This window comes from Mercenaria mercenaria, chromosome 13 (genome assembly GCF_021730395.1).
Source record: "Mercenaria mercenaria strain notata chromosome 13, MADL_Memer_1, whole genome shotgun sequence".
NCBI lineage: Eukaryota > Metazoa > Mollusca > Bivalvia > Venerida > Veneridae > Mercenaria > Mercenaria mercenaria.
The window spans coordinates 50,525,520-50,647,415 of record NC_069373.1 but is presented as its reverse complement, the minus strand read 5'-3'; the positions used below and the strand labels follow the sequence as shown (position 1 = coordinate 50,647,415).

Sequence of the window (121,896 nt, the reverse complement as noted above, 5' to 3'; positions counted from 1 at the left end):
GACAGAGAAGACACTGTCTGTCCGGTGAGAACGGTACCAAGTCAATTTCAAAGTTGAGCTCAGAATTATCCAATCAGATGTTGAATATTTTAGACTGGTTTAAAATGTAGGATTCATAACCTTGCAGCCTGATTTATGATCAGATGGTTAACTCTTTACAGTTTTCTGTGTTTTTATTAATGCTACAAATCCTTATAAATAAACCAATAATTTTATTAAGAACAATTTAGTTGTATAAAACTGATTTTGAAGTAGCTGAGAAACCTAAAATACGCCAGTGATATTGCACGGGCGTGAATGTGTTACGTAAATGAGCCGAGTCACCGACTACACCGTCAACAAAACAAATAGCTTCATTTAATTAAGTTTTTATGCACCCTCCATTTTAACTGCAAGAACATAAAGTGTCTCATGCATGTGTAGGTAAAAACAAAACTCGCCAAGAATTTTGTAAGGTAGATTTCGAAATAACTTGTTACGAATTACCTTCATAACAAAGAGATTTATCGCTTATAATAAGCTTATCAGCAGTTTGAAGGTCAAGGTCATGTTGCAAACCTGAACTTTTCCAATTTGTCAAAGTGTAGCTATTCAGGAGAGGTATACTTGCATGCCTTTACACCTCATAATGGGAATGTCCGTATCATTTGGAGATACATATTGGTTCTTTTATTTTCAGACGTTTTTCATTTACTCCAATTATAAAGAGTAAAGTCATGAAAAATGTTTTTTTCTTTTTCTATGTCAGTTTAATTGAGTATCTAGCAACTGAATATTTAATTCGTGTAGTTTCATTACCGAATTTGAACTCTTTTTATGAATGAGTGTTAGGTTATTCAACTACTTCGATACATTCAGCATTAAAAGTACAGTCATCTTATTTCCTCTATTAACTAGTCTCTTTTGTGCATCGTTACAAAGTTCTCAAATGACTGAGTGGTATAGATATAGTTTTCAACTACATTATCAAAGAAGCATAACGACAACCATAAATTAGCGCTTCTGCTAATGAATAAAAAGTGTCTCGGCTTGAATTTTTAAGAAATCTCTGCATTTCTTTCCTACTTTGAGAAACATCTAATAGGTTAAATTTATCATGTTAACGTCATTGCGTCATTATTGTGTCTATGAACCCGAAATTGTCATGAACAAAATAGTCGTACAATCTAAGCAGGAGAGAAAGTTCAAGATTTTTTTAAATTAATAATTTTCTACATTAATCTACGTATATCGGAGAAATGTAACAAAAACAGTAACAGTAATAAAGACATATGAAAGACCAAACAATTTGCTTTCTCATGTGAGTCTCTTTGGCCAGGTAAAATATATTTACATGCATTGTTTCTTATGCTCTACAGGACAACGAAATGTGTATTTTGTGATTGTGTGTGTCTTCAAAAAAGACGTAAACAATATGAGCCATGCCATGAGAAAACCAACATAGTGGGTTGGCGACCAGCAAGGATCCAGACCAGCCTGCGCATCCGCGCAGTCTGGTCAGGATCCTTGCTGTTCGCTAACAGTTTCTGTAATTGCTATAGGCTCTGAAAGCGAACAGCATGGATCCTGACCAGACTGCGCGGATGCGCAGGCTGGTCTGGATCCATGCTGGTCGCAAACCCACTATGTTGGTTTTCTTATGGCACGGCTCATATATTCTGTGGAATAGCAAATGTAATAAAAGTAATTGAGCATATATCCGAGTATAAATATCAAATAAAAACACGAATTTCTGTTGGGTTTTAAATGCGAGTCTGTACATTATCAAAGTAAGCATTATTTTGAACTTTAAGCAAGTGGGTAGTAAACTTTGAATGTACCTGATAATGTTTTTGATTAAGATCACATGCAGACTTTGTATGTCATAAAAGTCTTTTATGTCAGATAAATATCATGAAATTTAGCTCTGAATAATTTGGAAATGCACATTTCTTCTAATATCTTCTACACAACTGAATCAACGGTTCAAAATGTACAAGTTTATTTTCATTTTGACGCTTTTGAAACATCATGGCTTCTAATTCGAATCGAATTTCTAAAATTTGGATAACAGCGCTTATTCAATTTTCTAAGAGCTACTTCTGTGGTTATCTGTGACAGTGATTATGTATGTATAACATACAGTCAGTAACAATATTATAATGACTCCAAAATGGTCATGTAGTTTACAATGATATAGTCAAGTGAACAGTTATTTATATCGGGATAATTTATCTTTAAAAAACAATCCACCCTATACAGAGAAGGACTTAAGTGAGATGTTGGACTTATAACATTCCTTAAACGATTTCACATACATACACGGTGACATATTTTCAAAGAGTTAAAAATATCATACGGTTAACTGTACATTACTGCTCTACATTCTAAGAACTATCAAAAGTCTGAAATAAAAAATCTGGTAATATTATTAGGTCCACGACGAACCAAATCTTTAAAAATACAGTCAACAAGATGTCTAGAATTGCATTCGAGGATTTAAATAAAGTTTAGAGATTATAAAGATTGAAGATTGCCACTGGTTAAGATCTCGCAAAGACTAATAACATTTTATTATCCGGGAACAAAATGTGCTCTAAACCAAAGGAAAAAAAACTCAGACATCTTTGATTAAAACAAGAATGTCAGCTTAAGCATTTATTCAGGATTACTTGTAACTTTTTTATATTACCGTGTAATATTCTTCACTCTTCGATCACAAAACGTTATATGTACAAAACAATTTTACATCACATACTGCTAAATAATCTTTTAACTAAGAAACAAACTGGAATTGAAGAGAAAAATATTACTAATAATAACATATTAACAAGAAAAAAGTCAATGGAGATGTTCAAGTATCACCTTATTTTGACAAAACGGAAAAACATGAAATAGCATCTCTGTTCTCATCTTGAATAAATAAAATTAAACAAAAAACATACTTTTACACGCATAACTTCACTTATTAATCTCGTTATAAAAAATCATAACCTAGAAAACATTGCTGTATTGGACCAATGTCGGCAAACCGATATTGTTTATGACATTGGTCCGACATTCAGTCGACATTAAAACTCTAAGATCGTCAGGGAAACAAAATTCAGACTGATAAATTTTCAACCTTGCAGTCTTAAAACCGGCAAGATGTTGAAACCATACCGGTCCGACACATGCAAGTCTAATATTGGCTTGATATATAATGTTTGCTTGGAAGAGAGTGTAAAGTTTTATGAGTTTTAGAGACATAAGTTTCGCTTCAAAGCGCTGTCATAGATTTGTTATACACTAATTAGTTCGGATTCATTTTAACTTCACAAGATTCTAACTCATCAGTCAAAACAACAGTTAAATAAATCAGTAATAAAACATTTTCAACGCGGGTAGTACATACTTAATGTTCAAAAAAAGTTTTGATAAAGATTCCACGACATGATTTAGTTTACAATAACGTTATAATGCACAATTTAAATACTAGTTTCTATTTCGATCCATACAATCTAGTTAATCAAAACTCGTCGTACTTAAGATTTTAAGACTTTTCAATAAAATCCAGCATCAGTGTCTAACACATGCTAAACACATCAATATTGTTTCACTAGCCCTTTTGTGGTTTACATTACCTCTTTGGTGTTCTATGCGTCTTTTTACATTGATAAAATCATTACCTTGCTAGTTTATTACATTGACATAACCATCGCCGTATTAGCTTTTTGTGAGATTAACTTGTTTGTTAAACTGACATAACCATAACCTTACTGTAGGTACCTTATTTGTTACATTGACATAACCATTACCTTACTGTAGATAACTTGTTTGTAACATTGACATAATCATTACCTTACTGTAGATAACTTGTTTGTAACATTGACATAACCATTACCTTACTGTAGATAACTTCTTTGATACATTGACATAACCATTACCTTACTGCAGATAACTTCTTTGTTACATTGACGTAACCATTTCCTTTCTTGTTACCTTGACATAACCATTTCCTTTCTGTAGGTTAATTGTTTGTTTTATTGACATAACCATTTCCTTTCTGTAGGTTACTTGTTTGTTACATTGACGTAACCATTTCCTTTCTGTAGGTTACTTGTTTGTTACATTGACGTAACCATTTTCTTTCTGTAGGTAACCTGTTTGTTACATTGACATAACAATTTTCTTTATGAAGATAACTTGTTTGTTACATTGGCACAGCCATTACCTCACTAGTTTTTTTTTGTGTGGTAACCTTGTTGTTATAGTGATATAGCCGTTACATTATCTCACTAGCTTCTTGATGTGAATCTTGTTTGTTACATTATGATGGTGTCTTTGTTTGTTAAAATTTCTAACTTTCTGGGTGAATATCTTGTTTGCTTAAATGATATAACCATTGCCATTGCCTCACTAACTTATAAGATGGTAAAGTATTTCTATAACTGACATAACCATCGCTTTATCAGCTTTTCAGGTGTTTGCCATGTGTACTTAACTAGAGGTCTCGGCAGTTTAAACTTTTTATAACTGACATGAAGCCCAAGAATCTGCCTTTACATTACGACAGTGTGTGCGAAACATAAAGACATAGACTGAAGAAGTCAATATTCTCCTTTCCATTGCTGCATTGTTTAATCGTACTTTGTTCTTTGAAAACGTTGGAGAATTTTGATACTAATCTTAAATGCTGCCTATATCAAGCACAATTTACTTAAAATAACATTTCGCTTTCTTGAACCAGAATCTTAATTCTAACGCAGACTGTTAACAATAATGAATCCTAAAATCTTTAATAGATGACTATTAGAAACAATAAAAATAGATTTTCTAAGAATATGTAGTAGCCACTCGAATTACTTTAAAAAACCCACATTTATACACTTTAATAAGTAACATAATCACAAACAAACATGATATGGCGCAAATTACAACCATTATATGGAAAAGAGAGGAAATGGTGTATAAACTATTGTAAACTTTCTCATATACAAAAAAAAAACGTGCAAAGTGCATTGTCTATTTATATTTGTAACTATTTATAGTCATAAGAGAAAGAAAAACGTTTCAAAACCATTCTCACACAAATATCGCACGTGTTTTCAGAAATTACATTCTCAAAACGTATGTTGATCATAGCTTTCAACAATAAACCAACTTAATGATGCAAAAGGCAGTTAAGTATATACATATGAACAAAGATGGTCTCAACTTCTTTTTGCATCAATAACAATAAAAAGGAAATATCTTAAAATGAGCAAGGTCAAATATTTGTACAAAAATTTGAAGGTGACACACATAAGAAAGGGTAATGTTATAATACTTTAAGACGTAACAAGTAACAAAAATTCTTGTGAAATATGTCTACTAATGTACATTCTATAAAAAGATTATTATCTTTTAAAATATCACCAGTAAATAACAGTTAACATTTTGTCATCCACTTCTGTGTACTTACAACATCCTCAGATACATTTTCCTCAATTACAACTTCCCAAACCCGCTTTCTTCTTTGTTTTGGTCAGGTCGGCGATTTCTACGTTTCGTGAAGCCATCCGGGAATTATCGAGCATTCACGATTACATTACGGGGTGATATCGTTTATTTTCGTTTTGCTTCCGTTAGTTTTGATTATCGCTCCATTCAGCGTTGGTGGTAGATTTTGATCATAATTAATTCGTAAAATATTTCATTTTAATATCTTTAATATATATATATTTTTTGATATTCTTTATGTCGCGTATACAGGTTTTTACATTAGGTATAATCCAATTTTCGAGGCAAACCTCATGTTTTCTCAGCATTAGTACTATATAAATAATGCTGTGCGTAGAAACTCATATATGTACGACATTTATTTATTAACTTGTAAGAAGACTATCGTTGAGCTGAATTTTTACACAATCATGTCAAATTTTGACATATCCTTCCCTTTCACTGGTTCAAACTCCTCCTCCCATGTATTCTGGCCGTGTTATTTCCAGCGGAAGTCTGGAAATGGGGTCTCTAATTGTTTTGGATAAATAGAGTACATATTTTTGGTGCTGTGTTATAAAGTAGATATTCTCACTACGTTTGTGTTCGGAGTATGACTAGGCGCATGCCCCTGTGTTGGAGATACTGCGGTGCTTGTGCTCTGTGTGGTCTTTGAGGACTCGGTCTCCGGTGTAGTGCTTGGCGTTGGAGCAACCATTGCTTGGGTAACTGTCAGGGTATTGTTAGATTTATTGTTCATGTTATCTACAGCGTTCAAACTCGATCTTGAGGATCGATGTAATGTTGGTAGGCGTATCTGAATATCATTTAACTCGTCCTGCTCCTCTGTGTGCCGATTCCGTTTCTGTAAAACAAGGTTACTGGTTATAAAAGGATACTGGTTTACCTACCGAAATGTTTCTATGTTTCAATTATATATACAACACCTAAATGCAGTAACTGACTGTATAAAATTGCTGTTACACAGTAGTGAAAAGTACCATATATTTCCACCTATAACCGTCCATAGTATAATACAGTGACCAAAATCAAAATAAACTGACGTCATTTGACCTCTAAGGTCAATAAAAAGCGATGTTGCAAAATGGGATTGAATTTATCATACTTCCGATTTAGAATTTGCGTCATATAGAAGAGGAGTCATAAAAAGTAAATGAACTAATGAAAATACATTACCTCTACCAAACGCCATACCACGAAACTGGAAATGTAATATACTCATCTTTCAAATACAAACCGTCAATGTTATGAAATAACCTCCAAATTATCCTACTTGTACCCTTATAACAGTTTTCCTATTTTGTTAAAAAAAATCTACAGTTTGGTAAAAGAACCAATGAAAACTGAAACAATAAGATACTGTACTTTTCCATTAAAATATTCTGTTTACTGGATAATATTCGATCAGGACAGGACATGGTTAAATTTTCAGTAAAGTTTATTATAACAGCAAACAGTTAAAACACTTCTTAAGTGTATTATGTCTCCACACCTTTCCAATTAAATTTCTGTATTCAAAGAACCAATCCTTGCGTACACAACAAACTTCTTCCCTTTTCCAAAAAAAAAAAACCTTCAATAGTTGTTACAATAACCAATAAACGTCACACCTTCCCCATTTAAAACCTTCTGTAGTTTGTTACAACAACAAGCAAACTTTTCACCTTTCCCATTTAAAACCTTCTGTTTGCTACAGTAATCAGTAATCTCAACTTTCCCATTAAAAAACCCTTCTGTAGTGTGTTACAACAACCAGTAAACTTCTCACCTTTCCCATTAAAAACCCTTCTGTAGTATGTTACAACAACCAGTAAACTTCTCACCTTTCCCTATTCTAAAAACCCCTTCTGTTCAGTATGTTACAACAACCAGTAAACTTCTCACCTTTCCCATTAAAAACCCTTCTGTAGTATGTTACAACAACCAGTAAACTTCTCACCTTTCCCATTAAAAACCCTTCTGTAGTATGTTACAACAACCAGTAAACTTCTCACCTTTCCCATTAAAAAACCCTTCTGTAGTATGTTACAACAACCAGTAAACTTCTCACCTTTCCCATTAAAAACCCTTCTGTAGTATGTTACAACAACCAGTAAACTTCTCACCTTTCCCCTTTAAAACCTTATGTAACCGGTTAACTGAACTTCACAATGAGAAACCCTCTGTAGTTTGTTACAACAAGCAAACGTCTAGCCATTCCCATTTAAAACCTTCTTTTTGTTACAATAACCAGTAACCTCAACTTTCCAATTCAAAACTCTCTGTAGTTAGTTACAATAACCATTTAAACTTCTCACCTTTCCCATTAAAAATCTTCTGTTGCTTGATAACCTTCTACCACAGCATGATATATCATCCCGTCTATTTAAAGAAGCCAGAGAAGGGTCTGGCGACGGAGGCGGAGTTTCCGATGGTTTTTCATTTGGCGTAAATGTCATGTCCATCTCTACAAACTCTCGATCCTAAAATAAGATATTTGAAATAAACATAATGACATTTATAGGAACAAATACCACTTTTCCTTCCCTATAATAAGATCTGCTAATATATTGCGACTATATTGGTTGATACTATATATATAACACTATAATTTCATTATGCGTTTAATTTTACAAATAAGGACAAGTACTAATAAAGAAATCAAATTACTTCCTAACAAATTTATTTATAAGAATAAGAAACTGTAAATAACAGATGGTGTTAAACCAGTTCCCAAAGTCGAGATAATTAACAAATGCCATTCCAAGTTCCAGTAATCCATAGAATGGTCTAATCAGAGTGTATCTGTGCTGGAATATGTTTCCATATTCGTAAAAATATGATATTCCATTGTCTTTAGTTAAGAGGGAATGTCAAAATTAGATTTACTTTCTATCACATTATTTGATACAAATATTACGTTGTTCAGAATACTGTATTTTATGTATGAAAGTGAAGAAAAAACGGTTTCACTTGTAACCAGTTTCGTACCATTTATAATTATCTTCCAATATGATGTCAGAAACGAAAGTTAAAAAAGTTTAAAAAGAAAGAAAATGTTACTCTAATTTAAAAAGACACTCAATTAAAATACCACTCACCGTTGTGTTTTCTAAACAATTTAACAAATGATGATGTTGCATATTGAATCTATCCTGATCACGAAATGACTCCCCAATATCAATACCACTTTCTTGAGCCAGTGCCATCTCTTCTGCGCGTTTCTTGCTATTTAAGAACGCTGCCCCACTCGCGTTCTTCGCCATGCGAATGCGAGCTTGACGGGCTTTCTGTAACAGAAAAAAAAGATTGTGTGTAAAAGTCAAAAAGGACTTCTGGTTATATTTTTCAGACATTACTAGTTAACTAATCTTCTCTACGTTGTTGATGTTTTGAGGTAAGTGTAGATATGATGAATATATCTTAAGTCAATTCAACATGAGTATCCATCAGATGTGATGGATAATTAGCTTTTGTCTAAGAGATATTTATGCTACCTTGTAAGGGTTGTAGGTAGTCAGTTCGGTTTTGTTATGACATCCCGACCGATATTGTTTCTATTTCTGGTTTGGGTTCAAATATTATCTCATTCTATCTCAGACTGTACGTTCTGGCAACTATTTGGAATATTTATTATGGTTGGGTATAATTAATAAAGAAGTAACTCATACATAACATTGAATTACCCGAAACTTCAAATTATCAAAGCTGTATCTCCTGAAGTTTCGTAGCCAATTTGTAAACCGAAACGTAATTCTACATTACAACGATAGTATGCTAATAAACAAAACCATGTTCCAAATTGGTATTTGGCAAACATTAGTGCATTTCAAATGGAAACGAATAAAATTGCAGCTACCAGAACTTGCAAAAGCTGTATTAACATTCATTTAATCGTATCATAAAAGAACGTCTGTCAACGGTTTGTAAATGGTTTTGCTTGAAACCTTTAGGATTGTTTCCCTGAATTGAGTTCACATTTTTCGCATTAACTTTGAATTTATGTTTTCTGTTTAATTTTCGAAATGGTTTAATCATCTATACTCTAATTGCTTAGTCATGTGGATATTTTATTTAATCTTTATAAAACATGGTTTTTATTTAATTCACCAATATGTGTGTGTTTCTTTTAATGCTTATTTTAATGTATTAAACTCATTGCAGAGTATGAAACTCATTGCCAATGTTTGATTTTATGGCTCCGTTTAAGTGACGACCCGTAATGATGTCCCCATGTTCTCAGTCTTCTGTTTAGGAATTGAGGAAATACATGATTATGTAGGCTTTCCTGTTTGTTATATGCACATTAACCATTACCCAGTTAAATTTTTTAAAAATGAACTTATCCATCTTTCAATTTGGACAGTATCATTAATTGTTAAAAGGGGTGGTAACCATAAAGATACTGACTGAATAACGAACGATGATCTACACTGGTCGCAAAGGCAGAATCAAGCCTGTCCAGCATGATAAGGGTTAACATGACCATTTCTGTGCACGTATCATGCCTTTAGTTACTATTACATGTGGTCGAGATTCATCTGTTAGGGATAACGTTAATTTGATCTGTACTGAAATTTAAGAACATGGTGGGAATTAAGAGAGAAGTTGTGTGAATAATGTACTGATTGTGGCAGTTTTGCTGCCGGTACCCCTTTGTCCATTTACCTGGCTGCATTGCTTGTCCAATTGTTTCATTTTGTGTTATACATATTTTGTGTATATCTATATTGTCAGAATAATTTGCATTTTGAATGTATTGATAGCGTAAGGTTTAAGCACTTTAAGCACAGATAGTGCTTGACCCTGTGTATATTTTATCCTTGCAATAGTTATAGCTGAATTGTGGTGAATAATAAGATTTTGGGTATTTAGTGGTTAATTAGGAGTAGCTGCAGCTGTAACTTTAACTGTGGCTATTTCAAATTTTAAAAGGAACCAGTTAGTCGTTAAAACAGGTGCTTGTTTTTGAATACTTTATACGATAAGTCGACCTATCAGAACGCCTTCCATAAATAGTCCAATACGAGTAGAGCTACGGTTCGTTGGAGCAGACGCGTTGTGCAATGGTAACACTGTGTGACTACGAAACTAGAGATCATGAGTTCGATACCTCGCTCCTCCAACTAAATATCACTGACATCTAGGTAACAATGAACACATGTCTTTACACTTTGTATGCTAAAAATCCCAATGAAACATCTGGAGTCTGAGCGTCTTTTTTATCATGTACTATCCTCTCACTAAAATTACAGTCTGCGGGAGGAGTCGCCTACAGTATATATGTTTCCAGTGACGGCTATAATTAAGTCTAATTCTCCTTATTGTATACGTTGAAATTACGGCACAACCAAACTAGCATCGGCAAATTATGAAAAGAGGAAAGAGGAAAATCGTTTCAATCATGTCTTTTAGACAGATATTAGTGAAATACATTAAAACCAGTGAATAAAACATGAACTCGTTCAACAAACAAAAAGATATAACAATTTTAATAATTTCATGAAACGAAACGGCATTCATTGAGGGCACTGTGGCGTCGTCGATCTTTCCAGTGTGGTCATTACAAAACATGGTTTTGATCATAAAATTTCAGTGAATACAATACAATGTAGGATTTTACTTAAATGCATATACATGTACTGAGTAATGCCCACGGGAAGAAACAATGGTAATGTTCATGTGTCTAAAATGACCACCACTGTTTTTCGAAATAACAGTAATTTTGAACATATTTTCAGACTTTCCATTCCGCAGTAATTAAACTTTAGGGACATCTGACCAAGGTATATAGAGAAAATATTGAAAAGATATGAACTATAAGGACAAGAGAAATCAGAAAAGTGAAAACGTTTAGTTGTGAATTACAAATTAAATAAAAAGTACAACATATAGATAGTTCTCAGTTTTCAAACGAATAAACTCAAAAGTTTATAATCATATATACGGAAATCCTAATTAAATAAATTAAACGTGTTTAGAAACTGTACAGAAAAGTCGGTGTACGATCAATTAGAATAAAACAGTAATTACAAAATTGAGTTCAATAAATCGATTAAGCATGTGAATCGTTAATACATATGAATTAATTATTTATCATTGTAAACAAAAATAAACTTAGTCATCCAAAAGTGATTTCCGGTTTGATAATGATACTGGTTCCTATGAATACTAGAAAAGAATCAATTCAGAGGCAGTTCCAAAAGGCTGATGAGACTTTATGTCAATTATCTGAATATTTTTACACGAAAATGGCATGCATTTTGATACCATTACGTGTTGGTAAGGGATACTGCATAACTTTTATTTTCATTACCCTGTAACATTTGAACATGGTAAACAGTGCCATTAATCGACTTTAACATCTCTGGAGTGTATGGGTTTTTTTTCACTGGCCGCTCTAAGTCACAATTGTATTCCTTTATGTGTTTATCTTGACTACGTTCTCTAATTTGAGGGGCCTACGTTATTGGAGCATGGATTTTCCTTGCCTTGTTTTTGTAACATTGTAACATTGGTAAGAAATTTCTCTAACGGCCTCCTGTTACACGAGTGAAGAACTGCGCAGTTTCCTTAATTATCGGTTATAGAGAAGTCACGCTATTTTTGGTGTATACAAATCGCTCACTAATTAATAGCATTGACACTTTGTGTAGTTACCTGATCGACAAGTTCCAACTGATGCATCAATCAATATTTGAGCCGCACCATGAGAAAACCAACATAGTGGCTTTGCGACCAGCATGGATCCAGACCAGCCTGCGCATCCGCGCAGTATGGTAAGGATCCATGTTGTTCGCTTTCAAAGCCTATTGCAATTAGAGAAACCGTTAGCGAACTGCATGCTGTTCGCTAACACACTATGTTGGTTTTCTCATGGCGCGGCTCATACAGGCTTAGGAATATTTAATCAAATGTATAATTAAAGACATCAAATAGAAAACAGACAAGGATAGCCAGGAAAAATGAAAGTAAGACAACGTTTTCGTGCCCTTTGGATATTCATTGGTGTATGCTTGTAGTAAAATAATGATCATGTTTTTTTTTTTTACAAATATCTGAAGGACTGATATTTCATGATACCAGCGGCTAGTATCAACTCGATTCGTGCTCGGCATACGTTGTAAAGTGATTTGGGATTAACCATTACTTTACAATTTTCTATCGAATCACACTATTCAAGGATAAAGTGCACAACAGTTTGATATTTATTTCAGCTCTTTCTGAATGTTTCTTTCATATTTATCTATCTCTTCACTTATTTATTTCAGCTCTTCCTGAATGTTTCTTTCATATTTATCTATCTCTTCACTTATCTATTTCAGCTCTTCCTGAATGTTTCTTTTATATTTATCTATCTCTTCACTTATCTATTTCAGCTCTTCCTGAATATATCCTTTTATATTTATCTATCTCTTCACTTATCTATTTCAGCTCTTCCGGAATGTTTCTTTTATATTTATCTATCTCTTTACTTATCTGTTTCAGCTGTTTCTGAATGTCTTTTTTTATATTTATCTATCTCTTTACTTATCTGTTTCAGCTCTTCCTGAATGTTTTTTTTGAAAATATTTATCCATCTTTTCACTTAGTATGCTATTAACTTTAGCTGGTTTATTTCAATTCCATTGTGAATGCTAAGACATGTTCATGTCCATCGCATTTCATTGTTTCTGTTTCACATATATTAGGAGTATATTTAACGGTAGCAAGACTTCCTGGTGATGGTTAGATTATACTGAATCAGGGATCAAGTGATCACCAAGAGGCAATGCATGACACGTATTATGTTAATTGCGAATATATAAATTCGATTCATTTGCAAATATTAAGTGACAAACTGACTGAAACAATGCAAGATTCCATCTTTTATGTTTATATTAATACCAAAGCGCAAGAGGGTTAAAGAGGTCCATTGAATCTGAGGATATGGACATGTCTTTGTTTCAAAATCATTTTAGTTTTTTAAATACAGCCTGGACAAATCAATAAACAATCAATTTTTTAAAATTTGTAAATTAAAATGTAGAAAATAGTTTGTTGGAACATATGACGTCCTTCTGTTTAGGTCAAGTATTCTTGTTTCTAATAAATTGTACACTGGTGTGTGGTCATCACTATACCGATGGTGTGTAAGAGAATTTCATGGAATCGAGCTGATAACCCCGTTTAAATTGTACGTTTAGTCCTGAACACATGAGAAGAGGGGGATAGGTGGTGGACTAAAAATGAGATTTATTGTTTCATTAAGGTTTAAATTCCCCAGTGCCGCTTTTGCGGGTTTCCCCGTTGTTTTCCTTTCCATGTTTGTCTCGTCTAAATTGTCTGCTAGACTAGTATATTATTTTACTTTGTCTATGCACTGATGTCTACATACATACACCTGCACGAACTTTGTCGTAAGGGACTGCATTTTCGGAGTGTGGCATTTCTTATTAAATCTCTGTGGTTCTTTTTCACTGGGGAAATTTTCAAAGAATATAAGCAGGACCAAAAATGCACCTGTAAGAGACAAAGGGGGATGTTGACAGACACTTAATTGCAATGGACGGAGGCTTGACGTTCCAAATGTTAATAAACAAAACAATATCTGTTATTAGGTAAGCTAATAAATGTCCAGACCAACGAGATAACAACTAATTGTGACCATCAGCCTCTCAATTTGCCTGTCCATCACCATTCATTAGATGGTATATCAAAACCCGTTTTATGGGGATGTGGTTTGCAAATTTCGTAAGATATTTGGTCATGGCTATTTTCCTGTTGTATTTAGTAAAGTTATTAAACGTTTTATTAAAAGAGGTTATGACCCAACTGTTTTGAGGCATAGCGCATGTTTTGTGTTCAGCCCTTTTACAGTTGGACGCTACGCTTTTCTATTTGATTGTGTCTGGTGGAACAGGTGAAGGACTCTATGATAGGTAGTTCTTAAATGCCGCTGGGACTGAGCTATTTTGATTTCTGTCTTCTGTCTTAATGCAGTGGTAACCGTTTCAATAAATTATTCATTTCAAACGTTTTTTTTCCTAAATATTTTACCAGCCTGCACATAAAGCCTAAAGTTGACTGGTATTTCTAAAGCATTCAGAGCCAAATCGGTCAAATTAGAAAGAAAAATGCATTGTTTATAGTGCAAAAGAATTTCATTCAATTGATCTGGATACCTTCAACACACGCTGATGTATATCTGACTATTGATTTACTCACTAAATGGCAATTGTTTCTTTAATTAAATTTCTAACCTTGACCTTAGATTGATTGAGATAAAAGAGAGAAGTTCGCAACTACTGATTACAGAGTCCAGTACACTACAGCAGTAGTTCAAACTAAATTGAAAGGTGTTATTAATCTAAGTCGAGAAATGTTTAAAAAATGGGAAAATAATGCTAAAAGTCATTGCGCGCAGACATGAAATCGAAGGTGATACATCTGTTTGTTTGATGTGCAAATACAGACATATCAACGTACAGGAAGCCAATATTGAACTGTATTTGTTGGTGGTCCTTATATCAGTTATAATACATTACAAATTGAAACTGTTGGTCATTACAGCTCGTGGGTAGACTTAAGTACAAGTTGGACAGTAAAATAATTTCATGTCAGTTTGAATAAAAGCAAATGTATTTCCCATGGTTATCAATATCTATTTTTTTTTTTTGCATTAGTATAGATATTCTTTCAGAGTTTTCTTTTTATCATCTGTGCCTTGTACCGTTACCTTACCTTTTGGTTAACCCATATCAAGCTGGACACAATTGATTTTGATTTGCGACCAGTGCTGATCATGATCTGCCGGTATTCAGCCAGTATCTGTTTGGTAAGCACCCCTTTCAACAGTTAATTGTATTGTCCAAACTGAAAGATGGACAAGTTCATTATAGAAATTAAGCAGGGTAGGGTTAAGGTCGTTGACTTTGAATCCCTTGCCCATCATCGATATGGGTACAAAACCTCGCTAGGGTTTAGATACCGTCATGCTAAGAAGTCATCCAGTTGACTTGCGGTAGGTCAGTGGTAACCAGGTTTCGGCCATGCTCGGAGGGGCAACCGGGATCTTCCTCAAATATCAAAAGTTGGCAATTATTGTGTCAATGTCACTCTAATCCCTATAAAACAAAAAAAAGAGAGAAGCAAAAATACCTTTTGTGCTTTCCGTTTGTCAGCCCGTTGATTTTGATGATATATTCTGCTAAAATTTGAGACAATAACAGGTACAGGAAGCGCAATGACCAGCACACCACTCAGGGAGCATACACTGCCCACTATTTTGCCAGGTATAGTTTTTGGAACGATGTCACCGTAACTGAAATATAAATATGATTTTTTTTATATATAGATGAAGGACTGACGGAGAAATGTATAACATATGAAAATATGTTGAATCATACACATATAAAAACTGGTGTACAAGAGATATATGTGTACGTTTTTTTTTTAAAAAAGAGAGAAAATGGGGCGGCATCAAATATAATCATTTCAAAACATTTATCAAACGAAACAAAGACCTATATTTAAGATTTTTCATGGCAGTTGGAAATTTTTTATTAATGTTCCTTTTTATCGTACTTATTCGTATTAACGTTAAGTACCGATCATGTTGTTTCCTGGTTTTCTAACCAGTACTCGAAACTAAAGAAAGAAGTTGCGGAAACCGCGGTCAAATTATGGTCTTTCTCGTATCAGCAAAAGTTGCATAAACATGGAATATTTTCCTCATTTTTCTTTATTGACTAGTCCCAGCTTACATCATGTTCCAATAATGGAAATATTAAGTTAAAAGCCGCTCATTTTTCAAAACTGCTTACACAAACTATGAATTATAGATGGACTACTCGATCTATGCGCATCTGATATTGTAAACTCTTCCGGTAAATGTCTATGGTAGATTAAAGCGAACGACTTGTAATCGTTTTACAAATTCCCAAAGTCCCTCAGTGACGTCATCAATTTACTGGCAGCTTAGTCAGTACTCTAACGAAAAATCGATCAGTCTAACAAGTTAGCAAGACTTTAAACATGTCATTTTGTCATTTTTCAAATTGGTAAGTTCTACGACAGAAAAACTGCTGAAGCATGATTTTCAAGCTTATCTCGTAACAGTTACACTAAATACTATGAAATTCTATTTTAGCGATGCTATATTTTATTCACGAGCTTTGATACACCAGATCAATTCCAGATTTCGGATCAAGCCAGCTTGTATATGAAAGCATTATCTTTATTTTGGTCGATGCATTCTGCAAATACTCATTTTGAACCACTGACATTTCTTATTCTGCATTTAAGTATTTTGACGTTCATCGAACACTGTTCCTATAGATCAGTTTACAAAATATAATTAGTGCATAATTAGAAAGCCAGAAGTATTTCACATCAGGAATTCCCGAAGATAAATGAGCCGTGCCATGGGAAAACCAACATAGTGGGTTTGCGACCAGCATGGATCCAGACCAGCCTGCGCATCCGCGCAGTCTGGTCAGGCTCCATGCTGTTCGCTTTTAAAGCCTATTGGAATTGGAGAAGCTGGTAGCGAACAGCATGGATACTGACCAGACTGCACGGATGCTCAGGCTGGTCTGGATCCATGCTGGTCGTAAACCCACTATGCTGGTTTTCTCATGGCACGGCTCATATACTGAGTATACAATTTTATTTATTCTTGTTAACTTAAATTGCTTTTTGCTTATGATGGCATCAAATTGTTAGCTCTAAAGTAAGAGCATCCAGAAGGCAGATTGGACGAAGAAAGTGTCCAGTATTCACATGAAATATAATTGTTAAAAAGTATCATAATGTATTGTCTTTTACGAAAAGTGTTACTGGCAAAATGCTACTTCTTGCAAAGTAGTCCAAATTAACAAAAGTTTAGAAACACGCAAAGAAAAATGAAATATTGAAATTTCTTGTCAGTCTAATGCGACTGCTTATTTAGCTGAGAAAATAAAATGGGACGCTTTTTACTTTAAGTATGGTGTAACATGTACATGTACATAAGCTGTTTACTAGAGAACGTTACTATACATATTTTCGATGAGAAAAAAAAACACACTGATACCGAAACACGTATCAAGATTTATTAAAAGTTTTGGCATCTAAACTTAAAATTTTAGACATATATTAAGTCTGAAATTAATATACAAAGGGCAGACCTTTGTTGAAAGAATTTGGCAATGAAGCGTTCAGTTGGCATACAACATTTCCAAGGTTTGGAACATGAGCAATGTAATAAAGATCTTTAATAATTTATTATAATGCATTTTTGCTCACTTCTAGTCATAGTCTATCACATGCACAGGCTTACATATATATACTTCTTCTTCATCTTCTACTGAACAAAGATAAATATTTTTATTTACATCTTTTTTTACTATTGGTTTTTACTTTCCATAATGTGGTTCTACAATAAAAGAAGAAAAAACAATTGCATATGACGGCTATATAAATTAAATTTGGAGACTGCGTTTTTATCTTAGAACGTATAGGAGTTATTGGCTGTGTTACGTGCTAAACATAGCCAATATAACAGACTAATGAAACCGGTTAAAAGTAAAGGAGTTTTATTGTAATGGATATTTGCTAGATTTTAGCTGAATGGGTGAAGGGTCAGAATACTGCATCATCCGTGATACAATGCTAGCTACGTTTGCAAAACTACAGTTTGATTAAAAAAACGCGTAAAAATCGATATTTTGCAGAATAAAGGGGGACTAGCACATACTTGCTATTTTTGTCGTTTTCAAGTAACGTATTGCAGACCTATTCGTGTCTATGTGGAAATGGGCGCTAATCAACAAGTTATCATTTCATTTCAAAATATTAAACGTTTTACGCTAGATAACGTTTCGTTAACGCATATATGTTTTCTGTAAAAGCATATGCAAAATCGTAGCGGACTCGGGCACCAGCTATCAATGTAGAACATGCGTTATCCGTACAACGTAATGCGGGATCGACAGGTTTTAGCATAGCATTATAAATCTAGCTGAGTTTGCATAAAATTAAGAGCCTATTACGTGAAAATGAATATTGACCGAATAAAACGTGGATCATATTAATATACATGTATTTAGCATGCATGCTATAGATCTAGCTGAACTTGCATAAAATAAAGAGAGTTTCCTTGTTCGATGAAATTACGTGAAAATGGATATTTTCTGGATCCTAGCCATCTGATACTAGTTTCTAATTTGCTTTGTTATTAAGATACAATAGGAACCCCAAGTTCTCGACCTTAATCAGCCAGCTCGAGTAATCTGATTTGACTTTCTAGAAGTGATGGACGAAAACCGAGAGACAAACGATAATAGAGAAGAAAACATGGGGCAATTTCTAAGTTTCTCTCGTTCTCAATGCTGCCAATACATTCCTTATTTAGACACAGATGCCGTAATCGTATTTACAAAATAAGTATGTATCTGTGTTCGCTAAACCAGACGGTTTAATCAGGTTAATTCGACGTCATCTACTTTCCCGGTTATTCTCCATTGTAAAGGTGTACGCCGGTGACTTTATAAAGATCCTTTCATTTCGTTAAACTTGTTTTATCAAGTCTGCAAAATAACCATAAGCCAGATCTAAAAAATTTAAAAAATCGTCAACAAATAAATATGTGCCATTTTAATACGTTAGTGCGTGAGTAAAAGGCACAAACCAAGAACAACTGAAAAAAGTCGTTCGCGAATAAAAATTTAAATAAAACCCAACGAAAATGTATCATATAATCGTTAAATACTGGATGGATGATATGACGATAACGATTTTTCATGTAAAGACAAAGTAATTAAAAACATATTTAAAAGTAAGGACCAATTGATATCATGTATCGCGTTTCAAGGACGCTGTATACCAGAATGTTATTTGAAAACATAAGAGCTAAACCGTACCTCTCTATGAACACAGAACCGTACAAAGGAAGATAAAACATAGGTCCATTCCAAAAACTGTGACAACTGTCTGGAAATAAATTCTGTTTTGGAGTATATTAATGAAGTAACTGAGCACTACGCAATTTACACTGATGTCTATCGCTGTCCAACCCACATGATACGATTCATTAATATGGTACTAGTATCCATGGTAAATTGACGTCAGAAATGAAGTCAGTACAAAAAATCGGTAGCAAAATGGTAATGAAAAAGCATTAAAAAATCATATATTTTAACGCAATGTATCAAAATAGAAATTTTGAAAACATGTATTTCCATACATCTTGCAAATGTTAGTCTTATACACCATCTAGCAGTACCGGTTTTCAAAGAACATTTTTATTTCGTGTGATAGATCATATACATATAGACGATCTCATTTCTCCAGACCAGTTCTAAATTCAGACAACATTTTCCCTCCAAATGTCTCATCTGCATCCGCCATTTCTTTATACCAACAGACAATTCGTGCAAATTTGTGCCCAATATAAAACGTCTCTACTGACTTCGAATATAGCATCTAAATCGTTTCCACATATATAGCAAGCGACAGACCGCTTCTGTTTTGGAGCTTGGATTATCGATTAGCATACGACTCTGAGAAGTAGTTAATACGTCTGGGATAATCTTATGTAGACTCCGCGCTCATACTATTAAAGAAGTAGTAGAGTAATGGCGTAATGATATATGAAATACTTGCAATGCTCCTGCATTTTAGTTGTTATGACAAGAAAATAAAAACGCAACAGTTCTAACTAGGGCTTTTATGAAATATAAAATATCAATGTCAGACTACACGAATTCTAACTGCTTAAAATCGTACCTCATTTGTACAACTGTGTTGAAAAACTGGGCATTTAAATTACAACATTGCAGTTAATACTCAAATAGCAAGACACACTTGATATGAACTTATGAGATCGACATCAGAAAAACCATGAGCATGTCTCATGCATATCACATTATGATGCACAGCTGAAAAGTGATATAACTGTATAATACTTGCATCTTTCAAACCTAAGTGACGGACTCATGGTGTTTAAGATCATTTTTATAGAATGATAATCGTAATGAAAAGGAGATTATATGTTTAGATGAAATATGACGCTCATCCCAGTTTTCAAAAAAGTTGGTTTGAAACTGAAACTAAAGAACAGAATGACGACCTAGCCTAACATCTAGTCTGACATGAATGTTACAAACTTTCTTTATCTCTCGACTAATGAAACTAGTTTTGATTGTTTTGTATAGATCAAGCATATTAAATGAGCCGTGCCATAAGAAAACCAACATAGTGGCTTTGCGACCAGCATGGATCTAGACCAGCCTGCACATCCGCGCAGTCTGGTCAGGACCCATGCTGTTCGCTTTTAAAGCCTACTGTAGAGAAGCCGTTAGCGGACAGCATCCGCGCAGTCTGGTCTGGATCCATGCTGATCGCAAAGCCACTATGTTGGTTTTCCCATGGCACGGCTCAAATTATAAACGACTACATAATTGTATTTTATGCTACCTAAGATATTCTGAAAGTTGCATATGTATGTTTCTATTTGCCAATTTTAGAATTTCTATGTCTGAAACTGATAATTTAACTCTTCTTCAATCAAAGTTATTGTCGACATTCGATGTACTAAATGAACAAACATTATGCAATAACAGGTTCTCTTTTGTCACTAGAGAATTACAAATATTATGCATATTTTATAATCTCTTTTACAGTTAACCTAACACCCACAACAGAAATTAATGAGCTTTAATGAATGAAATTCAAAATACATAAATATGCAGTACAGATCGATTTTTACTTTGCAACAGGATGGAGTTTCAAGTCAGTTCCATTTGCAAAAAATGAATTTGCATTTTTATTTTGAAAATTATAATTCAACTCTTCAGAGTAAATTTAAAAATCTGTTCATACGAAGTTAATACTAGTATATGATTTACATATTTTAGGCGTGTACAAAAGACTAAATTCACGTGTATATATTTCAATGACAGTGCCGCCACCGTAATTCCATAAATAAAAATGTTATTAAATATGAATAAGGAATATGTGAATAATCTATAGTCTTTAAAGTGTATCCTACGTGCTTCCAGACGAGTTACTGCTTTATTCAAACAGGCAAAAAGGCTGAAAATGTACCATGAACTTGAAAGAAAAACATATTTCCTAAACTGAATATTTAATATGATTGTCCCGTTTGACAAAAGGCTACATGAAGGTATCACAATGGCATCCTGTGTTTAGTTGTGGTCATTTCTAATAAGCCCCAATTTAAATACGCAACTTCAAAATCAATATGTGAAATCGCAAAATCGATCTGGTTTTGCAAAGACTTATAATTACAAGAGCAGACGATTGTGAAGATCGCTGAGGCACTGTGCATATCCTCGCGTGACTTCGACAAAGTGGTTGGAGAATTTGATTCAATAAATAATGATGCAACACAAGAAAAGCGGCTGTTTTTCATGCGTTTCTTTACACACTTAAATGTAAACAGTGCCAGCCAATTAAGATTGCTGTTCTAAGGCTAAATATAGACAAAGAACGAGGGTAAGCAAATACTGATAAAACTCGAGATGGAACAATCATTTCCCAAGCATTTGATATGTAAATAGCTAAATGTCACTTTTTGCAGGTTTTACCGAATAATCCAGCAGATTACTCCCAGAGAATATTACAAGCTAGACGAAATTCGCTCTGTAACGGAAACACGGCTTCGGCGTGACAAGGGAAATTTGATATCATTTGAGATGCCCTCCAGCAGAATTAATCATTTCGTGATACAGTAAATGCTTCTTTTCAAAGTCCGTTTTGCCTTTGGAATCGCTTTTTCCTGGCAATTCTAGAATAAGATCCTGCTGTGAATCGTGAATGCAGTGACAGTAAGGGCAATATGGTAATTGGTCTGATGGAGATGTAGCATTGAAACTGCGCCAGTGATTTAGTAATTTTACGTCATTCTAAGAGATATAGATAATTCAAAGTTTACAAAGTATTCTCAACATCAAATCATTATTCATAATCATGATTTATTGTGAAATAATGTATACCAGGGCAAATCGTTGCTTTGTGGGTGCTTTTTATAAATATAAGTATCCGACTGAAGTTAAATTTTACTTTTTTGATATCATATAATATCAAATACATATAGAGGATATTATACGAGTGTCTATTCATATTGAATTTATTGAACGAGCTGATGAAATAATAAAATGCGAGGTTCTGCCGAGCACCAAAAAAGGCTATTTAGAGGCATCCGTAATTGTTTTCATAGGACAGTGTTCATGGACCCTGCGATTCCATCAAAATCGGCATATGGTCCCCAGTTAAAAAGCTTTAATATGGTATTTAAAGATTGGATCTGAGGTTATGGAGTCTGCATATCATAGAAACTGTCAAAAGAAAACATTAAAAAGGAGGAACCATATCCAAACTCTGATTAAACAATACTTAAAGCTATGAAAGAGGGAGTATTGGAACCATACAAGGTGGAATGCTTAAACTGAAAAAAAAAAAAAAAAAAAAAAAAAAACAGTACCGCTAACATAACATAAATGTCGTCTTGAACGATCTGAAGAGATAGAAATATAACAGCTCTGATAGAGTTGTTGATTGTTTTCAACAAAAATATTTATCAGGTCTAAAATCGAACCACTTCGTAAAGGTATAGATATTTCTTTTTTTTTTTCTTGGGAGGGGGGGGGGGGGGGGGGCACTATCTAAAAACTAAAATTGTTAAAACTATTCGTAATCAGCGTCATTATATATTCTGAAGTACTTACGTTTTATATGTTCTAGTTACCATAATACCTTACCCAAAATTTATTATACGTGATTATTATTAAAGTGGCTTCTTCTAGTGCGTTCTTCTATAAAGCTAGCAGAAAGACACATATTGCTTCGGCTAGTATTGGATATATCCATACTGCAGCTTTGTCAATGTAGGTTTCATGGTATGTATTAAGTGGTCAAAATGTGTACTGTACCATCGTACAATATATCTTACTACACTTTTAAAATATATAATGCAACTGAATTTTTATAACGTGCAATTCAGTCTGTTCATCAAGCCCAACATTTACTACCAAAGCATTATGCTTATTTGTCATTTTCTTTTGTCTCTTTTGTAACAGAATGATTGCATGTTAATCACGTATTGTATGTAACCTTTAACCTGCTGGCGGCAAGTGATTTTGCCTTTGCGACAAGTGCAGATCAAGATCAGTTTGTACATCATGGTCTGCACTGTTCGCTGTTCATTCAGTAAATTTTCAGTGAACATCCCTTCGAATAATAAACGGTACAGCCCAAACTGAATGATAGAAGAGTTCATTTTAGAAATTTATCAGGGTAATGGTTAAGTAATAGAAAAAATAAAATTATGTTCTGTCTTGATAAAATGAAATTATCTCTATGTTTTACAATAACAAACAAGGCAATAGCGAAATCTCGACTGCATTTTCAATCAATTATCAAAACATATGGTAATCTGCTGTAACATGTGATTACAGATATCACGATTCAATTATCTCGACACCTACATTCTTACAGACGCTGCTGGTAAAATACTGAACATTTTGCATAAAGGTGAAGTACTTCCATTTGCAAGTGATTGATCGCAAACATGAAAAAAATAAGTACGTTCTAACGTTCTAATATAAAGAAACCCACAATTCTGGCAAGCACCTCACTTTCTCGGGTTATTTATGTCTCCTCATAAAACAGATCAGATGATCTTCAAACACCTTCCAGTAGACAATCATTTTATCAGAGCATTTTCTTGCTCAAGATTATCTTATCATGGATAATTATTACTTAACATGTTCTTGTAATCCGATTAAAAATCAATTAAAGCAACACATAAAATGTACTTTTTGGTAAAATCGGACGAAATGGACCTTCCAAGAACAAAAGACAACGTCGATACTAGTCTGTGTTCAGACCCTATGTTTTGTTCACAGGAGATAACTCCTTAGGCTATACAAATTTTGTATCATTATGTCCCTTTTATTCTCAAAACATACAAGCCAAGACTGATGAAGTCAGAATATATAAAAGAATTATTTTTTTCTAAAAAAAGATTATCTAGTCGGTAGCCAGACTATGTCGATACAAACATTTACCTGAAGTTTTTGAAAGAAGCCACCGCATGGGCAACATTCTGGAGGATAAATTGTAAATTCAATTAAATGTAATTTCACTAACATAAATCATCAAGAGTTGATTTGTTTGGAAGTACGTCTTATATCACACTTTACAAAGCGACACATGGACCTAATTCCACTTTACTAGTATAAATAATTCAGTGCCAATCCTAGAAAAATGATGCAAAATATGTTCGTATAGCAATAAGCTACAAGGATTGGTGACCCAGTTGTATAGATATTCTTTCATATAAGAGACGACGCTTCGGTGTTTCGTACGTAAAGATGGAAACGTACTAGAAGAATGCCGCTTTCAAATAAATTTATATATTGATACGGTAGATTACCCCTACTCATATACATTTATAACTAAGTACAGCAGATTACTATTTTCATGTACAACAGACCACTCATCTACAAAAATAACTACCAAATATTCCACAATAGATCATATAATCTAAAATACATTTAGTATATTTTCTCACAGCAGCATGCTTCTGTTTTTCTAAAACCGATTTATATGTATGCAGCGTGACACCATAACACAGTTATATTTATATCTATTTGCAGTAAAACATTATATGATTTATCTTGTAGATTACTATAAATAGAAAATAATTGTCCTGGTTTTTTTTTACAAATACCTCTTTCTTAATCATATACGTTAAAATAGCATATCATTTTAATACATTATACTGAAGTCTAGCAAACATTTCCCTAAATATATATCGCGCTTTATCTCCGGGTGACGATTTTTCGTAATTTATTCTACTATTTATCATTATTAATAACAAAATGGAATCTCAACTACCTTTTAGAATTTAGGTGCGACTGAAAGAAACAACCTCTACTTTAAATATTTACATTCGTGCATACCTAAGAACAGCAGAATACTTTTTTCTTAAAGTACTGGATCCCTAAAGGCAATCGATAATTTCCGTGGGATTACGTATCCTACGTATGCAATTTCGGATTTCTTCGGTCATAAAAAAATAAACAAAAAACATTTGTCATAGCAACCGGCGAATGCCGAAGTCGTATACGGGGAATACGTATAGGGACGGAAATTGCCGATTGTCATTACGAGCCCACTACCTTAAAAAATTGCAAAATACCATATCCAAGGAACATTTACACTGAACTCTTCAAGGCAATTTGTTTCCCTAACTTATACCCTCGCCATTGAATGGCAGAGAGAAAAATGTGTGAAAATGTCATTAACACTCATTCTGCAGACCATACGTCACCTAGTTATGATGTTATTTTCATTTACATGTTTCATTTTACTGTCACTGGGTGAGAATTTTGTGCAGTCAGACGTGGACTCGAACTCGGGCCTGAGAATACCATTTCAGTGCTCTACCGACTGAGCTACCCTGCTGCCTGTATGCTTTTCCCCGTTTTAATATTCAAGTCCTACACTGTGACATATTTCCAGACCCTTCGAATTTTTAGCGGATACTTTATCAATCAAGTAATTACACACGTTGGAGACTTACCATTGTAATAGTGTCAAGACCTCACGTTGGGTGCCAAACAGAGTGAATAAAATGTCAGCCAGACCGGGATTTGAGACTTGGGTTTCTGAATACCGTTCCAATGCTCTATAGACTGAGCTACCCGGCCGCCTATACTTTTTCTTCTCGTTTCAATGTTCAAGTCCTTAACTGATTTTAATATGTGCTTAATTTATTAAGTAAAAGCGAAAATGCCGAGATATCACTTTTGTATCAAATAAAATATGCAATGTAATGACGTTTGTAGCATGTCAATATTTAATATAATATCTTTTGTAAGGCTCTTGTATCCCTCAACCATTTCACGTAACAGTGATATGTATCAACACAAAAATAAACAATCAATACGCGCCGTTGCTTGTTATAACAAGTTTATGTGATTAGCTCCGAATTCATCCGATCAACCATACATCCGCAGCGGACTGTATTGTGGGATTGAAGGCATTAATTGTATTATTGTGGTTGTTTCACCGTTCTAAAAATAATGAATGAATCTTCGTGATTGATTATTTATTCATCCGGACGTGATTGGAACTTTGCCGCTTGTAAGCAGATTGCTGAAGTCACGCTACTGTTTTGACACAGGCAACTTGACTTATAACCGAACACACGCCATGCTGTATTTACCGCAAACCTTAACTGCGAAAATAACGGTGTTAGAAAACATCAATCAGTTTTATGCTTTTTGTTTCTTTTTTCTTTGGTATCATTTACTCAAAAGGAGAAATTCGAAACTATGTCAAAGCTATCTTTATAACTCGATAATTTTCATGTCAATATTTTGCGCGCATCTGGAGGAGATAAATGATTCATCAAAAGAAACAGTGATGTATGTTTAATGTTTAATGTTATAACAACGTTCAATACTGGATTCAGTAAAAACATTTCTGTCCTTTTAGAACTGTAACATAAAATTAGGTCAGTTCTGGTTTGAAAATATTTATTTTACATCGATTAGGCGGAATATACTGTCAATATTCATGCTAAATAACCGACGGTCAATATTGAGTCAGCCTGATTAGTGTTAAAACAACCGAATTTAGTATCGCAAGGTCAGCACGATATCTAATCAACACCAGAACCGGCTTGAGCAGCATCAGAATTTGGTATAGCAAGGGCAATACGCTATTTAATCGATATCTGACCCAACCCGAGTGGTGTTAAAACATCCAAATTAAGTATCGCAAGGCCAGTACGTAATCAACACCTGACATCAAGATGTAGTATAGCAAGGGCAATAAGCTATTTAATCGATGCCTGAGCAAGCTTAGGCAGTGTTTGAAAACATCAAAAAGTCAGTACAAAATTTAACCTATACCCTAACCCAGTCTGAGTAGTACTGAAACAGTCAAATTTAGTATCGCAAGGTTCATACGAAATTTAATTTATACCCTGACAAAGCTTTTGTAGTATTATATATAGTTCATACTTATGCTAAAAATATAAATGCATTAATGTTATGATTTAGGTTTATTCGTACTGTATTTAAACTGTTTTTGCTAAATTTGTTTTAATCAAAGTTCAAATATCAAGGGTTGTTAAAGAATAATGTCTTTAGATAAAGTAGAATATAAGTCGTTGCACTAGTTGTTTCTTAATTCAGTCTGGTGAAGTAACATAATGTGTTTCTACAAAAGACATTAAAATTACATATTTGAGCCGTGCCATGGGAAAACCAACATAGTGGGTTTGCAACCAGCATGGATCCAGACCAGCCTGTGCATCGGAGCAGTCTGGTCAGGATCCATGCTGTTCGCTAACAGTTTCTCTGTTTGCTATAGGCTCTGAAAGCGAACAGCATGGATCCTGACCAGACTGCGCGGATGCGCAGGCTGGTCTGGAACCATGCTGGTCGCAAACCCACTATGTTGGTTTTCTCATGGCGTGGCTCATTTGTTAAGTGCTCTTATTATTATCTATGTGATACAATCGAAAATCCTTTAGATAAAAGACTCAAAGAGAAAGAATACATTGTTATTATACAGCCAAACTTGCTCGAGAGACTTCGGCTATTAAGAGACCACTTACATTAAAAGACCTTTTTTTTCAGTTCCTTAAAGTGTTGTTAAAAATAAATTGTGTTGTATTAGGAGACCATTTGTGTTATGAGTCCATTTTTGTCCTTCCTTTCGGTAGTCTCTTAATGCAAGTTGTACTGTATTACCAGACTATCAATAGGCTCTGCAAATACCAGTCAAAGTATATTCATTAGTACTATCAGTTTCTATTAAAACAATAGAGGATATACATTTTGTAGACTTGAGCTGCTTATTTGTATAGGCCTACATACAATTCATACCAGTATAAAACTCACAATACATAGTAAAGTACATATACATTTGTGGAATTTTATTTATACTATACATACAATATCTGGTTGTTGGGTATGTGGCAATTAACCGGTTTAAGCTCCTTAGTTTGGGCCTTGCTACGCGGGAGGTCTCTGTGTTCCTTCATGTCTTGTATAGCCTTCCACGTTATTTTGGTACCACTTCGTCTACGTATTTTCTGTGTAAAATGTTTATTGCTTATCTACTAGTAGTATTTTTATTTTGTGAATTTTGCGGTCTTAGTATGGGATCGTGGTCCTTTCTTAAAGTGAGAATATGGAAGTGTGAAAAAAATTGAATACATGTACTTCCTTGAATATAATTTCTTTACTTTCGTTATGTATAAAATGGGATCTTTACTGAGATAACTTTTATCCCTTGATTCTTATATTTTTTTCTCTCTAATACCCATACCATGATTACATAACAATAAAGGGAAACATTTGATACAAGCTTCAAACGCATATTTTCAGCTACATTGTAGACTAACACAATGTAAAAATGGGTTAAAAGGAAATCATGGTTGTGGTAAATCGCCATTGGTCTGACAGTACAACATTGTTTATAAACATTTGAGCCGTGCCATGAGAAAACCAACATAGTGGCTTTGCGACCAGCATGGATCCAGACCACATGCGCATCGGCATCTGGTCAGGACCCATGCTTTCGCTTTCAAAGCTATCGGAATTAGGGAGAAATTGTATCGAACAGATTTGTCCTGACCAGACTGCGCGGATGCGCAGGCTGGTCTGGATCCTTGCTGGTCGCAAAGCCACTATGTTGATTTTCTCATTGCACGGCTCATTTGATGCAATATCTAATTTTAACAAACATACAACGTGGTTTCCGACAAACCAACGCACGAAAATAAAAGAGAAATGCTCTCCGTAGAAATATGAATCCTAACATATCTGGCTATCAAGTGCATTTATACTAATTCAATGATGAATCTAGACTCTTTTATAATCATGTGGGAGCAAGATTGCTTCGATTACATATAAGATATGTCGCAAAAACGTTCGCAATACACTAATGCTTTTGTTGACTTTTATAAGTCCCCAAAGATAGCAAGATAGCAAGATAAACTCATGGCTGATCTCGGGCACAATTTTCTCCCCGGCAATCAATAAAATCGTTACTTTGAACATGCTAGGCAATACGAAAAATTCTTCTCTAGATACTAGTAACCACGAATTCTAAGAAAATCTTATAGCTTATTAAAACATTGGATGGTGACAATTTAGACATATTAAGAAAATAATTCAAGTTTATACAGATATATTCAAATATAATATCACTTGCTTTTTTGTAAATATTTTACAAATATACGCTTGAATTTATTTATCAACCGCATAATTATTTCGCAGAAGGAAGTCCTAATTTACTTTTCCTAATTTCAGTTCAAAGCTTATCCTAGGATTAAATCAAATTTCCTCTCCTGCAGTGTAGGTAAACATACAGATAAATAGGTAATTCTATAATATAACGAGCTTTTTGAAAGGTCACACTACACGGATCGATCAATCATCAACCCCAACTCCTCGTCTGTGTATATTGTCTAAATGTTAAATCCATAACTCATTCATATACATTACTGAAGAGTTTCAGATTTTTTTTGCAAATGTCGTTCTGCGAAGATCGGGTTCAAATCACGCAACAGTTTTTGCTTTCATATTCAGTATAGAATGGCACTGATATATATATGTGAGATATTAAAGAAAAAACATCAACGAAATGCCTTTCAAACACACTGGATCCCGGAAGGATACAAGAACATAAAGAATAAAGATAAAATTATAGAGTATGAGAAAAAATATATGTTCGAACAGTGTCAAAAGTTTAATTATAATTAAAATTTTGACGCTGTTTGAACATATATTCTCTCTCTCTCTCTCTCTCTCTCTCTCTCTCTCTACATATATATGTCTTGTTAATAACTGCTTTCTATTTATTTATTGCTCATGATCGATTTTTTTACAAGATAATGAAAATATTTGTCAGAAGAGCACATTCTCAGTGTACTGATAAATTTTGTACATTTGAAACAGACTGGTGATTCAGCAGTTTCTGAAACAGAGTCAAATGTCTCTTGTGATTTGTGATATTTATATATATATAAAACCTTTTATATAAAATCGCTATAAGGTTAAATGAAATTAAGGCAAATCTTAAACTATATGGATGCATGCCATATTTCACGTGTGTTTGTGGACATTGAAGAGGGAAAGGAGGCCGAGTCTGCAAATGTTAGATTTAAAGGTAGAATATCAGTTGGCAAGAATAAAACAGACACGGCGACTGAAAACGACGTCTTGATTTAGGTAAATCAAATTGTCTGTCTATTTTCGTATCATCTGATCACATATCACAAATCACAAGAGACATTTGACTCTGTTTCAGAAACTGCTGAATCACCAGTCTGTTTCAAATGTACAAAATTTATCAGTACTATGAGAATGTTCTCTTCTGACAAATAGTTTCATTATCTTGTAAAAGAAATCGATTATGAGCAATAAATGAATAGAAAGCAGTTATTAACAAGACATACAGATCATGATATATAAAGCACGGGCGAGAAAGACACGTATATTTTGATTTTGAATTTCACTCTGAATCTTAAGTATATATAAGCATATGGTTTCTTATCAAATTTAAACAACCTATGGGCTTTGAAAGCCAATAAATGGCATTTGAAAACGTCGACTTCATGAGAAAAAGCACACCATATGTTGCTGGAACACTATAAACTTACGGCAAAATAATCTGTTTTTATATCCCAGTAGTCTGTATAATAGATAATATACGCTGGTCTTGTTTAAATAAATAATGATACAAGATATAAATTGTGCAAGAATAATTCGGTGGTCGATCAGTAAATTATAGAGATGTTCTCGTTGAATATTTCATGTTGTTCCCGTGTTGAGCTATTTTCAGCACCGACTCTTAATGTCAAAGTCTGTCAGTATCCGATAAAGATCAGTGTTTTTGTATTTTAAACAGGAGAAAATGCTGAAATTGGGGAAATAAAACGTTTAATTTAGTGACACAAGGGACATTTTGAACAGTCATTTATGTTCTCGTTTGGCAAACGCTTCAAGCAATCGTCCCAATTTAGTAAGGCACATTTAACTGCATACATTTCAAATGCTTTTTTTATCAAGTACTGATGCCAAGTAGGTTTTATCTGAGTGATGTTGCACTTTCCATTACCTCTTGTGAACTGACTCAGTCAAGCAGAGTCTGCTATTATTTTGCTTGGTTGCATTCTGTGCTTCTAAAGGATCTATTATTGTCGGAGATAATGTATTCTGAAATATATTTATGTTATGACCATCTGTTGCAGTTTTCAAAGGGTCTATGTGGAAGGCTTTTCAATCAACAGTGATTTGAACAAATATGACTGCTTTTTTTCGGCAAACACTACTCCTCTACACTTTCGACCAAAACTATACGCCAAGCCCCTATTGTTAAAACACTTAAAGCTACGCATGACGGTTTCTTATTTGTCCTAAAATAATTATCACATTTTATTATCATGTATATACAGTGGTATGATAAATATGCTTTAATGATCATACTGATAAAAGTCACCACATGATAGTTTAATATATAAAACCTATGAAATGTTAAGGTTAGATGCAAATGCGTCAAGATCTTATAATGGCAGAAACTGGGCCTTTCAGATAAAACAACTATTGCAGGAACATGGGTTCAGCAATGTTTGGGACAGCAATGTACATGAGGGTATAAACTTTCTCATGATAAGACAGAGAATATTTGATATGTATCATCAACAATGGTATGCTAGTATAAATAACTCCAGTAAACTGAAAACATACAGTGTATTTAAACATGACTTTAATTTTGAAAGTTACTTGGATAATATAGCTATACCTAAATTTAGAATAGCACTTTCAAAGTTTAGAGTTTCTTCACATGAATTATCATTATCGCATAGTGCGGCAATTTTCCTTTGATCTTTGCAGCATGTTATACATAGTAACACACATTATTACTACAAAACTGTGCTGATATCTTACAAAACTGTTGCGATATATATCAACACGGAAATCTCTATGGAGTTTCATAAGAAAAAGTGTTCCGATATATATCAGCACAGTAAAACTGTTCCGATATATATCGGAACACTTTTTCTCTATTGAGGTCCTATCAAGGGAGTATAATTTTTTCCTTTCAAAGAAAAGATGATTTTAGCTCCAACTTACAGTTCACAGAGAAAGAATTGTCACAAACACCTACATTTATAAAGTAAAAGAATAAATAAACCAGAATATTTTAAAAACTTGATAGTTATTGCCAAATTCAGAAATACATGAAATATATGAAATTCTGAGATTTCTCAAATGTTTCTTTTTCTTTGATTTTTTTTACAAACAAAACAACAAGTTTTACAATATGTCTGGCCAATGAAATGCAAAGATTTAAAACCAATGCAGAAATTTGTTGGGTACTTTTATCTGGGGAATACATTTTCTAAAACAGAAGTTTTAGTGTTTCAGTCAGCGAGGCGCAGAAAGGGAATCAAAATAGTAAAAATAATAATAAACAAATTTAAATGAAAATAATATATAAATTTTAATGATAAACTATGCGATAAAACAGTTATAATATGTAGTGCTCGTGTGTTACCAGGATATATCAGAGCTAGGGGTACATCTCGTTATTTTTCTCTTCACATATCTGTCTCGGCCTACCGGCCTCGACGATATGTGTAGAGAAAAATACCCTCGATGTACCCCTAGCTCTGATATATCCTGGTAACACACTCTCACACATACTATAACTATTACATAGAAACTGGAAGATATTATAATATACCACAGTCTGACCGCAAATGCCGTTGTTGCTCGATGAATGTAGTTGAAACAGAGTATCATTTTTTGCTGGTGTGTCCTTTTTATAGAGACCTTAGGAGAAAGTTTCTTCGGCCATATTTTTGTCACTGGCCAACTATGAATAAATTTGATATTTTGATGTCTTCAGAACAAAAGTTGGTTCAGTTACATTTAGCAAAATACATATACTTTGCTGGAGAAAAAAGAAAAACACTGTAACTTGAATGTTAGTGAAAATACTATTCATACATGTTTAGGGATGTGCATCACTGTGAATGTTAAAATGATCTATCAATGCCTCTGTATTAACTCTCACCAACATATGTGGCTATATATATATATATATATATAAAACATATTGTGGCTATAAACACTATAACATGTTTAATGCTAATAAAATCTTTGTATTGTATTGTATTGTATATAATTTATTCTGAAAACTGACGTAATCAAAAAATGGGGTACAAGTCTTGAGATTGCAGCGAAATTGTTTCTGATTTCAAATTTGTGACACAACGATATGAACATGTATCAGTGTTGCTCTGTTGGCAAATACCACTTGTTTGGCAAGCATATTGACACTGATTTCATACGCTATTTTTTCACTGTTGTATGGCACATCTATATCGATAATACAGCTATTTTTAGAACAACCATCTGTGAGCAATTTTCTTAATGGGCTTGCAAATTCCTTAAATCCGAGAAAGACTAACATTTATCATAGAAACGACATATGCTTATTTACTAACACTTATCATGGAAAGGGTTATTAAATTTATTAACTTTTCAACAAATGTCTTTAGAAATATAATTTGTTTCACATGGACCAATGTTTACTTCCGAGTCAACTAATGTATTGTATTTTTATTATAAGAACTGGTGCCATACAATGATTTTCTGTCATATATATATATTTTGTAGATTAAGGAAGTAAAATGAGAAAAATGATATGATGACATAGTTCAATTTTGTTTAAATTTTGAAGTAATATTGACAACACCTTAAATCACTTCAACACTCCTAAGTTACGCTAAAATTTCAGCCAGGTAGTTTTACTAATTTTATAGATAGTCGCGTTAGAAGATTTGTAAATTAACATTAAGCTGTTTGGGTACTTGCATAAGGAGGCATCCGCAAATAATACTCTGAAATTTAAATACATTTGCCGAGTACGTTTTCATTTATATCGTTTACGTAATAGCGATGAAAATAAGGCGAAATTCTATAAGACGGATTAGTATATAGTATAGGTAATGTGTGATAAATAACGGCGATTCTGCAGATAACGTTTTTCTGTGTTGGAGAAGATTACTAGCACGTAAGCAGCTTGTTATATCGATCGGCTGAGTCCCTCTCAGATAATTTCTCGTCTTTTAGAGCATTCAATGCGTAGGAGATTTTTGTATTATTCAGTAAACAGGATGTTTTTTCAAAGTTATAGTTACAGTTGTGTGGCAAGTGATTTATTTCTTATCTTTTTTCACCATTTTCTTTGAATTTTAAAGACGCCAATTCAAATCAGATATTATATTAAAAAGCTTTTAATCATTTTTCTTATGATAAATTAATCATGTTTTAATGGCCGGAAACATGAATTCAACAAACGAAAAAGATGGATGAAACTTTGCAACTAGTATGTGTGCCATCAATGTAATGAAATAACTACTTTAGATATTAGCAACACCGAATATTTACATCACAGTCGAAATATTAGAGTAATTATGAACTTCTCAATGTTCAGTTTCTGTAGTCGCACATGTTTATATGTAAGACATGTCTTTGAATTGTCGGCTTTGACGCATGTGTAGCGTTGTCTGCAAAACGACAAAGCTCCTTTTATCAGTTTAGCCGTATAACTAAAGCACTTAAATTATTTCACCTGTCTTATGCAAATGCACCTGACGATCTTAAGATATATGAAAGCATGCAAAAGCTTTTTATGTAAACAGCACATTACACCATCATGTAACCAGAACGGTTACTAAACAACTAAAACAACAAAAAAGTACAATTTCTTAGGTTCTGTTATTGTTATTATTTTTTGTCCTTTGGGATCATGGAATTCATTCAATGTGCATTCGTTGAATAGTTCCGCTTAAGCTTGTGAGATGTGTTGCAGTTTTCCTTCCCTGTCATGAGCAGACTCTGTCAAGCCAAGTCTACTATTACTTTGTTTGGTTGCATTCTTTGCTCCCAAAAGAAACTTCTTGTTGATTTACGTGTAGAATTAAGTCCCTTCAGGGGAGTGAAAGAAGCTTTCAATTAGATCTCTACTTTTGGAATGGTAACAAGTTTGATATAATATCGAACAATTGATTTGTCGTTACTGTCTGACATTTTAACTAAGTTTTGGAGAGGGGCGGGGACGGTGGGGCACGTTAACAATGCTAAAGATGAATAGCACTAATATTGAAGAAGACTCAGGAAGGAAAATGGAAGGAAGCGTTAAATGAGCGTGCCATGAGAAAACCAACATAGTGGCTTTGCGACCAGCATGGATCCAGACCAGCCTGCGCATCCGCGCAGTCTGGTCAGGATACATGCTGTTCGCTTTCAAAGTCTATTGCAATTAGAGAAACCGTTAGCGAACAGCATGGATCCTGACCAGACTGAGCGGCTGCGCGACTGGTCTGAATCCATGCTGGTCGAAAAGCCACTATGTTGGTTTTCTCATGGCACGGCTCAAATTGATTATTGCAATAGAATACGGTTTAACATTTTTCTTTAAAATGATATAACAATCGATTATTTATGAAGGATTTCCCTGATATTTTCGCGATTTCAACTGCTATTTTAGAATGATTTTGTTCGATAATATACATGTATCTCCTTTCTGGTTCTCTTCATGAACTAATTAGAACTGTACAAAAACGTCATAAAACTTTAAAAGAATCGTTCACTATGTATGAAGATAGTGTTGCAAAGGAATATAATGCATAGCAGTTTATGTGTTATGCCACAAACATTTCATTGATATAATAACTGTTATTACCATAACCGCACACTGGAAGTCCTTTGAATTCCATTAGTATTTTTATAATATAAACTGCTAAAGCTACTCATTATATTCAGTATTTGCGTATGATTTATTCTTTTACCATGTGTTTCACGAGTTTAATTTATTCTTTAGCCTATGCATTTGCGTTACTTGCTTCTTTAAGTGTGTGCATTTGCATATAATTAATTCTATTAGTATCTGCATTTGCGTATAATTAATTCTTTATGTATGTGCATTTGCGTATAATTAATTTTTTAAGTATGTGCATTTGCGTATAATAATTTTTTTAAGTATTCGCATTTAACGTAAGATTTATTTTTAGTGTTTGCATTTAAGTATGATTAAATCATTTAAAATGTGCATTCGCGTATGATTAATTTTTTTCAGTTTTTAGTACGTACATTTAAGAAGCAGTGTGAATTACAATTAAGGGCGAGGTAGGTATGCTTTTTTAATGCTTTTGAACACCAAAGTTATTGACCGTTCCTAGCCATTTCCCCTATTTTCAACTTCTTTTTGGTCCGTTCTGTCTTATTCATATGTATCTTGTCTTGTAAGTCAGTGGTGTTATCCCCCTTTATATTCTTATAACGACTTTGGTACCTCATGTGCTCTTTGCGCCAAAACTTTCCATGACAGTATCAATCTGTGGACGACTTGATTGCGATGTTTGGGCCTTGATATGTATATTTTGGTCGATGCTTCAAGGGATTCTACTGTTTTATATCATTCTATATGAACATGAAATTATTGTATTATGTGTATTATTCTACCTTTCCAGCCGAAAGACACGACATTCGGTGCAAGAAGATGGTTAAGTACAAAAATGTATATAGGCCAATGACTGGTTATGACTGTTGTTTTTTTATAAATAAGAAAACGTGTCACATAAAAATGTATCTTACATACTGATTACATCTCATAATGTAATGAATGACAGTTTGGTGTATATACCTGTTATATCACGTGTATGAACAGCAATATATTTGGCGCTATAGAACTACAAATGTCCCGTTTGCTTTACCAGAATAAGCACTCTGTTACCGCTAGAAATGAATGGATGGATGAATTTAATTTGCACACATGTCTTGGATATTTATGAAAATAATGTCATGCTTACAGTAATTATCCTGAAATACCATATAGTTAGCAAAATCATGTAAGTGACGTAAGCAATCATGCAACGGTAAAACAATTTTTTATATCTAACAATAGGCGATGAAGAACATATTTACCTATTAACTAAAAGCTGCTTAAAATATTGTCTAATATTTAACCTTTCTGGACATTATGCTGACATGCCGTAAAACATACAATACGCTAACATGCCTTTAAACATATGTTACGTTAACATGCCTTTAAACATATGTTACGATGGCATGTCGTTAAACATATGTTCAGACACAATAGTATGCAACTTTGGATTAACATAACGTGTGTGTGAATTATACTCTAATAATTATAGATGGCATTGCGTTGTTCATGTGCCAGATGTAAACACTGTTATGACGTCATTGATCTATTTGGCATACCTCTGCTACAAAGGTGTAGAGTTCAGACAGGTTTCTTGAGATAATACAAGCGATGAGAACCATTTGTCTGTATCTCAAAATGACTAACAAAAATTAACTATTCTTGCCGATAAGAGCTAAATCTTTGTATTGTTATTGTATGAAAATGTGGTTTTATGATATTTTATAAACACCAAAATGTTGTTATAATTTTAAGTACATGGGCGTAGGAGCGAGTTAAACTTTGGGGGGGCCAAAATTTTTCGACCGGCAGCGAGGCGTGAGGGGGGGGGGGGCGGCAAGGTATCCCCGGTGCATTATTCATGACAAAGCCTTGTACAGGGGCCAGATGGGCCATAGGCCCCCTCAAGCCTCTATGTTTTAGCAATCATTGAGTTATTCTGATGATACACATACGACTAGGCACTGAACTGTCTTAATCAGTCATATTAAATGTATTGTTCTAATTATGTGTGCTATTTTTTTTACATTCTTCTGTTGAAGCCCTGGACATACAATCAATTAGCGCTGCATTTGTCTAACTGTGATATAAAGTTGTGGAAATATCATTTCCGTAGAATGGAAAATGAAAAACAAAAACATACATAACGTTTACATGCGTAAACAGGCTTAATAGTTACATAGATTTTGCAGACGCTCAAACCGGAACTGTAGTGATTGCGCTGAATGATATAATATTTTATAAAATGTAATCAAACAATCCTTGGCATGGCGCGTATACAGATTTCAGTACTCACACTACGGAAAGAGACAAGTCAGAATACAAGGGAAGGCCAAATGCAAATCAGAAATCAGGTAGAAAAGAATTATATGATGCTAATTAAGTAAGTAAATGTTATATTAGACTGCAAGTTATATCTCTTTTCCAAAATATTGGGGGGCCAAACTATAGTTGGGCCCCCCCTCTCCTAGCTTTGGGGGGGGGGGGGGGGGGGGGGCCCCCGCCCCCCCCCCCCCCCCCCCTGCTCCTACGCCTATGAAGTACATTGTATTATCCTCCGCTACGTGACAGCTGTCTTGGTGTACGGAACATAAATGGTAGACTAGTCGAATGGCAGAGCACTATGGTTTTAAAAATGGGGACGTACGTGCAATATGAGCATAAAGTAGTAAAGTAGACTAGCTCCTAGACTATGATATATATCTTTTTACATTTTTATGATTGAATGTAGTGAACTGAGCCAGTCTATATCCTATGTCCATTTTCAACATCAGTCCTGTGTGAAAATCTCTAAAATAGACTGGCTTTTGTCTCTAAGAAATTGAATTCGTCAAAAAAGGGAAAAATATAGAAATATAGTTATTATCAGTCTAGTGGCTAGTCTAGTAGTAAAGGTTTGTGCGATACAGGAATAATTCCTATTAAGAAACACATTAAAAGGCTGGTGAATTGAGGAATATTTTCAACATGTGTTTTAGTGAAGGTTTTAGTTCTAATCAATCATTTCTGAGATATTAGTTTTCACATGTAATTGCAAAGAAGGACAATTTTTGCCTCAAATATGTATTCATATATGCTACCTGTCACGTATCAATGGATACATACAAGGTGAGATTGGTGCCATTGACTGTTTTCTAGTACCATGCTTATAGTTCTGCTGGTTATTACTGTCCTTTGCATCACTGGCGCAGATGTTTATGTGATTTATTTACTGAAAAGTAAACTTTGATAATGCAATGATATATCACTCCATATTTTATCATGCATATAGGACATTACTGGTTTGATTAAAATTTCATATTTATAAACAGGTGTTTAAGTACGATCGATTAGTAAAAGTGTAATTATTTTGATTTGCAGTACCATGCCTATATGATGCAAATAATATGTGAAGATCTTGCGGAAAAAACAACACTAAACAGTAGTTTTCTGTTGTAATTTTAGAATAAGGCATTCTCGAATTATATGAAAATGTTAGCTGAAAAGTGATCTTAAATTAATTACTTTTTTTTGCTGTTATTTTAGAATAAGGCATGTTCGCATTATATGAACATGTTAGCTGAAAAGTGATCTTAAATTAATTACTTTTGTTTTGCTGTTATTTCAGAATAAGGCATGCTCGCATTATATGAACATGTTAGCTGAAAAGTGATCTTAAATTAATTACTTTTTTTTGCTGTTATTTCAGAATAAGGCATGCTCGCATTATATGAACATGTTAGCTGAAAAGTGATCTTAAATTAATTACTTTTGTTTTGCTGTTATTTCAGAATAAGGCATGCTCGCATTATATGAACATGTTAGCTGAAAAGTGATCTTAAATTAATTACTTTTTTGCTGTTATTTTAGAATAAGGCATGCTCGCATTATATGAACATATTAGCTGAAAAGTGATCTTAAATTAATTACGACGTAAACATTAAATGGGTAATAGTTTCTGCCTTAGGTACGAAGGTTTTATAAAGGCCTCAAACTGTAAAGTTTAAAGTTATATTTCTGTGAAAATCAGTCTATCAAATATATTGCCATTTAAAGAATATATTGCAAGATCATAGTGTCGATTGCACGGTAACACTTATTATTATTTGAAACATCGCTTTGTTTACAGAATAAAGGATATGTGCATTTAAAAAGAAGTACAGTTATATCTCAGTATAAAATTTATGTAAGCAAATCCTTCCGTCTTTGGATAGACAAGCAAAGCAAAGTTAACATAATTAGGTTTGCATTTGCCTTAGAACAGTGCTACACATCACCAAGCAACAAAGTATGTCCTGCGAAATATTATACACGGAACTGCCTGAATCACGTTTGTTTGCGTTGTAATTTCGTCTCGGACTACCCAAAGAAGAATCCTTTTCATATTGAGTTTGTTGCGCCAGTACTCGAAAGACCCGTTAACCTTCTCTAAAAGTAAATTAAATTTCGGTAGGTGTTCTGCGGCTATCACAACTGACATTTATGAGCAAAAAATAAGGATCTAAAATAACAGGTATTGATCTTTTCCAAAGAAGTATCTTCGGAACGGCTTTTTAATAAATCGGAAGCTCTTGTTATATTATTTTGCAACTTTTCAATATTTTTCACTGTCGCAGAAATGGTAGCTTTAACGTTAATTTTTGATCGTTTACTGCTTTATATATTTTCGTATGCACTTATTACGCACAAAATAAAAAGCATTTGCACGATGCAACCTCTGTGAGAAAGACTTCAAGATCATGGGTGTCCAGGGTTTGTTTGTTTGCGGATATTGAATACTCATGTCTGCACGAAAATTCCTGCATTTCTTGGGAGATATTCGCTCTTTAGAGAAGTTGTATTGGAAAAATATATTAACCTTTAACGTAACTGGAAAAAAAAACACATAAATTTAACAACACGGGCTTGAAAGAAAAAAAATGTTTTCTCTCAAAAAACAAAGAGTTATGTGATACGACAGCGTGATTAAGTTTCAGGAGAAGAAAAATAAAACGTTTTCAGATTTATTTTCTTCTTCTAGTTTTTTTTGCGAAAGAACCCGATGAAAATATCAGTTATTTCTCCTTGAAAAACCCGTTCTTGTGTTAATCAATTATTTGGTTTTATTTCGCGGTGAATCAAACTGTCCCGGGCATAATTTAATTCAATGAGTCTTAACTGCAGAACATATAAAAACGCAAACAATTGTCTCTTAAAAGCCTGAGTTCACTAGCCTTTAGCCTGCTGGCGGCATGTATTTCTGCCTTTGTGACCAGTGCACATCCGTGCAGGCTGATCATGGTCTCTGCACTGTTTCTGTGAACACTCCTTCGAATAATAAATGGTACTGTCCAAATTGAATGATGGACCAGTCCATTTTAGAAATTTAGCAAGGTAAAGGTTAGAAAGGAAAGTCGAACTTATATTATTTTACTTGTAAATTTAAAAATTGATTTCTAACTGCATAACCATCTTTTTCATAACAGAAAGGATATAACAGAAATGACACTGCAAACTTTGTAGGTAACACGTTATGAAATAGATATGAATGTTATAGTTAATATAACCATTACAAACAAACGGTATTTTTTTTCTTCATGATGTGTTCCGTTCCATTTCACGGTTTACCACACAACATAATCCGCGGAATTTACGCGTGAAAGCGGTATTTGGCGTAATGTCAGTTATGAAAGACGGCTACTCCATTACCTATTTGATCGAGCGTTTCTTAACAATCATATATCTCGTTTTTATCTGCTTGTATATTATATGCATTCTTTTCTAGGAAATAGGGGAAAGCAATATGGTGCTGTTGAACATGGCGATTAAGAATCAGTCAATATCATCAAGAAATTAATTAAGTTCGCAGAAAACCTCTCTTGTGTCATTGTTGACGGGGCACCATTCATCATCAGGAACTTAAACGTATTGCTTTACGGAACAAATTCCAGATATTGTGGAGATAAGATGCATTGGAGTTGAGAAACTGTCATCGGTGGAAGGCTGTGACATTAAAGCTGTTTTTCGGCGACGCCGTCTAAATTCGTTTTCGTTACCTATGCCACGTGACTTCAGTTTGCAAATCAAACTACTTTATAACGCATTATAGATAATTTGTCAAAATGAAAGATTTATGCAACACTCTGCCTGATTGGACGAGAGTGTCAATTTCTTTCACTCTGTTGATTGTGCTACGCTGAGTGAAATGTAGACAAAGCGTTTATCCTAAATGACGCTGTTCACAGTTTTAAAGCTAACTTTGGCTCAGTATATTTAGCAAGAATATTGATATATCTCAAAATGATAAGTAAGTTTAATAAATATGATAAAAACCTGTTCAAATACCAACATATATCAAATTAAAGAAAGAGCTGAATACGGCCTGCGTATCACATGAATAAGGGTGTGATAAGAGTCTTTTATGTACAGAAGTGCTTTTTAAAAGATTTTCCTTGTTACAATTGTCATCTGTATATGAAAAGGTTTCTTGCTTTTGTGACTTATTCAGATTGCATATTAAAATGAGTACTTGTTTGCTTTGATATATTTGTTATATATTATTTAACTGATTTATTATATATGAATATTTTTCTTTAGTATGGTATGCAAATATTGAACTCAGTTGAAATCTGTTTTATTATATATATGCTATATAATGACTGAATCTCATTACAAAGTAATGAAGGTACGCTGCATACAGTTTATCTATGTGATATGACTACGGTCAAACTTTGCTTATGAAACAGAAATATTAAAATAATTACAACTGTATGTTTTGCTTGACCTTCACTTTTTTATAGGCGACGTCATTGTCCAAAGATTCATGAATAGCGAATATGCTATTTGTTAAAGCGGGATCAGTTGGCCTATTTTAGAAATAAATAAAAATAATAAACAAAAAAATCCTTTAATTGATTTTTTCTCATGTATTCTAATCAAACTTGATTTGTAGCATCTTTATTAGGCCCGCAGCCAACTTTGTTCAGCTGGGACATTTGACCCCTTTTAGGGGCTGCTAGAGCTAAAACTAGAAATGCCTTTATACAGCGTCTCGTATACAGCTTGGTGGATCATACTTGGTTTGGAGCATCATTATAAGGTCCTCTTCCAAATTTATTTATATAGGAACTTTGGCCCTATTAGGGACCACTATAGCTAAAAGTAGATATGCCTTTCTTCGCATTAACCACTAAAATGTAATGGATTTTTATCAAACTCGATGTGTAACAATATCGTAAGGTCTCCTGCTATTTTGTTACAAATGGGGATAGGGACCAATTTAGCTAAAAATATAAACACGTTTAATGACCTCTTCTCATGAACCGCTTCATGAATCTTCATCAAACTACTGCTGTAATTATTCGTCTAAGGATAAACGAAACAAAATTGCAACCCTACGAAACCTTTGCGAAAAATTAAAAGAGAACCATTTAAATTGTTAAAGTGCGGTGTTTAGTTTTGCAATTTGAAAAATGTTAGATGACAGATGAATGTTAGATGAAAAATTCATAAACTTCTTTCCTTATTACAATTCGCCGACCATCATTTTTAAAGATATTTCTTGTTTAGTATCATATTTGTCAATTGATGAAACCGCATGTCTGTGCCTTCACTTTTTTCTTCACTTGTTGTGCCTAAACATGTTTTATAAAAGGATATTCAAAGAAAATTTTAGTCTAAGAAATAATTTGGAAATGCTTTGTGGAAAATAAAGCCGAAGCGCATGACTACATAAAATTACTTCCTGTGATGTCTATATCACCAAATTTCAATTGCATTACAATGTATTTATTACAATTTCATGTCCGCAAAATGTAAATTAACTAATTAAACATTTTGAATTAACTGATCCTTGCAGCTCAAACGTTTAAGATAAAGTACTATGGAACCCGCATTGACCGACATTTGTGTTGTAACATTTTTAGTCTAACGTACACATGGTGGTAACGTGCCATCACGTGGTTACTGAAACGATGTTTTTCTTTTAAAGTAACACTGTTGTAACAATAAATACTAATTATCAAATCGGTTATATTAAATCCAATGATAGTGCTTTCTACACGTAAACGCGTAATTTCAATATCGCTTTATAGTGGTTCTATACCGCAACAGATCTTAAAAAAAATTCTGTTACGTCAGAAATTTCATTTTATAATCGCTATCATTTCATCTGTAAGTCTGTTACAATATGCTATTATTGAGGTTTAATTTATCAGACTGCAATAAAATGAAGGTAAACACAAAATCGATTTTCAGTTCCATGTGGAATTCATTTCTCACGTTTTCCTCAAATAATGATGATATCGATTTTAAAATTAAGAAACTGTTCATTGGCCTCTATAGGATATAACAGTTGAAATAAGGTACACCATTAGTCATAATTGCCGAATTCTGCATTTACATATGTTAAGAGCAAGTTACATGCTGACTTTATGACATACCATTCATAAATACTGTTTATAATAAATTGGCCTAATACATTGTACAAAATTGTTGTATAAAATTTGCCAAAAAAATAAGTTCTAATACTGGTCAAAATGTTAAGAACTGGACCGACTTTTTCAATATTTTGAAATTTATCGATTCATTAACTGCACCATCTCCGATCAAATACGTACAAATACGTATAATTGCATGTTTATTTATTTATTTTAATCAGAAATTTAATATTTGATGAATATACGGCCTCAAATAAATTCATTTTATTTTTGTTGTTGTTATTGCTTTCATAAGGAGACGTCCTTCTGAAAGAAACCATTTTCCCAGAACAACAGAATTCACGGAAACCATTGTTTGACATTATGTTTATATTTCTCCTGTAATGTTTCATTTATAAAGTATTCCACCCTCTTTCTCACCGTATGAATCATCAATAACAGTCTATTGTCATGATTTACAGTGCGGGTTTGAGTATTGCAATACTTCATTAGGACATCGGCAAGACATATTTTCTGTATCAGATAGCGGTATCGACGAATTTATAACAATGTTGTATAGAAAGCTAATTCAATCAAGGACGGACAACAAAAGAATTGTTTCTTAAGAGATAGCTGTATTCGGAGAAAATGATGACACAGCAACAACAACCCGATAATGTAGTTCTCTTGTATATAGAGAACATTTATATACCATCCGTATGATACATAAATGTTCCATTTACTATCAGGAACGTTACAATTGCATGCGTAAATGGCTAAGGAGTGAAACGATGATTCCAAACGATATCCGAATATAATGGAATCTGCCAGTAGTATCCCTTTTAACGCCTTCTCAAAATGCTACCTCTTAAATCGTTGATAGAAAAGTAAACAAGAAATCGGTAAACATTGTTAAATCCATTTCATTGTTTCTTCTCTTGTTGTTCCTTCACTCAGAATTGGTAAGTCACACTTGACCGAGCAACTGATCTCGAAAACTGTTGTCATTACAAGCTGGCAAATCAAACTACGTGACCTTAGAAATAACCTTTGATGTTAAAATTATTCTTTCCCAATTGAGGCGACACTCTGGCCGAACGCGCTCCGCAGATTACGTATTTCTAAACCCGAGGATGGACAAGAGGCGTTGTTGAAGCATGCCAAACGTTAACATACGTCGTTACCTTCAAATGCATGGTCAAAATGTGAAAACAAACCCCATTGCGACCCTCTCATTGTGCGCAACAATTCACGCATCGAATGCCCGGATGTCAAACTCACGAGATTTAGACAGATACTACTAAATTACAGCCATGAATTACTTGATCGATGACCACTATGTTTGTTTTGAGCGAGGACGTTGACTGTTAGCGCATTAAATCACTGCATTAGGATTTTAAACAAAAACAAATAAAGCGAATATATGCCAATAAGGTAATGGCAAGGGTTCCTGTAATCTGATACCAAGACAACCGCCACAGTAACTCAGTATCTGTTTTGTGTGCGTTATTTTAACTTGTCCTTTTCAAACAGATAGTTGAGTGCCGCTTCATAGCACAACTAAGTCACAGGGGCTAAAAATAGGGTTTTAACTGAAAACTTTAAAAATCTTCTTGTCTGAAACTACAAGGCCTAGGATGTTTGTTATGTAGACATTGCGACCTAAATTTTACAAGATGATCATTATATATTTAAATAGATGTGCCTTAGAAGGAACTTTTGCTATGCTTTAACTTGTCACAACAGACTTTGTAAGTCTGATGTCTGAACAAAACTTTGTTTAAGTAGAAAACCCACAAAAAGTGCATATGAGCAAAACCGATCAATACACACATGCGTATGACCAGAAGCTGCTGTGTATTACTTTAAGCCGAACTCATAACACAATGAGCATTGGCAAGTTGCAATGCATACCCTGTACGAACCCTGTTATAAGATATTTCTTTTAATATGTAAGGGAATGCACATGTGCGATTTTATATCCTGTGACTAGTATAGAAATTTAGAAAGCGATTTTGAAGCTCTCTGGTGCATCACTTGCATTCATAAAACCAGCTTTATTGCAATTAGGAAATAAAATATGTAACATTCAACTTGTTTAGACAGGCAATGTTTTGCACTATCCTTTTACAAAATTAACTTAATCGGCGAAATGTTTTCATTATAGTATTGTATAACGAGCTCGGGCCTCATAAAGGATGTTTTAATCTTTCTAGTAAAATCGATACCATTTCCATCTGTATTAAGCTTATAAATAGCGCCGTTGCCATGTAACTTGAAATTATTCTTAACTTTCTAAGGGAAACAATGTGTTCTTAAAATAGAAATTTTCTATATTAAAGTCTATATTGATCTGTTCTGTTCTTTAAAGGCTATTACATGTACATGCGGGTAATGTAGAGTGTTGTTCTGTCTGGGTTTGGTAAAATCATTAAATGCGCAATAAATGCGTTTACGTTGAAATAAAAACTCTTACGTCATGAATTAACAAACGCCAGAAATATGGAAAATATGTGTATGCTATTTTTAGAATAGAAAGGATTATAAAAAACTGATTAGTGGAAGGGACAAAGTTCCTGGAAGCGTTCATGTATTTTCAATTAGAGGATACAACGTATTGTTTTTATCTCATTGTTATGTTTTTATATATTTGATAGCATGTTTGAAATGTGTTATTACCAAAACCATAGATCTGCTATTTACAATAAGGATAGAACAAAGCTGACATGTATTTCCTTAAATGTACACTAGACCCAAATTTTATATTTGAAAACATGCATACTAGTGATTCCTACCACATATGGTTGACGAAGACATAAAATTAACAAGTTTATTAACAGCGTGTCTTAACACAATGCATTAAGTTTCAAGTAGAACACGCTAAAAGCCCTGCTCCGCGGCTATTCGAGTTCTATTGTGTGTATGCAACCATTGATTACAATAGGTAACAGTTAAAGGACACGCGCCACACTTCAGCACGTAAAACCACAGGTATTTTATATTTATATCTATTTTGACAGGCGTGACTGTTCATAGTCAGGATTTTCATGCTTTTTCAATGACAATTTAAGGTTAAAAGGTAGGACTGGAGCAGTTCTTTAATACATGTACATGTTCAACTAAAGACCGTATAAATATGTACTACCACAAAAACACTGGAGCTTTTTAACAATGGATTGTTACTGCATTACATTAAATATAAATGTAACTCTAAATACACAGTAAATTAATACTTAGTAAAGTTAAATACATATGATCAGGAATTTCTACACTTGAAGTAAAAATCATCTAGAGATGAGATATTGTAGTTAAAGGCGGGCATAGGATATCTTTAAACTTCATTTACGACAATATTGCTGGTGGTACAATTTGTTTCCAGAAATTAAAGACACGCCTCGTTTACCTACAATTGGTGCGTAATTTATATACCTATTTAAATCATTCCAATGATTAATTGTAACCAGATGCTGAATATGTTATTTTAGAGTACTTAAGCGATTCATTTGCGGGCAAGTGGATGTTCTGGTCTATTTAGACAGAGATTATGATCTACAGGTATAACAGAAGATAAACTAGAAGATAAGCTAGTTAACTACCATTAGTCCCACCACAGAACATGGGAGAACAATTGCTGCATAACTCATAGAACGTTTTATTGCTGTGCCGGACCTGATAAGCTATTTGTAAAAACGTATTGCAGACAGTTGCGGAATGTTTAAAACTTCTATTTTGTTTTGAGTTTATAATGCATAATACCGAAGCTATCATCAAGGAACAATTCTCGCAATACTGCTACCAAAATCCCTCATTCAATTTGAGGTTTTTCGTGACTTTTGCTAAACTCAGATCTATTAAAGGGAGGTAATAAACTACTAAATTCGATTAAAACCTCTCTAATCTACTGATTAAGTATTCCAATCCAATCAAAAGTCTTAGCAAACTATGACCAAAGCTTTAAGAGTTAATCAGATTTTACAGTAAATGTCCAGTTCACAATTTGAATTGAAAACCTTAAATCACTGGCGCATCACGAGCAAAGGCATTGCAAGCCTTCCGATCAATATATCTACCGGTGTCAAGATTCAACACATAGGCCTAATACTATTTATATATTTATTTCTTTCTATTTGTTATTCTGACCTATTTTTCCACATTGACATTTTACACAAAGGCTTCATGTCTCATCTTATATAGTTCTGATAACATATGGACTGACCTAGTTTTCATTCTTTCTCCAGAAATTGCCGTTTTTAACCTTAAGCCTGCTGGCAGCAAGTGATTCTGACTTTGCGGTCAGTGCGGGCACGCTCGCTATTCAGTCAGTAAAGTTTCAGTGAACAACCTTCGAGTATTAAATGGTACTGTCCAAATTGAATGAAAAACAAGTCCATTTTTGAAATTTAGCAGTGTAAAGGGTCCAAGATAAACGACCAAGGCATAACTTCTCACGGTACACTGGAATGAGTACTTGTTTTCTAAGTACCTGTCATCACTAGAATCTTTTTTATAATTTTTAAAAAATGTTGGACAGTATGAACTTCAATGTAGACTTGTCTGACGTGTAAATTCTTCAACAACAAAAAACCTACATGTGCGCACGCCACATGATCGAAGATGGTGCAGAAGTTCTGCAAAGCTTCTATATTGTTACAAAGGTTACATAACCAATCCAGTTGTACAATATTTTAAGGTATTTAAACATTGTTTTGCACAATATGGGCTCAACGGAATATATTGAATGAGATCCATTTCGATATAAAAACATACTGGACGCATCTTAGATACTATTCTACATGTAGAAAATCTTCATATTGACTAAATGTTAAACTAACTGAAAAGCTAAATTCACAATTTAATGCCATGCAAAACAATCATGTACACGTGTTAATTTTATATGTATATAGATACTGTGAACTAATTATTAATGTTTTCAATCAACTGACCTTATGAACTGACATACCAACTAAAAGCACTCGAAATATAATACAATATATTTACATTCACTATATGAATTGTATAGAAACATAAAACTGTTGTTGTTTTTTTCTCGTATAAACATTTACGTGAGAATGCCCGCGCGATCTGACCTCATTCATAAGATAATGAAAAAATGGCGTCGTTAGAAAAAAAAATCTTTTAAAATTCGATTCCACAATTTCAACAAGAGGGCCATGATGGCCCTATATCGCTCACCTGTTATCATTTCACTTGAGGACAAGAAGGTCCTCAGAAAAAATATCTAAGCCCAAAGGACAGGAACAACAAAGGGAAGAAATTTAACCAAAAAGAAAAAAAAATCTTTCAAGGTATAGATATGTTAAAATACACCTAAAAATTGGAGGTACCATACATGCTGTACCACAGAAAACTGGTCTCGTGTTTTCCCTACGGCCAATAATAAAAAAGTTACTAAAAATAAGCTATTTATAGTAACGTAAAAGGGAAGTAATTAAAAAAAAAATTGTATGTGGACAAAAGAAGGATCTGCCAAATAAATCTGTTGACATAAATGAAATTTCAGATCAGTATCTTCAGTAGTTATGGAGATATAACATGAAATTTCAGATCAGTATCTTCAGTAGTTATGGAGATATAACAATTTTAATTTGAAATAAAGGCAGGTAATTTGACATAAAATCAGTCCATAGTTATCTACCCTGATTGTCTCTGTCCAACTAATAACAATAATGAAATTTCAAATAAGTCCTGTAAGTACTTACTGATATAAATCCATTTTGATTCCAATCAGGGGAGGTAATCAGATATAAAATAACTCTGGAACCTACGATTGGATCTGATTTGTCATGGAATCCAAGATTTATTGTTGTTGAAGATATTTTGGAAGTTTGTATCAAATAAAACCATAAATGAAGTCTCTATATGGCTGCAAAAGCCAAAATAGCCAATTTTGACCTTTAAGGGGCCATAACTCTGGAACCCATGATGGAATCTGGCCAGTTGAAGAAAGGAAGCAAGATCTTATGGTGATACAAGTTGTTTGCAAGTTTGGTTAAAATCAAATCATAAATGAAGCTGCTATTGTGCAGACAAGGTCAAAATAGCTAATGTTGGCCCTTTCAGGGGCCATAACTCTGGAACCAATTATGGGATCTGGCCGGTTCAAGAAAGGAACCGAGATCTTATGGTGACACAAGTTTTATGCAAGTTTGATTAAATTCAAATCATAAATGAAGCTGCTATTGTGCAGACAAGGTCAAAATAGCTAATTCTGGCCCTTTCAGTGGCCATCACTCTGGTACCCATAATGGAATCTCGCCAGTTCAAGAAAGGAACCGAGATCTTATGGTGATACAAGTTGTGTGCCAGTTTAGTTAAAATAAAATCATAAATGAAGCTGCTATTGTGCAGACAAGGTCAGAATAGCTAATTTTGGCCCTTTCAGGGGCCATAACTCTTGAACCCATAATGGGATCTGGCCAGTTCAAGAAAGGAACCGTGATCTTATGGTGATACAAGTTGTGTGCAAGTTTGATTAAATAAAATCATAAATGAAACCACTATCGTGCAGACAAGAAATTGTTGACGGACGGACGCACGGACGGACGGACGGACGGACGCACGGACGACGGACGACGGACGAAGGGTGATCACAAAAGCTCACCTTGTCACTATCTGACAGGTGAGCTAAAAAGAACATTAAATCATTGTTAAATCTATTTTTTTTTCTGAAAGTGAAGATCAAAAGTGCATCAACACAACTTAACGATTTTTCCTTGATTAAAGGATAGTTTAAATAGAAATCAGGAACTGCATTTTTATCGGAAGGCGAATTACAATTTATTATGGGCTGGTCTGTTTGACAGTTCTATTTAGATGTTGGAAACGCAAACCACATTTTTTTTTTGCAGCACGTAACTTTAAAAATATAAATATAAGAACTGAACGCTACTTCTATGTAAATATACGAATCTCTTGGATGATTTAATAGAAGTCTTTAAGTTGTTTTTGCCGGTCTTAACGCACAACAATATAATTTAATTCTAAAAAATATTTTCTTCTTTAATAATGTCGCAGATGGACAGAAACGCTACTGACGTCATCAGAATCAGATTTGATTCACTTACATTCAAGAGTTTTCAGGGGTTGGAGGGCGATGCCACGAGCCCGTGTATTAATATAACTCAGGCAGGATTTGATCACTGGGTAGAATATAGAACAAACAACCTTCAGCAAGACTAATCATTTAGGTAAATTTATTGGTCTGCAAAAAGAAAACGATCTCTGTTGACAATGAATTAGTCTGCTACTGTATCCTGGATGAACTGAATAAATTGTTGCACACAATACTGACCTCGTGTGTTAAGTCTATACTGGCAATGAATTGATCTTCCACTGTGTCCTGAACAAACTTATAAACTGCTGCGTTAGTGAAGGTTCGAGTTTAAAGCAACTACGGACATTGCATTTGTCGTCTGTTTTTGTATAATGGACTGCTGCATCATTTACAAAGTAGGCAATATTATGACCTCGAGCTTATATCAGATGTTGACAATGACAACAAAATGCATTTGACATTTAGAGAGGGAGATATGATCGCCAAGCGTTATTTAACAGATATTTTCCAAGAAATTGTAGTATTTTTTATACAACTAACTATCTGCGAACGGAAAATAATTCGTTCTCTTTCCTATTTACGCCATTGGACGAAATGCATTTTCTCTCAGTCAATTGTAATAAGTTACCGCGGGAAAATCGATGAAATTTTATGCTCCACAGCCACCAAAAGGCATAATTTCAATATCCGTCTGTTATAAAAGCTATTGTGCTATCCCTGTCGCAGAGGAAGACCAGTTTTTCGTAATAGCGCCATATAATTGCTTTGAAATGATACATAGCTATATAATCATAAAGCAAAATAGATACGCGGACAATTTAACATCTTGTCTCATCAATATGACAACAAAAGAAAGACATGTGGAAATACTTCAAAGAACATATAATAAGTATTAATTATTTCAATGGTTTGTCAAACTTGATTCAAAGCTTTTTTCCTTCTCAGTAAAATAAAAAAAAGGTCAATAGTCAACAGCAGAATTTTACAGAAGTCTCTTATATACAAATCAAACAATGCGTATGAATATAACAAGAGCTGTCGGATGACAGCGCGCTCGACTATTCGAAGAATTGATTGAAGAATGGGGTCAAAATATTTCCATAGATTTTCAGACTAAACAAAAAAAAAAAGAATTAAACAAAAAATGTTCCTGTATTTGTGGATTTCGATTAGTCTTGCACTAAATGGCAATGTGTGACCATGATGGCAAATATGTTAAGTTATATGCTAGGAAAAACATGGACTTACATGAAAAATTTAACTAATTTCCAAGTCCAAAAAGGGCCATAATTCAGTCAAAATAGTTGACAGAGTTATGTACTCTTGCCTACAGATGGAAATCATGTTGATAAACTAGTGTTAAAAGTTTCAAAGCCACAGTTCAAATAGTTTTGACAAAACGCTGACTTGTAAGAAAAACTGAACAAATTTCAAAGTCCAAAAAGGGCCATAATTCAGTCAAAATAGTTGTCAGAGTTATGTACTCTTGCCTACAGATGGAAATCATAATGATAAACAAGTGTTTAAAGTTTAAAAGCCATATGTCAAATAGTCTTGACAAAACATGGACATACACAAAACAGAACCAATTTCCAAGTACAAAAAGGGCCATAATTCAGCCAAAAAAGATGAGAGAGTTACGTACTCTTGCCTATTGATAGAGACTATTATACTGAACAAGATATAAAAGTTTCAAAGCCATATGACAAACACTTTACACAAAATATAAACTGGTACGAAAAACTTAACCAAGATTTCTAAGTCAAAAGGGGCCATTATTTAGTCAAAATGCTTGATGGAGTTATGTACTCTTGCCTACAACTGGACATTGTGATGGTAAACAAGTGTTGAAAGTTTCAAAGCTTTATCTCAAAAGACTTTGTCAAAATGTGGACTGGTACGAAAAACTTAACCAAGATTTCTAAGTCAAAAAGGGGCAATAATTCAACCAAAATGCTTGATGGAGTTATGTACTCTTGCCTACAACTGGACATGGTGATGATAAACAAGTGTTGAAAGTTTCAAAGCTTTATCTCAAAAGACTTTGTCAAAATATGAACTGGTACGAAAAACTTAACCAAGATTTCTAAGTCAAAAGGGGCCATAATTCAGTCAAAATGCTTGACAGAGTTATGTACTCTTGCCTATAACTGGACATGGTGGTGGTAAACAAGTGTTGAAAGTTTCAAAGCTTTATCTCAAAAGACTGTCAAAATGTGGACTGGTACGAAAAACTTAACCAGGGTGTGACGCCGACGCCGACGCCGACACCGACGCCGACGCCGACGCCGTGGTGAGTAGGATAGCTCTACTTATTCTTCGAATAGTCGAGCTAAAAATCAGAAAACACTTTCTGCTATACATTGCCTATCTATTTTTTTCAAGAAAAAATGCTTGTCTACATAGCTGAAACTTTTATTACTTTGCTATTCTTCCCATATACAAACAGTCCTGTGCTCAAGGCCACCTGTTAACAGCGACCACCTCGCTGAAATAATCACATGTTTCATTTCAAGCTTACAGGTACAGTTCAATTTTATTTACCGTCGCTTTGTGAAGCAATGAACATAAGCTCTGTAGAGCTTTTGAGTGATCCTATTTTATAAATTGTCAAAATCAGTTATATCTTGCCCCCAGCAATTTTTCAGAACTCATTTACAGCCGAGTTGACTGAAGTAATCGCAATAAAGTACCTTGCCCAAGGACACATCGCAATGGGATTAGCCAGGAACCGCCAGGGGCATTTACCTCCGTAGGAAACACGTAACAAATTAATCATCTATTTTTAAATACATTGAACATTTCAATGTATAATACCAACAAATTAACCCTTATCATGCTGGACACCTTAAGCCTGCTGGCGGCAAGTGATTCTGCCTTTGCGACCAGTGCAGACCAGTCTGTGCATCCATTTATTTCGTATCTCTTTTCTAAAATATTATCACATATGTTTAAAAATCGATGGCCGATTGTTCTAAGTTGTGCATATGAAGGTCAAACAGCAGAAGTTTGACCTGACGTAAAGTTTTGTGCTACAGAAATTGAAACTTCTGTGACATTTTTCTCCCGGCAAATCACGGAATTCATCCCATCTCATTACAGTGAAGAAAATAGCAATATTTCACTGTAATTGAAATTTGTCAACGATGGTGACAATTTCCTTGACATAATCCAGCACCGACTTTCGCCAACACGTTTTTGCAGAATCTGATTACAGCTAGAAATGAGTTTTATTCTTTCATGGGAGAAAAAACCCAAACAATTTAGTATTCAATGATGTATTTTGTGTGGTTAAGATTTTCACTTCTTTGATAGCTGAAGTGAGTATGATCATGTTTTGTTATGCTGCAAAAACGTGAAATAAAAATAGTTATAATCATGTTATCATCCCTCGTGAATAATATTTATGGTTTTTTTTCATTGTATGCCCCACATTTTTGAATTCACTAAACAAAACTAAAAAATAATTTTTGACATTTAGGTTAGTTTTTGATATTAACATGAGTTTTTCTGTCATATATTTATATAAGATTTTTTGACATTAAGGTTAGTTTTTCTGACCTTAGGACAAGTCTTTCGAAAAATAAGATTATGTTTTCTGACAAACATTAAGAATACTTTTCACAGCACCCATATTTTATCGATTTTTGGGAAAGAGAAAAAAAATCAACTATAAAGTGTAAACATGTCGCTTTAAAGGCACCATAACAAGATTTGTATTAAAATTTTCGAAACTTAAAAAGTGTCTCAATGAATAAACAACAGAAATTTAAGTGCCTGAGTTCTGTTTAGTATTAATATATTTATTAACAAAATTATCTGTAAATTAATAGAAAAGGCTCTATAAAAGCATTGGATACCCAACAGAAAAGCTACGTAAAACAGAACGTAAGATTTACTAAAAAAATACATTTATATAACCTTAAACCATCAACTTATATCATATTGATTTATGATTTCTGATACTTAAGTTAACGGACCGTATTTAATATCGGGTTGCTCGTATGCGCTACATTGGCAGCCGAAGAATGCCGAAACAGCTTTACGGAACCTTACGGAAATTACCGACTGTAAAAATGGGGAACATTAGTTAGTTACTTCCCCTGATTATGTCCAAGAAGTAGATTGGTCCTTCCTCTGTTTTTATCGTTGACTTCTTTGTAATTTTCAAAAGCAATATCTATACTAAATTTCATTGGACTGGAAAATGATTAAGGACAGGTTTTCTTTTAGTGGCTCTCTGCTAAATTTAGGTTTGATTAATCATTTTTATGTAGAAACTTACACATAAAAAGCATATTTATTTTGACAAACCGCAACATCTTGGACAAAGGTTATAACGAAAACGTCCGAGGAATCCAACTGAAACGGAACGAATGATTGCAGAGTTGGTGCAGCCGTTCTGCGCATGCGCGGAATTATTATCAACTGGAACGCACGGCAAAAATACTCATTTTTTTTGCATGTCTGCACGCATTTAGTGTATAATGTGCATAATATGCTGACTAAAGGTTAGGGTTAGAATCACCATGGTTACAATATATATATATTTAAGGTATTTTTGTTCAAATTTAGTTAATCCGGTATATACCGGAGTCTGTAATATATCACAGGCGCACCAACTCTGTATTTAGTCAGTTTCAGTTTAGTTTCAGTTTATTGAATAAATCAAGGCCCAACTGGGCATGTGATATGACAATAAACAACAAACAGAATAGCATATACAAATGGCAAGAAAACAAAACAATACTGATCAATATAAAAAAAAAGAAGAAACAACTTATTTGCATGATATAATATGACAAAATACACAAAGTTGAACAATAACAATAATTCTTTGAAATTCATTCATCTTCTTATTTATTTTTTTTTATATGATTTACTCTTATCCAACATATTGTTAAAATTTTCTTGACAACTATTTTTACGAAACTTATTCTTTGATGCAAAATAATCCTTCCTATGTGAAATACAGACATCATCAAACCATGGTTTATTAATTTTGTTATTACAACTCTTGTTGCCCTGACTAACAAAAGTCTTTATCATACCAGATTGATTAGCTGCTTTGATAAAAATATCACTGACTTTCCCTGTCAAATTGTTAATCTTAAATACATTAAACTCATTACTTGAGATTACATTATCCAACTCAACTGAGATATCACTTATTTCTTGTTCATTAAAATGAGACAAAAATATGTTTTTATCACTTAAGTTCCAACAAGCACGAACAGATTCATTATTATCATCATTGTACAAATTTATATTTTCAGCATCTGTATCCTCCTTTACACATAGTATCTTGTAACTTAAATCAATAGCTCTAGTATGCACATCTGATAACAATGGATCAAAATCAAAAACTTTAAAATTTGAGAGTTTTGGAAAATTACAATGCGACAAGAGAACATACTCAATAAGACTGTCATGAATTGTTGTAGGATTACCAACATATGTATCAAGATCACATCTACCGTTCCCGATTAAAAGACCTGTAAATTTGCACAACTCAATTAATCGTCTCCCATAATTGTCAGCTCTGTGCGTATCAGTGGAATAGCGCTCGGTTGGAAAACCAAGAACAGATAAAGCATTTATACCAACATTACGATAAGCAACATCATCAAAGTTAACATCAGCTATATACTTGTCAACATTTGTAAAATCCATAAGTTTACTAGTCTTAGCATTAAAGTCACCAAGAATACAAAACGTAGCATCATCAAACTTACTTGAAAAATCTAAAATACATTCTTCAAGTTTATCAAATAAGCTTAGTGAGCTATACACAGAACATTCTGGGGGTAAGTACACAACACCAAAAATACAATTATCATTTTTAAACTTAAACCACAACCAGTTTTCACAACATTGATCAGGCATTTGTATTTGATCATCAAGAGTGGACTTAACAAATAATCCAACACATCCAGATTTACGTTTAGTAATATCACGATTAACATTGTAAAAGGTATAACCTTGAATAGCTGGAGAATCAAATTGGTCAAGTTTAGTCTCAGCTATACAACATACATCTGACTTACTAACAAAATCTACAAATTCTGGCAAATATACTTTAGATGATAAACCATTAACATTGATGAAAGATATTTTAAGAAAAGTATACTCTTTCTGTACACTATAAACATGATCATGAGAAATAAAATGTCTAAGGGAACAATGTTAATTTGGTTATCCTTGCGCTTTATCATGCAACTTTTCAAGGGAAGTAACTAGCTAATGTTCCTCATTGGTTCTTTATCTTCTTTATCTTAATATACTTTTGGTAGCTTTTCTTCGTATAAAAAAGATGCATTATTGTATTGATGTGAATAAAATATCAAAATTAAAGGTATTAAAACTTACTGGGCAAAAACAAATCAATACAATAAATCTTTGTTTTTATTTAACCTTGGTACATTAGCAAAATTAATATAACTGATATAACATATAATAAACCATTTATCGTGACACATACAAGCAAATACAACTGGATAATACGTAAAACCAATGTGAGGAAAGTCACGTTCCAAGACTGCAGTGCCCTCAAATCAAAACTCATGGAACAAAACCGTCGTGTATTTGTAAAAAGACATCCACTCTTCCGCTTAGCAAAAATAAACCCTTGGAAAAATCAGCAATCAGTTTAAAATAGTTTAACACTTTACACGTGCAATTTGTGCAGAACATCTTTGTCTTAATTACCCTGACATTTCGAAGTAAGTTACATTCCTAAATACACACATCAATTTGGCACCAATTTTCTACAATTGGCACTGAACCATTACCTAGATCAAGAGTTACAACTAAAACATCATGATGCAAATCGATAAATATTTTTCTTGTCGTATATATTTCGTTTCATAGACATTTTAGTCATTAGACGTCATTGAAGGTCAAAACCGGAAGTTCAAAACCGGAAATGCAATTTACTTTTTTTCCAAAGATAATAATTGACATTGATCTGTCTAACAAAACATTTTTTGTATTGATTTCTATATATATCTTTATGTCTATGCATTCGTTAGTAGAGACATATACCGTATATGTATTTCAGATATTATACTCAGCGGAAGGAATATATATGAAATGATGATTCTTTGAAAGGGTATATTTAACACATTTTGCCGTAAGTAAACCAATCTATCAAAGAAGCAGAGAATGTATATAATTTACTAAGATCAAAGGAAACTAGACAGAAAACGACATATATATGTCAGTCCTGAACGTGATGTGACTGACATGTGAGTAATTAGATCGTTTATTCCTTGAGTCCAGTTATGTCTTTATCGACATTTATTTATACATTTAAACAGTGAGTGACATAATATGGTTGCTTACGGCAAGTGGTCGCTTAAGACAATTTGAACACAGAACAAAATGTCAAATTAGGAAATTATCTGACTGACTGTTTAAGGCAAGAAGGTGTTTAATACAGATTGCCCATAAGGCAGGTTCAACCGAACTAATACACGGTACAAAGACCAAAGAAACATCTAACAATTATTCAAGGTAGTAGATTTGATCTCCGATTTTAATTTCACGACTGACTTGTTTGAGATACATAAAAGACAGAAAAGACAGAAGTGGGTTACGGAGATTTACGTAGTCACACGGAAATTGCCGAGCACCAGTTCGGGTCCATTACCTTAAATAGATTGCCTTTGTACATAATAACTTTCCTAAGTATGACATCAGATGATATTTTAAAATAGTTCACAACTGAAATACATTGTAACATATATTTTCTTAAATAAATGACTAGAAATTAGCACATAATTCTTTGGAAACTGTATGTTTTATCAATAAATTCTTTTAGAATTTGAAACTTTATAAATACATTTTCCTACAGTACCAATGTAATAGATCGTTAATTATTACATGACTCCTTGTATAAATCGCCGGTCCATAATTTGTACTACAATGTATATGTAATAGAACACTTATTGACCGGAATATCATTTAGTATGTGTATACTAATATTGCTTATTCCCACTGTGAAGAAAAGTTTGAAAATTATTTGACTAACTTCGAAATATTCAAAAATGTTTTCAAATGAAAGGAATAAAATGATATTCATCCTCAACATTTTCCATAACTGACACTTCCTATCATTACTGCACCAGGCTGAGTTATGTGCCTCAATGCATCACTAGAGTCGAGCGTTCGAAGAAACGAAGAGCTCATTGTTCATATGACGTATAAACTAAACAATGTTTGAATCTGACAAATGGTAAAACTCATCTGGCAGATGAGCGACCTATTTGAAGAGTTTATCAAAAGGTTGCCAAAACTAAATGAGTTAATGACAAAAAAGATAAGCATTTAATATATTTTATAAACATTACTTGATTTTTCCGGATTTAGTACGGAATGCTTTACCGAAATGCCGAACATTTCTTAAATTTAACTGACGCATTTGTTTTGTCTGAAGAAAATCTTTTAATTACTTTTGAAATGTACCTATTTCCTGAACTGCCGTACCCTTAAATGTAGTAAACTAAGTACAGAAAAGTAAAACATGTATAATTCTTCTTCTGTGAGTGAAGAACGCTAAATGTGCTTTTAGAACCTATGTAATGAAAAATGCGTAGAAAACATGTAAATTACATTATAAACTTGGTAAACCTTAAAATCAATTGTATTTTCAAACAGATATCTTTATAAACTTAATAGTAAAAATCGGACAACATGATCTTAACTTTTTCCAGTGAAAAAAGTGCCTTATTAGTTATTTTAATAACAAGACTTGTTTTAAATAGATATATTTACAGATGATGTTACCTAATGCTGTATGGGTAACTTAAGAGTCGTTGTTTTTTATAAATTGTATTCAATTTGGATTTACGTGACAAAAAGTTAACAGGTACTGACATCTTTATGCATTTGCAGGCACATTATTGCTTTTTGTAAGGCTGTAAATCATCATTTCATATATTCCTCCGCCCCAGTGCTGCTTTATTTTGCACTTGCTGGCATATTTTTGCACAGTTAAGACTATAAAATAGGCATAATACACACTCCCCCGCCCTTCACGATAACTCTTAGTCTGATCGTCTAATTGATGTCACCTGTTCATCTGTAACACATGTGCGAAGTGTATACAGTCCTACCAAAATGTCTTAGAAGGTTACTAAAATCTAGCAGGGGCTATTCAGCTAGGCAAATAATCTGTAACTGTTAATATCCCATAAATCTCCATGGCCTGCTGTGCTGACCGACATCCTCACATTAATTACCTGCTATTTGACCTTATCTTACATCAATTACCGACCACAAGTTTCATGCCTTTTTACTAATCAGCAGAAATTTATAGAAGTCTTATATTGTCTACAAAGCAGGGAATGTTGTTTTTTTTCATCATTTCCAAAGAGCTATAAAATAAATTTAATCATATTTGTTATTTTTTACAGGTGAGTAATTATATATTTTTTTGTCTTTATCAGTTATGTTCTTGAAACAAAATTTATCTGGCAAAGCAATTGGCAGTACAGTACAGTTATTTTCGAGAAAGTTTTTTATTATCATTATTATCATACACAATAAAACTAAGAAAATTAGTATTCGTCCCTACCTGTTTCATCTAGAGGGTTTATAGTTTTACTACTTCCATTATTTTGTCTGTCCATGCTTTTATACGAATCGGTACTTATGCTGCTACAGGAGACAATAAATAATATCGAATTCAATTTATTCGCTAATTCTTATTTAGTGATGAAAACTTCTTTTAGGTGGCTTAATTCCGTCTAACAGAATGTCCTTCTAATTGTTTCAATAAGTGTACAAAAGAAAGGATGAAACTTTCTATATGTTATAAAAACATCAGGTGAAAATGCATGCATTTTGTTTTTACCTAGTTATGCAAATGTAAGAAACTACATGTATCCTGAAATGACTTAAAAGTATATGGTAGGTTATTGTAAATTGCTATACTGATACGAGGCACATCATTTAATTTCTGCAATTTTTGTACCTTGTCATGAGAAAACTTAATAAAACAGCTCTTGCAATAAATTGAAAAGCATTAGAGGTAGATCAATTAAGGGACTTTTGTTCACAGAATGAGTACACACATAAGGCATTTGACCATTCCTGTGGGAAAATTATGAAATTATGCGATAATTTTAAAAGTATTTTGGTTGTATAAAAATAGGGGATATTGAGAAGATAGTGACATTTATGCTGCCATGTATTTTAGCAGAAGTATTTTTTACTTAAAGAAAACAAATTCAATTTATTTTTTGCATGCAAGTTAAAATCTCTGTAACTACTAAAGATATTCAATTTAAACCTCACGCATGTCTTCAATGTCATTATGTTAGGTCACTGGCTATGTCCCATAACTCTGACCTACAATTTAGCAGAATTATGCCCTTTTTGTACTTAGAAAATTCTAGTTAAAATTCTGCATCAAAGTACATATCTCTGTTACTTCTAAAGTACTTATAGTACCGCGATATTTACATACAACATAGTCTAATGCTGTTATTTGTCTATGAATGTTTCTTCTCCACTTACAACATGTTTTTTTTTGTTGATCACTTCTACAAAATAATTACTGTACTGTAACATGCGATGTACAGAATGAGGTACATACTATCAAATTAAAAAATGTGTACTTCTGAAACGTGCAAAGAGCGTCTGACCATGGATTTTTTGGAAGAATACGCTTTTTCCTTGTGCCTAGTAAGTGTCAACATTACTTGTATGAACCACATCTTCTTGCACAATAGTACAAATATGGGCAGTTCTGTCTTTATTCCAGAATGTACCTTTAAATTGATAGGGAACAGATCTTGAGCGAAGCGATAAAAATCGGGATCGATCCATTTTCGTTAACATGCGATATACCGAATGATATATTTACTGTCGACTTGAAAATTGTGTCCTACGGTCCGTGCCATAATCAGACAGTTCTTTTTAAATGTTATGTTTGATCGATTCCCAGTTGAGCCAGTGCTTTTTTCATATAATCATGAAATGATTGTTTTCTTTTCTAAAGGTCAAGTAAGACTTAGGATTAACTTACAGCATGTTACCATTATATTTTTCTGTGACATTTTAGTTGTCTCTTCATAGAAAACAGTTAAAGACCTGCTCCGCTGCTATTCAAATTCTTTTGTGTGTATGCAACCCATGATTACAATAGGTAACAGCTGTAACGGCCATATTTCTGATTTATAATTTAAACTTTTGAAAAGCAACGCTAAATTATGTTCTGAGCAAATAAAGGCCAATTTCGTCAGAAAGTTTATAACTTTCTAGGTAAAATAAATGCTGCTTGTAATTATTACATTCAAAGTATTACTGGGCCTTTAAACTATAACTCCAATATGAACTGCTAATTGTAAAGATTAATTTGTTTAACTTTCATAGATTCATATGCATTACTTGAATTTCAAGTGTGTTAAATTTCCTTCAACATTTCATTCAAAATACAACAATTGTATCTTTTTCTTGATTCCTCATGCAATAAAACCACCTGACCTAATGGGCATGTTCTAATCTCTGGCCTGGCCTGGCCCGGCCCGGCCTAGCCTGGCCTGGCCCGATGAGCCCAATTTTCGACCGAGCCGGGCCAGGCCAGGCCAGGCCAGGCCATAGATTTCAATTTCGTAAAAGGTGAAAGTGATTTTTATAGCTTCTTTAAAATCTGACTTTTTGAATAAGTTTAGATATTTCAGACATTATATAAATACATTTTGAACTCCCACTCTGTAAAATTATACACCTGGGAATAAGCCTGTAGCTAACATAACTATTATGTTTAATTTAAAGGTGATGCCTGATTAATTGTTATGACTATTATCAGGGGATTTCCACCTCAATTGACTCTTGACTGGTGGCTTGGTTTTCCCCCAATTGAATAAGCTAACTAAGTTCATTATTTTGTCTATTGAGGATTATTTAGTATTGTCCGAAATTATTGAACTAGCACTCAAGAGTATTCCATATGCTTCCATAAAAAATCGGTGCCCAAACATAAATAAATATATAAATATTGAAAACCAAATAAGATACCGGTATAAACATTTCTTTACTGCCAGGTCGTACATGCAGATAAAATTGTGCTGACAAAACGTTCAGCTACCAATCTCGGGACTGTAAGTTCGAAACCGTGACCTGTTTGACCATTTTCATTATCATTTTTTCTCTGTAAACTTAGAATGCAGGAATTGTCACTTATGATTTATTGTTCATTTTTTGAAAGAAATACACAAGTATTTGACATTCTTCTACATACAAGTTATTACCATGAAATGTTGTAAGAATAAAATTATAAAACCAGTATCAATAAAATGACATTATATTGATTTAATGAAAACAATCTGAATTGAAATCGAACCCATGGTAACATGTGTGAAAGTCGCAGAACTTATCACTACGCCACTGTGTCATTGGTAAACTTTGCATGTTATTATTGGTCAATTTAGATATTTTCAGGTTACAAATATGGTGTAAAATAAAGAGTGGCACCTGTCAATACTAACGGACAACAACTTTCAATTTCTAAAATAATGCTACATCCGTTCTAGAACCTGGGATAGTATGGTGCGGGGAAGCGATATATAAATTTTGTAGTTTAGGTTATACATATACTGAATATTTTTGTAAGATTGTTTTTATATTGATCTAAGTATGTGGAAAAAAATCCTACAAAGTTTTGTAAAACAGGCTCAAGAGCATCTTTTAGCATTAAATATATCACTTAGAAATAACATAAACACAATGCACCATTATTTTTTTTGTGCAAGACAAATATCAATAATTTAAAATGCAAACACCCTGACAATGAGTTAGAGGTCCCATAATGAATATTATTTTTATTACTCTTCCATAAATTGAACATCAGCTTAACTAAACCAAACACATTAAAAGTTCAACTGAACAGTTAAAAGGTCAGCTAAGGATAGTAGGGACACAACCTGTAATTACAATTCCCAAAGAGATGCATGCAAATATTCAGTTATATTGCAGCAGGTAAACTTAGCAATGAAATTAGCCATTAGTTTTAAAACCAAGTGTTAAAGCTGACTTTAAATAATTTGATCACAGAAAAAAATGGGTAGTTATCATTTAGTTACACCATTTTCTTCAGTGCAAATCTGTATTTCAAATAAGATGAATGATGGCTAATTAATGATTCTCCAGGGGACTGGTTTCTCATTTTGTTTGACATGCAGCAAGTAAACAATGCAGGTTAATACGGCAGCCTGGAAAACCTGGGATGGGCTCGTGGGATGGGCTCATGGGATGGGATGGGATGGGCTGAAGGTCATGGGATCGTGGGCCCAAGGTCAGAGAAATATATAGTGAGAAACATGAATTAAAAGTTCAACTGGGCAATTAAGAGGTCAGCTAAGGATAACAGGGACACAGCCTGTAATTACAATTCCCAGAGTGAGACTCACACTGTATTGGCTGCCAAGAAGGGAAACAAAGAAAGAAAATACCAACACTTAGTCTTCTAACCTGTTAGAATGTACTTCTACGGTTCCAATATAAGTGATGAAAAATTTATGGACTGTATTTTTATCATAAGTAAAGCAAAAGAGCAATTATTTTTAACAAAATATGACCATTTATTGTCCATTTGGTGTTAATATAATCATCATTTTTTATTATATTTAAAGCAAAAAAAAGCAATTAATTTGGATAAAATATAATCATTTATTGTCCACTTGGTGTTAATGTAAACATCAAAATCTATTACCAATAAATTGAAAACTGTCATATGTTTGAGAATCCCCCTTTTCGTATGTTATAATATGTCTAATACATTAAATTCATTTCTGTCATCTTTTTATTCTGAAATTTGTCAATTATTGTTTTCTTTTCAGTAACTTTTTTTTCAGAACTGATTTGTCATAAGCTCCATTTCATATTTTCTCTCAAAATGAATTTTCATCAAACATTAATGTTGTAGGTTCATTCTCTTACTTGGGTTAGAGGTCAACTGCTGAATTCATCATTTTTCTCCCTGTGACATATATACATGTAATTCTACCCTTTATCTTCATAATTCTTCATTATACCAAATTGTTTTGTTTTGATATTCAATTTCTTCTGCTATAAAAATAAGTCTACTTTTATTTCATAAAGGTATCAATTATAAATACACATGCAAGAAGTATATATTTTTTAATTTTCATAATATTACTTTAAAATTATTACTGTTCTACGTGTTTTTATTTTTCATAATATTACTTTAAAATTGTTACTGTTTTATTAAGTGTATTACTGACTGAATCAAGAGAATTAACAATAATAATAATAGCAATATACTGTTATTAGCCTACAGAATAAGACATTAACCCATTTTGTTACTCTCGGCCAGATCTTATTGACAGTATGGCATGAATTCCCAGGAGTATCATTTATTTTATAGAGAACTGTTCACCTTAAGAAACCTTCGAGAATCTGAGAAAATTTTAGGGGCAAATAAGTTCAGCCCATGTCCTTGAGCCCATCCCATCCCATCCCATCCCCAGAGCCCATCCCATGAGCCCATCCCAGGTTTTCCAGGATTCCGGTTAATACTGCCTGCTATTGTAATTGTATATTTAGATTTCATGCCATTCATTTCTCTATGTACAATAAAATCTGGCCTGGCCTGGCCTGGCCCAGTCGAAAATTGGGCTCATCGGGCCAGGCCAGGCCAGGCCAGGCCGGGCCAGGCCAGGCCAGAGATTAGAACATGCCGACCTAATGTTCATCTCAATGTCATAAGCTGACCATGGAGAAGGGTGCCAGTAATTTGATAGGGCTATTAAAAGCCAATCTAAAGATGCTATCTGTAACTCTCTGGCATTCCATGTTATTATAATTTCAAGCCAATCATTAACCCTCTGACCCGAAATTCTGGGAGAAATTGAAATCTTGGACATTTTAGTAGGAGTGTATATGAAACTTGGAATATATTCCAGCGCTGGTTCTATAACAGACTGCACTCTAGGCCAATAATTCCACCTTTTAAGACGCAGTTCTAATGTAAATTTATTGTGGTTTTAGTATTCTATCATACTATTTGCCCATCAAACACTGTCAATTAAGCAGACTGATGGAAAAAATCAAGAAGAATACCTGTCTGTAACGCACAGCGTGCTGTTTTACGATCACAAGTACATGAATACATTTCTTAAAAGTTGGCCAGCTCTTGCTTAATGAATAAACTCCCTCGAATCCTTTTTTCCCTTTTAATTGTAATACATATATATTATGTTTCTTTAAAATTCAATTATTTTTTCTAGGCCTATAACTGATTATGTTGTATACCTATGTCATAGAATTCCAGAAACTTTGACGCTCTTTTAAATTTTTGTCTTATGTTATGATAAAAGACTTAGAATGGCCTGTACAGATTATTGCGGTGTCGTAAACCCCCGCATTGTCTTAAATCCCCACGTTGTCGTAAACCCCCACATAATAGTTTTGTATTTTAGAAACTACTTTTTTTCTATTTCTATTGAATATTCAGCTTGGCTATGCACACGTACACTGTTTTAGTGTCAGAGGTAGCAGAAAGAGAGAGCTAAATCAATATCTCCTTAAAAATCAAATTATTTCCCGAATACAAAAAAAAAAATCTTCAGACATTACAAAGATTCAATAGTCATCAAAAGAAGTCATTATTACTTACATTTTAATTTTATACTTTTACATTTATATATAAAAATGCAACAAAAACGTTTACGCACATGCTGCAGTTCAAACTCACAGAAATGAAGTTACCATGCCAAACACTAGCATGTTATCTTAACTGTCATACCATCTTAGATGAGCTGATAATCTACTGTTTAATCGATTAATTTCACACTTCAAAGAGATCTCATGAAGCCATTATAAACTACCGTTTTATTTTGTAGAAGAATAAACAAAAAGACTGACAAGGTATAAGTCACACTGGAAGTGAAGTCTAAGAGTGGAGTCATGGAGTGAGGTCTTAGGTGAGGTATTAGCATGGAGTCAAAGAGTGAGGTATTAGCGTGGAGTCAAAGAGTGAGGTATTAGCATGGAGTCAAAGAGTGAGGTATTAGCATGGAGTCAAAGAGTGAGGTATTAGCATGGAGTCAAAGAGTGAGGTATTAGCATGGAGTCAAAGAGTGAGGTATTAGCGTGGAGTCATGGAGTGGGGTAATGGTGTATATGGAGCCATGGAGAGAAGTTATTGTGTGTTTCGAGTCACAGAGAGAGGTCCTGGTAGGCTTGGAGCCGTAGAGTGAGGTCTTGGTATTGAGTTGAGGAATGAGGTCTACAGCAACGGAATGAGGTCCTTGTGTGCATGGAAATATGGAGCGATGTCTTGATGTGCATCCATGGTGTGAGGTATTAACATGCATGTAGATACAAAGTGAGGTCTTTGTTTTGAGTCATGGAATGAGAACCTAGTGTGCCTGGTCACGGAGAGAGATCTACCTTGGTGTGTAGGGGCTCATGTTCTGGTGTCAGTATACAGAAGTCTTTGGAGTCAGGTCTTGCTATGGGGTTAAGGAGTGATGTATTGTTGGTGTGGTGTCAAGGAGTATGGACTGTTAGTGTGTGAATGCATGGAGTGTGGTCAAACCGTCTTAGTACGCAGAGAGTCATGTTGTAAGATCTTGGTTTGCGTGGAGTAAGCAGGGGTGAGATCTTAGTGCGGAGAAATGAAGTGAGGTCTAAGTGAGCATAGATTCATTGAGTCAGTTCTTAGTGTCGGGTAATGGAGTGAGATCTTTGTGCGCATGGAGTTATGGAATGAGCTCTTAGTGTTGAGTAATAGACATGGTCACTTAAAATGTCGCTTTTTGACACCAAACACTCAAAATGATCTATCAGCTATTGTCATCCATTTTCCTTTCGTTAGACAGTTTAAATTTTAAGTGTATATTTTCTTCGTCATAAATGCAAATAGTCCATAACGATTCTTTCTACAGTATAGCACAACGCATTATGTCTAGAAACGTCAACAAATGGCGCATCTAATATTCTGGAATACACAGAAGTATCCAAAGTGTTACACTTTCAGTAACTGACAACAAACAACAAGATTGAATAGACCTTATTACGTCCCAAGATAATTCAAACCAAAAGCCCATGGACATTTTTTTATTTCTTATCAAGTCTTGCTCCTAGCTGTTTGAAGAATCAAGACAAAATATAAACATTTTGAATTAACGCTTGTCAGATCTGAAGACTAATAATATATTTAAAACAATGTAATTTTATTTTATTTTTTATTTTTGAGAAAAAAAGAAGAAAAAATATACTTCCGACACAAAACGAATTGTCAAAATGCATTGTCTCGGGAAAGTCATTTTTTAAAGGAAAGGGTTAAAACATTTGCGGCTTCTTATTATAGATGAGCGTAACGTCTTGGCGCGAAAGAGATATGAGCCGTGCCATGAGAAAACCAACATAGTGGGTTTGCGACCAGCAAGGATCCAGACCAGCCTGCGCATCCGCGCAGTCTGGTCAGGATCCATGCTGTTCGCTTTCAAAGCCTATTACAATTAGAGAAACCGTTAGCGAACAGCATGGATCCTGACCAGACTGCGCGGATGCGCAGGCTGGTCTGGATCCTTGCTGGTCGCATACCCACTATGTTGGCTTTCTCATGGCGCGGCTCATATATTACTGTGACAGAGTTCTAGACAAATTCATTAAAATTTCTATTACAGCATATACATTTGTATTTTACAAAACCGTTAAGACAATGGGAAGTTGGTACATTTCTAGTTTTCTTATTACTTTTGCATACGGGATGTAGAGATCTACTTTGTAATTAATTTTAATGAGATTTTACAGTTTAGAACAAAAAAGTAATGTCAGAATTTCTAGTTTTCTTATTACTTTTGCATACGGGATGTAGAGATCTACCTTGTAATTAATTTTAATGAGATTTTACAGTTTAGAACAAAAAAGTAATGTCAGAATGTAACTTTGCCACTAATTATTTACGTCACTTCTCCAAACAAAGGCATTTGAAAAGCTAATAAATCAGCAGTGACATTTGAAACGAAAAACGTGTCTTCCTTATTTAAATACTAGGGCTAATATATAGAGGAAAAGACACTTAGGCCAAAAAAAAGACCGTTTCCGGTCTCCCTACCTACCCTCTTTTGTACCCCTTACCCTAAACTTTTTATCGGGGATAATTTTCCGCCTTTCGATTTTAAAAAAAATATTTCCGTTTCATTTTAAACCTTTATGTCGTTTCACTGAAATACGCGATTCTGTTTGGTTGGCTTAGATGGCAGCGCCCGTGTTGCCGGCTTCATCAGTTTTTGGGCTTCGATTTAAAACTATTTTGCATTATAAAACGGCCAAAAACTTACTTACAATTGTTCCAGATCACAAATTAGTTGATGGCATATTTCAGCAGTATCATGATTTACCTGGCAGCTCTACATCATCGGAGAATTTCAAGGCCTCAAAAAAAAAAAAAAAAAAAAAAAGATTCCTACCTACCTACCCTCTTTTTTTGACAGGAGACCGGAAACGGACCTCTTTTTTTGCCTTAAAACAATGATCACAACGTGCAAAAAACGTTTGAAAATATAACAGCCTCTTTCAAAATTGTGACTTACCAAGGAATGGGGGTTTTTAGGGTTTTTTTTATCGCTTCATGGCAGTAAATATCAAACTATACCTTATTTGATTCCTGTAAGTGCTTTTAAAACATTCATTGTTGTCGTTGTACTATGATGTAGTGTTGAAAAGGCGCACGTGTGCCAATGTGTCTATGTTTGATGACGTAATAAATAAATATGACATGCGCTTAGGTAGGTTATTCGAGATACAGGCACCGTTGTAACCGTACATGTAACCTGATATGTAATCATGATGTATTACATTCATTTAAAAGCTTCCTTCTAGCACGAAATTTCTGCGGGGCGAATTTCGATCGAGACTTCTTTACGACAGCCCAAGTAATTTACGACAACTATTAGGAACATCGATTAGATATCCTAGCAAAATTGTTTACAGTTATTAAGATGTCCCAACACTTATATATAGGGATGCTAACGGAAACAAATATACATGATAAGGTGCCAAAACACAGTATTTATTCACGAGAAATTACTGGAAAATCGATTTCCGTTTCTGGCGTTCAGTAAAAGGCAGTGAAACATGAAACGTGGAACATTTAAATTTTGTCCTGGCACGCAATGTGAACAACACACAAAAATCAAACAGTACCTAAAATTCTAGATAATTGTTGATAACAGAAAAAAATAGCACCAAACGGTACCTTAAATTCCAGGAACTTCTTGATAACAGAAAAAAGTCAATATTTCAGTTTGCGAAACAGACTAATTTCGATCGATTGTGCAGTTATAACTGAGATACATCCTATTTTATGTAATGTATCAAAATAAAACAAACGAGATTTCTTAAATTAAACCGGCACCGCGACTGGCAGTCGCTCATTTCTGCAGTAAATTAAGAACTAGATGAATATCGCAACAATAGCTGGTGCTTTTCGAAATTGAAAGTTTTAGCTGGCGAAAATACAAAAAAACCACAACAAAAAAAAAAACAAAAAGAAAAACAAGAGCAATATGCACTATCATGTTCTAAAATAATATAATTGAAAATGCAGTGATTTAAGGCTTTTTTCTCTGTACACTTTGTTGTATTGATTCAGACCATTCTCTAGATGATCAATAATCTTGTGGAGCTAAAACATTTTTTATTGTAACTCGACTATGATGAAGGCTTGAACCTCATTTCAGTTACTTCCTTGAAACAAACCGGAACTAGTTTGCATGGGAAAGTTCGAACCTATGACTGTGTCGCGTAATCCACACAACCACTGTTTTTTCTCGAGTAAGCCGTCTAATTCATTTATTTTTTTATCTTGTAAACCGCTACAGTAAAAAAAATCGTACATAGTATTGTTACTAAATACAGCTGTTAAACATTCTATTGGTGATTATTATCAGTACGTTTTGTTTAAACAGTTGATGCAATGTTGACCTAACGGTAATGAACTAACAATATCTAACACCTGCCACGACATCTTCGTGTTCAATCATAATTGAGCCGCGCCATGAGAAAACCAACATACTGGGTTTGCGACCAGCATGGATCCAGACCAGCCTGCGCATCCGCGCAGTCTGGTCAGGATCCATCCTGTTCGCTAACAGTTTCTCTAATTCCAATAGGCTTGGAAGCGAACAGCATGGATTCTGACCAGACTGCGCGGATGCGCAGGCTGGTCTGGATCCATGCTGGTCGCAAACCCACTATGTTGATTTTCTTATGGCGCGGCTCTTATAAAGTACAGAGCGTCAGGTCGATGCAAGGCTGTGATCAATATCAGATCGTGTAACAATTAATGGAAAGAAACACGTCTGGGTTATATAATGGCTACTGCTGTTCCTTTTACAGGCAAGTGATAATTAGGTTTGTCGTGTGCGACTTTTACATTATGTTGAAGCAATCTGCTGCATTGGAACCATTTAAAGTGAAATCTATATAGAAGACATATTTGATAAAAATTAAGACAAAGCGTCGGAATTCCGACCGTTCCTCATCTGATACAGACACGGTGTATTGAAATAGGGTTTGGGGTCAATCTTAGAAGGCAACATGATAACCTGGAATTTTCAAGGCTTTTTTTTCCAGAAGATGTTCAGGCCATGTTATTACATACAAGGGCATGTTCAATCCGGGTTATTACCTGAACTTTGCTCTACGCAAAACTGCACATGCTCAATTAGTCATTTATGTTTGTATCATAACCTGAATCTATTACACATAAGTGTGTACATATGTATATTTCAGTTTGTTAAGACATCAATTAATGACAGATACATGTTACAGTGACAATGCATCATTAATGAATGATAGAACATTGTTATTGGCGTCTTGAGGTCAATGTTGTAAAGTGGCTTTGATGTATTTCTAATTAAATACAAGATGGTTCATTTGTCTAATTGAATGTCATTACATACTATTTTTAGCATGCATGAACTTTAGTTATGTATATATTTTGCAAATAAAAATTTAGACTTCATCTTCGAAATGCAAAACGATCCACGGCCGATAAGTTGAAATAACGGGTATAGTATCTAAAAACGTTTAACATAATATATAAATTGCTGTAGGCTTGAGATGTTCCCTTACAAGTTATTGCGCAAAACTCGACTCTAGATGCAGGATCGAACGTTTTAAATGTTGAAAATGTTTATCATAAAAATGATAGATTGTGCGTTCTATATGGCGTCTCGATCCAACCAGAGATATTTGTAATAAGTCTTACATAAGACCTCATACCCGTGGGTTAGAAAGTCATACATACGACTTTCTATCTTATACCTTTACGCATTACTTTGTAATTCCGACTTTCTATCTTATACCTTTACGCATTACTTTGTAATTCCGACTTACAAACTCATACGTTTGATTTACAAACTTTTATGTGCGATCCTGCCACTGTGTAAAAGACTCATAGGTACGACTAAGTTACTCAGTCTGTTTACGACATATGAGTTAGTAAGTATTACAAAATTTAATGTACTATGACGCTTTCATAGCGGTAGATACACATGAGAATTTTCCACTGTAGACATTTTAGCGTTTGTTATTTCATTTAACCCGAAAGAAATTGGAACTGAACACCCATGTTTTAACTTACGAACGTAACATGGTGAATAAAACAGCTGTTAAAATTACCACACGTGAACAAATTTTGTAATCATTGTGCGGCATAATTTTATGAGCTAAAAATAGCACAAAATACCTCTGATAATCAAATTAAATTGATTGTTATGACTTACTTTCATACAGAACAAATACATTATTAAACAGTTTCGTACTCGCTAAAACTCGTAATAGTGTACTTATACTCTCAATCCGGAAAATAATTACCTAAGTGTTTACGATAATAGAACGTTGGCAAACAGATTATAGCTCTTAAACGGCTCTTAAGAACTTGTAGCAATTGAAATTAAGGCGGTTAGTCTTTTAAATTGTTCACTGGAAATATAGATCTTGTCTAAAACGCACTCATTGCATGCAGGAGATGTTTACTTGTATCAGTTGTCAAAAATTTAAAGATAGACATAAAATGTAAAATGATTTTTGCAATAACTTTGTTCTAATGTCTGATTGCCAGAAATTTGTAACAGTACACAGAAATAACTGCATTTTCAAAATAGAAATGTGACTTGTTTTGCTTTACAGTAAAGTGTAATATAACTGAGGAAAAGTATACTAGAAGCGAGTGAAGTTTAGTTTAAATCTCTTTTTAATGAGTTCGATAAAACGTTCGAACCCTGTATAATAAATGAGAAACACTAAGTCCGAAAATAAGATACATGTTTGAATTATCTAACTTCTGCAAACATACAGAATATGCTTTGTTTCAAACACATGCATGCACTTTGTGGTATTAGGTCTAATAACAGGGGATGAAATGAGCCGCGCCATGAGAAAACCAACATAGTGGCTTTGCGACCAGCATGGATCCAGACCAGCCTGCGCATCCGCGCAGTCTAGTCAGGATCCATGCTGTTCGCTTTCAAAGCCTACTGCAATTAGAGAAACCGTTAGCGAACAGCATGGATCCTGACCAGACTGCGCGGATGCGCATGCTGGTCTGGATCCTTGCTGGTCGCAAAGCCAATATGTTGGTTTTCTCATGGTGAGGCTCAAATTAATTCTAAACTAAAACATCACCGGCAACCATCACGGATCTCCCTGCATGTTTTCAGTATACCCCCGTCCCATAAAAACAGAAACTAAAAAAACATGGTGCATAATGCCACAGTGTTATTACATCAGTATGTTCTAGCCATGTTCTATTTATTCTCTCATCGTATATTCTCTTTTATAATTACAGAAAAACATTATACACATGCAACCGTTTTGGACTAATCAGCAATCGGGTATAGATGACTGGTCCGCAACTTCTCACATTAGCTGGTTCTAAGACTGTCATAAAATACTGGTTTCTCAGTAACACCTTTCAGAGTTCTTGCAGGCATAATGTTTAGTTAGAATGCTAACTATGTTCTTGTTTGGTTTGCAGCTTTGTGGACATATATAAGTGTTTGACGCTTTTTTCAGCTTTAATTAATGATGCCACATGTGTATTTTTTTCGGGTACAAGCGGACGACTCCTGGAGAGAGCACATAGGAGAATTGTTGAAATATGAATGCATCTAGAACGTTATCTCGCTCAATAATGCAAAAATCACGAGAGAATTAAGATTATTGGGTAGATAAACATGTTAGCTTTACATTGATACCACACTCATTAAAATCCGTCCACTTCAGCTGCGTCTATCGCTCGCTAAACATTGCCTACTCGTGTCTTCTAATACAAAAATGGTTGGAAGAAGGTCAGCGTCGCCGTTGAAATACGGTCCTATATTAAGAATCGTTGTATTCTTGGCATAAGGTGTAAAGACATTTTTGATGAAATATGTTCTGTTTATGGGCATAATGAAATGTCTTTTTCGACAGTTATTCGTTGGTTTAAGAAATTCAAATGTGGGTTGATTTCAACAGAAGATGCACCACATGGCCGTCGGCCGAAATAAGCAACGTCTGCAAAGTTGGTTGCTAGAGTGAAAGAAATAGTTGCTACTGATGCAAGATACACCGCTAGGCAAATAGCTAGTATGGCTGGCATCTCATTAGGAGCAGCTCATACAATACTGAAACGTAATTTGAAAATGAGAAAGATCTGTGCTAGATGGATTCCCCGTCTGTTGACAGATGAGCACAAAAAAGCACGCGTGCAATGCGCAAAATTGTTGCTTAAACAATTTCCAAATTACAATGCACGGTCTTTCGCAAATGTCGTCACTGGTGACGAGACATGAGTTCACTTTTTTGAGCCCAAACGAAAGATACAGAACAAAATATGGGCAACAAAGTCTCGCAAAACACCATGCATTGCAAAGCGGACCATGAGTGTCAAGAAGGTAATGTATGCCATATTCTTCACAACTCGGGTCCTGCCATTCAGGTTGCTGTACCTAAAGGCAAATCCGTAAATGCGAAGTTTTACAAGACTAAAGTTCTTCGAAAACTGAAGAAATATTTCAAAAATCGAAGACCCGCAACTGGTCAGATTGCTACAAGACAATGCGTCATCGCACAAGGCGTCTATTGTACAACACTTTCTGAAGCAGGAAAAGGTTGTTGTACTCCCTCACCCTCCTTATTCGCCTGACCTTGCCCCGTGTGACTTCTTTTTGTTCCCAAGGCTCAAAAAATACCTTTCTGGTCGAAAATTTGTGCAGCGCAAACACCTCGGTTCTGCAAAACTCCAGTGTCTTCATAGTATACTTAGAAAAGACTATGAAAATGCCTTCAAGGATTGGATTAGAAGACTGAAACTTTGCACATCTGTTGGAGGTGAATACTTCGAGGGGACCAAATAAATTTTTTATTGAAATCTATCAAGGATACATTTTTATGTGCTAAGATGCATTCATATTTGAACTCCTCGTTTCAGCTGGATCCGTATTTATAAACTTTAAAGAACGTGAAAGATTTAATTGGCATTACTTTATTTATGACATATTTGAAATTTCCATGAGATACCTTCAGCTGGAGACTACAAACACACATAATATTTTTGTACTAATTTAACAAAGATTGAGCAAGAAGGGTATTTAACATTTTAAGGCCTAAGACAAATTTCAGATTTGAAAAGTTGAGGAACACGTGCCCGGGATCAGTATGGCCAAATGTTTTCGCAAGTCACATACTACACAGCTGCAAAGATTACGAACTTATTTTTCACAAGTCTGAAGAACATAATCTAATTTTCCATATTATTTACATTTTATGGGACATAAGTAGATCAGTTTCATTGTCTGAAGTGAGAGAAAATGACAGTGTGTGCAGTTTCATTTCAAACAAAAAAAAAATCGTTCTTATGTCTAGACCACACCCCCCCCCCCCCCCCCACTCCAAATTTTGCGAGGGATAGAAAAAGTATACGTGCATAGTTCTTAGATATAGGCGGACAGAAGGACGGATAATTAACCTATAGTAAACTTCAGGGAGACTTTCAGTGGAAATCAAAGTGTACAGATAGATGCTAGTATAAGGTCAAGGTGTATATAAACCAACCCACGACGGTGCCCTGTTGGAAGCTGCATGCAACTTGGTTGTGTGTGCAATACCTGTACGCGAACCAAGTATGCCTTCATCAAACTTACCAGACTCTACTAATGAAAAGAGTAGCTGCTTCTTTAAACGATTTTATTCTTTTTTATTCAAACATTTTGTCAAAATATATTCCATATTTGATTTTACTTCATTTACTCAGAATCTGACAGAGATATATTGATAAAAGTTGAAGATAAATCAAAGTATCTTATAGTTTGATACATGCCGTTGTGCATACACTACTTCTGCAACTGATACAGAATTTCGGAATTCTCTTTTGTTGTAGACACGACAGATGTACATTCTCTTTGTGTGTTAGATGCTTAAGATAAATTAAAATGAGTTATCTACATTTTCCTTTTATGTGTATTCAGATTTACTAAATAACTATGCATGTTTACGACTGGAAAATTGAACAATATCAGCTTCATGCCTTTGCAATTTCATTGAATTTCTAATTGCCGTATCTTTAATAACGTCGTTTACTGCAGTATATATTTTTTTAACGTTATAAACGCCCAAACAAAGCATTTCAAGCAGATTTTACGTACGGCTAGGTTCAAACCAATTTTTATTATGACTAGGGTTTTCTTTCAAAACAAAATGCAGAGACTAATTTTCTGTCAAAATTACTATGCTGCTGTATGCACAAACTCTGCATGGCGTAAATCATACTCATTAGCCGTTCTGGTATGGCTTCTAGATGAAATAATAAATAAAGCACTGCAGCATCTGCCGCCCAATAATTGCTAATTACATAATATATCATACATCTAACACATTTATGCAATCTATTCACAAGTTTTTTTTTTCTCACTTAGCACAGGGAAACAAAACCTTGTCTAAATTCCAGATGCAAGCAGTCTAAAGATATTAGAAAATAAATTAAAAAAGAGATGTTGCATGTTTCTTCTATGGAAGTTTGAAAAAAACAAACTTTTTCAACAGTACTCAACCAATTAGACCGATTCACGAATAAATTAACCTCTCCGCGGCAGCGCCAATTTGACCATCTCTGTGGAGCCGTACTGTATTAAATGCTGGTTCTAACTTCTGACCTTGAAATTACAGTCGCTGAATAATTAACGTTATAGGAAGGCGGTAAGAGGCATGATAATGGTGTTCATACGTCATTCTGTCATTAGTACCTATATAACCTGGATGGTATTAGAGCTATATTGCCTTAGCTGCTTCTTCATCTACAGAAATATAGTTCAGTTTGGCATTTAGAAATAAAAGTACGCGTTATTTATCTTGCAGGCACTCCAAGACCATCAGTAGATCAACAGTCAGACCTTGGTAATCTAACATATATACTATCAAAAATATGTATACCTTGTTACACTTTGTTATTATGTCAGAATTGCATGTAAGTATATACTGAACAAGCTTTATGTGTCGGATAACATATCATTTTCTTATGAGAGTAGTTGTATGATATAAATACACAAAACATAGATATTTTCAGGTCACTGAATGAGAAAATATCTTTATAAAATATATATACCGTAGCCACTAATTGATGAAATATTTAAAATTGAACTATTTGCTTGTTACATGTATGCCTACTTGTGTGAACAAGTGCCCTTAACGTGTTAGGTTGCATGTTGAAAATAGAATTGTTTGCTAACATTTTTCGTTGCACTGAAATGTACATGGGTTTCAACAAAAAAATGGAGTTTTACAGATTCTATAAAAGTGTGCATTTAAATATGTAAAATATTTCTCTGTTTAGAATCTAACCAAAATACATGTTAAGCACCCAAATCTACCAAAATAAAATATGCATCGGACTAACTATATATATGTTAATAAATAAATAGATAAATAAATAAATAAATAAATAAATAAATAAATAAAAAGGAACAATATGAAGAAAGCTATTTGCATCATTTTATTATTGTCATCGCCATAAATCGCGAATAGTTCGGAAACTTTAAGGAAGCGGATCTGTAATGACAATCGGTGATTTCCGTTAGATTACGTTTTTTTCCGTGTATGATATCGGCATTTTTTTGATTATAACAAAATCATTGCTCGTATAAACTACATAATGTTGCCGAAGAGTGTCGAAGTAACAGACGAGAGAACGTAACCACTCGAAAATTGTCGAATGCCATTATATGCCCATTATCTTTAACAACAGTTAGCCTTGATACGAAGGCAGCTGTTTCCTATGTCAGCCTTCAATGCACCTATATACTTCAAACCACCTAAACTGTTGTAATGTACCAAAGTCTTAATGAGCTACCTCTAGTTTACCTCAAAAATACATTTACTTTCAGTTCAAATATTCAAAGCAGAACTTTTGAGATTCTCTTTTAATTTACACTTTTACCCTCCAACACCTTTAAATATAGTGAATTACTTAGAAAGTCCTTTGTCTATTCCGGCAACACTATTTGGAATGCTCTAACAAATTACATTAAAAATGCATATTCAGTTCGTCAATTCAAGTCATGATATGTAAAGTGGAGTAGGTCATAAGTTTAATTTCTCATGGCGGTGTGAAATGTGTTTTATACATTCTAGTTACAGGGCCTTATGCATGAAAGCTTGACTTCCCCCTCTATATATAGGACGTATTATTATTATTATTATCATTATCATTATTATTATTAAGTCAATACAACCGATGTCAGCCTTCCAACCACCCATGTATATACGTCCTAAGTCAGTTTTCCAGCCACCTATATACGTCCTAAGTCAGTTTTCCAGCCACCATATACGTCCTAAGTCAGTTTTCCAGCCACCTATATACGCCCTGAGTCAGTTTTCCAGCCACCTATATACATCCTAAGTCAGTTTTCCAGCCACCTATATACGTCCTAAGTCAGTTTTCCAGCCACCTATATACGTCCTAAGTCAGCCTTCCAGCCACCTATATACGCCCTGAGTCAGTTTTCCAGCCACCTATATACATCTTAAGTTAGTTTTCCAGCCACCTATATACGTCCTAAGTCAGTTTTCCAGCCACCTATATACGTCCTAAGTCAGTTTTCAAGCCACCTATATAAGCCCCGAGTCAGTTTTACAGCCACCTATATACGTCCTAACTCCGTTTTCCAGCTACCTATATACGTCCCAAGTCAGTTTTCCAGCCATCTATATACGTCCTAAGTCAGTTTTCCAGCCTCCTATATACGTCCTAAGTCAGTTTTCCAGCCTCCTATATACGTCCTAAGTCAGTTTTCCAGCCACCATATACGTCCTAAGTCAGTTTTCCAGCCTCCTATATACGTCCTAAGTCAGCCTTCCAGCCACCTATATACGTCCTAAGTCAGTTTTCCAGCCTCCTATATACGTCCTAAGTCAGTTTTCCAGCTCCTATATACGTCCTAAGTCAGTTTTCCAGCCACCATATACGTCCTAAGTCAGTTTTCCAGCCTCCTATATTTTACGCCTATAAGTCATGCTCTTTCCAGCCACCTATATACGTCCTAGTCAGTTTTCCAGCCCCTATATACATCTTAAGTTAGTTTTCCAGCCACCTATATACATCCTAAGTCAGTTTTCCAGCCACCTATATACATCCCGAGTCAGTTTTTAGTTTTACAGCCACCTATATACGTCCTGACTCAGTTTTCCAGCTACCTATATACGTCCCAAGTCAGTTTTCCAGCCACCTATATACGTCCTAAGTCAGTTTTCCAGCCACCTATATACGTCCTAAGTCAGTTTTCCAGCCTCCTATATACGTCTTAAGTCAGTTTTCCAGTACCTGTACTCTAAGTCAGTCTACGTCCTATATAGTCATGTCATTTCCAGCCACCTATAACCATGTCAGCTCAACCACTATACGTCCCATGTCAGTCTTCCAGGCAAATATAGACGTCGTATGTCACTCTTCCAGCCACCCCTATGTCAGACTTCAAACCACCTATGCACGTCCTATGTCAATTTTCCAACCACATATTTACGTCCTATGTCACTCTTCCAGCTACCCCTATGTCAGACTTCAAACCAACTATGCACGTCCTATGTCAATTTTCCAACCACTTATGCACAACCTGTGCCAATTTTCCAACTACTTATGCACAAACTGTGCCAATTTTTCAACCACTTATGCACAAGCTCTGTCAATTTTCCAACCACTTATGCACAACCTATGTCAATTTTCCAACCACTTATGCACAACCTGTGCCAGTTTTCCAACCACTTATGCACAACCTATGTCAATTTCCAACCACTTATGCACAACCTGTGCCAATTTTCCAACCACTTATGCACAACATATGTCTATTTTCCAACCACTTATGCACAACCTGTGCCAATTTTCAAACCACTTATGCACAACCTGTGTCAATTTTCCAACCACTTATGCAGAGTTTTTCAACTACTTATGCACTTATTATGTCAGTCTTCCAACAACATACGCACATCCCATGTCAGTCTTTGAAAATAAGTTTGTTGGGAAGGGGTTACGCCTTTTACACAATAATTTAAAGTCATAGGAATAACTTTTACCTTACTGTACTACCAACTTCTCAATTTACTATTAATATAAGTGTTTATTTATCATCTAAATTATTAATGGGTTAATTCATTCAAAATATACAGGTCATTAAATTTCATGCCAAAGTGAGCATGCCATTGTCAGTTATATTCGTGACGTTAAGTGATAAAGAATTGATGAAATTGAATATATATATTATTATAGAAAATCAACAGTCCTATCATGATTGTACTGATAATTTCAATAGAATAGGATAGCGTTTTGTAAGAGAAAAAAGAATGGGATTGAACAGACATCATTGGAAAATCACTATGCTCAGCAATATTTTAAATGCGTTCCGGCTAAAGACTTATACGTGTGACTGGTGGCCAAAAGCATCATCTGCGTCTAAGAAAGACGCTTGAACGTTTTTTATATATATAATTATGTTGAAAGGTGACACTGCGCATTTTAGCCGAAGGTCGTCTTGACATACGATAAAAACACTGTTTCTTTTAATTTTGTGGCTTTAGGTCAGGATTTCGTTACGACTTCTGAAATTTTGATAAACTAATTTTACACTACATCTCATATACATGTTTGCTTGTGGGCAAATTCTAACAAAATTCATCTTTAAAGAAAAGAAAATTTACTCAAAGCCTGGCTTCAACTTTTATATTGTCAAACGTGCAAAGCAAAGCCAAGTTTCGAGAACAGTTTAAAGTAGTAATATGCACGAGAAAATCAGAAAAAAATAATTTGTGTCTAATGTTTCCTTTCGTTAACTAATTTGTTCAAATTACATCAGTTCGTCCTTAAATAGGATTACAAATTGGTCTAAAGCATCCAGAGGTCTGTCAATGAAGTTGGAAATGAGACCGGCGACGCCATTAATCAATCTCACTCAGGACAACTATCCATTAACGCACCAGTCTATCTCATCCATTTGTTTAAAACATTTTGGGTTTGTTTTTTCTATCATAAGACTGACAATTTGCTGAGTGCTTTAGGGCTTTTAATAATCATCATTCGCTTTTTAGGCACAGCTCCATATATTTTTAATTTGTTAAAATCCTTCTTTTTCCATTATTATTCCAAATAGTTTCCATTAACGCCATTATTAATAATAATAATAATAATAATAATAACGACTTTATTTATAGTGGATAACATATTTGGCTAAGCCAATTTACAATATGGTCCACAATATGAGATTATTAAATACATACATTCTTTTTCTCACTTTTTTTTTATATTTTGAAACCTGACCTATATACACCAAATACGAACAGTATCTGAGAATTGCTATGCAAAAGAAAATACCAAATAACATTTTTTATTCTGAAGTTTCGTCATAATTTGATTCTATTTTGATGGTTGGAATTGTCACATATAAACGCGATGCATCATATTGTCAGAGGCTTGCGTTAAACGTAACATTTCTTAAATGAAATGTTTGTTTTTGTTCATCTAATTGACAAACACATTACGTATCAATAGCCAGCACTTTTCCCTTTAAGACACATTTCCAAACTTAAATTTCTTCTATTCCTTTATAAATAGCTTTAAGGCTTCTTCAAAATATCAATCTTTTAAAGTGCAAAAGTTTAATTAGAACAACCAGTAACAATACATTATATAGAATGAAACAAGGATTTTTAATTTGAATTTATTTCAGGAAACAAATTAGATCTGTTCGGCATAAAAAATGGGTATTTCAGTTCGGTAGCACACGGTTTGAATTACACATAATTCATTTAAGAAGAAATTTCAGACATTTCCAGGAAAACCGCAGAACTCAGTGAGTTCTGTGGAAAGGCTCGTATTTAAGAAATTTCACTTCCTTTTCGCCAATGTTACTACTTTTTACAATCCCGAAATTTATGAAAATTTAACAACGAACAAAAACAAAACAAAAACGTATAGCATGTAATAATGAAATTAAGAAAAAAGTACAACAAACAAACAAAATAACCTGATATAAAAAATGAAAAAGAGTAACATTTACACGTCTGAACATAACTTTCTGTTCCTGCATTGACTCTAAACATATTAAGTTAATGGTAGAAGGAGATATGCTTCTCTGCATGTTCACAAGATAACACTAAATCTTCTTGGAAAACCACTGATATTCTCTGCGTGAAGTGCATATCACAAATTGCTTACCATTAGAGAAAAGACTATAAAGTTATCGCAGATACATATTCGTTAATAATTTAATTTTATAGCACGTGCTTTGAAAAAAACCCACCAACAACCGTAATATTGTTGTTACAGAAGAGTGACTAAATTTGAATTGTATAAATTTCAGAAGTATATGACTATTTGTCAAGAAAATATGAGCCGAACCATGAGAAAACCAACATAGTGCATTTGCGACCAGCATAGATTCAGACCAGCCTGCGCATCCGCGCAGTCTGGTCAGGATCCATGCTGTTCGCTAACGGTTTCTCTAATTGCAATAGGCTTTGAAAGCGAACAGCATGGATCCTGACCAGACTGCGGGGATGCGCAGGCTGGTCTGGATCCATGCTGGTCGCACATGCACTATGTTGGTTTTCTCATGGTGCGGCTCAATTATTATTTTATCTATATCCTTTTTACAGTTTTAGATACGTTTGATCACACATAAGATAGGCTGTACAATATCGTCATGCAATATTGATTTTACGGACTCAATGTCAACATGTGTGTGTGATAAAATGTAGTGCAGAAACGTTTTCCATGTTACAATAGCATAAAAACATACATTTTCCATGTTACAGAAGCATGAAAACAATCGTTTGCATGCATGGTTATAATCTATATCGAGCAATGGCTTTTTAAACTAATTCAAAATCGTCCCATTAATGTAAAAAGAAAATAAAAATAAAAAAAAAATAAAAAAATAAAAAAGTTTGAGGAGATTTTAATTTTATACAGTTTTATTTTTACCTTCTTTTGTTCTCCCTAAATCTCTGATTTACATTTGATATCAAACTCTGTTTAACAGAAACATGAGAAAATGATAGATATTTTCACACTAACTGTGAATAAACGGCTTTTACCAGCCTGCAGTATCATTTCAGTACAAACCCAGTACAAATATGGCATATTCGTTATATCTTAATTAAACAAACCCCCGCCAGATGACCTTTGATGTCAGTATTTTTTCTATCTATATTCCGCCATCAAATAACTATCTTACTGAGAGGCATTTAGATACCAAGAACGGCATACTCAAAAAAATCTTCTGAGAATACACATAACGTGCAATGTCAGGCCTTATTAACTTCCGCTAGCATTTATAACCTCAAGTATAGTTATCTATAAATTATTCAGACGGTCATAAAAACAAATTAACAAAATTTATGCTAGATTTGCGGGCGTTTCAGTTATTTTTGACGTTAGCGTAGCTCAGATGAAATCGATGCAATCGTAAAGAGTGAAGTTGTGATACGTCTTGTTAAAATATATACTTTTAAGTATTTGTCTGAACTATTTTTTTTAAATATTTAAGTTGAATATATAAATAGAAAGAGAGAAAGAAATAACATGCATACTGTCGTAGTTAATTAATTTATCATACGTCTATGATGGTACCTTTTAACATGACTAAGCACATACAAAAACATGCTGATCCTACCGTAGACCAAGCAATAGCAACCCGGCGTACACTGAAATACGTATTTCGTTTGACTTCGCAGAAATAAATTTTAACTTTGCAAATCTATGTATATCCAAGTTTGTAGTCTCAATTCATTGTGAATGATTAAACATTTCCGTTAAAAAACGAAGAAAAGCTTCCGCAATAACATCTGTATGAAGATACTTTGGAAGCATAGTGACAGACATTTGAGCCGCGCCATGAGAAAACCAACATAATGCTATTGCGACCAGCATAGATTCAGACCAGCCTGCGCATCCGCGCAGTCTGGTCAGGATCCATGCTGTTCGCTAACGGTTTCTCTAATTGCAATAGGCTTTGAAAGCGAACAGCATGGATCCTGACCAGACTGCGCGGATGCGCATGCTGGTCTGGATCCATCACATGCACTATGTTGGTTTTCTCATGGTGCGGCTCATTTATTCTTCGCATATTTTAAACAAACTATATAAACTCCTTTGACAGTTATAAAGCATATATATACTAGTTGATTTTCACTGCCCATGTTTGAATCAATGCCCAAAGGGACACCGATGGTCTTGCTCCATCTGACATCAAATGCTGTAAAAGTCGCCATATGACCTAAAAATGTGTAGGTGACTCTAACCCCATCCGCCTCCCACCAAAAGAAAAAGAATGATCTTGTTTTGTTTTTTTTTGCAACGCGATATAAGACCCGCGTATTCACATAATCTTTCAACAAATCGCGTTTTCGGATGACTAGCTTGCCATTTCATTTTACGCATTGTGATTCCATACACCGTAATGATATCACAATGCATTCCTGACATTTCTCAAAATTAGATGCATATATGCATTTATGTATGACATATCTTCCAATCATGACGTGCGAAGTAACAAGTGGCCACTTTCCAACGTTGATGGAGCTTTTGGAAGTACGAATAAAAAAGTCACTACAATATCTGTTAATAAACAATTTACATTCATTTCTTATTACCAATAGGAGCTCGCCTATAAGCTAAAATATATATGCGTTTCATTGAACGGTTACGGAAAAAGATAGACTTTAGCTTTGCATTGAAAATAATGATCCTCTTTTAATATTCTTCTATTAAATCCTCTTTTAATATTCTTCTATTAAACATTCCATTTAATAACGACATAACGGAAACATAAAGGATTAAAGGTTAAACATAACTTTATGATGAAATATAAGAAAGTGGTTTATTTCGATAAAACAATTCTCTACGGGCAATATACATGAAAAAGGGACTTAAATTGTTACTAACTTGAACATGTAGCTCGTCATTTGATAGTATGTCTAAATATTAATCAACATGTTTGCTGAAGACTAGAAGCTCTGTCTACAATATCAAAATTATTTTAAATATTACATAGACGTTTTAGGAATAGCTATTAACACTGTATTGATTAGAAAGATGTACGTGACATTTGTAAACATGGCGTTATTCTAATTGACATATTGACATATTTATTTTTAGACAACATTGACATAGTATCACCTGGGAATTTGTCTAAGTTTTAAACTCGCAAATCACTCCGATTAATCATTTTGTCATTTAATGTAATAGTGAGTTAAAAATAAGCGATACTGCTACTGAAACAGCAGGGTCCCATGGGGACGGATGACGGCTTTTAATATATCTTTAACGCATTTTTCTTTTAGAAAATAGCCCTTATAATCTATTTTTGTAATGTATTATGTCACATTTTCTTCTGAAATGAATTTATCTTCCCAATATTTTACTTTGAAATGCTGTCTATAAATTGTACAAAAGTAATTTGGCTTATTCGTACTTTTAATATTCGTTCAAAAAAACTACTTTCCAAAAACAACATACAAGCTAAGTCTGAGAAGAAACATACGGCGTTCTTTTTTGCATAAGGGGAAATTTGCGTGTCCTGCTCCTATTTTTTTGTGTCTGAAAATTGTCACCGACAATCATGACCATTTAAATATAGAATGTAAAAAACGCAACTGAGTGGCGGAACCTGCCAGGGCTTCCAGCAGCCGAACAAATTACAACAGGGAACGCTGGGAATGCTGAATCTACGTCAGTCGAGACGCGAATAAAATAAAAACCTATAAATAATTGACCAGATGGACAGATGCCAACAAGAAATACAACCATAAATAAGTATATAATTACACCCATAGCGAAGTCCTGAAGACATTTCGCTACATTAAAACAAGATGGCTAGAGCTGTATTGATCTTGTGTGATTGTTCTGTTGACCGAATATTTAATTGCAAAGTACCTAAAAAAGTATAGCTACCGACAAGATTAACTTTTTTAGTCAAACATTTTCTTAATTTCTTCTTTTTATTCTGCTATCTGAGCAAAATTCATTCTCGTCTCTGATTATCTATGTTTTGAGGAAAGAAAGGGCCGTTATTACATTTAAACAACATCGGGACTAATATCCTATGAACAAAACAAAAACTAAGTACCTACATTTTTTCTAAAGGTAACTAGTCGCAGATTTGTGTCCCATTTGTTAAGACCGACTACAGTGTTATTTGTTCCAACTATCATAGGTCATACCGACATTACGTATGGCGATCAATACAGTGATATTTAATTAAGGTGATGGATCCGAAATGACACACGATAATTTCCGTGTGATAACGTGTTCTCGTTAGGCAAATCCGGACATTCTTCGCACGTCAATGTAGCTAAACGTACACGTCTTTCCGTAAAAACCGGAAATTGCCGAATCGCATCCGGTGAATATGTAACTTACCGATTGTCATTACGATGGCAAAGAAAATGGCATAAACAATAAGCATCATCTCATTCATATTGTAATATCATAGGTCTTCATAAATGAGCCGCGCCATGACAAAACCAACATAGTGCATTTGCGACCAGCATGGATCCAGACCAGCCTGCGCATCCGCGCAGTCTGGTCAGGATCTATGCTGTTCGCTTTCAAAGCCTGTTGCAATTAGAGAAACCGTTAGCGGACAGCATAGATCCTGACCAGACTGTGCGGATGCGCAGGCTGGTCTGGATCCATGCTGGTCGCAAATGCACTATGTTGGTTTTCTCATGGTGCGGCTCAAATTATCTCGAAAAAGAATTGGCAGTACTTTCAGAATTAAAGGATATAAAACTGAGTCTGGGGACTATTTTTGAAAATTCCATTATCTAATTGGCTGTTCCTGTGTGAATTTTGAAACAGACCAATAGAAAAGTCGTATTCTGAGATTTGCTGCTCATATAAATTTTATGACCTTGAAACATGTACTTTTGAAGTTGGGACTATCCGTTGTGAGTGCGTTGTTGGTGGACAATATGTTTCAGTAAAAATACTGGTTTTTAAAAAGTGGAAATTTCAAGATAAAAAGCTGAAAGAAGTGTCCGTAAATCATGTATTGATTCTTCCCATAATACACCAGATTATGTCCATTTTCATTGCTGCAATAACCTCCTTTGATGATAAGAATGCAGTATATAATGATGATGTAGGCGGCATATTACGCAAGAAATAGACTAAAGTATAGCTTACCAAAGTACATTAGCATTTGCTTTTGGCTTTAACACTGCACTTTTAGAGTTCGACAGAAGACCGGAGATTAAAAAAGCCAAACAAACCATGATATTTCAAGCTTTCAAGTCAAATAATTACCTTAAAAAAGAGGAACTGAACAACGTAAAAGCTTAAAAGAGTCTTTCAAAATCCTGTTTAACCATTAAAATAGAATAAGTAACAGAATCGACTTTTTTTGTACATTGTATACAATTCGTCAAGGCGGTACGTTTTTTGTACAATTTTCGGACAAAAGTCTAAAAGTCTTAATTGTTATACAGTAGGTATGTTTGCGGGTCAAAAAGTTCGCGAACTGCCGATTCCAGACGTTTCGGGAGCGGAAATATTCGCGAATCACAGAAAACTGAAATGCCAAAGCTAAGTTCATTTATCTTTACTTGACCATAATGGCTTGTCTTTGTGAACGTGAAAAATAACACTTTCTGACATTTTCTCGAAATTATTGAATTCGCGAAATTCACCAATATTTCCTAATTGCGAACTTTTCAACTTATACAGAGGCTTTTTTAAATGAAAAATTAATTTTATTTTGCAAAAATTAGTAAATACGGTTTTCATACAGCTTCTTTAAAAAGCTTCATAAATAGACTCAAGTTTTGTAGTTTTTTTTTCTCGAATCAAGAAAATTAAACGCTTTTAGAATATTGTTATACATTTCAAATTATAAAGACAAAAACTAAGCTAATGAAAAAAAAAAAAGATCTCGTATCAATGACACGATCAATCAATATGAGAATCAAGTTAAATACTCATTTTACAAAACTCACCCAAATGCGTACATTTGAAAAGAAAATGATGTAATTCAAATCCAACATGTTCTAAGTTCACTGACTCTCTTATAAGCTTTACACCTACGTACCGCTAAAATCATTACCATGTGCGTCATTTATAGGACAGCAAGAACCTATTTACCTTTGTGAAAGTGCACATAAAAACGCAATCATTATTTTTTCATAAGTCCGATACAACTGGCATCTTTACAACTGTTTACAAAGAAACAAGATTTTTATGTCACGTACAAAGTACAAACGAAGAAATATATAGAAATATTTGTAATATATTATTTTCTTGATTAAGATGAACCCTCAGAATTACAGCAATATGGTATGGTTTTCATTTAATTTCGTGATACATAATCTTTTTGAAACTTTCTTAAAACAGTCTTTTACTGGGGAAAAACCTTTTACGTACTGATAATAAGTTAACTGGTTCTAAGTAATTCGCTCAGTTATTAGTATACGCAAGACAAAAATGCATGTTTTCTGTATTATACCTGAGTAATCTTTTCCATCTCCGAAAAAAAAAAATGGTGACTCCCTGTACGATCGCGGAGAATGTTTTAACATGTGGCAAAAACAATACCATAGATATAAATAGATGATCTTTTGTTTACAGGAATATTTTTTCTCAGGTAGATCAAGATTACCCTGTACCAACCATTAACTCTCATGGGGAAAAACAGATCGATCCGGATAGAGTGGATGCAAGTCAATATAAATGGCGAATAATTGATTCACCACTGAATAATCTATAGATCTCGGAAGATATTTTTGACAAATTGTGTTTATTACAAAATAACAATAACAACAAAACTCAATTAAAGCAAAAACATCTGATTTCATGTACTCTACAATGTGTTTATAAAAGTGGTAAAACAGATTATGTAGTGAAAACACTGTAATTCCCTTGAAATGAAAATACCTCCCTTCAGAAGCAGAAATTGTCTTTCTATTGGTACAAATCAACCTCTTAAGAGCATTATCTCTGTGCCAAAAACAAATTTCAGTGATGTTGCTAATCCGACATTGTTTCCAATAAAAACATATCAGAAATAGAATTACTAATAAACTTTGATAATGTGGCAGTTGAGTCCAATAAGTCCAGGGATGTTCAAAGATAATCCGCCATAGATCTATTGCAAAGCAATTATTGGATTTACCTGTATTGGACAATAAACAGTGTCGATTGTATTCAGGTCAACTGCCACATTATCAAAGTTTATTAGTACATGTAGATTTTTTCTTGGGCAGCGTTTATTGCCAACCTATCATGTTATACCTGTAGTCAATTATAATTTGTATCGTAATTTTTCTTGTATACATACGCTAATTATTGTGTATCGGATACTGAATTTATACACGATATATATACTGACATCGTCAATATTTTTACGCTGAAATAGTTTTGTCTTTTCAGTATGGTTTAAGGTTAGAGTTAGGGCTCTCGTAAAAATGAGATTTATGCACTTTTATATGAGGTTTATGCACTCTTTTTAATGCCGTTAGTATAAAGATGGGTTGTTGATTTTTACCTATAACAAAAGGTTTGCTTTTATGGTGTTAATATTATGCAATATGGAAGTGTACAATGTACAAGCAAGCGGTATCATGTTAAACGATCAATAAAATGGTAGTTGTTTTATTGATACAAATATAGGAAGATACCTCTTGAATATTAATGCCATAGACAATGATTTCTAAGGGTCAATTTGGTTTACAAAACAACGTTCTACATTAATCATTGTGCAAACACCATTCAGTGCGATTGAAATACGAGTTGGGAGAGTAGAAAAGTCGCAAGAACGACATATTAACTTGTTTGCATTGTGAAGAAAATGTCAACAGTATTAGCGTTCAATATTCCTACAAGCATTGAAAATTTATACAAATTATTGATGTCTTGCGAAAGTAATACTGAATTAGTTAGGAACAATATTACAAGTATACTGTATGCCGAACGCTAATTATTAATACCAGTAACATATAATGACAAACACGTGCTGAGGGTATTACAACTAAGAACGTATGTGAGGTATATATTCCTATGTATATGTAGGTACTATAAGCTGGTGTACGGTATATACTGATCATAAGTATGCCAGATATGATTGACGAAATATTCAGGATAGACGTAAATAATTAACGTATCATTTGTTCTATGGTAACAATAAATAGAACAGAAAATCAGGAAAATCTGGTATTACTTACCCTAGAGTCGTCATGGTAACAATTGTGTACCAGGACGAAGCGGGAATACTCGTGAACTTTGTCTTCGGAACATTTTTCTCTGCATAATACATAACAGTGGCGAATATTATGATAGCCATAGTTAAGGAGAAGAGCAAGAAACCCAATTCGCTTGCGCAGCTCTTCAGGGTGTAGCCGAGAATCCGCAGACCTTGTGAATGACGAGAGAATTTGAAAATCCTAAAAACACGAAACACTCGAAGGGTCACAAAGGCTCCACTGACGTCATCATTTTCTGGGATTAGCAGACCGATGTAGTAGGGCATGATAGCAACAACGTCAATTATACACATGACGCTTCGCATGAATTTTAAGCGTTCCGGCGCAGCGTAAAAACGTAACATATATTCCGCCGTGAAAATCATTACACAGGCCGTGTCCAAACAGAAAAATGCTACAGAGTACTTATCCCCACATGAAAGCCTTTTGCCCGTGCCCGGAACTGTCCCGCATGGAATAGTTTCAACAACGTTTGCAAACACAGAAACGGCGATAAAGAAACCGGTGACGTAATAGAATACAAGAGCGGCTGTGCCAATATGCGGATTTTCAAAAGCTCGCCACATTTCAGCGCGGATTGATTCAAGGGGTTCCGTGTCCCCTGCATCAGAAGCTTTGTCGTCCAAAAGTCTTTCGCTGTTTTCTCTTTTCCTATCTCTATAATCTTCGTAACAGCAGTCTCCGATAAGGTCCGGCATAATACCGAAAAAAGCCAGCTCCTCATCGTAGGATGATATACATTCATGTTTGGGATAGTGGAGTTTACCAGTCCGGTAATAATTTAAAATGTGTCTAAAAATATCCGGATCCCTATCGAAGAAGTACTCCTTATATTGCTCATCGTAAAAGAAATCCTTTTCATTCGATCCAAGAAGAGTGTCGGGGTACTTATCCAAGGTATTTTGCCAAGTCTCGAACCTCCTGCCACTTACATTGATCAAAAGCTTGTCGTCCCCCCGACCATCTTCCACGCCTTTGACCCGAGAGTGGGGTAATGGGTTTTTCGCGACGGGCACCCACCCTATGGCAGACGCACGAGCAAAGGGTAACCAGGCTGCAACAGATGCCATGCTTGAACCAGTCTTGGAGGGAGACGGAAGTTCGAAATTCTCTAATGCAACAATTTTGAAGCCGATTTAGGGACAGTCCCGCATTATGACAGTACGCACAGAATAGAGAAAAAGCCGATGACAAATTATAATCACTCTTTAAGTGAATAATTTATTCCAAGAATTCCACGAACAAATGCAAAAATGCTTCACTAATTAATTTTAAGAAAAAAAAAAAAACAACTCAGAAACATCCTCTATTAGAAAGATGAAAAACCTTGCACGTTTTATTCCAGGAGACAGAATCAAACACGCGAGAAAAAGCAAAGCAATCTGTTATCGCGTAATATCCACATTATCTGCAGTATCCATCTAAATAAGTGACATTCAATCGAATTTTTATCCACATGTCCAAAGCTGGTCAGCTACTTGATACCATGTAAAACAAAATCGCGCTAAAACCAGTTTTTCTCTTCATTGCACCTAACTACACTTTAGTCGTCGCCATTTTGGTAAGAAAACTGCATCTACCGATTCTCCGTAATACTGTTCTGTGTAGTCCACGCGCTTAGACAATAGACTCTGCTACTCTCTGCTACTGAAACGTCAAGCGCTCCGCGAGCGAGACAGAAAATCAATGACTGCCATACTATTCGACGCATTGCATTCAGTCAATATACAACTTGCCGAGGAAAACTTGCATAATTAGCCATTTTCTCATTCAAAATTTATCAGCTAGGCGAGTTAAAATTGTTTCTACCAGCTTGTATCGTATACTAACACGTGAGTTGATCCGGTCGGTGAGAGGATTCACACTCCGAATAGTCTGGTTGGATTTACGATGAGCCCACCGTATTAAACAAACTGAATGTCTACTAATTATGTACTCGGGTGAACGTCTATAACGTACATATATTTATCTAGCTGTTATAGAGAAATTTTGTATTTTATTTTTACTAGACTCGGTTTGTTGATATGGAATTATTGCGTCTTGCGCGAATTTGACTATTTGTCATCTGAAATGGTTTCGCTAATTTCCTTTTTCGTTCTTAATTGCCTTTGTTTCTTTTTTGCATGCGTGCGACTGCACGTGCATGCACGTGCCGTCTCATGTACCAGATTGCACGGACTATTTTCGTTGAAAAGTAACGCAGAAAAAAATGGATACATTAGACACATTTAACAAAATAAAAATAAACATCATATATTATATAAAACTGAATAATAAACTTGCAATCAATGAATAAATTATGAAACGATTATACCTGTTTTTGATTAAAGATGCATCTTTGTGCAAATGCGAACTGAATATCTGATGGAGGGAATAACATTTGAAACAGTCGCCGTTTTAATCACTATGAAGAGTGCATGTGCCTTAGAATGTTACTTTCACCAATCATATACTTATATGGCTCGAGAAGCACTGTGGGTATTCACCTTAGTTATCTGCTATAACAACTGCACATATAACATTTTAATTAATTGAACTAAATTGTTTTTAAGGTTACCATAATTACTTACCACTTGACAGCGTATGCTAGCCAACAATAGATTTTACATACTGTAGCTAACTACAAGAGAATGTATATAATTTTTTGTTAGTCGTCATATAAAATGTCTCTAAAGTAATGTTAGAACATAATTATTTTCAAAAGATATGAAAATATTTAGAACTATCATTTAAAACGATCGTGTATGAATATCATTGAAAGTACAGTTAGATTATACAACTTCTTCGCGGATGTACATTAGCCTTTTATGTCGATTCGCCGTAAAATCTAACTCACTCACTAAATATTCATTCATTATGAAAAAAATATGAACATCAACATTGACGTGAAGTCTACTACATATTACTGGCGAGATACAGGTCGAGAAAGCATGCTACTATGTTATATATAAATCAAAGCGCTGAAAGCACAGAAAGGTTGAAACCTTTCGAAAAACATGTGGTTCTGGTAAGAAGTTAGTTCAATAACATTAAATTTGCACAGGGCGCCTTTTAATATTTGGACGTTCAACAGGTCCCTTTGTCAAGTTTAATTGAATGACAGTCATTTACATAGCAAAAATTTCAACCTTATTTTATTGAAGTGTAATGTAGGAAAACTCTCAAACACGTGATATATTGGTTTACCGTAACTTAAACTGCGCCAGGAATTACTTCCCCTACACATAGCACAGACTATTCTAGCGTAATTTAATTTAATTAAATATTATGAACAATACAACGCACTAGTAAACAAAACTGCGGCCATTATTTAACGCACTTGTACACCGCCGAATGCATGTAGACTAGATTTTTAAACCGCTTTTATATGAAGCCATAACTTAATGAAATAAATTTTAATTTAACACAACCAATAAATGCTGGTTACACCCATCAATTATAATCATATGCACACTACACAGACAATACCTTAGTAACGGGCCGCATTTTTCAGGAATCAGGACAGGTAGAAAGAATCGCATGCAGATCTATATCCTATACAACTAATAAAAATGATTCAGATCATATGCTGTTTTATTACTGACGAGTGCATTATGTATTAAGGCTAAACTAGAGAAATCTTTATTATACGTTTTGAACTATTTTTTCACGGCATATTTTCGTGCGCTTCGGTCACGTCTGGGTTTTTTTTTCTGAAGTGTTTTAAAGGAATACACCTTCGCTTTTCAACTTAGCCATGCTCGATGGATCAACAGACTTAAAAACATAATTTTAATACGAAATTATGCGTTCTTTAACCTTATTGTATTTACATATGTATGAAAATATCAACCGACTGTAGAACAATGTTCAGAAAACAGTTTATATCAATAAGAATCTGTCGATTAGCCCGAAAAAACGGGCAAAAACATTACAGCGGATTAATCTGTCATTCAGTGAAAATGGTTTGTCTGATATTTTTGCAAGCTCTGGAATACGGTAATTATAGGTCTCAACCACTTCGTGGTTTCAACCTAAAAATTAGAAACGAAAAGATTATAGTAGAATCATGTTTAAATATATTTAAACACCCACCCCGATTTTTTTCGGTAATGCACCGCGGAGAAAAATTCATACGAACTACACACCATCTCCCCTTTAAATTATTATCTGGGTATTTTTCAGATATATCTAACCATAGTTAAGTTACATATGTATTCTTAATTGATTTCTTCTGCGTGACTAATGTTTTTGATAGCTATGCTTTCTTGAATACTTAACAGATTGCAAATGGTCACTATAAAATAAAGTCTGTCTAGTAGTGACCGAACTTTTGTTTTTACTTCCCGTGATGACGCTTGACAGTTTTCCCGCGTTTACATAATCTCCACATGTTTTTATTTAAAATGAACATCATTTTAAATGGACGCCAGTCTTATTTTTTTTGGAAATTTTAAGAAAATGAAAAAGTTTCACGCAGATTATATGCACATTCTTTAGCCAGTCATGTTAATATGGTTACGTAAAATGATGCCGTGTTCGTGCAGGGACCGGGTTATTCTATCCTAAGTAAAACAATGTTTCATGTATATATCTTCAGGTTTTGCAAGAAAGTAACATACATGTAAATATAACAGAAATAGAATAAGTACCATTTTTGTCAAATAAGAAATGTGGCATTCACATGAGCTCTAAATGATAGTGTATATATTTATATACATTTTTTGTGTTCGCTTTTGGTGTGCTTTCTTGATTTTGGGTCTCAACCCTGGAGAGGGCTTTGGTACGCAACTTTTCACCATCAGAATTGCAGACATTTTATATATAGATCTCCAGTTGTGAAGGAAAAGAGTCTGGCCTGGACTGTTCGAGGTTGTAATCAATACACCAGTACATGAATGATATTTTTTTCCGGCCTCAGGCCGGTATTGATTTCACCGTTACTTCCTGTAAATATCTGGGCTGGATGTCAAAACAGCTGATTAAAACTGTACATTTTAATTTGTGAATGGAAAATTCCACAGGTTTGCGAATGGAATAGATAATATTTTCTTAAGGATGTACGAGCGGTTTTTTTCAGGATATCCGCCATTTTGAAAAATGTTTCTTCGAATATTGCTTTCTAACAAAAGTTTTGCCAAAAATTAATGCTAAATAATTAAAAAATGGCTAATAATGTACCATTTAACCAAATATATTATGCTTTTGGCGAAAAATTTCTTTTTTCACCCTTAGTTTTGCCTGGCATTTGCCGAAAATTGACGTAAGATTTACAATGGGGTAGGGGTAGGTAATTTCAAATATCTATTAAAGTAGATCAGGTTTGGTTTTGATATTTTTCTGACTGATACAATGTTAAGCTATAAAGAAAATAAAAGTTTTCAAGATAGCACTTTATATTATCTAGAAAATATAAATTAAAACAAAAAGAACAAAAAATATTAAAATTGACCACTTTTTAACAGTTTTTTCTTAATAAATCTCTTAGATGCACGGTGATCCCAACTTTTTTTCTTTCCATTTTGAAGCATTTTTGTGTGTCATTAATGCTGCAAAATATTTTGAAAATATTAACGTCAGAATTTTTTTTGTAGATCTAAATACGTTTTTTCCATTGAAAATAAAGTGGGTGGGGTAATTATGTCAACATGTAAAAATTAAAGAGATTTGTTAGTGACATTTATGCTTAAATAATACTGACATCACCATATATTCATATTAACCTGTAAGATCTGAAATCCCTATAAGATTAAATAGGATATTATATGTTTTATAAAGTACCAACATTTTTTCAATTTGACAAAATTTCAGAAATGCGTTAACAGTGGGTGAAGAAAATACCCTATAAAATTAAAACGTGTTCGGTGACCTATGTTTTTTCTGCTCTTGTTTGTCTTAGAAACTAATGTTCTTCAAGCTCACAAGATATGAAAAAGTTCTTAACGTTGGAAAAAATTCGCTCGTACATCCTTAAGGGATATGCAGGTGCTCTGAGCTGTATTGTTAGACAGTATAATCGGTTGCAAAACTCCTGTGGAAATAGCTTTCGTCATAAACCTGAATCCCCTCGGTAGTGAGACTGCGACAGAGTTTGACTCTGTCACTCTGATACGGAGTGATCTCCCTTAAACGATTTACAGTCAACTCGTCCGCTAGTCAACTCGTCCCCCAGTCAACTCGTCCCCGTTTTGGTCATTACGCATCCCTTGACGATTTCAAAAATGGTCATTTCAGCCCCTCCTTTTTAGTCTTATTTTTGTCAAAGTTTCCTAGATTATGATTAATATAATTATGATGTAAAATATGTGTTCTGTAACATATGTTCTACATAAAAAACATGAAAATTTTACTTTAAAATCTATATTTTGCTTTATAAATATCCGATCGTATGTAAAAGTGCAGAGTGCATGCACCTTTCGTAGCCTAAAGTGTGCATTGACTTATGCGGCCGTGTATGATTTTTTAAAGATTCTTCTTGTTTAAATTCATACAACGGCTAAACAAGGCCAGTCTAAGACAATACTCTGTTACCAAAGTGTATGCCATCTACAAATATATGAGCCGCGCCATGTGAAAACCAACGTAGTGGCTTTGCGACCAGCATTGATCCAGACCAGCCTGCGCATCCAATTCCAATAGGCTTTAAAAGCGAACAGTATGGATCCTGACCAGACTGCGCGGATGCGCAGGCTGGTCTGGATCCATGCTGGTCGCAAACCCACTATGTTAGTTTTCTCATGGCGCGGCTCATATGTCTGATTCCTCTTTCACGCTCAGCAAACCAGTATCGATCACATCAGTTTATTATACAATTAACTTCTCATAAACGCGCTATACACAAACATGAAATGATTTCAGACTTATTCAGTAATATTATTAAAGATACTATGTGGAACTAATCGATCTGATCCAGCTCGATTATCAGCATGCGACAATACGCTTGATTGTTTCGGGCGACTTCACTTATTCCCGTCTCAGCTGTATAGCAAGAACAGAATTACTGAATGTATTTCTGGACAATCCTTAGAAGGCCAAGAAATAATTTATAAGAGGGTTTCTTCGTTTGTAATGACGAGGGCGAAATGTTCAGGCAATCTAACATTTCTAAATGCCGAAGAAGACAATAAGTAATTACCCTGTCCAACCGTCTGTCTGTATGTTGCTCGTATATTATTTTGTCATTTACTTTGATCTTACGGAGTCTTGTGTGATGCATCTGTCTGTAAGGCCAAATCATTAGATGTAAAGTTCACACAGAGAAATGACGAAAGAAGAACTGTCATAGTGTCACTCACTTCAGAACGATTTTATTCTCAGCCCAGGTTTAAGTTAAGGATGGCAGGATCATTTCATTACAACAAGGATGGTACGGTAGTGCTTTTCGTGTGTAGAGTGTTAACTACGAAAATGAGGCGAGAACGGGTCTAGAAAAATCACAGGAAGACGATGTTTTTTTTCTATAGCATGTTAGTATTGCGTCAAGTGGATAAAATATCGGTATAATAGTGCTTTAAATCAATGAAATTTATAATGATGTCACCCTTGGTATCTTCGCAAGAGTTTTCATACAGTTCCCAAACGTACTATTTTTAAAATAGGTGATGACCGTATGTCTATAAACGAAATGTCAACTTTTGCCAGACTTCGACGTTTTAGTGGCAGTCTTGTTTATTTGCGGATTTTACTTTTAGAGTTACACATACCAAATGTATATAAATTTACTGTCGGATTTATTGTATATAGATTTCGTATCGCCCATGGCGGAAATTGGCGGATGGCGGAACTTTGATCTAAAACGTGTGACATAGTGTCTGACGGGTGGAAAACAGGTGACTGTTTTCGTAAGCTTATTAATATATTAACACATTTGGGTGACTCTTCTACAAAACTGGTAGTAATGTTAGTGGGAGGATCGTGAAAAATACAGAAGATGCTCCGATTGCAAAAGCTCTTTAACGTGCCAGGTGTAAAGCACCCATTTACAGAACTCTTATTCCAAAGTCAGTTATTATTAGTTAGAGGAGTGGGTATTCAATCTCATGATTCCTGGTTTCGTAGTCAAACAGTGTTACCACTGGACCACAGCGGATGATTTATGTCTGTCCTTGCATTTATAAGATTTTTAGCTTTGTGATACACTCGAGATTGTCACGCCGCTGAAGTCGTCAACTCAGCGCAAATGGCTGAACTGGCTTACCGCAAAACTTTGAACTGTCAGTATACTTATGCTTTCAGAAAAGGATTCCGCTACGTTGCAATTGTCCAGTATTTTCACATTAAATAAATAATTTGCTATCCTATATTTAACAGGCGATACAGTTTGTTATACTTAAGACTTTTGTTGTATTATGTTTGACCGGAAACTGCACTCGTTTTGCTAAATTTCCTCGATAAATGTAAACATCATAGAACTATGTATTTTTAAAACTATCAGACGACAAAACCCTTAGATGTAGAAAAAAGTACAGATTTAGCTGCACATCTTTATGATCGTAAATGTTTCATCGGTAATATCTTACGATTGTAATGCAGTTCGCGGCCCGTAAGGGTTTAGTTTGACAGTTGTTCGTCACACAGTACACGACGATTTGAATGCATTGCTAACTCAGATCACAGAATGCAAGTACTTTAAGTTTATTTATAGAATGCATTTTATGCCAACTGATGCAGTTTTCATGTCAGGAATGTTTCATATCACTCAGATTAAATGCAAGAATCGTTAAGTCAAAAGGATTTCAAAAGATGAAAATAATAATTGAGCCACACCATGAGAAAACCAACATAGTGCGTTTGCGACCAGCATGGATCCAGACCAGCATCCGCGCAGTGTGCTCAGGATCCACGCTGTTCACTTTCAAAGCCTATTGCAATTAGAGAAACCGTTAGCGAACAGTATGGATCCTGACCAGACTGCGCGGACCCGCAGGCTGGTCTGGATCCATGCTGGTTGCAAACGCACGATGTTGGTTTTCTCATTTCGCGGCTCATATGTGCGTTTTTTTTTCAAAGTTAAGAATCAATGCAACGCTAAAGGAGAGATTGATAATGACGTCATTATTATACTGGTTCAATTTTCCAAAAGGTAGGATAGCAGTTACACTTCCATATATCAGCGTCTTTATTTTTAGTGTACATAATGATGTTAATGAAAAATGATCTTATATGTGAATGTTTTATAAAGTATATTACATGAGTGCATTTTTCATATTGAGTTGACTATAATAAGAACATTTGAGGGTCCTTCGAATATATTTTTATTCAAGAAGTTTAACTAGTTCAAATGTAATATTCTTTTTATTACATATTTGCTTTTTTTGCTGAAACTTCGAAATATATTATTTCTTGACACATTATAGACAAAGATAATTTGATCTTCTACGACCTCAGCGTAAATGTGTTATTTAGCGAATAATCAAGGCCTCCGAGTGATTTGTCGCCTGATTTATTACAGTTCAGAGTTCAGATGTGCAGGAATGTCTGACAACCCGAACGATGAACCATGGTTAATAAGACGATAAACCACAAGAAGGCATTATTTGTTTTCATTCTTACACATTTATTGAGATTATGTTGAGAAAAATTAAGCTAGACGAGTAGAAATAAACCAGATGTAATGCGGTAATTTAACATCATTTATAATGATGTCATAATAGAGGAAAGAAAGAGATTCTAATTTTATAACTTTAAATGAATGCCGTTATCTTTTAATGTAAATATTCATTATTTCACCTCTCAAATACTATACATGAGTAAATAAGACTCTTGTGTCACTCAGTGTTGATCGAATAGTGTTAGTGATATGATATCCAACTTTTTTTCTGTACATACGCATGCTTATATATACACTGGCAGTGCTTTTAATGTGGCTTGTAACGATTTGTAAACGTCTATTCTCTAATCATCAATGGTTAATAGATATTGCTTTATTGTATTTTGACTATATGTAAACATTTATGGAAACGTCTTTTGAATCTTTAAAGAGAAAGAATAAAAATGATCATAGAGCCTATGACTATAAAAAGATATCAGCTTCTAAAGGGAATGAAATATCTTTACCATGACCAGTATTTACTGGACTTACAGCTAGTGGAAATTGTTAAGAGCATTATATTTATTCATGTCAGTTTGTATAAATTTACTATTCTATTAATTAAAAAGAAAAATATATACTATACTTGTGGGATGTTTTCGAGAAAATTGTGTGGGCTTAAACCAGAAGCCGATTTAAATGAAAAATTCCATTAAAATGCAAACGGGACGCTCAAATAATTTCAAATCGAATAAACATTTTGTAGGCCATTAAAGTTGGACGAAGAAATCTTTCAAATACTCGGTCTAATAAGATAAGATTCATTATAGCCAAGATAAGGATTTGTAATAAGTGTGATCTCATGACGTCATAGAACATAGGCAAGTCTGTAAACCACACCTTTCGGTATCATGATACGGTGAGAGGGTGATGTAAAATGTCATTAATGTTTACATGCATAAGTGTGTGAAGTTGGCGAGAAGTTCGACATTCGACATTGAACATTCGATCTCAGAACGACATTGGACATTTGAAGCGTGAAGTTGACAATAAGTTAAACTTTCGACATTGAAAATTCGATCTCAGAACGACATTGAACATTCGATACCAGAACGACATTGGACATTCAATTTAGAACGACATTAGACATTCGAATCCAGTACGACATTGGACATTCAATTTTAGAACGACATTAGACATTCGAATCCAGAACAACATTGGACATTCAATTTTAGAACGACATTAGATATTCGAATCCAGAACGATATTGGAAATTCGAATCCAGAACGACATTGGACATTCGATACCAGAATGACATTGGACATTCGATTTCAGAACGACATTGGACATTCGATTTCAGAACGACATTGGACATTCGATACCAGATCGACATTTGACATTCCATTTCAGAACGACATTCGACATTCGATACCAGAACGACATTGGACATTCAATTTCAGAACGACATTCGACATTCGATACCAGAACGACATTGGACATTCGATTTCAGAACGACATTGGACATTTTATACCAGATCGACATTGGACGTTCGATTTCAGAACGACATTGGACATTCGATACCAGAACGACATTGGACGTTCGATTTCAGAACGACATTGGACATTCGATTTTAGAACGACATTGGACATTTGATACCAGAACGACATTCGACATTCAATTTCAGATCGACATTAAACATTCGATTTCAGAACGACATTCGACATTCGATACCAGAACGACATTGGACATTCGATTTCAGAACGACATTGGACATTCAATGTTAGAACGACATTGGACATTTGATACCAGAACGACATTCGACATCCGATTTCAGATCGACATTGAACATTCGATTTCAGATCGACATTGAACATTCGATTTCAGAACGACATTCGACATTCGATACCAGAACGACATTGGACATTTGATACCAGAACGACATTCGACATTTGATACCAGAACGACATTCGACATTTGATACCATATCTACATTCGATTTCAGAACGACATTGGACATTTGATACCAGATCGACATTGGACAATCGATTTCATAACGACATTGGACATTTGAACACAGAACGACATTGGACATTCGAATTCAAAACGACATTGGACATTCGAATCTAGAACGACATTGGACATTCGAATCCAGAACGACATTAGACATACGAACCCAGAACGACATTGGACATTCGAATCCAAAACGACATTGGACATACGAACCCAGAACGACATTGGACATTCGACTCCAAATCGACATTGGACATTTGATACCAGAACGACATTCGACATTCGATTTCAGAACGACATTCGACATTCGATACCAGAACGACATTGGACATTCGACTTCAGAACGCCATTTTACATTCGATTTCAGAACGACATTGGACATTCGATTTCAGAACGACATTCGACATTTGATACCAGAACGATATTCGACATTTGATACCAGAACGACATTCGACATTCGATTTCAGATCGACATTCGACATTCGATTTCAGATCGACATTGAACATTCGATTTCAGAACGACATTCGACATCGATACCAGAACGACATTCGACATTTGATACCAGAACGACATTCGACATTTGATACCAGATCTACATCCGACATTCGATTTCAGAACGACATTGGACATTTGATACCAGATCAACATTGGACATTCGATTTCAGAACAACATTCGACATTCGATACCAGAACGACATTGAACATTCGATTTCAGAACTACATTGGACATTTGATACCAGAACGACATTCGACATTCAATTTCAGATCGACATTGAACATTCGATTTCAGAACGACATTCGACATTCGATTTCAGATCGACATTGAACATTCGATTTCAGAACGACATTGGACATTTGATATCAGATCGACATTGGACATTCGATTTCAGATCGACATTGAACATTCGATTTCAGAACGACATTCGACATTCGATACCAGAACAACATTGGACATTCGATTTCAGAACGACATTGGACATTCGAGCCTAGAACGACATTGGACATTTGAACACAGAACGACATTGGACATTCGAATCCAAAACGACATTGGACATACGAACCCAGAACGACATTGGACATTCGAATCCAAATCGACATTGGACATTCGAACTTAGAACGTCATTGGACATTCGAATCCAGAATGACATTAGACATACGAACCCAGAACGACATTGGACATTCGAATCCAAAACGATATTATTGGTGTCAGTTAGCACCGATTCCTGAAAGTATGTGAGTGCTCCTGAAAGTGTCACAGACCACTTAAAATGATTTAAAAAGAAACAGGAACTACTTGGTTAGTGTAATCACTCCTGGCACCAGTTCTTGAAAGTCTGCGATTCCTTCTAATGTGTCGAAGACCGTTCTGATGGTTTGAAAGGACACGTGGATTGCTGGGTCGGTGTTTTCTACCTTGGCACCGATTCCTGAAAGTCTGCGAGTGCTCCTGAAAGTGTCGCAGACCATTCTAAATGATTGATAAAGAAACGTGGACTATTGTGACGATGTTTTCTCCCTTGGCACCTTTTCCTGAAAGTCTGAGAGTCCTCCTGAAAGTGTCGCAGACCATTCTGAATGATTAAAAAAGAAACATTGACAATTGTGACGATTTTTTCTCCCTTGGAATCGTTTCCTAAAAGTCTGCGAGTCCTCCTGAAAGTGTCGTTGACCATTCTAAATGATTGAAAAAGAAACACGGACTATTGTGACGATGTTTTCTCCCTTGGCACCGTTTCCTGAAAGTCTGAGAGTCCTCCTGAAAGTGTCACAGACCGTTTATAATCGGTTGATTTGATACAGAAGCTAATTGGACGGTGTTTTCTCACTTGGCATCAATTCTTGAAAGTCTGCGAGTCCTCCTAAAAATGTCACAGACCGTTCTTAATGGGTTGAAATGATAGTTATTGTTTCTTTTGGAAGTTCACAAGAACTATAGTAGTATTAGAAATACCGAAGCGAGCGTTTTTAACCTCATTTGACCTTTTGACCCTTGGTCAGGACTGACCAATGCTGGACAATTTAAAACCCATAGGTTTTAAACCCAGTTAAAACCAACTAAAAAGTTTTAAATACATATGATATAGATGAGTTTACAGAATAAAATATATTGTTTGAAAGAAAGAAGATTTACTAATAATATAAATCCTTATTATGTTACAACAAAAAACGGGAGAAAAATGATAAAGGCTACTTGTTCATCTTGTGGAAAAATGAAATCAAAGTTTGTTAAAAGTACTATCAAAGCAGGTAATTTAGATATTCACAAAGCAATGTTACCTTTATTACCTAAGAAAGGTTTAACACTTCCAGGATATAATTATTGTGGGCCAGGAAATCCCCTAGATAATGGACCCCCTGTCAATGAACTGGATGCAGTATGTATGGACCATGATTTTTGCTATGACAGTGGGGTAAAAAAGGGTACATGTGATAAGCAAATGCTTTCCAATTTAAATAAAACTAAATCAAAAACATTTGGAGAAAAGATTGCAAAAACATTTAGTTGTAAAACCAACTATCAAAACGAAATAAAACACTTGGTCTCGGACAAAAATCAAAAAACGGGAAAAGGGGGGAGAGTATACCCCCGGAATCACATGGAGCGATGAATTAGCAGAAGAATTACACAAACCAATTAAAAGAAATTTAGGAAACGAAGAGTGATAGTTAATGATATTGATGATACTTGGTCAGCTGATTTAGTTGACATGCAAGCTTTTTCAAAATATAATAAAGGAGTAAAGTACTTGTTAACCGTTATTGATATATTTAGTAAATATGCTTGGGGTTTTTCCATTAAAGAATAAAACTGGAGAATCTGTTACTGAAGCATTTGAAAAAATAATTTTAGAAGGACGATTACCAGTAAATTTATGGGTAGATGAAGGAAAAGAATTTTATAATAAAAAGTTTGAATCATTTTTGAATAAAAATAAGATTAATATGTATCATACATTTAATGAAGGAAAGGCTGTAGTAATAGAAAGATTTAATAGAAGTTTAAAAAGAATAATGTGGAAGTATTTTACAGCAAATAATACTTATACTTATTTAGATAAGTTGCAGGATATGGTTGATAAATATAACAAAACAAAACATTCTAGTATAAAAATGACACCAATCGAAGCTAGTAAAAACATAAATAAAGGTACTGTTTACTTTAATTTATATGGTGATTTAAAGATACCAAAGAGTAAAACAAAATTTAAAATTGGTGATCGAGTTCGTTTAAGCAAACTTAAAAGACATTTTGAAAAAGGATAATACACCAAACTGGGCAGGGGGAAATATTTATAATTTATAAAATTAATAATACAAATCCCAGAACGTACACTATTAAAGATTTAAATAATGAAATAATTCAAGGTTCATTTTATGAACAAGAACTTTTACCTACTAAAACAAGAAGGTTTTTAGAATAGAAAAAGTTATTAGACGAGACTAAAATGAAAAAACAAGCTTTAGTAAAATGGAAAGGTTACAATAAAAAAATTTAATATTTGGGTACCATTTAGTGAATTGAAAGAAATTTAATTTAAAAAATATTTTAAATATAAATGGTCCATAAAAATTTAATTTCTAATAATGGAATAGAAACAATAGATCAGTTAATCATTCACTTAACTAAACTAGCTGCTGCTTACAAAAAAAGTTATAAATTTTGTGGGAGAGTAAGTACCGGATAATATATTACAGCAGGTTTTTTTGGTTGTTCAGCGCATTAGCACTTGTTTCCAGCTATTCCTATATTTGAAAGCAGTTGCTGGCGCTGTTCCATCAGAAAATTACCATATTTACTAACAGACTAAAACTTGACGACAAGAAATTTATTTTAAAGCACATCATCACAAAATAAAACAACTAATAAAAAAAGCACGGATTGAAAGAAAAATAAAGAAGAAGAGAAACAAGTTATTCAGGATATTTTTACAAAAACTATTAGAAATGCAAAAAGAAAAAAAATATTCAATGCCTTTTGAAACGTATATGAAGGAATTTAAACTTAACGGATATAAAAGTAAAAAAGAAGAAGAGTTGTATTAACTTTAATTAAAGATTTTTTCTATAAGAAATTTTATATAAATGAGAAAAATTATATCAGTTGAAGGTAATATTGCATCAGGAAAAAGTACGTTTTTAGATATTATTAAAAATATAATCCTAATTTTAATATAATTCCAGAACCAATTCACGAATGGCAAAATGTATGGACCCAAGTTAAATTCATATAACCTTTTTGAACTTGCTGCTCAAGAACCTTCCAAATATTTATTTTCCCTTTTTAGCTAACAACTTTAAAACAGTCTATAAAAATGTTATCTTCTGCTAAACCGTTTGATTGGGTTTCTGCCTTGAACGTTGTTAATTTTAAATAACAGTAACGTTTTTACAAAACAACACACGACAACGGTGTTATAAATGACCCCGAGTGGGGAGTATAACAATCTTTTCTTAACGATTATATTATAAAACCATACGGAAAAAACCCTATTGATGGATTTGTTTATGTTAAAACCAACCCAGAAATATGTTTTAAAAGACTTCAAAAAAGAAACAGAAAAGGAAGAAAACAAAGTTGGTTTAGATTATTTAAAAAACTACACAAATTACCCAAGAATGGGTTTAAAAAGAATGTTTCAAGAAGGTATTAAAATTTTAACAGTTGATAACAATTTAAAAAAATGACTTTAAAATCTTATTCAAAAGATATAGATATATAAAAAAATTTTTCAAATCAATAAATTTCATTAGGTGCGTTTTTAAAGATTTTTTTCTATAAGTATATTAAAATATAGATGGTTAATGAAAGGTAATAGAATGATATGTCAAAATTATCTAGCACTTTAGGAGAAAAAAATGAATCCAATAAAAATTTTAAAATAAGAAAGTTTTTAAAAGAAGAAATGTTATTAAATCAAACTTGATCAAATAGTTAGCGATGAATATAAAAACCATGTCATTGATAAATTACAAAAAGTTATAGATCCTTATCTTCGTAAAAGAACTTTATTTGAATGGACTGTGGTTGTCTATTAACTGAAGAAGAAAATGCTGTACCTCGAGTAACTAAAACCTCTAGTTTTAAAAAGTTATGTATTGTCCCAACCAAAAATATTAGAAACAACCCAAAAAAGTTATTGTAACCGACTGTGATACTAATGAAGAAAAAAAAATATAAAAAGCAATTATGCAGCTTCTAAAGACCTGGGATTAATTCTGGGTTAATAAAAATGTGCTGCAAAGGAGAAAACCGAGTAAAATGTGGAATATCAAAAGTTAATGGAAAAAGATATAAATTTAAATATTTTATTTCTTCTTAAAGATAATTTTAAAAATTTATTTATTTTATTATTTTTTTAAATCCTTTTTGCTTAAAAGAATTTTATTTTTCTAAATATAATATATAGATGGAAATCGAGAGATCTACAAAACAATATTATAAGAAATTTGAAATTTAAAAATTACATATAGACAAGATCCAAAAAATCAATTATATTTAACTATAAACAACCCCTTATGAAATACTTAAATCTGAACTTAAAACTTTAAAAGGTATAAAAAAAACGTTGTTTTAAAATAACTTTGCAAAAAATGGATAAAAGTGATACAATATATAAATCAGCTTATTTTCAATCAAAAGGCTTTTTAAATTAATTAAACAAACGAAATAAAAAAAACTTTACTTCAGCTTTTGATGAAATAATAAATATAGAGAATTGGCTAATTGGATTCTGAAGGAAGTGGTCTGGAGAATTAGAGTCAGTTGATGCTTCATTATATAAATTGGATATAAGTTTTAGGTCCATTGGCTGCTTCAAGTTATTAAGTCTTACAAAACCATTACAAAATTAATGAAAGGATTAATAAATATAAAGATTGAGGATAACGAATGTTTTAGATGGGTGTCATTCAGCTTACAAATTTCCTTGTTGAAAAAGACCCCCAAAATTTCAAAATATATATAAAAATATAAACGATCTTGATTATACCCTGGAATTAAATTTCTTTACATTAAATCAAATTACCTAAAATTGAAGATTTTAAATGAAATATCATTTAATATATTTGGTTATGAAGAAAATAGTATTTAATCCATTTGTACATATCAAAATATCAATAAGAAGAACACTGTGACATGTTGCTAATTACTAATGATAAAAATAATATGATAAAATAATTGATAAAATAACTGATGATGTCCTCGAAGCCTCATGAACTGTAGTCCAACATATATGTTTGGATAAAGACTTTTAATAGATAATGACTAAACAAAACCAGACCAACATAGAAAATATTTTTGTATAAGTTGCTTACAACATTTTACTAAGAAAGAATATTATGAACATATGCCAATATTGTTTGCTTATTAATGGTTAGTACCCAAGGTGTAAAATGCCAAAAAGGGAAGTAAACGTACAATTTAAAAATTTTCATAAAAGGTTTAGCAGTACCTTTGTAATTTATGCTGATTATTGAATCAATAACTAAAAAAGTTTTACTGCTTTACCATCAGCTGAATCTTCATTTACTGAACCATATCACAATCATATAAGAATGTGGTTACGGTTATAAAGTTGTTTGTTGTTATGATAACAGTTATACTAAACCAACCAGATTTTTAGAGGCCCTAATGCAGTTTATTATAAGTTTATTGAAAAATGCTTGAGAAGAAGGAATATTGTAAAGAATTATTTAAAGAGCACTTTTAACAAGAACTAAGAATGTCCAAAAAAAGATGGAAATTGAATTTAAAAAACAAAAGTTTTTGTCATATTTGTGAAAAAGATTATATAGAAGATTCAATCTAAGTACGTGATCACTGTCATTATAACAGGAGAAAATTCAGAGCGAAGTGCTCACTTCAGAATGTAATATGAATTTTAAAACTAACCATAAAATTCCTGTTATTTTTCATAATTTTAAGAGGTTATGACGGTCATTTTATTATGCAACAAATAGGACAATTCAAAAGAAAATTATTGTTATTCCTAACAATATGGAAAGATATATGGCATTTATGATTTCCGGTCTTGGTCTTTATTGATTCATTTCAATTTTTTGTCTCAATCATTGGATAAACTTAGTAAAAAAGTATTCCAGAATTTAAATTATTTATCTCAAGAATTTAATAAAAATAAGAATGATTAAAAACAAAAAGGTGTTTCTCCATATGATTACCATGGATTCATTTTAAAATTTCAAAGAAACAGAATTACTTTTAAAGAATGAGTTTTATTCAATTTTAAATGAAACACACATATCTGACAACGAATTTGAACATGCTAAAAAATGTTTGGATAAATTTAAAAATTAAAACAATGGGAGAATAATCATGATTTATATTTTAAAAACTGACGTAATTACTTTTTAGCTGATGTATTGATAAATTTAGAAAAACTTTGTTTAGTAGTACTACAATTAGATCCTTGTCATTTTAGTAGTCCTGGTTAGCTTTGGATGGCCAAAGTTTAAAATGACTGGAATTAAGTTAGATTAATAACTGATTTTGATAAGTATCTTTTTATTTGAAAAGGGACTGAGAGGAGGAATTAAGTTATATTTCAACAGATACAGTTAAAGCAAACAATAAATTTTATGAAAGATTTGAATTCAAAAAGAAGAAAGCAAATTAATTATGTAACTCGATGCCATATAACCTATACGGTTGGGCTATGTGTCAACCTTTACCCTCTGGAAACTTTTAAATTTATATCCGAAAAACAATTCAAGAAATTATTTGCAAAGGTAAATAACTAAACTTTATAGTTGAATGTGATCTTGAATATCCAAATGAATTACATTAAACCCGACAATGATTATTTCCTTTTTGATCTGAAAAAATTAAAAATTCCAGGACGAATGGCTTGTAATTATAGTAAAAATATTAAAAACAGAATTTGAAATAGGAAAAAGTAATTGTAAAAAATTAGTTCCAACTTTAATGAAAAAAAAAAATTATGTGTTCATTTTAAAAATCTGAAACTATATACACCAATTAGGGTTTAAAAGTAACAAAAAAACATAAAAATATTAACTTTTAAATGAATGTCCTTGCGTTAAAACTAAGTATATTGATTTTAATACTCATAAAAGATCTAAAGCCAAAAATTCTTTGGAAAAAGACTTTTTTTTAAGTTATGCTAAAACAATTTGTATTCGGTAAAACGATGGAAAAATTTACGCAAGAGGGCTTTATATTAAATTAACTCATGATGAAAAAACATTTTATTAAATACATAGCCACACCTTATTTGTTAGGTCAACGGATGTTTAAACAAGAATTTTGTTTGGTTTCATAGAATAAAGAAAGTTTGTTATTAATCAATTCTTGTTTATTGTTGGAATGTTGGCGTTATAGATTTATCAATTATTTAAGTATGATTTTCATTATATTATATATGGTAACGTTTACGAGGGGTATAGTAAATTACTATTCACTGGACACTGATTCATTAGTATGTAATAAAAACCAAAGATGCATATGAGGATTTTTATAAGGACAAAGATTTATTTGATAATAGTGATTACGATGTATTCAAAATTTTATTTTGATAATATTATAAAAGTAATGGAAAATTTAAAGATGAAGCTGCTAGGCATTCCCATTGTTGAATTTGTTGGTTTAAGAAGTAGAATGTATTCATATTTATTAGAACCATGAGTTAATGTTTAAAAATGTTAAAGGAATTAAAAAACTTTGTTGTAAGGAAACATTAGTTAATAAAAATTACAAAGATACTTTGTTAATTCAACCCAACTAATCACACCTTTAAAGTATCGTCTGATAAACACAATCTTTCCAGTTATGTTATAAACTAAACTTCTTTATCTTGTTATGACGATAAAAAGATATATTCTTGATAATGGTATTGATACTTTAGCTTATTCTTAAATTATAACTTAAATTAATTCTTAAATTAAAACTTAAATTATTCTTAAATTAAAAAAAACTTAAATTAATTCTTATATTAAATCTTAAATTAATTCTGAAGTTAAAACTTAAATTAATTTTAAATTAACTCTTAAAGTTATAGAACCATAAATTTGTTAACTGGATTATTCATAAAATTTAAAGAATTAAATTAAATAACATACATTTATTTTAAATTTCATTTGCTGTAATTAAAGTAAATTAGTTCATTGTTTTCTTTATTTTTTGCATTGTATCTTGTTGTAGAATTACATTTTCTTTATTTTTTATTTGTATATTTAGCTTCTCCTTTATCTAATTTTATTGGCATCAAACAAGAATTTAAAATGCTATTAAGAATTAATTGTTACATTTTTACCATTTTGAACTAAACCAGGAACTAGCAGTTTACTGTTTTCCATGGAAAATAATCCACCATCGTATCTCTTGAGTATAAACATGTTTAAAAACATTGGAGGTGGTTTTCTTATTACTTGTTTTCTATTTTATTTACTTTTTCATTTATATTATTGAATATTCTTTACTTTTTTTTTGTCCTATTATATTATTATTCCCACGTTAAATAAATACACAGTTTAATAAGTTAATTTACATGTTCTTTTGGTTAAAATATATTTAATAGTTTGTTCTTTTTGTTATACATTAAATTTTTGTTATTTTGTACAATAAATCATATACGGTACTTTATCTTGTAAAATTTTAATGAAAATAATACAAGAATATCCGCAGATGCATACTTGTTTTGTATTTGCTATTGAACATTGTTGTATTTTACATTTGATATACGGAATTACTTCTTTTTGGGGGAGGAAGTCCAAATGGATCTAAGTACAAAGTACTTTTCAAGAAAACTTTTAGTTTTTATCGAAATACAATGTATTCAAGTAACAAACCCAATGTGTTCCAGGGACCAACAGGTCGTCCATAATTTATAATTCCACACTCGTCCTTTTCTTTTAATTTAATAAATTATTTCTACTAAATACACCCCTAAGTTTTAATTTTTTAGTGGTTTACCCATTGTTCAATTTCAAAAGTTAGAATTAGGTTTGCCCTTATAAATTTTATTTTTTTTTTACTAAATTTTATTTTTTTTTTATAAATTTTATTTTTTTTTTACTATAGGATTTCATCTGTAAGGTATCCGTAGTGAATCAATGCTGTATACCCTGGCCATGTCCCTTACACCACTTAACAGATGTATTCAAAGGTATTCATAGACTAGCAGCCAACATACCTAAAAACCAACCGTATTGTTTTTGTTTTTGTGTGTTAAGTTTTATCACTCCAGATCCTACTAGTGCTTTCTTTGATTAGGTGTAAGGATATGGGATATCATATTTCTCTTATCATTAGCTACTGAAATCAATACCTTTCCAAGTATTTTACTAACACGTACTGGCCAGTTACTATGCTAAAAGGGGCTAATATTTTTGGAGCTATTTTTGCTGCCATTGGAAAGAATTGTTTTTCTAACAAACCAGCCAAAGCTCCTAAAAATCCACCATTTTTGAACTTGACTGGACATTTTCGGCTTTTTGAAATTGTAATTTCTAATCCTTATTATGTGCAACAGCTTTTTTAATTTGAGTTTTTTGTGTTTTTGTAAAGTAAAGGAAAGTTTCCACGTAATTGTTCATGTTTTATCTAAAAGTGATTGTGGGAATTTGTTGTTGTAGGCTCGGGCTAAATTTTTCTTTTGTCCATCTGTAAGGTTAATAGTTATATTCAATATTAATTTGATGTCATTATATATAAATTTTATTTTTTTATTTAATTTATATTTATTTTATTTTAAACAATGGACTAGTTCGATTTAAACAATATATTTGACAGTTCATTTCCAATAGTATTTATTTCAACTGTTTCCTCATATAATACAATTGCGTAAAACGAATATTAGCTGCTGGTGGAATATTTAATTTAGCTGTTAATGTAATATGCTTAGGATCATTCTGTAGTTACTTCCTTTTTATATTCCAAGTTAAAATGAAATAAATCCAAAATATTTATAAAAATTTGATTATTTAAAAGACTTCCAGTAGTCTTATTATTTTGTTTATAAATAATAATTAATTACATCATCATATATTCTTGATATACTTGTGTATTCTGTTTCTGGATAAAAAAAAACAACATTTACCAACTTCAAGACGACAAGAAACTCAAAATGCAATTTTCATTTTGCGCATTAATGTTAAATGTATCTAACAAATGTGGATTATGTCTGTGGAATTTACTTTTATCAGGTCGGTGTAAATAAACAAAATACATGGTTGTGGTTTTGTTACACCAGCTGTTATTCTAAAAGGTTTTATTAGTTTGTTGTGTATCAGATTGATTGTGTTATCATTTCCCGAAGTGATGAACATCGTGCTTTTGTAAATCTTTCAGAAATTAATTTAAGGTCCAAATTTCATTAAAATTAAACGTTGGAACCATAGATTAATTTTGTTTACAACTTACTCTACAGGATCGGCAGGATGAGCTCTAAAAATAATTGCATCATCATCTGTCAGCTGTAGTGTTATTTGAATTTGACTTTGGGGTATAATAATTAGTTTCTAAACTTGAAAACATGAAATAATTATTTATGGAATTTTGCTTTTCCTCTTTACCACCTTCGATTAAATCCTTTCTAACAGCAAACCCCGAAATTATATGTAGCTGGTCTTTTCTGCTTTCAGGCACTAGCGTTAACGTCTAAATAAATAAATTCTTTTGTTTCATGTTGATTTGCATAAATCTTCAAGCCCAATCAACTAATTTTTTTACATTTATTACTATGTTTAAATTACTTACAATCATATACATTTTTTTCCATTTTGTTTATACCACTTACTGGATCAATTAATGAAGCTGCATTATTACTTAGAGCAATTTGGGCTCCATCTCCGTTACCAGCATACTCACCACCGTTCAGCAAGTTAATTTACTTTAAAACTTACTTCAAAATATAACCATTTAAACCAATTCAATATATGAACTTCTATCATTACTTTGTAAAGTGATATCCGTTTTTTTGTTGCTTAACATTATTTCCAGGACAGATATTAAGCTGTATCTAATTGAAATAGGAGTTAATTCATATCTTTCGCAAATTTTGTTTCTTTATAAAACATGTATGTATATATAGTATTTTATTTTTTTTTTTAGTTTTTATTAAAGTTAAAAACTTTAGTTTTTATTCTATTTTTCATTTTAGTTTTTATTAAAGTTTAAACTTTAGTTATTATATAATTATCTGTTATTACGTTTACCGTGTTCCTAGATCATTGACAATATTCTATTTATTCTCATATGAATATCCTCCTCCTCCTTACTTTTTTTACTGTTATTCTTTTCTTGTAATTCCTTACAATTAAATTACCAACTGCCGTGAAGAGGTTTCTTTTGAGTTTTTCTCAATTTTATCAGCAGCCTAAATTTCCAACTTCTGTTCCAACCTTTTTTGTTCCACTTTCAGTGTTCCTTTTCCTGCTGTTTCCAAAGCCTTTTTTTCCAGCTGTGTATTGAAGATTTGCAACTCCGCTTGAAAACAATTTCGTTAAGTGTCAAAGATTCCTGTTACGTGTATGATTTTCTTCTTTGGTGTGAGCATCAACATAAATATATAATTCTTTATTTTTTGTCATAATCTTTTTTGACTACATTATATAAAACTAAATTCTATAATTTCATAATTAAAGTTTTAAAACTTTTAGTTTTAAGTTAAATTCTTTAAAATTATGTAAAACTTGTTTCAACTTCATTTAAATTATTATTCTACCAAATACTCTGTAATATATATGCTAATTGAATATATAATATATTTATTAATTTCAGAATATCCAATCTTTGTTAGGTTCTTTTTGTAAATGGTTTAGCTCTGTGTTAAATCTGCATTACTTAAAGCATAGATATATCCCTGAAAATTACCATCAACAAGTGAATTATCAATAAGAATTCACATTGAAGTAAATTGTATCCACAGAATTTAGTTATATTTGGTGTTTAAGTTCCCCATTCGGTTTTCTCAATGCTTTTTTTCATATCCAAAGCAATGTATGAAAATTTGACATTCTTAAATCCAACATTAAAATTATCTGTAATTGAAATTCAAAATCGTAAAACTACTTAAAGTCAAATTTCCATAAACTTATGGAGCAATTTCTGATTTATTAAATTCAAAATCATCTTTACTTAGTTAGTTCGCTCTAATATAATTATTAATATCTGTGTAACTGTAAGAAACATTGTAATATAATATCTTTCCATTCTTTACCATTATTGTAACGAATTCTTTTTTTTATCGTATTCATCACCTCTAATTTTATTGCCAAGAATAAGGTCATAGTGTTAATACTATCAAACCAAAATACATAAGTTTTATTTTTATCTAAAATAAAGAACGTACTAAATCTGATTGTAAAAATCAATCGGCAGTATTTTTATTATCTTTAAACTGGTTTCAGAACTCTTAATACTATTTTTGTTCATTTATATAATTATTAAAACATATCTTTTTAATTAAAAACTAAAAGTTTAAACTTTAATAAAAGCTGGTAAATCAAAGAAAAATAAATTTTTATTATATCTTTTCATGTTGTTTGGGTAAGAGTGAATTCTTTTTTAATAGTTCATCTATTATTTCTAATACCTTCATTTATTTAGTTCTTCTTTATTATTTCCAGCATCAAATGAACCACAATATTAACTCCAAGTCATTAACCAATTTCTTTTGGATTACATGGACAAACATCATAACCCTTGTCCTCTAATTACTTTTTTAAAAATTTCATAGATCTTTTATTTGATAGGTTAATCATGGATTTTCTGTCTATTGTTTGAATATTTTTATTGAATGAACTTGAATTTGTGTTTTATTGTTGTTTAAATATCTTTTTTTAATCAAATCAATCAAATCATCATCTTCTTTTGTGTTAATACTTCTTTTCCAGTTATTCTAGCTTAGCAATTAACTTATTTTGACCATTAAGTTTATTCTAAGTTATTAATAATTAAATATTTACATTATATTGTCCATTGGTTGAAACTTTATATGGATTGTTGATATCTTATTTCTATTCCAATTACCTTTGGGTCATTAATCATTTTGATAAGCCGTTTCACATATCTTTTAAAATTTTCTCTGTTAATTTTAACTCGAACATACTCACTCTGCAGTCATAGGTCTGCATTGGAAATTCAACTATGTTTTGGTTCTTCTTTACTATATTTAATTTTTATCATATGTAAAGCCCTTTAATTTCATGTGTAACCATCTTTTTTTTGTTTTTATCAATCATCTTTATCTTTGTTTTATTGCTAACTCTGATATGTGGGCAATTCACTTTGTCTGCCTATTATATCTTTTTCAATATTTACATCTAAATTTGCCACAAATTCTTTTTCTGATTCTTCAGAATTTCTCTAGTGTATTCAAACACATTCATCTTCATCATCCAAACCACCTATGATCTTTCGGTCTGTATTATCGTATTGGTTCTCGGGAATAGCTCTTCCAAAACCTATGTATCTTCCGGCAGGTAAATGGTTTGTGATGGTTGTTGTAAGTCCCGGAGGTGGTTGTTCTTCCGTTATCTTCTGCCAATTTTTGTTGTTAGTTCTACTTCTTTTTTTTTATCAACAAAAACTTTTTGGAAGTAACGATAATTGCTCATTTAATTCCCTAAGAGGTAATGATTTTTAAATACTGACGTTGATTATTGTTCGTTTTTGACTTTCTATTTTTTCAGTAATTGGTTTATAATGTTTCAGTATAAATATCCGAAATTGTTGCTTTTTTCTATTTTTTCTCTCATTATTTCTTCTCTAGGAGCTCCTCATCTTTTGCCAAACTAATTTTTTTTTATTATCATTTCATTTAAGTTTCGAGTGCATTTATATAATAATGTAAGATATTGTAAGGATATTGTTAAATAATGTATAATAATGTAAAATAATGTATATTATATAAATGGAAATTCAAATTATGATACAAAAAGTGATAAAAATCAATTACTTTACTCAATTTTATCCTTTTTATGCCAGATTCATGTTTTAGAATGTTAATTGTGGATCTCTGGATCTGGAAAAACAAATACTTTAATTGCATATTCTTCGAAACCTCGTATATATTATGATAAATTATACTTAAATGCTAAAAACTTAGAACAATCTAAATATCAAGATTTAATTAACAACTTAAGTCAAATTGCCAAAAAAAAATTAAGTAGATCATAATGTTTGATATACTTGAATATTCAGCTGATCCCAACCAAATTGAACCTTGTGAGATTCTTGAATCAGATAAACAAAAAGTAGTTCATATTTGATGAGTTTGTGTATGTGAAGATTACAAAAGTTCCAAAAATGAAAATAACCCAAATACTTTATTCAGGACGTCACAAAAACTGTTGTGTTATTTAATTTATAGTCAGTCTTACTATAAAACACAAAAGATATTCGAATTAACTGTTCACATTATATTTTGTTTGAAAGTCTGGTAAACGAGGAAAATGATATGATTTGTAATGAACAAATATAGATCGTAATTCTTTTGCTAATGCCAACAAATCAAAAATATGATTTCTTATATTTGACAAACCAAGGTAGTTTTTAAGAAAAAACTTTACTGGTATTATATAAATGGGAGTTTTTAATAATATAGCAACAAAATAAGTGAACCTGAAATGAAAGTGTAAGTAAAGTTAATTTGATGGTTGATTTAAGTGATTATGCTACTAAAAAACAATTAAAAGCTTAGTAAGGACATTGGAATCTTTTCTTCACAGAAAATAAGGAACTGATACACAATGAAACAGGAGCATTAGATATGGGAAGGTAATAAAATAATTAACCTAGGAAATCCAGATAAAATCCACCGATGGTAGTTTCAAGACGGTTTTGTGTTATAAAAAAGTTTCAATGTGTAATAGATGACTATAATCTTGAAGATATTTAAAAGTATAAAACAAAACCCATAGATGCAGAAGTAAAGATATTGGGAAGAATTAACAAAGATGTAAAGTATTCAGTACTCTAATAGTTGAATTACAAGGTAAAATTGAGAAGAATGTGAAAGCTATGGGTATGATTCTATTAAAGAACTTGAAGAGAAATCAGATTTGACAGATGAATAAATCATAAAAGAAGTATTTCGAGTTATTTAAACTATTTTATTCACCACTTCAAGAATTAAATGATAGTATGATTTATACATGAAGAACATAAAAGAAAGATTATTGAAGCTGAGAAAAAGTTACAAATATGTATCAGTTAGAAAAAAATTAATCAGAACAGAAATAATAAAACTAAATACTGAAAATGAAAAAAAGCATAAGAATTTTATTGAAATTTAATTTCAAATAAATCTTGTTGCAGAATATAAATCTGAATTGGAAAAGGCAAGCTTCACATCGATGGTGAGGAGCTGACACAGCATTAGAGGATTTTTAAGAAGAAGCTCAATTCTAAAATAGATGACTTAAAAAACAAATTCGAAATTGGATTAGTATTGTTGACACGTCATAATTAAAGTATGCCTGACTTAAGTAATATTACAAATAAATTACAAGGAGATATGTCGCAGATTAATGCTAAGTTGAAGAACATAAAATGAACTGGGTTTGTAGTTGAATAATCTGTTAATCTAGGAGAGATAATTACTGCTAATACTGAAGCAATTACTGCTAATACTGAAGCAATTAACACAGTTAATAATCAGCTAGAAAATTTGAAGAAATCAATTGTAGATCTGATTAATAATGTTGATGCACGTCACAATAGCAAGTACAAAGACGTTGTAAGTAAACTTAAAGGTTTATTACATGAAGATATTTTGAATTTAATGATAAATTAATGATAAAATTAAAAATATAATATATGATTTGGACTCTCAGTGTAGTTGAATAATATCAGCCTAACAAGGAGATTCATTCACTGTAATACCCAAGTAAGTACTGCTAATACTAAAGCAATAACCGCTATGTCGTGAGAAATTGCTACTAATGATGAAAAAATATTTCTAATAATGCGGAAAATAAATTATAGAAGTAAAAGATTGCTTTCTTTAAAAACATGAATACCACAATTTGCTAGAACAAAGAATATCTGTTGCAATTTATCTGCTCTGATGTTTGCCACAACAGAAACGACTTGATGATTTAGCTGAAAATAATTCTTAAAACTTAAAAAGAAAGACAAAAAAAATAGAAAAAAGGCTAGAGAAGTGGGACATGAAGTGTTTCGTATTGAATATATACAGTTTTTCAGACAATATGTTAAATTCGAAATTCACTTTGAACAGCAAAAATCGCTTACAAAATGAAAATTTTTCCACTTTTGTACAATACATCCATAATAAGTTTTGAAAGAAGTAAAATTTACTAGAAGAGGAAAATATGGAGAACAAAAAAAAATGGTCCCAGTGGGGCTTGAACCTTCGCCCCCCCCCCCCCCACCCCCCCTGAAAATTGCACTCAAAGTAGGTTTATGGTAGGAATTGAATACTCTTCAAAAGGAGGTACTCTATTACGGGTCCAATACCTTAAAGAGTATTCCTGATAAATTATAGTGTTATATAATCTTTTCTCACCAAGGAGACATAATATTTCTGATAAACACTTCTGCTAAATAATCTTTTTCACCAATGAGATAGCAGTATTTCAAACTCAATACTGAGATCATCACTCTTCGCTTGCCTCACATTTTTACGGATTTTTAGTTACTTGGCGGCTGCATGATTTTTGTCAAACGTTAGATTAGGTGGCAGCGGAGCGGTTTCGTAGTTTGGCCCCTGTCGATTTTCTGTATAAACAGGACAGGGTAGATATAAAGGCATATCTATCTTACTGGTTATTTATCATTATTAATTCTTTAATATATCTGGGGAATGAGGAACGGTTAATGATTCTACATGGCGGGTGTTTTAAAATTCCTAGCTCCGTACTTCCGGTTGAGGCTAAAACATAAACATCAGAACAAAAAGTCGGCCAGACGCTCGGCTGTTATCCATCCACTTTTTTTCAAGTGAAAATTAGGGAAATAAAGTGGTGGTTGGGAGACACATTCCACACCACCTGGGTATGCATCTATGTTCGCACTATACATAAATGCTACGAAATTGGATTTAAAAATACAAAATGGATGAATGGCAGAGTTCAAAGTGAGGCCCGGTTAGGCTAATTTTGGTCTATAAAATTTGGGTGATTTGGCCAATTTGCACTACATCTGGCACGGAAAGCGACAGGTGCATAGGACCGGAGAGTTGTCTTTATGTAGTCTATAGTATCTGCAATAGTCCATAGTAGTTTCAAAGAGAAATAAGCAAAAAACCAGATTTCTATGGATATTTCAACACTGGTACCCACACGTCAATGTGGAATTCGCAAATCTGCACTCCCCTGCCACCTTAAGGAAAATAGACAAATTTTCAACCACTCAAATATTGACTTTTTGCATGTATTTAAATCCTTACGGAATGAACTGTAACCTATAGTGGTTTTTATTCATTCCTGAGTACTAAATTCGGCCTAGCGAGTCCCAAAATGGCAGTAGGTGGCCATATAATAATGAAGCTAAGGACCCCAGCCAGTAGGATTCGTATCATAAAACAGCCAAAAGAGAAATTAGTGCCTAAATAATGACTATTCATGCCATTTTGTTTAAAGCAACACATGTGTCTATATCTAGCAATGCCATTAAGCTATATAGTGGCTGGGGTGGCCCCAAAGGATGGATGGGTGGCCTTTAAAGGGTGTCCCGATAAGATAAGTACGGTAATCTGCATTTGTATACCAAAATTATGTTAAAAGTACATGGTTTTAACATTTGAAAGGCTTTAAAATGTAAATATCATGTGAAATTAACTTTAAAGGCAGTAAATAGTTTTTCGGGGTTATTTTGATTCAGAATGCAAATTTTGGCTGATTTTTGCGTGGAGGGGTGGGCACTTTTGTTGGCTTATTCACCGGCTATCTTGCAAGGTACGGCAACACTTTTTGTTCAGTTGATATCACTATAAGTGTCTTAGGATTCAGGACAGGTTACATTTTATTTTATTT

The 121,896-nt window shown here is 33.4% G+C and overlaps 1 protein-coding gene across 1 annotated transcript; it reads right to left on the bottom strand.

The window, feature by feature from the left end:
* Positions 1-1,614: 1,614 nt before the first annotated feature.
* LOC123528767 (potassium voltage-gated channel protein Shal-like) lies at positions 1,615-93,060 on the bottom strand. Its single transcript, XM_045308742.2, has 5 exons — positions 91,360-93,060; positions 15,580-15,742; positions 8,541-8,729; positions 7,758-7,922; positions 1,615-6,304 (listed from the first exon to the last, which is right to left on the bottom strand). The coding sequence occupies exons 1-5, from the start codon at positions 92,466-92,468 to the stop codon at positions 6,014-6,016; spliced, it is 1,917 nt and encodes a 638-aa protein (XP_045164677.1). The 5' UTR covers positions 92,469-93,060; the 3' UTR covers positions 1,615-6,013.
* Between the last annotated feature and the right edge of the window lie 28,836 nt (positions 93,061-121,896).

Excerpts from the sequence above, each read along its gene's own strand:
- LOC123528767 (XM_045308742.2), bottom strand. The coding sequence starts at position 92,468 with ATGGCATCTGTTGCAGCCTGGTTACCCTTTGCTCGTGCGTCTGCCATA. Across the intron at positions 8,730-15,579 it reads ACAAACGGAAAGCACAAAAG|AAAGCCCGTCAAGCTCGCAT; the intron begins GTATTTTTGCTT and ends TTTCTGTTACAG. Across the intron at positions 6,305-7,757 it reads GAAGATTTTTAATGGGAAAG|AAACGGAATCGGCACACAGA; the intron begins GTGAGAAGTTTA and ends CTTGTTTTACAG.